The following is a 121,896-nucleotide window of genomic DNA, read 5'->3' as shown; positions in this document are numbered from 1 at the left end:
TATTACATGGCAATGCTGACAGGCAGATAAACATTTCTAAGGCCAAAGATGCTCACATTTCACATGTCACCCATGACCAAAAACAGATTTAAGGAATGCAGACATACTCTATTTCTGCCTGGCTTTCAGTTTCCCAGAGACTTTCCATTGAGTAAGAAATACCTAGAAAAAGGATCCTGACAGCCCCATTCCCAGTTGTCTGCTAGTGAGCCCTGGATGTACCAAGAGACCACAAGATCTCACATGCAAGAAGAAATAAGCACTAAGCATCTTCTAGAAGCAGCTAAAGACATACACACCCAGAGGCACACAGCAGCAGGCCTCAGGGATGTGCCAGGAAGGATTTTAAATGGGAATGGAAAGTGGAATATAGAAATCCCCAGCTTTCTTGCAAGTAAAAGTTACCTCATCTGCTAAGCTGAGTTTTCCACTCTCTGGTATTTTTGCATACTATAGTTTCTCCATCCCTATTAATTCCTCCAGTTCTGGAAAAGGCCCCACGATTTAATGTCTGTGAAGAACTAGAAAAATTCCTGTTCAGGCTGCAGCGTGAGATTGTACGAGATCGCGGCTGAAGGCAGCACAGCACAGATCACAGCTCCAGGCCACAGCCAGCGTGAGCCAGGAAATCCCCTCAGTGGAGGGGACAGTCCTCCGCTGTCAGGGACACGGTACTTTGGCCAACATCTACACTGACCTAGTGGCAGGAGAAAACACCTTCCCTGATGCTCTGGACCTCTTGAAGTTATTTTACCTTCCCTTGCTAGCAGGAAGGGCCTTTGAACGCATTTAAATATTAAAAGATATTTAAGTAATCTTAAGAAGTTTGTTCTGGCAACGTGCTATGGACTTTCAGCCACTGTCTGTGTCCAACATGATTTATTCTGTAGCTGATGTTATTTTTACAAGTTATTTTATAGCTGTTTCTTCAAAAAAGTGCCTTACACTCTCCAGCAACACTAACAACAAAAAGAGGATCCTACTATGCTTTGAGTTGGACTGGTGTTTCCATCAGCCCCCATAAAAAAGCCTTATCTATGACTCAGAAGGGACTTTCTCTGCCAGAATTAGAAAAACCAGTAATTTCTTTCCATGCCAAGCGAGGAACTCCTCAGCTGCCCAAAGCCAGATGAGCCTTTGGAGGAACAGGCAGGCTTCACCTGCAAGGAGAGCCCTGCGAGCAGACCCTGCACAGACGACCCCAGTTCAGGAAAGGGGCTGCCCTCTGCACCCCATGCGTGTAGCTGTGGGCTAAGGCAGGGATTGCTGAGCACCGCCTATCCCAGCACAGCCTCCAGCCAGAGGTGCAAAGCCCAGGAGAAAGCAGCCCCTCTTCCTTGCAGCCTCCACACAAAAATAAAAGAAATTGCTGGCAACAGCCCAGTCAGAACTCACTATTTTGGCTTCTTCCAGCTGCTGCAAGCCCTGCCCTGGTCTCCTTTACTTTCCCGCTCTGTGGACAAGCCAGGTCCCAAGGTACTCTGTCACCAACCACTCCAGAATCACCTCGTACAGCCACAAAGCCACCCGTTCCCTCCCTCCCTCCCTTGGCAGCCCAGGCTCTGGAGCCCAGACCTGCTCCCAGGTGGGGCTTGCTGAGGGATACTGGTGGCTAATTAGTAGCTAGCCCAAGATCAGGGGTGACCACATGCTCAGGGCTACTTAGCAGCCTAGTGTCCCCATGTCCTTGCTTTGAAGCAACTTTGCTCCAAAAAAATGTCCTGTCTGGGGAATTTTTGTCTTGGCACATGTATGGTGATGAAGTCTGTCGTGCTGGTAGCACAGTGTGGTTCCCTGAGCAGGGAACAGGCTCAGGGAGCCAAGAGTTTCCCAAGGCCATGGGGCTGGCAGCTCAATGAAAGGGTGAACAAGCCTGCCTGGGTGTTTTTCTCAGAGTAGTGATGGGACTTTCTGCAAAGCTGCACAGCCTCTTCTGTGTAAATACATGCCCTGGAGGACCCAGAGCTGCCATCAAGACTCAGTGGGTTTGCATTATCTCTTCTGAATTTGGGTTATGGTGAGGTTTAACTTTCCTTGCATTTATTTTTCACCTGTCCCTGTCTGAGAAAAGCAACTATGATTTTCTTTGATAGTCTCCATTTAAAAAGCACCTTTTGACCGAGTGAGAGAGTAGAACCTGTTGAGTACTGTAGCTTCCCTCTTTGCATTTACTAGATACAAGTTTAGTTAAAACAAAACGCAGCAACAAAAATCCAGACTGAACCTAGACTTGCAAGGTTTGATGTGCTGAGGAAACTGATAGTTCGCATATTCAGAGGAAGCTAAAAAGCCTGGGCTTACATGCTCTGCTGAAGGAGGGCAGGCTGTTGAGCTGAACATCTTCATGCTCTGTTAATCTTCTTTGTGGAATAAAATATTCCAACCGTAACAAAATCCAGATGAGTAGTGATAGTTAAGCAGAGAGGAAGAAAGGAGGACTATCAGCAAATGTGAGAGGAAACATGCTTAGTTATTTCTAGCAGCCATTATGCTTTGTTAAGGGTTGCTGAGTTAGCTGTGTGGAATGAGAAGCTAGCCTGTGTTTGGAAGGCGAGGCTCTGGGTATCGGCGGAGGAGCAGACAGGTCAGGCCATGTCATGTCCAAATGAAAATAGCTTTTGTGTCAGGCAGAAGTGCTCTGGGCTGTCGGGAAGAAAATCCCCATGTCTGAGTTCTCCAGGATGACGGAAAGCCCGTTTTATGAGAAAACTTGACCATATTCTCCTGCTTCCTGCTTCGTTCACTTTGCCTAGTCAATGAATCTTATGGAGCCCAACACAAATTTGTGTAGTTCTTTAATAATAACATCAAGGTCAGCAAGAGTAATGACTGAATTTAACAAATGACACATGCAACAAACAGAGGGAGTAAAACATCATTGCACAGCACTGGCTGAACTGATAAAATGCAATTCAACATCAAAACAGAAGGCTTGTTTCTTTTCCTTTGCTGCATCAGCACCACATATAAGGCAATGTTACTGACTGGTTACCCTCAAATCTTGCCAGAGCTCGCAGAAGCCAGACATTCCCCCCCCATCCCCAAAATAAACAGCGACAGAAGATGCCTTCACACACCAAGGAGTAGAGAGAGAATTCGAATGACCGCAAAGTTCATGCGGGTGAATGCTTCAAAATACAGCCTGCAAAAATTTGTAACATTTTAGCAATTAAAAAAAAATAATATCTTCATCGAATGCAGCTGCTTAGTCCTTTGAGGCTGCAAGACACACTGACAGAAAGTTTTGCATGAATGAAAAACAACGGGAGTAATTGAACCTGTTAGAGTGATTGAAAAACTGTTTATTTAATGCCATCAGACATCTGTTTATTGCTGTTTAGACCAGCCCATATAGGAGCATGTGCAACTAGTAAACAGACCTGCTGAAGTCTTTTGAAATTGCAGAGCAGGTGTAGTGCCACTCAACGCCTTTTGATCTATAAGAACGTTTACTTAAAAATTGGCTAGTGTGGATTGATAGCCTGTGTAATGTGTTTCTAGGAAAGTTTTATAGACAGAGAATACATAGGGTACCATATATCAGTATATGGTACACCAGCTAATTCAACCTCATTTACGTAGCATTAATTGTCAGTGGAAGCTGATATAAATTCAGGACCAAATTTTCACTCTTGATTGCCTTATGTTAAAGTTCCTAAGTTAATCTCTAGGGACCGGCATAAAAGGAGTCTGATTTTTAAAAGCATGTGTGGCATTTTGGGAAGCCATTTTAGCAGCCACATTTAGGTTGATCCTAAATACAAGACCAGGTACAAAGTCCGTCACCAAACGTGCTCTAATTTTTCTGAGAACGTTAGCAAACCAAAATCGATTCACTGGCAGCAGCATGGGTGCTCTGCTTCGGCATCCAGTTACCCCACACCCATTTTGTTTGTCTCTCCCCACTGCGCTCTGGCCGTATCCCACCCTGGATCGATGTGCAAACCTCTTTGCCAATGGATCAAGGGAGTGCACAGCCTGGAGCTTCACTTAATGCTATGTAAAATAGGTATTCGTCACTACAGGAAATATTTGTACATTTATAAAAAAGCAATACAACCATAAAGAAAAAAATACAACAAGCACAGCTTGATACGATAACATGCCATGAAATGTCATTGGCTTTATAATAATTTACTACAACTTGAAAAATGTTCTTTTATCCACAATGGATAGGAAATGCTTCCATCTAACATATGGTAAGCATGCAGTAACAATATGTACAACAAAAAATTTGGAGTTTGTTTTCTATTCATAAACTGGATGATTACATAGGGGTATTTTAAAATTATTATTTTTCTAGCCTGATCTAGGTTTTATTTTGCTTCTTTAATGCCATAGGGTTTTTTTCCCTTAGTTTGAGGAGAATTAAGATTTCTATGTACATCTGCAAGAAGTTAGCTTTAGTCATGGAGTATACCCTGCTTTTTATTTTTTCCCCCAACAGTAGGTTTAGATTTATTGGTTAATTGACACTTTAAAAAAAATAATTCTCAATGCCGTATTGTTGAAAATCAATTTCCTTTCCAAACTTTTTTGAAATACTGAGGATCTGTTAAGGGAAATATCTATTGATCCTCTATTACACTATTCCCGTTTTTTACACCTTTCATCATGAAACCAAATCAAACAGCTCTTTACCTAGATCCCATCCATCGCAAGAGAGAGTCCAACCAAACTTGTGTCAGGGTGTTAAAAGGTTCCCTCTCCCACCTGCCAATCACAAAGTCCTAGTGTTGAACTAACCATGGCCTGTAGCTGATACAATCTGACATAGCGAGTAGCAAAACTGTTGGTTTTGCTCCTAATTGGGGACTGCTCTGTGCTGCCTGCAGACAAAACAGTGTTGCGGGTGAATTAATCAGCCTTTCTGCGGAACAGCCAGCCTTGGCTGTAGATTGAGTCTTCAGAGCCATCGTGACTGATATCTCATAGATGACCTAGTGGTGGGTAAGGCTGGTGAGTGACAGGCTGACTCAGTCTCGTGGTAAGGGTTCATTCACAAATGTCCCAGGTCAAGTCTCCACTGAGTTTTTTTTGTCTATTCCCTTTCCTCCTTGAGCATTTTTTTTCTTTTTTCTTTTTTCTTTTTTGCTAGAAAAGCTAGAATTAGTATTTCCAACAGCACTGAAGTACTTGGCAAAGCATTTCGTTATCTGGTAAAAAATTATATGATTATGAGACCCTTAGATATTCATAGAACTGCAGCTACAAAGACGGTTTACCTCTTACGACTTCGCAATTTCCAGAGAGAGAGTAATTTTGTGAGAACTGATCCTGACAGTAAATTAGAGAGCCAGAGGTTTGACTGAAGTGCTGAGTGATCTCACCTATTTCTAGCCCTGTGTTGCAAAGGCAGGTGCTCAGAAGGTTTGCTATAGGATAAAAGATGTGCGTACACAATATTGTGGAATAGGGTGGGGTCCCGTGAAGGCGAGGTGAAAGCATGGAGAAATGCAGCCAGTGCATTTCTTGGAAGACTGATTCCCATCTTGCATGTCCGGTGTGTTGATTTTTGCCTTAGTCAACAACTGCTAATAGAAGGGATGTTGTTGAGAGTTGACAAGAGTGAGTAAGCACACTGGCTCTTCTTCACTACGAGTTTGGAAGGCATCTGCTACTTATTCAGGAAAGGAAAACAAAAATTAAAAATCCATGTGGAAACATTTCTAGGGTGAAAGAATGCAATTTACAGGAAAAACAGAAACGCATCAGTGGTAACCATTTCAAACTGACAATAACAAGGAGCCCAAGCAGACTGGATTTAGAGATATTGATACACCTAACCTCTTGTTTATATTCAGAAACTTTCCTTTTAAAATGGAAACCAGCATTACATTACACTGCTGAACTGCAGAGCTATTAACTAGATGGACATAATTAGTCTAAACTGAATGCAAAGACTCTTCTGTCAACCATACCTTCCCAGATTCCTTTGCTCAATTTTTATGAACTCCTCTGTCCCACTGGGAGCGCTGAAGGCTGACCTGTCGTCAATTAGTCCTTGTCCGCAGGGGATGGGGTCAAAGCCTTGTGACGTACTGACTGGTTTATTTTTCAGTGTAATTCATTTTCCTAGTGGCACTCCATTTTCATTCACCTGCACTTCCACATACCAACATACGCAAATCCAGACCCCAGAGACCTACCCCTTCTCCTTTCTGGACCCTCCGAGATGACAATACCTTCCCTTCTCCAGTTCATGGTCCATGGGAACAGCTGCCTGTCATCGATTCTTTTCAGATTTACAAGGGTTTCTGTACTTGCAGACCTGCTGTTGTCATTATTTGCTTGGCAGCTGGCATGTGAGCGAGACATGATCAGCTTTCTGTCGTACCTTGAGTCTTGTACTGTGAAGTTTGTGCAGTTGTCTCCAGGTAGCTAGCTGGGATGTCTGCACTTGGAAGAGTCTTTTGCAGTCCTTCCCTGGGGAGAAGTGCCCTTCCGGAGAGTTTACTCTAGTTATTCATTCATTTTTTGCAACGTGTCCTGGAATCACCATGGTAAGGCACAGGGAAGTGTCGGGGACAAAGAGAGGGGAGAGCCTTGCTGAAATGGAACTCAAGTTATTTGTCTTGTTCTTGCAGTCTCTTGGATTTTCTTGCTTCGATAGTTTGGTGGCACTGATGCACAAGGGATTTTAAAAATAAAAGAAAACTAAAGGAGAAAGACGACTACAAAGTCGTTCGTTCTGTTGTCACCCATTTCAAAAACGGTCCGGCTTCCTCTAGCCCCCGCCCCCCCCCCACCCCCGGAAGATGGATGTGATACAGTACTGCTGAAAAAGCCTCTCGAACGCTTGTGGAAGAGACGGGAGCAAGGCCGACCCCCTAAACTGTTGGGCGAGGTGGTGGCCGAGATGGAGGCGGGGCCCGGTTGGGTGGTGGGGCTTGGGGTGGTGGGGGGAGTGGTGGGAGCGTGGAGGAGGGCGATGGGGTGTGGGGTGTGGATGAGCTGGGTGGAGGGGGGGTATAGATCGGAGCTGGGGGTGGGGGGTTGTAGATGGGCGCTGGGGGTGGAGATGACGGAGGGTATGCGTTGTTCAGCGGGTATTTGGGTGGGGCATCTGTGTTCTTCACTCTGGTGAAATTGATGCAACGGCCCTAAAACAGAAGAGACCAAAGTGGAAAAGCACAGTTACTGATCGAGGCAATGGCATCACAGCATCACAACCCTCCTGGCTGTCTGCAAATCTGACGTCAGTTTAAGTATTCCTGGGCACACCGCTTTGTTCCCTTTCTCAGAGACAAGTCCTGTGCCGAGCAACCAAGAGGTTAAACCCTAACAGCAGCTTTTGTAGAGAAGGAGGAAGAAATCCTCTCTGACTGCCTCCAGGATCTTTACAGCAGAGCATCAAGTACTTCAAGTCATACTGAAGCCACAAGAGCCGTTCCTATTCTTCAGAGCTGGCGTCTGAGTCAGTGCACGACCCATGGTCCCTGCCTCTACAGATGCGTCTACCCAGACCTCAGTCTTAAACTTCAACAGCGTGAAAACTGGACTTTGCACCTTTGGAGCCTCTCCCTCCTTCAAATAACTGGCTTTTGTGTCCTATTTCTAATCATTTACCAGCCAGGCAAAAGGGAAGATTTGTTAAACTAAGACAGTTTCTTGCTCAGAATTTTTCCTGAAATACATCCATTCTTCATAAAGCTGTCTTGATATCTGAGTGCTCGTGAGAAGCCAATAAATGTCTTTTCTCGCTCTTCGGTGCTAAGCTACAGTTTGTTGTACATTTTTAAACAAAACCTTTGCCCTCTGAGCTGTTCTTTTTTTTCTTTTTTTTTCTCCAAGTTCCACCTGCGAAAGATCTCACTGTAAATAGTCAAATGTCAGAATCAGCACTATTGTATTATGGATTCATTCTTTTAGATATGAAATCATCCAAAAAGGCACTAGAGGATTTCTGAGCCCATACTTTGTTTTTGGATTTGTGAGTGTAAGCTTATTTTCTGTTTTCCTCTTTCCTCTCCCAAAGTAAATGTTTTTCCTGGTGAAAAAATGCCAAAGGGAACATTGAGCCCATGCAGGCTGGAGCAGATCTGTTGGGGTAACAACATCAGCCATTTTAATCCTCTGCACGGCTCTGTAGCTTCTCCCTGCTGTAGCCAGCCTACGGACAAATGCTTTGCAGAAGAGGGACCCAAAGTGAAGTAAGGGAGATGCTGGTAGAAAGGCAGAAGGGTGCTGGAGAAGGATTTGACGGGGGTGAGAGGAGCTGGCGTGGAAGGGGCTGACACATAAAGAGATACAGACAGCTCCTCTCCCAGAGCTCTGCCAATTATAGCATCATGCTCTGTGGATATGAAGAAACATCTGTCTGAGCCTTAGCCGTTCAGCAGAGGAAAGTGGATTCCTTGCTGAAGTGATGAGGTATGCAGAGCAGCCCACAGCTGAGTGCAGTCTGTCTTGTGCAAGCAAAGGTCATTTAAGGAAAACAAAGATTTCACAGCGCCTTGAACTACATCAAGGTCAAGATGAGAGCATCACCTCAGGGCTGCTCTGAGCACGGTGGCAGCCGAACCCTCTCTGCATGGCTCGGCCCTGGCTGTCTGTCAGCAGGAAGAACCTCTGGCTTCAACTCAGGCTCTCCTGGAGGAATCAGGCTCCAGGCAGAGCTGAGACCCACGTAATGGCCATGAATACGCCCATGGTAATGCCCCTCCTTGAGGATTAACGCTCTCTCAGTTAAGGCTTGTCCTTGCAGCACGACAACATAGAGGGGAGAAGGGAGGTGAGGCTTGAGCGCTGCTCTGTACGCTGCGCTACCATTAGCATCTGTGCAGCGGGGACATGTTCTCCATCCCTTGGACAGGACACAATGCCAGTACAAAATGAAGTGCCAGAGTGGGCAGCGTCCCCGAGCAGAAACATTACACTCCCTCCGCAGCATCCCAGCACCGCTGGTGCTGGCCAAAAAGGGGGCACCATCTGACAGGCAGAGGAAGGCCTGAAATAAGCACATGGCCATCTCACCTGTGAGCATCTCTGGTTCTGTTTGCTCTGTGGGCTGGTGTGTCTGCTTTAATGTCCTTTTAATGCACTTTGCTGTGATTTTAAGCAAATATTGTAGGACAGGCCTGCTGAGTGAGTGAAAGTCCGAACCCAAGATTAACCAATTCTACTCAGAAAAAAACACCATGAGAATGTTTTCCTTGTTCTAGTTCCATGTCTCCTGCAATGCAACTTTAGTCATTTCAGACTATTACTTGCACTAGTTTTGTTTTCTTTATTTATGTTGAGAATAAAATAAACCCGAACAAAAAGCAGCAGTCCTGGAATCCCAGCCAGAGAACAAAAAGTTGCAATTGTTTTTGTGTGGAGAGATACTCTGTCTGGATGCTCCAGGGGTGAGGTTATGGTGCTGCTGATCCAAATGGAACTGAGCACCGCCCTACGAGCATTCAAGAGGATGCAGTGAGGCTCCGACATCTTTGAGTTAGGGGCTGGGGCAAGGCTTGAGGACTGAAAGCCATCCAGTACTCACAGCAATGCCCAAGGTATGGTCCAAAAGGGTAAGAGAGAACATCCTGTGCATCCTGTGCACTGGCAAAGATTGGACTTATTGATGACAACTGGCTTGGATAGATCAGCAGTGCCATTATCATAGAAAAGGTGCTAGCAATTCATTCCAGCATAGAGCTGCACTATGCTTCCACTAGTTTTTGTAGTCAGCTGCGACCTAGTGAGCCTGTGTTCATAAACTACTGTTTATATCCATGACTAACGGTAACTCTTTTTCCCCAGTAATAGGATTGCTTTGAAATTAGAGAGCTCTTTTTTCAAACATGATTGTCTCCACCGTCCTTGATAACTACACTTTAACATGGACTTACCGGACACACTGTCTGGTTTGAACAAGGAGTTGGACTGGAGTCTGAGCTCAGATGCAGACCAGAGAACAGACAGCACGGGAGTGCAGACAGGAGAGCCAGACTTGACCCAGAGCTAGCACAGCATGTAGCTGTACTCATCAGATACCTCTTCCCCATTCCCTTGTGCATTACGCTGGTCTAACTTCAGAATTCAAACCTTATTCCCCTTAAAGGAGGACAGAGTATGCCTTTTTCTCAGCTCAAGCATGCCATTCCCTATCTCCTCCTATTTCCCCTGCTGCCTGGGTCAGCTGCTCTGCAGCAAATTGACAGTGACCCGTTTGGCAACACTTTCTACTACTGTGCAATGGGTAATTCTGCAGGGCATCCAACATATGTGAAGGGCAGATACAGTTCTGGCTTTCTTCTCCTTTCATGTGAACTGACAGACCAAGGGAATTCTTGTGTTTCTTTGCTTGACATTTCTCTCACCCATGCAGATGGGGGGAGGGAGAATGCCAGATAGGAGTTTTCAGTCCAGATGGACTGAGACGGACTTTGGCAGCTACACTGCCCCAGAGGAGATGGAGAAGCCAACATCTCCTAGGGGAGGAGAATTGTCAGACTGAATGACAAGAAGATATCCAGGAAACAAATTACTATGCCATTGCACGAGAGGCAGAAAATGTTTTACTAGTGCCCTGTGCACAAATGCAAAGCAGACCCAGGAGGAAGAGAGCTACTTTAACCAAAAAGCTGGATGTTAAACAGGGCTCTCATCTTGTATCTAGCAATATGACAACAGACACAAAAGTGCAGAGGTTGTGCTAACCAGAATGGACCATAAACAAGTAATCCTAGAGCTCCGGAAGACCCAGCTTTCTCTGAAATGTGTGGCAAGAGATGCGTTTTCCCACCTGCACTTACCAGAAGGGGGCCCTGATTCACAGCTGCGCTTTCTACCATGCAATTGCAACAGAAAAGTAAAACATCAGCATCATCAACCTACTGCATGGTTCAGTGCTGTTTTATCTGGAAAACTGTCTGGATGAAGATCAAGTTGGCTGGCTAATCACCCATCCATTCAAGCTTTTACAGGGCTCTCCGTTGCCAGCACAGTTCAGTTCCTCTCACAGATAACAGAAGCTGACATGGAGCAGTAACAGACCCTCTAAATAAATGGGCCCAAATGCCTTGTTCAGCCTTGGGATGTGGATGCAAAACCAGAGCGAGTGTCTGAGGTACTACAGGTAAGAGGAGTGTGGATCTCTCTACAATCAGTGGAAACATAAGGACCTTCACATGGCTCTGATTTTAGGAGGGTCTCAATGGCAGCCCCTCTCAGCTATCCACCAGGGTTTATCATCTCATTTGGGTGTCCAGATTTGGATGGGGTGGATGTGGAAGGTGGTGGCAGACCACCCAGGAGGCAGGAAATGAACCCGTTTCCACTAAATGCCTCTTTACATCCTTAAACAGAAGTCACCTTTCATCCCAGGAGAAAAAAACTCCTGAACCAGATTATACCATAGCTTTGAGAATAAGAGGAGCCAATTCTTTAGTCGCTGTAGCAGGGAGACAGTAGTTGGAGACACAGAATGTATGAACGTAGGGAACAGGCTGTATATTAAAAGGCTGCTGCGTTGAACGCCTTGGCTAGGTTTTATTTCCCTTTCTGCAGCCACAACGCTTCGGGGGGAGAGTCACAGCTGTGCTTCAGAAGAGACAATTGAAGCAATATGGAGACATTATTAGATCTGAAATTTAGTGGAATCAGCAAAATCAGTGAGGGCAATTCACTCTCGCATTTTATGTTGTTTTTCTTGACAGTACTGCTCACAGGCATAAGCATAATGAATTCTGCTTGGAGTGGCCTTGCTCTTTCACCTTCAACAGCTAATTGTTTCAGGGATGAAGGCAGGCAGCACTGCCTTTAGGACAACAAAGCACTCAGCGGTGGGAGGCTCGTCTCCTCTGACCACGGGCCTCGCCCTGCGAGCTCTTTGCATGCGGAGTGCCGTAGGGTTGCACACTTGATCCAAGCTTTTCCTTTTGTTCTACACATCTGGTTGACTGAGGAGCACTGCCAGGGTTGAAAGAGAAGGGTGGGATGTGGGGTGAGGGGGGCATTAGGCTACTGAGGTCATAGCACAGGGTGGTGGTTGCTGAGTGTTCAAGAGAGCAAGCGGGAGCATCTGGGTCTTGGACACGGATCTGGCAAGCAGAGGTGCAAAGAGCAGCAGATGCCTCAGCCAAGCTGTGGCATTTCCTAGGAACTCCACAGCCTTCTCCAAGCCACTTCCCACCTCCTCCTGCCTCTCCTTCTGCTTTTATCTGAGTCTGGAAACCAACTGGGAGATAGACTGTCACCTAGAGCACAGTGTGCAATGACCTGCCCAGAACTCCACCTGCACAGAGACATTGACGGGGATTTGGCACGTTGAATCCAGCTGTGGGGAGGATAGACCTTTGTCTTGGGACGCTGCATTTTTCTCTAACCAGCTAGCTCTCCACCCCCCACCACAGCAGGACTCAAACTAGGAGGAAGCATTTTTCTTTGTTTCATTTCAGCCCTGCTCTCTGTGGTTCCAGCTGTCCAGGGTGAGGCTCACACACCGCACGGCGGAAAGGTAATTTAGGAAAGGGAAGTCGGTCCCAGAGCAGGGGCATGCCCTCCACGGTTCTGAAAAGACATCTTTAACAGAGAAAGATGGAGCACATTTTTCTGAAGTGAAGATGAAAAATGTTTCTGTTTCTCTTGGGTTCCTATCAAGCTGGAATTAATACCTGGAAAAATATCAGTGTTTCAAGATCATAAAACACTGCGACTGGCTTCTGAGCTCCTGGGTTTTAAAAGAGGCACTGGCAAAGATATGATCCTTAATGTTGTTTTGTATGGGTCGTTAGTAACTCAAACTTTCCATAAACAATATCTTGGTTTATCCTGTTGTTATGAGAAAGAGGTGAGAGAAATAAAAAGAAATACAGATATAAAGAGAAGAGAAAGAGAAAGAAGGAGAAAAAGGAAAAGAAAGAGAGTGAAAAAAGAAATGTTCAAATTAACCTGTGATTTGATACCTGATTCTGAATCAAGCATGCACAAAAGCTTGTAGGAGATACTGGCCAAATGGATAGCACGCAAACATTAAATATATGTGAGAGTTACCACTAGTGTCTGCAAAGAGATGATTTACTAAACTGTAGCTATTGTAAAAGCAAAGCACATACATGGATGAGAGAAACCAATGCTAAATTCTCCAAGCCAAACCCTCCCTACCAAGGATCCTGGGTGCTTGATTTGAACTCAGTCCAGGCATGAAACTTCCCCAAACATCTGTGAGGGTGATGAGTGGGGAGGGGAGAAGAAATACAGAGTGAAGCGTCACAGTGGATCTGATCGCAGCTCTGAGCCCCACAGGGAGAGGAAGGCGGTAAACTGGCAGTTTGCCTGTCCGCAGCCTGCGAGAGCCAAATGGCACAGGCAGCTCACGCTGCCTCTCCTGTAGCTACAGAGAAAAATTGCCTATAGCCAAGGTGGTGTGGATCCTCTCTTTGGAAAGCACCCTTTGCATAGGATGCTTTACAAAACCTCTCTCCAGAAACGCACCCCTCTGTGCCTGGACAAAGGTGATACTGGGAAAAGACCAGGGTGAGAATAATCACTATCTGCTTCCCACCAACATTATATCAGTTGGGAACAGCGTTGGTTGGGGAGCTTTTGGGTTCCCAGGGGTTTTGCTGCTCCAAACCCCTGTCAAGATAACCCCAAAATCCCGGGTGGCTTCTGCTACGTGGTAGGATTCTGCGAGCTTGAAATATCCCTGCTTGCACGACCTGAGCTGGCAGCGTGCTGCCTTTTAAATCACACAGGGGTGCCTGGAGACAGTTTTAGGAAACTGTTAACTAGCTTCTGGGCTTTGTAAGCCAGCCTCTCTCAGTGAGATCAGTCTGTGTTGAGTATGCCTGGTAATGCCAGGAAACGCTGCCTACTGCAGCAAGCATGGTAATTATACGGTTACCTCTGTATCTGTTAGTCACCAAACCACTATTAAAACTGTCTCATTTCATGATAAAACATCACCGCAACAAAACCATTCCCATCTGGGTCTCTTTACTAAATACAGAGCCTAGAACTCCTTGTTGCTCATAAAACCGACCATTCCCAAGGCATTCCTGCCACCTTGGCCACTCAATAAATAATAAATTGGAGGTTTGACCTATTTTCTCCCAAAATTAAGAGGAAGAGTTCCATTGATAAAATCATCACTCCAACAGGGTTCTAATAACCTAGTCTCTTGTTGCAGAGGCAGCACAGAAAATTATGGACTGTTACAGTTTACCTTAAAAGACCTTGTGGAAATACTGCAGAGTGATGAAGTTTGGAGCAAGATCCAGAGTTTTCTGTTGGGTCTCAGCACTACACGCCATGCTAGATTTGACTTTCCAACTCCCAGGAATAGAGTGGTACAAAATGGCGTTTCCTTCCACCAGTAAGGAGGTGGGATTTACCCCATATGAAAATGATAAACACATTATCAAAACTAGTGACAAGTGATATTACACATAGCCACTGAGCTCCAATCAGAGGCAGTTTCCTACACTGCAGACAAGAATCCTGCCCAAATTCAGAAGGAAAAAAGAAGCAGAAAAACTGCCTAGCTTTATCTGATGCCTTGATATGGTTTGGTCTATTCAGATGTTAAAGCAATGGTCTGTATTTGTATTTATCTGATTCTGTTCTGTTCAGGCAACCCAAAAGCAGTATACATTGAAGAACAGAGGAAACTACTTTAAACACCATGAAGTAACGCAACTTTTGCAGATGTTTTATGGAATTTGAAATAAATAAGAGCTTAGTTAGCATATCAGCTCAGTCATGTTGGCTTATGACTAAAGCTCGCATATACCTATGTCTATAGCACTGTGCATCTGAGGGCCCCACAGTACAAAGAGTGGTTCTGCCAATCCAACCTCCAGTTAAAATCTTACTCATAAGCTTACTCATAACTTCTCGTCTGTGCCTGGCTCTTCAGACCTACCACAACCCTGATAATACCCACTGCTCTGCCAGCTTCTGGGTCTTGATATCTGTAACTACATTATGTGGGACTGAACCAGCTGGAGAACCTACTGAAAAGAAAACATTCAGAGCAAACTCTTCCAAAAAGTGAAACAAGATGATACAGGCTTCTACCTTGCCAAATTCAAGCGTGGGAATGAGCTTAATAGCCTCAATCTTTGGCTCGTGCCAGAGTTAGGGAGCGTGGCTCTTTCAGTGATGAGTGGGCATTTGTATGTCAGCAAACAGGCCTGATTACTTTTGCAGGAGCTACATTTGGCTTATTTACACTGTGGGATGTGTGTCATTTCCAGGAAGATCTGGTCATTCTTCCCATTGTCTTTCTGGAAAGAGGTAACTAGTCTTGGAGAAATGCTGAGTGACACATCAAAGACACTGCCTCACACAGGACTGTAATCTTTCATCTGGAGGTTGAATAACAAAGCCTACTGGGTATGAGGAAAAGAGAAAAATTCAAATGAAAAATGAAACATTCTTTTGGCAGCGATAACTGGAACAACTAATCAAGGGCAGTGGTAAACATCCCTCTGGAGAGGAAGAAAGAGCCTGCAGGATCTTGCAGCCTGCAGAAATCAGTGATCTGGGAAGGATCTGTCTGGGCACGATTTGTCTTTGAGCGAAGCAGACACAACATGCTTCAGGACAGGATCTTCCACGATGTGCCAATGAGAAGAACACAACTCAATGGCTGTTTTCACATTATATGACTCGGGAAAATCATCCTGTGCAGGGCAGTGCTAGTGGCTCGAGGAAACAGGAATTACTGTCTGATGAATAGTGTCCTACCAGTATTTAGTGAGACATAATTCCCATGCCTGCAATCCCTGTTTTCTAGATTTGCCTTGGCTCCTGAGGCAGAACTCTGACCGTCAATGTTAAAGGCATAACCTTGCAATTCTGTCTAGGGGAAATTTTGCCCTGGATTGAGATAGGACTGGGATGCTCCCCTTTATGAGCTGGCTACTCCCTGCCCCAGAAACAGAGGTCCAGCAGCTCAAAAGCCAGCTCTGTGCTTTGTTTTTGCTGTAACGAGCAGTCTGCTTTGCAGTAGTCCTGCAAGCCGATGGGCTTTTGGCTTTGGAGCTGTTAGTTCCAGGAAAAAGAGCTAATGTTTAGGTTAACTTTTCCATAGCTATTAATGGAAAACCATACTGCAATAGTATGTGCGGAAAGGTTACAATTTTGTTCTCAAGCTCTGCAGCCGATCAACAGAAACCTGCTAGCTTAGATCTAATGATGGGTTACTAGTGCCTGTTCTGCTTTCTGCAGAAAGAAGGCTCATCGAGCAAGTAGCAACATAGCAACGTGTAGGTGTGTGTGGGGTGACTTGGGAGTCCACACGGCTGGTTTATTCTCAGGTCTGGAAAGGGAATGTGGTCTAGTGTTTAAAGCAGGGGAATTTGAAATTATATCTCCTGGTTTCTGTTCTTTGTTTCAGGAGGAGTATTCTATTCATGACACTGTGGAACAGCATGGTGTGAAATCAGACAATTCTCTTAAAGCTGAATTTCCTCATCTCTAAAATATACTCCTAATTCGAAATAAGAGAGGACCCAGGGAACTTGCCAGGATGATAGATTTTGTTCATGTGCTTTGTGATGTTCACAGTTAATTGGTAATACCTAGCCTTCCCCGTATTACCATTCATCTTGGCTACTCTATAATGAAACAGATTTCATGACTTTCAGTGAACTCACTGGAGGTTTGTGTGGCAGAATTTGCTCCTCAGTATCCAATTATGAACAAATAATTACAGCTTTGGGGATGTTTTCATTGGATTTGTGCACTCCAAGCAAAGGCCCAGGCTAACTGCTACATTCCTTCTGTATTCTTTGATATAGTTCTAATAATGCAGCCTTAAGTTAAAAACAGTATTCCTGTGTGCCAGCAGTACTTAATGGGCTTTACAGTTCCTCATGAACCTGCTAATGGCTGAGCGTGCTGCAAGTGCATAACAGCTGATGAACAATCATTGGTGCCAACGCTGAAATAAACTGCCCCTGTGCTCCCCATGGTCTGTAGGTCGCTGGTGGTACGGGGTGGGACGCAGGCCATGATTTACCAAGTACAGGTGCCTATTGCTTGGAGGGACATCCAGGAAGGGGTTCTTCATTACTGGTACAGTCCTGCACTCCTCTTTGAAAGAGACTGGGCTGTGCATACCCACTTGCCCTGGGCGAGGGGTGGCACACCCAGCACGGTACCTGTGGGCTCCAGGGGGACACCAGGCACAGCTGAAGCTCTGGCTGCAGAACAGCCTTGCATGAAGCAGCACAAGGCCACTGGAGTTACACCCAGGGTGGCTGCTGTCCTGCCGTGCACCTCTGTGTCTCTACGGCTCTTCCAAGGTATCTCTTACATGTTTGGAATTTGCATGTTTATTAACAAAAGTGGATCAGGAAGCAGGGCCCTGCAGTTATTAGGACTTACACATGTGTAATGCCAGGGTTGGGTGACCAGAGAGGTGTGGCTCTAACACTACCAACGTTACGCTTCAACCTGTCTGTTGTGCGACACACTGATGTGGTGTGAGCCACTCCACCCACTGACCCACTCCTAGACCCTTTGTCTTCACAACTTCCATCCTAACTCTTCAATCTGACACCCTTTGCTCTTTTTGCACTTCGTGCAGGATATTTGCCCAGGGTCTTGCAAGTACCACATGCTTTCACATCCAGGATGGTGGCCTGACCAAGGAAAGCTGAGGACTGAATTAAGCTGTAGTTTAAGTCATCCCTTTCTGTGCCTTGGACTCCAGGTAAAGCATCTGCTGTCAGTGCTTTTGTTTCTGGGTGGCTTTGCGTTCCTAGCAAGTCTCTGAGGGCCCTCTGATCGCTGATGTAAGACCTAGGGCTCCCCTCACAAGTTCTCAGTGCAGATGGACCCAGACACAGTCCAAATTTTTCAGCTGGGGCTGCTGCTTATTTTTAGGAATTTATTGCAATCCCACAGGAAACAATGACCTCGCTTTCCCATAAGGATAAGGAGAGTAAGTCCAGCCCACTGCTGGAAGCTGCATGAGGAAAACGCAGCACAAATGCAAACATCAACATTCACTCAGCAAGAAACATGCATTGGAGAGATGGGTTTGCTATTCATCTGTCACAAGGTGATTCTCTCTGCATCAAAATCCTGTTCTTTCTGTTATAGAAGTTTCACTTCCTATGTTTTAACTGATTTCTAAGAACCCAAACACCTACTGAACAACTTTGCAATGTTTTCTGTGAGAATTTACCTACCTAGACACTCTTCTGCATCTGGTCTCTGGGTTTTGCAATTCCATCCCCATAGCACAGCATCATCATTGCACTGCTCCAGTAAGGGTTCTACTCCAATGGTTATTTCATTTACCCCACAGCTGCAGAACTACTCACTCCATGCAGAGGAAAGTTTGAACTATGGTGTTCCATTAGCTTGTTTTGCCTTCTGCTCTTTAAAACAAACTAGGAACCCCTTTTGTTTCTCAGCTCATTATACCGAAGGCTGCCCTTTCCATGAGCCCCACGCAGGAATATCCTCTGTGCAGAGAGCCTGCCCAGTCCCTCACTGCTCTGGAAATCTCAAGTCATCACTTAAGTAGGCTAATTTCTTGCCTCAATTCAAATCATACTTTACAGTAAAGCTCAGCACTTGTGAAGGTTTCAGCGCTGTACTAAAATCCAGACAAACCCTGTTTCCTACAGTTTCTCAGAGAAGCAAAATGCAGTTGTGTGCTTTGGGGCTAGGGAGGATGGGATGGGATGAGGAACTGGAGTGGAAACACAAGCACCTGCTTTTGTATCAAGACGGGAGGTGGTACCGAGTTAGATGGAGAAACCCACATCACCATCTAAGCACTTGCACCTAGACATCTGTCCTCTGGCAAAAAATATATCCTGCAAGTTTTGCACCGTTAGACACACTTGAGGGTCTAACTCCCTGTCCCACTAGTCCAGAAGAGTATTGCTCAGAGCCAGCAAGAGTTTTGCACTCTCCCCCTGCTATGGCCCGGTCTCCAGAGGCAGTGCCAGCTCCGGGCTCTAACACACGTACACGCACGCATGCACACATATAGTCAGTTCTGGCTGGAACTCTGCACTGCTCCTTCTTCGGAAGCTGCACGGGAGATGTGCTGAGGGAGGATGAACTAGCAAGAAAAGTTGTTCCTTGTGGTTAAGGAAGATTTTAATTACATTAACAGATTATTCCAGCTGGTGTCGTAGATCCACTGTTCAGCATTCAGGTAAATTAGTACTGCTACATCGTCTCAGTGTTTCTCACTGTACCTGTCTATACTTGCTCTTGCCCCTTGCCTCAAACAAGGCTGAGATTCTGCTTTTATTTTACACCTGTACAGCACCTGGCATGATGGGTTTGATTTAAGCTGATGCCTGGAACATATGAATACACCCCTATAACGAGCAAGGCTCCGGGCTATGTGGCAGCACTGTCCCTCTCTTTTTAGTTTAGGTTTAATTTCCTTCCATTTCAGCACTGTGTGGGGAGTGAGAGACGACTAGTTATTTCCCAGATAGGTCTTTGCGAGCACACCGCTTTCTCCACAAGACAGGGGAATTCATGGAAAGGAGGCTTTGTTTTCTGAGAGTTTGAATTTGCCAGAAATAAAAAGACACTCACATTCCTCAAATGGCACAGCAGCCAATGCTAATCTCCTCCGTGAAACACCCAATTATGTGCAGCAGATTAAAGGTTTTTCAGGTTTTTCAAAGCATAAGAACGGACAGGGAAGAAGAAAATTTTACTGTAACACGGTAATGATTCAGGCTGCTTTTTCCCTCCTCTGCATTTTTAGCCACAATGATTGCCCAGTCAGGGCTGTCCCATGAGCTGAGAATCATGGTCTGCTGAAGCGGGTCAGCCCCTGACACAGGTGCCAAAGATGCGTGACAGACTTGGCAAAGCCAGCTCCTGGTTCCCACTGAGTTTCTTCTTGTAACACCTCAGCTTGCAAAAGAAAAACAAACCATGTAAGAAACACTGCCAGACTTCTACTTTAAATTATCTGAGCATCACACAGGTCTAAAATGTACAAACCTGAACTTCCAAACCCTGACTCTGTACCATTAGCATCACGTTGTAACCACGTGAGCCCACAGGCCACTGTGCAAACCTATACACGTACCTGCAAATACAGCTGTCCCTGCCCACAGCCATGAGTGTTGCTAATCCTTTATTACTAAGCTGCAGCCTTCATTTTCACAAACACTTTGGGAAAGAAAAAATGTTGGATTAGCCTCATATAGAGGACAGGAAAAGCCTCTGAGAAATGGAAGGTGCTGTGGCCTGGTCAAGGTCACTCTGTGTGTCAGCGGCAGAGACTGGAGGACTCTGGGCTTTGCCTCCAGTCTAGTGCCCCAGGCTCAGAGCTCCCACAAACCTCCAGCTCAGCTGGACATCTTGGATCTAGAATTACAATAGCAGGATGCAGATTAAAAGAGCTATCCACCTCTAGGTTTAAGCCTTTCAGACGGTTACCGGTTACCGGCTGGGGTCAGACAGCTCTTCGCTGTCTCCTGTGGCACAGCAGTGGAGAGGTGGGCCCCTGCTCAGCGGCGTTGGGGCACACGCCCCAGAGATTCTCCAGAAATTCAGTGGGACTTCATGTGCAGGAGCAAGTCCTTGCTTTGCAGAATTGGGCCCTCCACAAAAAAATGGTCATTTGGGATGAATGACTGATATAATCCAGAGTGGTCACCTGAACTCCTTAAGCTGCACAAAACATTCACAGTGAAGCCCGAAATCAAGTTAATTTGAGGTGCTGGCATTTCACTGTAATATAAAAACATTAGTGTGATTGTAGGGCAGAGGGAGTTTTGTGAGCTTTTGTTGAAAAACAGTGCTTTTCTGTAGTGAAGATTCATGCAATTTGGCTGTAAATTTGTCTTATTTCATCCTCTGACTGTTCTGTTTATACTAACATCATTTTTTTATGTCAGCACATGCACACACACATTCTTCCTTTCATAGTAAAAAGAACAATTGCAATTACTTCAATGGGGACATTTTCGTGTATTTTGTAGCCTCGTCCTCTCGTCATAACTAACCACAATTTGTACCAGAACCATATCACTGAGATCTAACAAGATATGGGCTTATGTGATTTCACCAGTAAACTTGCAAAACTACACTAGTTCTGGGAAAAGCTCCTTTCCTTGAATCTTCATTAATTTAGGTAGGATACATCTTTACACATAATTATACATGGTTTTGTTATCTTTTTTCTCCATATTTATACCCATCTATATTTACCTATACACACACTAAATGCAAATGCAATTAACACAATGCAATAAAAATTTAAAATATAATTTGCTCCCAGACTGAGATGTTCCTGGCCAAGTCTGAGCTTGAAACACATTTTAATAATCTCCTCATAAATTACTGACAGAACAATGTTTATCAAGGAAATGCAACTGACACTTTGAAGAGACACTAATTTTTTGGATCCTGTGCTTAGCGAGCAATTTGCACAAACAAGCATTCCCTTACTCCATTATAAAAGCAATAAAGTTTTCTAAAATATATATATATTTAAATTACCCCATCTGATGGTGTTTTGAATGTAAAAATAACCTCATTAATGCTGACAAGAATGCAAACCTAGTCTCTTGAAAATGTGAGAAGACCACAGGAATCCCATGTGACTCTGACTTCCTTGCCTTATTGGAAACATCTGTGTCTGTTGGTAACCTCAGACCATTTCCAGGTTTGACTCCAAAAGAAGAATTTCACAACCTTTTTGGTGCATCTCAACCTCTCCGGGAGCACTTCAAAACAGGTCCTGAACATTCCTCTCTTCTCCTTTTGCTTTGGGATAAAAGATGCATTTTTAAAAGCCTTCTGCAAACCAGACCAAAGTTTGCTTCATGGTTAATTCTTGCAAATGTGACTGGTGTGTGGCCAGTTGTTGCAGATATAACACCACGCTGATCAGGGCCTGTTGCTGACATCGAAAGCCATAGCTTCCACAGAGCTAGAGAGGCCAAAGCCAGGTAAGACTCTGGCTCGGGCTGCTGCCACGCTACAGGCAGGTGTCCTTTCTGGCACTTCTCCCTGAAGAGGTCTCAGCTCTGTTGTCCAGAAGCATCTAACCCTGTATCCAGCACTTTCCAGTCAGCTATTTCTATAACTGTACCTTTTGCAGTGAAGAAACAGTCCTGTACAAGGCATCTCAACCTTGATTAAAGGGCTCAGGGCATGAACAGACAAGAGGCAGAGAGAAGGGATTGTCTGAGGTCACACAGAGGAGGAGGACTAGAATCTAAGCTTCAGTTCCCACATTATCCACTGCAATGTATATAAATTGCAAATTTATTAGTCATTACCCTTGAACCAATGTCTTGTTACAGTCTTCTTGACAATTTGTATGGTACCTAGGAAGCTGCGTGGGCTACAGCAGATAAACGGTGACAATTAATCAACACAGTGTTTGAAGCTGAATCCATGTTTCATTCTACGCAAGCAATCTTTTGAACAGCTCAGCTAATGTGCTGGCAGTGGATAAAGTAACTGATTATAGCAAGGGGTTGCTTATATACGAAAATGATGTAACCCTGGGATTAAATCCAACTCCTTTTCAGGCTCCAAAGCCAACAGAGATGCCTTTCAGTTACTTTTCATCTGGCTTCACTTTTTTATGTCGACCAGTGGGTGAATTAAGGTGCCTGTTCGACAGCACCAAGAGTCTGAAATCTGCTTCCTTCTTCAGGAAAGAGAAGGAAGGAGGTACAAATTGCTTTCAAAACAATTTTTTTGGGTACTTTTAGGAATATCATATGGTCAAAGGCTCCTGTCTGCAAATTTCAGGCTACTCTTTAGTAGCCATAAATTTTGCTTGTAAGGGTTCAAATATTTATCTAGCCTGAGAATGCACCATGTGGTGGGTTTTTAATCTGTTGGCTCTCTTTGAGGCTGCTGGTTACTGTAGGATGCTTTGCTAATCACCGGTTCTCTCATTCCCAGGGCATGTCCATGCTGTAAAGACTGCTAGTTCATACGTAGCTGGCAGCGTGGGCATGCTAGTTTGCTGCTAAGCAACTCTGGAGTATTTATTCAGCTTGTGTCGTGAAGTCTACACTGAGCAGCTGCATGGCATGATTGAAACTGAGCTAGTTAGTCTGAAACTCCTCTGGGTGACTGCCAGGTAGACAAACCAGAGCGCCCATCCCAGCCTAGCATTCCTGCAGAGGACCTGGGATGGCAGCGATGGGTGGCCTGGTCCCCTAGCACGCACCGCAGCACCCTGTGGAAGGATGGCAGTGGGATGAAGGTAGGCAGTCAGGAAAAGGGGGAAAGCTGGAGCTGCCCTGCCTTGTGCAGCAACACCTCAGGGCCCTGCATCTGACTGCCTGAAGCTTCCTGTCTTCTGGGACTGGCCGGGCTGGGTTTACACCAGGGCGTTAGGGCTGAGGTTTCAAACCAGCTGTGCCTCTATCTCAAAACCACATGAGTGACTGGGCGCTGTCAGCACCAGCGCTGATAGGCCCCCTTTGCTGGGTAGAGACTTCTTTACCTACACTTCCCAGCAGAACAGGATCAGATCTAAACTTGCCAGTGGACAGCTATGGAAGGCTGCAGACTTGCTGCCATTCACCTGTGCTGAAGATTTTGGAACCCGGTGAGGACCAAGTCTGTCCTTGCTGTGCTCCTGGTCCACGTTGCCTGGTCCAGAGGAGCTATCTGGGATCACATGGAGAGGCCACAGGAATTTACAGCTGAGCTCACCACTGCCAAAATGACTCTCACAGCTCTACCCTGCTGGCTAATCTTTAGTGCTGGCAAACCCTACACCAGAAACACATGGCTGGCAGAGCATCTAGCATCTGTGTGTGAATGCGCGGGGCTGCCGCGGTGTGAATCTCCTCTGCAGTGCTGTCCTTCAGCATCTCCTGCACTAGGAACGTTAAAGCTGTCAGATACAGCCAGTTGGCCTCAGTCTGCACGTCAGGTCAAGGAGGTAACGTGCCATATCTCAAAGCACTGTGCAAAAGGCACCTTCCTCACACGAGCTGTCAGCCGTCAGACATACCATACGCTTGGGGTATTCCTGGCGTGTGACCAGGTGTGTAAAGGTGACTGCTAAGCGACCCCGTGCGCAGGCGATGCATCCGTCACAAAAGGGGTCCTGTCTTTGGACAGCAAAGGTTTGAAACGCTGTTGCCCTTAGTGTTGTTGCAAGCCCGAGAGATGCCAAGAACTATGTCTCAGGCTGGATGAAGGAAATGATGAACAGATTATTAAACTTATATTATCAAACATCCACTTCAGAGGAAGGGCTGTGTCTGTAAGTAATCCAGAGGCCCTCTCATTGTGATACTGGTGAAAAGTCTCCAAGCTAATGGCAGGGATTGGATCCAAGCTCATCAAAACCAGCCCTGACTTCCCAGGTGGGGGATTCTAGCCACACAGTCGTTTGCACAGGTAGAAATTTCCCATCATTTCAGTGCAACCCACCCGATCCTTTTCTTTTGCAACACTGACTCAGAACTGTTTGCACTGGAGGCACTGACAGCTGCAGTCAACACTGACAGATGCTGCCATCCCCATCAACTCAGCACTGACCTTCCCACTGCATTTCCAGTCACACCAACACAGTAATGTGTTTTATGAGACAATATTTGATGTTTGCTGACCTGGGAGAAGCCACTTGCCTTAAGGTAGCCTGAATCATGCAGCGTTTGTATCTTAAGCTTTGGACATGCATTTGAATTTCTTTTAGAAGAATGGTGGCACAGAGAAGAATAAAGGGAGGTTGGCAGGGATCAAATAGGGCTCAGAGTTTCCTTATTTTGTGAGGTGCAAATTCTGCAAGTATTTTTGCAACTTTTTGCTTTTCTTTTTGACTAATTTGTCTCCCAAGGCACAGTTTGAGATTGTGGTAGTTCCGTTAACAGCAGCGTTGCCTCATTCCTTCCCAGTCCCTTGCACAGAAGCCTCTAAATGTTGTAAAGCCAACCTTCCTAAAGCCCAGCTCTGGTAAAATCACTTTCTATGTCTACAAAGGAGAAAGTGAGGTATGACAGACTAAAACCAGCATCCAAATCACAGGGAATGTCTATAGCAAGATGGGAGATGACTCAGAAATCTCAAAGCTGAACACAGCACTTGAAAGCTAGATTCTTCTCTCTACTTTAAATCCAAAGTAGGGAGACAACCTCCACATTTTTGCTGAAGAGGGGAGGGGAAAACCCTGTCTAATTCTGCCATTTCAGCTGTGTAAACTAATGAATGTCGTTTTAGTGTTTTACAGTGAGTTCTCATATTGGTTTTGCCTGCACTGTTGGGAGTGACATCACCTGGTAGTTATGTCACTACTGTAAAGGGATAAACATAAACTGCTCACTTAAGTCTGAAAGTGATTAAAAACATCAAGAGGGCCACACGTGGTTATTCAAAGAAGACAAACACTCAGGCTCATAGTTTTGTTTACAAAGAGGAAAACAAATGTTCTAAGAACAGTCTACCCTCACAGAAAGTCTGAGAAGAACTTCATATCTACACAGAAAAGTGCTCAAACATTTGGAAGTCTTCCAGGAGTCAGCTGGAAAGAAATAGGTATTTTAGCAGCTATAAGTCTGCGTGCATTTTCAGCCAGCTTCTCTTCCACACTAAATTATACCTGCACCCTAGTCAGAGATCCTTTATAGCACACCAGAATCGTAAAGAGTTTAATTTACTTCAAGGCTGGATCATATAACACCTATATGGGCTAATTCTGCTATTGCTTATGCTGACAGGACACAACTGCATGTCTAAGAGATACATCACCAAAAAGGGATGGAACCTGCTGACAGTTGCACTAAAATAAATTGCTGCTAACTATATCAGCTTCAGCTAAACTGCTCTGGATTTTCCCTAGCATAAATGGAAGTGGCATCTTTCATCTTAGCTTGTCAAGTCAAGAAAATTATTCATAGAATGGGCATTCTTCAAACCCTGATTTCTGTGGGAAAATTGCCAGGCATTAGCAATCCGTATGTTATGAGCTTTTCTCCCAGAAATCAGTATCACACTCAGTGAAGACATTTTAGCAAATCTTCCCCCTGAAGGGAAAAAATATTAAATCTCTTTATTCACAAGAGTTCATTGGTCCGGCATTCAATGGAAAACCTTACAGGGAGCCAAATGTTACAGAACTATGATTCTCCACCAAAAAATTACTTTGTTGTTTCATGTGCAGTTGAGTTTCTTGAAGCCTTTACAATGCTACACAGTTACTTATGCTTTGGGCCAAAAATATTCCTGAGGCAGCTCCAAGCTCCTTTGTTCATTTATGTCAGCGGTGTGTAAACTGATTCCATAAGACATTAATGTAAGTGACATTTTTCACCATAAGGTGAATGTGGACAGGGGCTCAGAGAGATGTTGAATCTCCACCCTTGGAGATATTAAAAACTGGATTTGGAACAGCCCTGGGCAACTGGGTGTAACCATCTAAATTGCAAGGAGTCAGGGGATGTCTTATGGCTACCACAGGGATTTCAATTCACGCATGCTGTGTACCTTAGACACAGACTAAATTTGCAAAGCTCGGGTGCAGCTCTCACCCTCCCCTGCCAGCTGCGTGTCCCTGCCTGTCTGCTGCAGCTGAGCACAACACACGGGTGTGTGTTGGGCACTTCAGTGCTCAGCCAGGTACCTCTAGAGACAGTTTGGGATAACTGTTCTGAAATCATTTAGGCACCCAGACATTTAATTCCACTGAAAAGAAGATTACCTTGGAGAGGCAGCTCTATCCTACCCTGCTGTCATAGACAGTATCATTCCTGTGAAATGACGTGAGTCCATCCTATTCAGTGGCTTCTGTTTCTACACATTAACGTATAGAAATTTCCATGAACCCAGTTTTTACTAGAAATATATGGGAATACTTCCTCCCTCTCACACAACAGTCTGAACCTCATTCTGCAAACCTTGCTTTGTAAAAGTGCCCATGAAGTCTAAATTTATGTAGAAAAAAAAAATTATGTATGTTCAGAGTTTTATTTCAGAATTTAGATTTTAATAAATGAAAATATGCAGAAATATTCCTTACTGTTCATTAAAATTACTTGTGCAATTAATTGAAAGCAGCTATACTATCTAAGAGCAAGACAGTACTGGGCTCTTTGATGGGTATTTCTGTCAGTGCACCTCCACAGTTTTCATGCTTGAAACTGTATCAAAGTGCATGAACTGTGGTTGGGAACAAAGCTGACAGATGTGACTGAATTTTTGTTTCCAAGCTGTCATGAGTATCTGCCTTTAGCCCCACATGTAAAGGCAGTCAGAAACTTTAGAGGTATTTTATTTTTCCCTAGCTGTAAAAAAATGTTTTGAGGCACGGTACCTTGTCTCCTGGCTGTGGGCGCATCACAGACACGCGGTCATAACCTTTCCGCAGCAAGACCCAGAGTGCATCCAATTTCCCCTGCAATCAAAAGAAACACAGTGTTATCTTCTGTGCAAGAACAAGTGCGCTGTGCAAAGTGCAGTGCAGGGACATCGCTGCTTAGACCTACACATTTTTTACTTAACCATTTGCTGTGCTTGTACAAGTTGCTGGAGAGCAATGTTTTCTCTTACAGAAACTCACTCCAAACTCGCTGCAAGTGCAAAGGAAGAGGCTTTCAAATGAGCAGTAAGCAGATATGTCTGACAGTCAGGAGTATCCACGGGTCTAGCCTTTACGTATTCTTCTGAAAATCTCCAAAGGTAATAGGTGACTTGGATACCTCCCGGGCTGTGAAAGAGTCCAATACCTACTCAGCTCCTGGCATTGTTGCTAGCAATTAAATCAATGCAGAAAGCTATTTTATACAACACATTTCCTAACCATTCCACCTCCTCCTCTGGCTGGCTGGGTGGCTTGTCTCTAGCTCCAGGTGACCACTGTGACATATTAGATATAATTTTGATTTATATCTCAGAACAATCTGCTGGGGAGAACTGACTGTAAAACTGTTTCTCCACGCAGCCAAGACACGGAGTCACAGCTATGTGCTGTGTAAAGACCCACTTAATCTTTCATGTCAGCTACATGCTAGCAAGAGAGCATCGGGTCACCAGGTCTCATGTAACTCCCCAGTCCCACCCCATTTGTCAGTTAATATTTACATCTTTTCCAGGCAATAACACACATCTTTCAAAGTCCTCCATTCCTATGAGCTCAGCAGCAGCTGCAGGGCAGCTGCCACCCTCCACACACTGTGCTGGTTTTGAGAAGCTCTTCACCTCACTGGGTGGTCTCATACCCAACAGCCCGGACCCCAGCGCACACCTGTGCACATGCACAGACCCAGACGAGTTTTGCTGAAAACCCAACGTGTTGAAATCTCTTGTGGACAGAAAGTTTGGCTGAGATGGGGGGTCGGACCCTCCCTGCCATTCCTGCAATGCAGACAAAGCGTTCATTCCTGACTGAAATTCAGCAGTGACATAAAATACCAAGCCTGCGGTTATTTTCCAAATGAGCTGAACGAGGCCAAAAGGAGCAGCACAGGGCTCTGCAATGTAGAAATACCCATCAAATCATCTGCTCTGAAACATACATCTGCTGCTGAAGGGTTCCCAGCTATATCGCCATTCTAATAGGTCAGGGTTTCACTTTCAAAATGGGTTCAGCTTCTGGGAGATCTGCAGAAGGGTTTACACAAGTGCAGCACGTTGGCTGGCTCAGTGGAAGGCTACAGACGTATTACAAGCCAAAGATTCATTTATTACAGAATCATCTGGGTTGGAAAAGATCTTGAAGATCATCTAGTCCAACCGTTGACCTAAAACTGACAGTTCCCAACTCCACCATATCCCTAAAAGTCTCTACACATTAACTTCATTTGACCCTTGGTCTGTTAAGTGCACGATACCCGGAAATTTGTAGAAATCTCTCGAGAGGGTTAACAACAGACAGTATTTATTAAGCTTTCCATTAGCATTGTTCTGAATGCTACAAATGCTACGATATTAGAGCAGGCATCACGAGTGAAACCCGTACCAGTAATAGTCAGTAAACATTGTATCTGCAGAGACAGAGACAGCTACTCTGAGAATGTACAAAGTTGTCCCTTGGTACAAAACTATTTCCTGGGGTCAAGAGGATCAAACCCAAAGACCTACCTACCCCTGACTGGACTCAGAAACTCATGTATGATCGCTACCCATTTCCTGAAAATAAAGACGACAAAAATTTTGTGATAGCAGATTTGCCTCATGTAACCATCATGGGACAAAAATAAGCAAATGGATATGTAAGCTGATTGCAGTGGTGATGGGGAAAGAGCAAGTAGTGTCATTAGCAGTAAGGAAGCTCGCTTTCCTGAAAGTCTGGGTCCCATGGCCGATTGTGAACTTCGGGGTCTGGGGGGCTGACCTTCCTGACAGCCAGGATATTTATAAAGTCCTTCTGTGACACTGGTTCTCTGGTATCTAATTAAAGCCTCAGTGCACACTCTTCCTTTCATGGGGACATAGAGTCTTTCTCTTCCCTTTTCAAGAAACCATTAGGACTGTAATCCTCTCTGAGAGAGATATTCCTCAACCAGTGTGTTGAGCCAATGATTCAAAGCTTATTTAGGAATTGGAGGGACACATGGGTGGAGACAGACAGACACACAGAATGACTGCATAGGTCTTGTTTCCGTAGGATACTGGGGAAAAGACTTCCTAAGGTGAGAGCCAGGAAAGTCTGTTATTCTCAAAGGAAGAAGCAAGAAACTCCTCTGTCAGACTCTTCTGCATTTGGACAGCACAACCTCTTAGACCGGAGGGAAGCCATCCCTGTCTACCCCAGTCCATCTTTCCCCCTACATCAGAGCTGGTTGAAGCTCTTGATCTCCTGTCCCCTCTGACAACTTAAGAAATAACTATCTTTTCCTTCCATTTCTCCTTTAGGAAACCAGAGAGAAAATTATAACTTTCCATGGAACAAAAAAGTTGTTTTTATTCTGCAGTCCTAATTTCCAAGAGCCTACCAAGATTTCTTGGGAAAAGCCAAGAGCTCTGTCTTCGGGAGTCTGAATGGAGCTTCAGGGTCTGCCCAAGACATCTGGGTGGAAAAGAGGGAGGGTGGATCATGGAAAGGATGATGCTGGTTGAAGAAATGAAAACAGCAATGCATTCACTTGGAAATATAAACACTTCCGTGCTTTCTAGTGGATGGGCTGTGTCTGTGTTTGGGAACTCCTTTGCAACTGAAGCACAGGGTTGCTTGGAGGGAAAAAAAAAAAAAGGTCTGGAGGCAGCTAAAGCTTTGAGTCCTACTAGATATGAAGTCTGGAAAGAAGAAACAATCAGGGCAGATGACAAACGAAGGAGGGCATAGTTTTAGCCATTGGTTTAACAGGAATGCATTCTCCACCTGAATTAATGAATTCAGCTCTGTTTTGACCCTGGTCTAGTGAATGACCTGATACCTCCAGTGCTCTGGAGACCTGGTACCTGGTGGTGTCAGTGAGAGGCAGTTTTGTAAGCTGCTTATAAATCCAAGCTGCCCTCAGGCCTCTTCTAGCCAGGAAGCTGTGCCATGTCAGCTTTGTAAATAGAGACAGGAGGGACAAAGACTAGAAGATGTGCCAGGGACACGTGGCTTAGTAAATGCTTAAGTAGCCTCCACTTAGGATTCACCTGAGGCTTCGTTTAGAGAGCACCAGTTGTTGCTTCAACCTCAGCCTTGAGGCAGGTCCTGCATGTGAGTTTTTGTGGGTGACAGAGTTTAGCCTTCTCTTGTGGTCCTCTCTGCATTGTTTTTTAGAGACTGATAGTGGTCCTTTTGAAGTCAAACAAGTACTATAAATGCTCTGACGAGGAGGAAGAAGGGGGAGATAGGTAGGTAGACAGGTAGATAAAAGCAGAGGTAGAAATAGAGGTAGGAGGAAAGCTGCTAACCAAACCAAAGCATACAGAGCTGTGTGGCTGGCTGTAGCAGGAAGCATGTCCTGAACCGAATTAAAACTAAAGGCATGGTCCTTTGTGATCCTTCACTTGCATCTATGTTTTGTGCTGCCCCTCCCTGTCAGGTGAACTGAGGATCTGGCAAGTTTCTTAAGAAGTTTTCAGACTTGTCTTTCTCCTTGGATTGTTTGCACTGACTTTTCAAACTGTTGAAATGACATTTTAAAAGTGGGATAATCCAGTTGACAGTGTGCTAAGAAGTAACAGCAGCAAATAAGAATAACAACAATAATAATAACCACAATCTGTTAAGTGTCAGTAGCCACATTTGGTAGGAAATAAATCTCTGGAGCATTTTAAAAAGCAATCTATCTGCTCTAAGCTGTCTACCTACCTTATAGACATTACTCTGGGAAGAGTAAGAAGGAGAGGGAAGAAAAACTCCATCAGATAAACTGGCAAAAGGCAGAACACTCTAAGTAAAAGCTGGCACTTGTGTTGCATGGAGAAAAGGTGGCCTGCTGGCCAGCAAGATGACTGGCCCTAAAATGTGAATTTCCTGGCTCTTCGTCAGATTCAACCTACCTTGATTTACCATTCCTGAGATTTAATGCCTTGCCCTCCTTCTTTACCAATGATTTTTTTAAAATAGCTTGTTACATGCATATTTATCTACCTTCTGAAGAGGTGTTTCAACCAGTCCAGTGGGGTGGGAGTGGAAATTTAACATCTGCTTTAACCAAAAGAGCCGAGTGCACTTGGAGCATGGGGATGAGGGAAAATGTAAGCTGAGTATCAGGAGACATTTCCTATGGGTGAGGTCTGGTAGTCTGTGAAATATTCCCCTCTGAGAAGTGGTGGAAGCCTCTATGTTATTTTAAAAACCAGACTGGAAAAAGCAGTGAAGGATAGATTCAAGTTAGCAGTCCTGCTCTGGCTGAGAGTACAGCCCAAATGACCTAATAGGCTATCCCTCCTCGCCTCCCTCTGCCTGTTACGGCTCTGTGATAGCTTCCCTGCGTAACACAATGCAAATTCATCTTCATACGCTCACATCTTCAGGACATGAGCTCCTGCCAAGAGTGCTGATGAATTTCACCAATTTGCTAATTCCTTACTGCACAGGGAGAGTAATAGCAGGCCCCTGCTTCATAGAAATGATCCCCTCTGGTTTTGATGAGCACTCATGATTGCATGTGGGGAAAGGGTTGGATACAGTTATCCTGTCTGCATACACTGTCTTTTTGGGTGCAGTTCAATCAGGGGTGTGGTGGCAATTAATAATTAGGTAAATTCTTGTCCACAGACAGACTCAGGCTGCTAAATACCATCCAGATGTGGAACACCCCAAGGTTATGGGAGTATCTGCGTATGGGGTCTTAGATTGGAACTGTCCTTATACTGTATATAATTTGTATGGTAGGTAAGAGAGATATTTCTAAAGGAATTAAGAATATATATCACCCATGAGATACTCCTAATATTTATAGGCCCCCTTATAACTGAATTCTTGCTGTTACAAAGCAAAATCTGTTCCTAGTCAGAGTCAGAACTGAACTTCAACCCTACATACATTGAATCTTTTCTCCAAGCCTCTCTTGAACTTTGGAGAATTTCCAGCTGGGAACAGATCTGCAACAAACTTGACTCCTCTGTTCAGAACTGATTTCCTACCATGCAGAATAAACTCTGAAAATTAACTGAAAGTCTCCTGAGGCTGTAATCCAACAGCATGAACTGGTGAAGGAAGAGGGGAGAAACTCAGCAGTATCTTCTATGGGAAGGGACCCAGCTCTCAACTAATGATCTCAGGTAGCTGTACCCACATGGATTCCAGCTGCCTGAGCATGTATTCAAGGCTCTTTGTGCTAAAATCAGTGTTTCTGTCAGCTCCTCGGTGGTTAGAGTATAGCTTTGTGTGCTGTGAACCCTTCTGACTGCAGCATGCAAAAAGCAACTGAGCTGTGTCTCTCAGCTAGATGAGGTCATTTCCATGAGCACACAGTAGGAGTGAAAAATCTCGCAGATGGGACAAGTGTGTTTTACAAATGCTTTGCGCTGATGCAAAATGACAATGCAATGCATTCAGGAACAAAGGAGCAGCTCTATGGGATGGTGCTTACTGCATTCTCCACTCTGAACTGAAAAGAGTTGACTCTCTAACCTGTCCCACTGTGGGAATGAATAACCTTCACGAACACATGTTGAAGTCATTATAACGCACTTGCAAATGACTTGTTGGTAGGCTATGTTTATTAGATGATAATCTTTAAGGGGGAAAAGAGAGAAGGCACTGGACCAAATTTTCAAAGAGGCTCACATTTCCGTATCCTCCGGAAACCACTCTTAGTCCCTTGTGCATCCTTGCCATTCCCATCACTGGATTTGAACCAGCTGCGAGATCACTGACTGAGGAAAGCCAAAACACGTGACCTGCCCAAATTCCTGAGGGCACTGCTTGGAGCTGCTCAGTAAGCAGATACAATGCAGGGAAACCTGGAGGTACTGCAGTGTAGTATATCTGCATTGCAATAACTTGGCTAATAGAGTATGTCTGACTAGATTGACTGCTACTGGGGAGGAAAAAACCAGGAGAATAAACCCTCTGTTTTCTAGCAGTGAGGCACTTCCTCATTCCCCAGCATAAAGTTCAAGGTGAGGTCTATACACCAAAAGGTTTGCTACATGTGTTACACACACCCTCTTTTCAGTCTACTTGCAGATAAATTGCCTGTAGAGGGTTTCTAGGACCCTAAGCAGCATCTCCACTCTTCAAACTGAGACCCAAGCTCCAGTGGTGCCAGGTTTGCACTTGGATATCAATTGGGCATTTTCAGTCTTTTCTGATAACTACAGAGCTGCTACAAATAGCCCAGACTGAAAAGAGATGAGGAGGGTATTAACATTTCCCAAAAGAGTTAAACCTGACAAACAGGAGTGTGGGATTATTGTTTTTTTCTTTTCATTCGAGTAGTTATACAGTAGGTAAGATGTTCTCTTTTCCTGAGGAGAGCTTAATTTGTCCTGAATGCAAAAGATTAGCTTTCTGACATTGCCCTCATACCATGCCCTGGAAGATGCAGCTAATATCTGTTTTGTGTGGTTTGTTTCTCTTAACCCAGAAGAAGCATTCACATGTGCAAGGAAGAGTTTTGCTTCAGTGGAGTACTCGGTTGCTTGCTCGTTTCCGTTCTGTACGCTGCCAACCGTTTGTATGGGTGAAGACAAACTGAAGAACAGCTGCCTGCCCTTGAGACAGATGGCAGAGAAGGAGAGTCTTCCCAGTTCCTGTGGGTGACCATTGTGCAGCTTTGCATTGCATGTGACCCAGTATCAGTGTGAACTTGACCTTCCACATCTGAGGCACTCTAATTCAGCCAAACACTTCTTGCAGGGCATTCTGTCCTTGTGAGGCGAGCATGCTGCCCTGCAGCAAGCCTGGCCCTGTGACCCACGCCTGCTGGCAGACATCCATCTGCCGCACTGCAATCCTTGATCTGCTGAGGACAACCCTCCCTGATGACATTTAGCAGCAATTTTCTTCCTATTTTCTCCCCTCTTTCTAAGGAAAGAGGATGCTATTTATTCCCTACATCTCAGGGAATAGGCAGTGTGGACTAAAGTTCCTGCCCTTGGAAGTGCAGTCAAGTCTGCAAGCACTTTACAGAAGCTAGCTACGCCAGCAGAAGAGATCAGGATCCTGCTCTGGTCTAAGAATGCAATGCAGCCCCAAAACCTGATCAACCTGGTGGGAAATTCCCATTGTCCCATGTGACTCCTTTCTACAGCACCTCCCTTCGCATGTGTTCAGGGGAACTCCCTCCTGCACAGCTACTGTAGCAGCATCTTGAGATCACAGGCTTGTGGATGCTCTACACCTTAGCCTTGGATGTGAAAACACTTAATACAGATCTCCTGGAAACATCCTCTGCATTACAACGCTGGGCCGGACTTACCTTGATTGGAGAGTACCACTTCCGAGGAGAGGAAGGCCTGCGCATGTTGTTCGCGAGGTTCCTGGGTTCGGGGAACTCATATTCCTGTTCTGGCATCTTGACCCTGGCATTCTTGGCTTTCTCTAACTTAGCACCTTCTTCTGTGGAGCCCTTTTCTCCCCAGCGCACCTGAAAAGATGGCGTCAGGGCATATTACAAGAGTAGCTGCTGCCGAGAGTTACATCCCTGCTGTAATAACCAGACCCTTGTCTGTATTTTCCCAGCATCCAAACCCAAGGTGAAGAGTGATATTGGCACAGGCTGTGAAGCGTGTTTCTAGACTAGAGCCCAAACTTTGAACTTCTTCTTTGTGATTTATGAGAAATGTAAGGGTGGGGAAGGTTTTCAGAAAAACTAAAAATATTTCTTGTAATTTGTATGGCAACACTGCCCCTGGATCCCAGGATCTTACAAAGATGGTCCCAAACTTCAGCAATCTATGTTTGGCTCTCAGATACTCCTATATAAAAAAATGATCTGGGCTCAAAACCACAAAAGAAGCTAAAATAAGTTTGTGCCTATCCCCTGAGTTTGTTTCTGGGTAAATTGCAGGGGGATATCACAGCTCAGTTCGCAAGCAAGATCTTCTGATGCATGAACTGCTATTTAATTACCTCCATTCGTTTGATGCCACCAACTCCTCGTCCACCATAATAAGAGGCATCTACTGTTGGCCATTTCTTCTTTGGAAGGCCGTCATCATCTTCCTCCTACAGAATAGAAGGAAGGGGTTGCACTGTGAGGAAGCATGACTAGAGACAGAGAGGAATAAACAACCACAGGCTATGTGGTCCTTTGAGCCTGCTAGAGCCAGTGCAGTCAAAGTTCTGGTCTCTCACTGGTTATTTTCCAGAGGATGTACACTCATGAAGAGAAAATGTTTCATGTTATAAACACCACCACCACTTGAAAGGTACAGTCCAGCTCTTTAAATTCAGGGAAGTAAATTGTTTCCAAGTTGCAAAATCATTGAAGCAGCCACCAAACCAGCACTCAGCATAGCTCAAGAGCTGGGGTCTTTTGGCTGCAAGTCTCCTTGATGTGCTCACCACGAGTGATGGTAGCAGGGACTTACCTCTTTGTCATCCCTTCGCTTGTGCCTGTGATTAAGGAGAGAATAGCCGCTGCTCCGAGGAGTGTTCCCTGACTCACAGCTCCCCGTGCTGGAGGAACCCTCCAGGGCCCAGATAAATCATCGTATTGAAGTTCAGATTTGACAGAATGGGGGGAAAAGGAAGCAAGCAAGCAAATCAAATTTGCTCCCGAGTGAAGGAGTACATTTGGAAACAACCCCAGAGTGAATGCTCAGCACGGAGATGAGGGTTTTTTGAGATGAGCTGGCCAAGTGGAATAGGATGGGAAAGTCTAATGGAAAAATTACCAAAATGGAATTAGCTCTTATAATGAACTTCTGCCTCTGCTAAGGAGGCTGCCCATGGAGGTCCATGTGGCTTCAGCGATTTTCATAGGCTTATGCCAGCAGAAAGTCGGGCCCTGTGTGAAAAATGAGACTAATTCTGTACAAATTAGAATGTGTTCTACCCTTACATACTGCAGGCAGAAGCCTATGCTACATCACCACACATAAAGTGAAATGTATTCAGGACCCTGGCCTTCATGATGACATTCAGATACAGCCAAATTACAAATCAAGAAAATCTCCTTAAGTGTATTTAAAATTAGTCTAGCTAAAGTTCTAGCGAGTGTATTCTATATATTCTATGTCCTTTGTTGCACTATATGACAACTCCACATATGCTCTGACCTATAGAGTGCCTTTCCCTTTAATTTCTACAGTTCAGGCTGTGAACTGGCAAAGCAGAAAAGCAGAGTTCATCAAAAACGTGAAGTATTTCCTGTGAAAAATGTGGAGAGAAATGAAAAATGGTCCCTCTCTTTTTTTTTCTTTCTTTAATTTTTCACAGGGATTTGGCAAAACGCCAAAACTTAGGAGCTTTCCAAAACTGGAAAAGCCAAAAATACTTTGAAATTGAACTCCCCAGTAGGAAAACTGAAAAACTGGGGGAAAAAATCCAAGACAAACTATGCTTTTCATGTCAAACAAAAGCATTTCTGTTTTTCAAAATACACATAAATTTGACTGCAAAATTTGTCTTGATCTAAAGGAAGAGTGAACAATTGAGTCATAAATACAAGGTTCCTCTCCTTCATAGCTGACCTCTTTCTCTCGCTCTGGTTAGAGCTGCTGAGGCTCTTTGCTGCAACCTAAGAACTTAATATCTCTGCATGAAGTTTTCCATGAGGACTTTTTTAAAAAATTGGAATCAAAGCCATCTAAATATTTTCCTTCAGCAATTCTCTTTCTCTCTCTTCAGTTTAGCACAGACTGGACTTCTCACAACAGGAAATACCAAGGTTTAGGAAATCTTCCCCACAAGCCCTTAAAAGCCCTGCAAGTCACTTCAATCTAAGATAGGAGCGTTTCTGCCAGAATAACAACAGAAACAGCACACGCACAAAATGACAACAGTGGACACTTGAAAAACAAAAGAGTCACAAGCTTTCCTCAGGATGAGTCTGTTTACATGTTTTGAAGGGCATGGGAGATTTTGCAATACATGCAAAAAAAAACCCGACCCACCAGTAATGTCCTACATACTTGGCAAATATGCTCACTACACACGTGAGTAGCTAAAGGAAAGCAACTGGAAACTTGGGGGTCAGGGTAGGGAGACAGCAGGAAAATGAGCAGGAAGAGGCACACAACCCCCACGTCCACCATCCTAGCTCACTGCCCCACTCGCAGGATCTGAGCCAATAAGACAGGGCTGAATTCTCACATCCTGGCTCAGTTTTGCCCATATTTTTCTACACTTAGTTACAATCGGCTTTTTGCCTGAAGAAGAACTGCATGAGGAACTTCAGCTCTGACCCAGCAGGAGTACAAAAAACAGCCCCGGAAAATTCAAGTGCATTTAAGGATGCTGGAAATTGACTGTACAGAACTTGGCATCTTTCCACCTCCAAAATCTGCTTTAGATGGAGCTAGTGTTTCTTTTAAAAAATAAGAAGCAGCAAGGCAGAGCTACATTTCACATTCAGAGATCCAGATTCATAACTGCTGGATTTCAGAAAACAAAGATCTGTGTTTATCTCAGAGTCCATGCCGGGCTCTGTATACTTTGACCCTGACCTGAGGGAACCTCATCTGTGGGTAACACAAGGATAATTCAGGCTCCACTAGGGACATCTGAACCACTCAGGGTAAGAAATCAAACTAAATATGGCCAGATATTAAAAAAGTTTGGACAACTTACCCCTCTCCCCACCCTTATAATTGTTTTCACAGTTGTCTCTGCAATGCCTGAGCCTTGTCAGAATTTAGCATTTATAGAGAGCTCTGCCTACAAAAAGTGCTGTAAGACATGACAAGACTTTGAGTAAGAGGTGTTATCATCTAATTTTACAGATGAGGATATATGGAAGTGAATACGCTGTCCTCAAGGCTTCTGGCTCTGTACTGGCTCATTTTTCTCCTAATGTCAGACTCATTTCCAAATTGCACGGCCACCTCTCAGATGCAGAGGCATTGTTACACTTTGAGGACACCTTGCTCGGTTCTCAAACAATTCCTCCCTGCTGTGGAAGGTTTTGCTTGTTACATTATACTCTGCCAGGCATCTAAATCGCAACTGCATAAACTCATCGCTTTGGTTTTTCTCATATCTTTGCCTGTCACTGGCCCAAGCCTGCAAATTGTTGTCAGAAAGCACTCACAGGTCACAACAGCATCTAAGACAAGATGTTCTACTGGTGCTCTACTAAGGAGCAGGCTGAAGAAAGACCTCAACTCTCATGAGGCACCAAAAAATCCACATATAAGCTTATCCTTGAGACACAAATGCTTAGAAAACCAGCTTTTGTTGGTCTTACTGATCACAGAATCTCCTAGTTTATCTATGGCACAGATTCTTAAGGATCCTGCCTGAAGTTATATCCTCCAAGTGCAAAGCACTGCAGGCGCACAGCTAAGAGAAAACCCCCGTTACGATGAAGATAGAGAAGGATGTTGAGTTATTCCCACTCTATAGCTCAGATGCTGAGCTACAGGAAGATGAAATAAGGTCTTATAAGGTCAAGGGAATTAACACTGGTGCTCCCATTGCAGCTGCGATGGGATTAAACCCAGCTTTCACAGCCTCTACGCTGAGTTTGCTGTGCTGGGCCTGTCTAGGTATTTCACATGAAATTTGGCTATTAAACTCCACACCTTCATGGGGTAATACCTACAACTCATCTGTTGCCAATAAACATCCCAAATAATTTTTTTTTTAAATGCCTGTCTCTCAAAAGGTTTGTTTTATCTTCCTCCCGTATTTCTGCAACTGACTGTAAATGGGGAGTAAAGGGAAAGGAGAAGAGCTGGCATACCACTGTGACCTGGCTTTATTTCAGGAATAACAGAATACATTTCCTGCCTTGGTGTCTCCAAAAAATTCCTATCAGATATTTTCTCTGGAGCTTATTTTGCCATCTCCCCAGCAAGGCTTTTCAGGAAGAGAGAGGAAAACAATTTGGAAAAGATTAATAAACACCACTATGTGAGGGTGCAAGCAGCTCCCCAAGCAGATGAATCCCTTTTAGCCATTCTTTGGCCTCATGAATGTTCAGTTGTGGGAGAAAGAGATTAGTTCACAAAGATCAAAGTGGTTCAAGCTGAACAGGTGGTTTCATCCACTGGCTTAACAATAGCTGCCATGCAGCAAGTTAATTTCCTCCTTTTCATGTTGACCTCCCATGACAGTGATAATTACCTTCAGCATCTCATGACTGTGCTGCTGAATGGTCCTTTCTCTCCAGGACTTTCTTGTATGTGTTCGCTTTGGTGTATGTGGGTAAGATGACAACAGACATAAGAATTATCCAATTATAGGCTGGTTGGTGGCTTGGCTCTGGTGCCACGCTAGGGGTGACTGTGGAGCTTGGGTGACAGAGCAGCGTGGAAAAAACAGGTCTGAGTGTTGAGGAAAGGGCACGCTCTGGTCATCTGGTAGATCTCCTGCCTGGCTTTGCCAGACCTGAGGGAACTCTGTGTCCCTGAATGCCTTCTGTAGTAGAAAGTGCTGCCCTGACAGAAAATGAAGATCCAGCAGTGTATTTTAACATTGCCTGATCTCCATTTGCAGGGCAAGGAAGCAAGGAGGACAGAGTAGAGTGTGCCTCTTGGTGACACTCTGGAGGGCTCCAGTTTATGTACTCTCTGACTGCAGGTCACAGTCTGCCCTTCTGTGGGACTGACTAGCAGCAGACCTCTGGCATAGGTCAGGTAGTGAACAGGAAATTGTCCTGCAGGTTGGGGTTTTTTGATGTAGAAGATGGGTTGCTACAGTGAGAACGAGCTTCAGCCTCGTGGTAAACTTCTGGTCTGAGCCGAGTAAGAGTTGTTCCAATAAGCCCAGCCTGAAGGTGATGGGACACATGAATAAAAGCAGCTGTGTCTTCCTCCAACAAGGTTAGAAAAAGCCCTCCTATTCACTGGAGGTAGAAGAATGTGGTTTTGATCCACCATCAATGACTAATCACAGGCCAGAAAGGTGCTCACTGGCTCCTCGAGGCATTCACCTCTTCCGATTGGCATTAACTCAATCTTTCCTGGCTGTAAGTAAAACCATCTGTCCTTCATCTGGACTTAACCTCCTCCAGTATCCTGCGTTGTCTGAGGAGCACAGCGGTAAGTTGATGACATTTGCAATTTCTGAATGAATTAATTGGAAGTTTCTAGCCAATAATGATTTCCTTCACCAACAGTGAGCGTGTCTCCAATATGTCTCCAAAGGCCTTTAAAGTAGAGTTCAATAAAACCTTTGGCGGGTTTGACAGCAATGCTACTTTCCCTTCATTGTTACAGTATAATGCATTCTCCTTGCAGTGCAAAGACATATGGGCCTCAGTTCCCAAATATGCTGATGCAAGAATTCCTCTTGTCTTTTTTTTTGCCAAGATTTTTGAGAGAAGAAAAAAAATCTTACTGTAACTGTAATGCTGCTGTTTAAGGGATTAGCACTCTTTCATGCTGGAGACAAGCAGTTGCTAGGTTTTCTGCAAGGGAGAAAGCTATCTGCAACACATAAGAAAAAGTAGATTGTAGAAAATCAACTCCATCTTCTATTTGTTTTGAAGCAAAATAAAAAATCTGGAGTATCCAACCTTCTGTGAAAGCATTATACTACTGCCAATCCCATTCTGTGGACCAGGCTCTATAAGAGTAAATGGGACCAAGGAAATGCATCTTTTCAAAGCTTCTGCTATTTTTCCACTAGCAGGAAGCTCTTCTGTCTGGGAAAAAAATGTGTAGTCACAGCTCCAAGTCTTACTAATTTTTGAGCACTGCTCTGATGCTATACAGTTTCTAAAATAGTATAAACTACATTTTCCTTTTTAAGAAATCTTTGGCTCCTAGTTGTATAGCTATAGGATAACTGAGTCTTGAGCTTAGGACATATGCTCTGGTGGAAAGTACGTGTGAAATTACCGCCAGACTAGTCCCTACAACACTGGCACATTGTTGTAACCAAAGCCCCCATTCCAGGGTCCCAAAACAGTAAGAATAATTGCCAAAAGATGGTACAGATCTCCTCTTGTATTAACAGGGAAGCAGGTAAACTACAGGTACGAGTTAATGCGATTTTTCAGGCACTATGCAGTGCCCTACACTGGGTACAACCAAGGCCTGGACAAGTCGACATTTAAAGCCATCACCTACGGGGAGCCAGCCTGAGAGCAAGTAGAACAACATTCTGCTTCTATACAAAGAGGATTTGCCCCACGTTCTCCACAGTCCAAGACCAGGTAAGTTTAAAATAAAAAGCCAGTGGCAAATAAATTGCTAAAGGAAAGCTGTGAAACAGACAGGTGAACCGAGGACTGTTTCATCCAAAGAGCTGCACAGATGGTTCCCCTCTGTCAGAATCAGGGCCGAGGGAAAATATAATATGTCCAGAAATATCTTTACACCAGCTTAACTAAACTTAGCCTGAAGCAAACATAACTAGTCTGCTGCAATTAGTTTATTTTGCAGCAACTGGTCTGCTCTTGCAGCACTTACTGGTTTGATAAAAGGCTTCCTTAGACGTGAAGCACGCCTTCCCTCTTAGTACAGAGATGTAATTTCCCCTTCTAGTCCTTGGCCGGTGAGCCAGCATTCCAGACTGATGTATTTTAATTAATTTCAGCAATTTAATCCCTTGGCTTGGAGGCATGTGTGATGCAGAACAGAGTGTGTGCAATTTTAGGTTAATATTTTCCTTTTCATCCAGAGCTAACAAAGTTAGTGGATTTACAAACAGCCTAAACAGAAATGTCTACGTAGGAAAATAGGCCAGATGCTGCATATAGAGGCCTGGGGAGTGCTGGATCCAAATGCAAATCTCCTTTGGGTCCAGGAATGTTCAGTTTGGGAGTTTTGCTTCAGGCCTGTCTTGAAGGGGATGAGTGCCACCAAGATGGAGGTTCTAGTACTGGCCTTGGCTCCAGCTGCCCTGAACTATTTCTCTGTCCTCAGTGCAGGCATAAGCTAGGTTGGACTCCACCTCCGTAGTGTTGCAGGGGACTGAGCTTTAAGGGTGTCTGTCTGCCTTGGCACAGAGCATGCTCACTGGGCCAGACTTTATGGACAGCAGAGAGGATCATTTCAGCAAGCTTTTCCACTTGCAAGCTGAATCAGGCAATGAATTTGTCTCCAGATGCAAAAAGCAAGGCAAACTAAGCAACCAAATCACTCTGAGCATAGATTTAAGTCTTCTCTTACTTGCACAGTTAAGAGGAACTGATCCAAACCCCAGTGAAGTCAATGGAAAAACTCCCATTGACATCAATACATCCTGAACACAGCCCAGGGACTATTCAATGAAATCCCATGTGCAAAACAGGGAAAGCAGAGAAGACGCTCATTGCGTGTTGAAAGCAGAAGGACAGAGGCAGATGAAAAACTGGGCATGTTTCTGGGCAGAGGCTACTAATTAAGTAATGATGACATAGCTTTAAACCATTTGTTGCTAGATTTGTCTAAAAAGCGTAACCAGAATTAAGATGAAGGTTTTAACATTGCTTTACCATTTCTCTCCATTAAAAATTCCCTGACTAGTGCAGCTCTTCTGACGTCAAGAGGATTTTACTGGGGTTTTACATCTGCTCAGAATCTGGTCCACTGTCTTCAGACACGTTGCAAAAACTGCGGGCTGCCTTTACTCACAGCAACTGTAGTCCAAGGGATCAGCATTGTGAGTTACTGCTCAGCTGCCAAGAGCAGTTATATATGCTAAACCATCAAAATCATTACCGTGCCATTCCAGAAAGGCAGTTAAGCATATGCTTAGGTTCCACTAACTTCAAAGTTAAACATACACTTAAGGGTTGTCCTTTTTGTGAATCACAGCCTAACTCTGTAGTGCTGTTTTGGCCAAGTGTTTGCCTCTGCCCTTTCCCACCTGCTCTGTGGACGTACCGTACACATAGATCTACAGCCACTCTTAAATAAACAAACACCACATCTCTACCTCTGTCAAAAGCAAAGTGAGCAGAGTGAAGATGATGGCAGATATCAGCTAAAAAGCCTCTAGTTTAGCTAAATCACTATTGACTTTAAGGCTACAGAGCTGAGCACAAAGGTTTAAATGGTCCGTACTCTACCATGCAGCAGAATCACAACCTTTTGTAAGGAGACTGAACCAAATCTTGTCCTAAACATTGAGGAAATCGGGTTGTTGGTGTTACTCACCTCGCTGTCTTCTGCAGGAGGTGGAGGGGGCTCTTTGATGATCTAGAAGGATCAAAGAGAAACAGAATCATAAATTCATACTTTGTTCTTTAGCACAATTCAAATGTCACTTAAAAAAAAACACGAACAAGAAAACAATAGGGTATGTGTTGTGAACAGCTCTGACCTTAGTTACAATAACTAAGTTACAATGACTACAGGGCAGCTGTGGGTGCTACTGGTGTCACAGTCACTGAGGGTAAGAGGGGAAACAGGAGGCGTCCCAGAGTCCTGCCATATAGACATTTCCTAATAACAGCTCAGTTCGGTGACCCCTGCCCTGCGTGAGGTAACAGCAAATTCAAAGTCATGTATCCTTGATTCTCCAGCCTCCTAATCCCAGCAGGAGCCATAGTTAGTGCTGGCTCTAAGCAACAGATAGCAATCACTGTTTCACCTGAACAACCACGCTAAAATCAGCATCTCCTTCAGCTGGCCACTGCACACGTGTACAAATCCTGCCTCAAATAATTTACAGTCTGAGCAAAGACTGGAAAGCAAAACCAAGGCGAAGTAAAATGCTCTGGAGACATTGCAAAGCAGTAATAAACCCCCCGTCTCTGTCTCCAGGCCCATACTTCATTCCAGAAGGCTGTGCCACCTCATGCTTTCATGAAAAATGCTTTTCACATTATCAGGCTAATATAGCTCATTCTCATAAGCTTTAACAAAAATATAAAAATATATACATTTGAGGCTCTCCCAGGGTTTCTAATAAAGTGAGCAGGGTGAGGTTTTAGGCTGGTCCAGGATATTCTCCATAGAAACAATTTAAGTTTATATGGGCGTGAGGCTATTATTTCATGCAAAAAGTTTGCATCTAGGGCTCGGCAGGCAGTTGGCTATTATCACAGCCCTCCACTCCAAGAGCAACAGAGAGCCTTCCAAAGAGAAAGCAGTTGCATACAGGCACGTCAAATATCTCTCCCTTACAGAAGACGCACCCCAATGCACAGCCATTGCAGGCAACAGATTGAATCCAGCCAGGCCTGCAAATGCAAGTGCCCCAGGGATGGATTTTCTCCAGTAGTTTTAAGTCCATCTGGATGAGACAGCTCTTTCTTTACACACCAGGCCATGAGTCAGATGCTGTCAGGGTGCTGAGCACCTGTTGAAGTAGCACTGAGTATCCTCAGCTCCTCTCAGGACTGAATATTAGGTGTAGAGGCCCCCTAGGCATGGGGTATGGATGTGTAGGCTTAAAAGTTACCCTTCAAAAAAAATCAGTCTTAATAACAGCTTGGCTGTTTAAATGCAGAAAGGGAAAATGACAATCACATTAAAGGCCCTGAAGATATAAATATTTACAACAATTTCTCTCACTCGTGTTTTTCCTTCTCTGATGAGCTCACTGTTTTTATTTTCCTCTACAAACCCCGAGTCATGCAATGTGGCCATTAATGAAGAGCATGTGCCTCTGGCGAGGGCGGAGATCAGGGCTGGATCAGTCCTTTGAATCTCAGCCCAGAGCAAGGATGGTTGTAGAGCTCTGCCACTACCTGTTCCTGGGCAGCAGGGCTTTTTTTTTTGGTGGCCTACTGTGCCCTCGGGGAACCCCTGTTAAAGAGTCTTTGTGCTTCAGGAATCAACACTGAATCTTTGTTTATATGTGCAGAAGGACGTGTGGCAGCATGAAACGACATTCAAGGAGCACAGTAGATGCACCTGCTCACAACGTCGCTTGTTCTGACGCAGCAGAACTGTGGCCACTGACCACATTAGGGAGAAAGGAGGGGTGATGCCCCAGAGGAGCTCAGGCTGACTAGCAGAGCTGGTGAGCGACTGGTGCAGCATCCATCTCGCTCTGTCTAGCTTGTGCTTGCAGCTCTGGGGGATACCAATTCTTTCCCCAGTGGAAAGCAAATGATGAAAAGAGAATGAAAAGTTGTCTGCATCAGAGTGCTGCTCTGCAAAAGGGAAATCATGGGGATCAGCATGGTTTACTCAAAGTGCCGCTCCTTGGTTTAAGACAGAGGCAGCATAATCTCTTGTATGTCTCTTGACACAATAAATACTGACGCAGCATGTACAACACACCAAAATACACAGGAGACTTTTCTAGCCACGTTTTCAGATATGTTTTGGTCAGTGTGAGGGGTGGCACTTGTCAACAGACCTGCTTTTGAACCAAACCCATTAATCCAAACCCATGGGACGCTGAGAAGCTTCAGATATCTGGTCCAAAATATACCTACTGGAAGTGGCCTTGTTCCCTCCTCTAACAGTAGTCTGGTGGAACATCATGGGTTTCAGTGGAGTTTCTCTCATTTGCATTGGCATGAAACGTCAGGATAATCCATCCAACATATTTGGTCCAGCTAAGCATTCAATCACAACTTCTCGGCCAGTATCGCTAGAAACTCCTGAGATTACAGACTTGGAAATGAAGAGATGGCTGTGTTTTTCATACATTTGCATTCCTATACGCATACACATACACGCAAACTAACTGATTTCTATAAACAGATCAAGTTTATTCTATCACAGTCCAAGAGGGAAGAAAATGAGATTCCTTCCATTTTTAAGTGCTATGCACTTCTAACAGCAACTGAACACTCCGTAAGTTGGCAACAGAGATTGGTTAGTTTGGACAAGTCCAGAGATGGGGAGTGTTTAGTCTTCTCTGCCTTTGAGCCTGTACGAACTTTCAAAGTATTTTCTGTCTCGCTGCCCAGGTCCAGAAAGGCTTTTGGTCTACAAACAGTACAAAGCTTTTCCTTCTGCCTTTTGGATTCTTACAGTTACAGCTGTACATGCATGAGACCCTTATTCTGAGGTACTAAAGACAGCAAACCAAACCGGATCTTTGTGCCATCTCACACAAGAGCAAAGCAAGCGCCAAGTGGTCCCAGAACCAAAAGGCAGTGCCTTACACCTGCTCATTTTGCATAAATAGAAACAATTACTGAAGTACAAGAAAGAAAATGCCATTACAGAGAAACCCAGTGAGGATACAGCCCACGCTGCCCACCACGTTTTGTTCCGGGCTGCACCTCTCGCCTTCTCTCTGTCTCGCCAGATGACACACATGGACCTGCTGAACGCAATCAGCTGGGAGAATGCTTGGCCAAGCAAAATGCTTTGGCTAGTTTAGCTTGGCAAGGCTGAAGTGTTTGCTCATGTGTGCTGCAATTGTTTTGATAACCCCAAGCCATTTCTGTGATTGCTGCTGCAATTGTGTCCCTGTGTTTGAGAGAAGAAAAACATGATTGTTCAGCAACCATATTTGCTCGCTAGGTGAGGAATACCTGAGGGTTTCTACCTCATTGCCATGCTAGAAAAACCTTACAATGCACTCTTTTGTTTTCAAGTAGTAAAGGCCTGTGGGATGGAGAGGTGGCCATTGGCTTTTCTTGGCAGAAGGAGGAACTTTGAGAGTAGTTGTCAGCACTTCTACACACTTAGCTGTGAAAATTCAGGACAGTAAAGTAATTCTTTGCCTTTCTATCACCTTTCATCACAGATCTCGACATGTATGTGACTGACACAGGTCTCTGTTAGCTGACCCACCCTGATGTCACAGATGCATGGAGAAGCAGCTGCTTCTGATGAATAACCCAGTGTAAAAGCAGAGGAATGCTATTAGCTACCCCCTAGAAGTTTAAAAGCATCGGAGAGGACTGGTTTGCTGTAGCCATTCAGGCATAAGAGAGCATGTTGAATCCAAATTTTGCATCTTCCAGGAATGTGTCTAGGATGTTTTCCATCTTGGGAGACCAGAAAACTCCACCAGTTTACAGTGTCCAGCAAGCACATACTCAGTAACTGTCCCTGGAGTTTTGTATGATAAATAGAGGCAATATGTTTCTTGTCAGTAAAGTGTATCTGCTTTAAGATGGAACAGAACATCATTTAAAATGAAGGCTACACGAGAAAACAGTACAAAATAAGAAATAGAGGACTTGCCTCTAGTTAGAACTAAAATTTGGGAAGGGAGCATGCAGTTAACTGAGCAGAATTTTTGTCCTTATTTACCTTCCTCTTCTGGAGAATACAGAATCTGTATTTTTGCTGTCCTAATAAGCAGAGGGTTTTTAATAGCATTAACTATGACCCATCTGACTCATCTCTTTTTTTTCCCCTTACATATTTATAGTTTTGACCTCCTCTAAGTCCTGTGACAGTTTCATAGTTTAGTTATGAGTCGGGTAAAGGAACATTTCCTTTTTATTTGGTTCATATCTGCCGTGTCTTCTAAGTACCCATTAAATCCTTGCAGATTTGGTCTACACTTCAAAGTTTCTAACACAAGCAGGAGCCTGTCCCTATTTCCTCATCTGCAATACAATACATTCTTCTTCCTAGACATATCAGTAAGAGGTAAATGAAGTCCAATAGGAAAGCTAACTCATCCTTTTAAGTTAACCTCTCTCGTCAGCCTGGAAGCAGATCCAGAAACCTCAATTTCAACTCATTAAAACTAGAAGACAAGGCTCTTTCACACCTAAGAGTTCAAGCTGACGTGCAGAAACCACATTCAATACAGATCGTAGCACATGTCAAAATCATCCCCTTATGAATGACATGACATCATGGAGGAAAAAAAACCCCTGCATTTAATTAACCCTGTTACAGTTTGCAACTGAATGGGGCTGACAGGCAGTCCTCCAAGGAATGTATGAAAAAAATGCAGCCTGGGCAAAGGTCATTCCTTTTCCTATGCTATTTCACTTACACAGGCCAGAATCAGTGGGGTTTGCCACACGTGGAAAACTATATAAATGAAATTAATTTTCTGGGCTAAAGAAAAACATCATAGCTACTTTCAGCTATATGCAGAAGCCCTTGCTCTCACTCAGTGATTGCTAGTGAATTTTCAGGTTAAGCAAGACTATGTCCTAAAGATCTATTTCTCCTTAGCTGGGCTGAGCCAACTTTCTTTGGAAGAGGTGAGAGGCAGCCAGGGAAAAAATAAAGAAGGAAGTAATTTTTATTAAGTTAATTACTTCCCATGCAGGAGGGCAAAGAACAACAGTGCCTCCTTTGTGTTACATATCTGTTGTGGTCTGGAACAAAGGGTGCTGAACCTCATCGAGATTAATATAATTGGCCTTTGGATCTGGCCTTAACGAAATGCATTAGCAAGGAAATGGTTTGGGAATCTGAAGTCTAGGCATATCATCTAAAGGCAAATGGCTACCTTCCTGACTTTCAGAGGGCAGTGCTTAGCACTTTCCAAAAAGGATCCATGAAGATCTTCCAGTTTGGACATCCCACAACTGATGGACACTTTGGAGAATTTGGTTTTAACTTTCTGATAATGACACATCACAGCAGCACGTCAAAGCACCCTAGTTCAGTGCCTGGCACACACCCTGTTCTACTAGCCCACTTCTCTACCTGGTCTGTTGCAGAGCTGATGGTATTAGCCCAGGCAAAATGCCTCTGCTATGCTATTTTCAGACTTCATTCCAGTCTGTTTAAAGACAGGCAGTTATAGACCATTATATCCATATCTAAACCATTCTGATCTGACTGACAGGAGGCTGAGAGGAGCAGTGAACTGCTGTGGGTACTCTGGATGATTAATAAGACTGTCTTTATCCTCCTGCTGCCCTTTGTGCACAGCAATTGTAAAGTCTAGTTCTGTTATTTACACTACTTTAAACCTACAATAACAGCACTACCTCCTAATGTTTTGGATTGCCTGTGCTATAAATGGAGACCCTCATTTGTGGCAGCATGCACGGATTCAGGGCTTGAATGTTATACACCACATTAAGCTCCAATAAATTCATAGAAACTACCACCTTACACTAAGTGAGTGCTTGCCTCAATAGCTCGGATCTGAACTGAAGGCAGAGACTGTGGGGTCCACGAGCAATTTCTGCCTGCACATTTGTGTCTCTTGCTCTCGGTTCGTCTCAAGAATGTTTCAGATGATTCATGATCCTGTGCTCCCTTCTCCCAAAATCAGCATAACTGCAGAAAAAATGTGCCTTGTGCACATGGGAACGGGTGGGAATCTGAATATGTGGACCCTTGAAAGTAATCTTCATCAAGCCAACATGCACCATGTAATTTTATGGCTCTTCAGGGTTGCTGTAGAGTCTATGCATTTCCTCCCCTCCTCTTCCTCCAGTTTAGCTATTATTTTCATGTGGTTTTAATATATATTTTCTGTATTTTCTCCATCCAGCTTTTTGTTTCCAAAACTCTTGGTCAGCTGCAGTACAGACTGAGCGCCAAACAAATTGCTGGGTTCTTCCATGCTTCCTTCCAGAAAACAGCTTTAAAGTTAAAACTGGTGTTAGATGCCTAAATACCAACACCTCATTTATATGCCAGCCACATCCCTGTGTTTAAAAAAGCTGCAGTATAAAAATGTGTAAGATGGTGTATGTATTCTAAGTGGGCAATTACCACAGACCAGCTTCTCATGCCCGATGCGTAAGGGAGGCAAACTCATGTTTACCTTGTAAAACCGTAAGGAGATGTGATGTACGAGCATGTGGGGTAATGCTTTGACTCTCAGTCTCAGCTGCACCAGGGAGATATTTCCACTCATATCCTCCACATTTTAGCCCCCAGACTGCCCTAGCTAAGATTCAGCCCAAGGCTCGGGGCAGGCTGACTGTAGCCACCACTTCAGCTATGCCAGGACTAATCTTTCATGAAGATCCTGTTCAGGTGCAAAGCACAGCCCAAACACAACTCACTCAACTGCCGATTTTAAGTGTCTGTGGGAGACACTTGCTCAGTGTGGTGCTGCATACTGGCACAGGGAAACTGTCCCCGCACAGAGAAGCCTTCCAGCTATTGCATTAATTATGCCTTCATCATACATCCAAAACACTTTAATCAGCTCCATTTCCCAGCCAATCTAACAACGTGTCTGCAAAATCCTCCTTAAGACAGTTTTGGAGGCTTATTATCTCTTTGGCTTACATCTATATCTATTTGGTTTGCATCAATATTAAACCTAAGCCTTATGTTGGCCTCCTACCCGGAACAATTTCACCCTTGGGCACCTAAATAGCCTCTTGAACATTCAGTTCATAGAATCGTTTAGGTTGGAAAGGAACTTTAAGATCATCAAGTCCAACTATTAACCCAGCACTGCCAAGCCCACCACTAAACCACGTCCCTTAGTGCCACATCTACACGTCTTTCAAGTACCTCCAGGAATGGCAACTCAACCACCTCCCCGGGCAGCCTGTTCAAGGGCCTGACAACCCTTTTAATGAAGAAATTTTTCCTAATATCCAACATAAACCTCCCCTGGCACAACCTGAGGCCATTTCCTCTGGTCCTGTCGCTGGTTCCTTGGCTCAAGAGACTCCTCCCCCCTCTCTGCACCCTCCTTTCAGGGAGTTGCAGAGGGCCATGAGGTCTCCCCTCAGCCTCCTCTTCTCCAGACTAAACCCCCCCAGTTCCCTCAGCTGCTCCCCATCAGACCTGTGCTCCAGACCATGCACCAGCTTCGTGCTCTTCTCTGGACACTCTCCAGCACCTCATCTTTCTTGTAGTGGGGGGCCCAAAACTGAACACAGTATTCGAGGTGCGGCCTCACCAGTGCCGAGTACAGGCGGATGATCCCTTCCCTAGTCCTGCTGGCCACACTATTTCTAATACAAGCCAGGATGCTTGGGCACATTGCTGGCTCACATCTTTAGCCTGGGCCCCAGGGAAGCGACTGGCTTCCCTAAGAAGTAGGTCTGGTCTGTGTATTGGGCCTTCTGTTCCCTTCAGAAGGGAGTCTCCTCTTGTTTGGGTCCACCAGAACCTTGCAGAGCCTCATACCTGTTACTCAAGGACACCTGGGAAGGTGGGGCAGTCAGAGGAGATGCACCTGCTGCGCCAGGCAGGAATTTGTCACCATTGCCCCTTGCTCCTCAAGTGACTGTGTTCAGCCAGATGGAGAGAGGATCGGGAATCCTCCGTGTCACGCGTGTCCCGTCTGCCTGCTGGGCCTGTCCCAGCGAAGGCAGGCTGTGATTCCAGTAGTCTATCCCTCTCTCACACTCCCTGATACTCCTCAACCTACCCACGTCCTCCCGGAGCTCTGTCACTAAGCAGAGGAGCTCCTCTCCCTGGGTGCACCTCCCACAGGCGTGCTCACTGCTGCCGGCCCGTACGGGTGCAAGAGCAGGGCCCACCCTGGCACTGGGGCAGCCGCGTGTTCCCACCACAGCTCTGCCTGGGCAGCTGCGTCAGTCGTGGAGGGTGCAGAGTTCGAGAGGCCACGGCTTTCTGCCAGCCTGTGATCACTTGGACTCCTTCAGGAGTTACTACTATGATTGCCTGGATCCTTCAGATTATGCCATGTTCAGAAAAGAGGAGGAATGGGAAGACAACAGCAAAATGCTCACTAACATCAACGAGGCCAGGATCTGGCATCTGCTGTTCTGCAGATATGCTCTGCTCGGGAAAAGTAGGGTCATCCTGTTACAGATGTCTTTGTATCTGCCATCATTCTTCTAATGCGCATGGTGTTGGGGTTGTCAGCTTAGCAGAATTATCTCCCTTTGTTTTCTGTTGTTGAATAAACATCCCTGAAACCTTCTGAAAGGTTAGCACCTGCTCCCATGCTTTTGTAATATTCTGCCACAGACATCAAGGGAAATTTTGCCCGTGCTGGTATCAGGCACGGCAAAGACCTAATTATTATTCTGATCCACTAAGCAACAATTGCATCTACTGTAAACTGAGTGGTAAATTCCAGACTTCATCCCAGAATACTTTTGAGACCAATAAACTTGAATACACTTGGAAACAGCATTTCTTTATGGGTGCATGCCAAGGAGATACTGGGTTCCAGATAAATCTCCAGAGTAAGTCTATTGACTTCAGTCCATTTACTCCAGGGATGAAGCTGGCTTGGTGTCTTTCCTGAAGAACTGCTGGATAATAATGATTCCTATTTAATTAAAAAGCATGCCAGGAGGAATTTCAGGGTTTAGAAATGTGCTTGTCACTCAAATTTATACTTGGTAAGAAAAAAGTTTGTTGTGTTTTTTCTTTTTTCCCCGGACTCATACACAATTATCTCTGAAACGTCCCTGGGCTTGAATCCACAGCAGTGTCTCTGGGTCTGCGGTTTGATTATTAGAGGTTGTTGCTTGCCTGCCTCTCTTGTCTGTTGTGCAAGCCAGTTCCTCTGCCCTTAATTCACTCTGTGCTTCTGACAACACTGCATTCCTTAATGTGCCATTACCAAACTAGTAAATAAGCACTGCTCTGCTCTCTTTCTCCCTCCCCTGAGCCAAACAGGCTGGGCACTCCTCTGTGGATTTATCTTTAATTTTACAGAATCTTTGGGTAAGCAATACACAGTGAGGCATCTTAGCTGCTGATCTACTGCCAAACATATCGGACTGCCAGCCCGGAGAGATGGAAGAGATTTCAAACAGGCTCTTGAATTAAAATCTTTCCAGCAAGTAGAGGGATGTGTTTGACTTACATTTGGAAAATATCAGTGCAATAGTCCCCACTTGGAGACCTTGCTAAGAGGGAATGTGGGAGGTAAAGAAGGAGGGAGGCTGAGGAAAAGCTTTTATCTACAACAAATTTTTTAAGTACAGAATTTAAATCTGGAAAATATTAAGCTTAGAAAGCTTCATGTGGACAAGAGACTCCCTATCTCTGCTGCACCCACCTTGCTTATCTGGACTGTATTCCTCACACCTCAGGAAGGCTGTTACATGACCACTATCCTCATATTGTTCCACTGGAGCAGTCCCATACTACCCTCTCAGCGCATAGCTCCATATTGCCTTTACTCCACGCCCTGCTGCTATGCCTTTTTCCTATCAGCTTCATCCTTCTCCTGTAACAGAACCTTAAAATGGCAGCACCCCTTTGAGCCTTTCCTCTCTATCACCTCAGTTCTCCACCAAATCCCAGTGTAAACATGTAGAGGGCACATCTTCATCGACTTCTATGCAGATGCACCAACAAAGAAGTTGGCCCAGCTTCTCTGGGAACATGCCATCTAGTTTAGACACATAACTCGGAGCAACGTACCACACTGCTAACCCTTTGTCCATTTTTAGAATGGATTTTTTTTTATTGTTCTGAAAAGTCCAAATAAATATTTTTTCCCTTCTGGTTTTCAGAGGTGCCAAACTACTGTGAAAAGAAGCATTTTACCCCCTAGCATTTCCAGCCAGAAACAGAAATAGACAACTAAGATTTGTCCTGCGAGATTTCCATCCTTGTTCTGGATAAAGAAATACATCTCAACACAAAGACTCATCCTCAAATGTGACTGCTCCTGCAGTTTGTGGCTCCAAAGCTCTCAGCACCAGATCACAGATTTGGTCCAACATGGTGCAAATTTACAACACTGGGTGATTTAAAATCAGGAACAATGATAGTGGCCCAGAAACTGGAGCCGGTTTGGGCAGTGTTAAAGGAAGCATCTGAAACATTACACACAGCCAGTCACCAAAACTAAACTCCAATCTGCTGACACTTGTACATCCTTAATTCTTGTTCTATGTTTGCAGCACAAACAAGACCCAAAGCAAGAGCAGAGCTTCACTGTGTGGTATGTCCCACAATAACCAGCCTTTGCCCCAATCTTCATTGTAAAAGGCAGCCCCAGGGGATGATCAGCAGAGATGTACAGGGGTACGACAGGTCCTTGCAGACAAACAGCAGGGTCACATGTGAGAGAAAAGCTTGTCTCAAGTTCTGTGATTTCCTTCTTGCCTCCCTTGACCTCTTCCTTCTCTGCTGTTCTCTCCTGATTTCTGTCTGCCTTTTTTCATTATTAACTCTGTGGCTGTCCTTTTTAAGCCACAGAATGTTTTGTGAAAAAACATGGAGGAAAGATATTGCTCAGTGAAACACTGTCATACTTCTACTGAAACCATCCTTCGGATATCTCAAAGTGCTCTTCAGACATGATGAGCCAGGAAAAAAAGTTAATCTTGCAAAAATTTGCACACTTAGAAATCTTTTCCTTGTACCTGAGGCAGAACAAGGAGTCCAGCCTGGGTTCAGCATACCTGCCCTCCTACAGGAGCCCTCCAGCACTGGGACACTGACACAGCAGTTAGACAATCCAGAAAAGCCATTCCTTCCCAAAAAGGCACAGCAACTAATATGTTTCTGCAAACCATTTCCATTTCGTGATCAATGAATGAGACTAAAAGGCTCCTGACAAGGTCTGTGTGTTAGCAACATTTCATGGGTATAATCCAAAGGTCAGGCAGATGAAATAGAAGCACATAACAGTGCCAGCAATGGAAGAAACACCGTCTTGTTCAGTGACCAGTGCTCTGCTCTTTCTTCCTGGAAAACTTTGCCTCCTTCCCATTCGTTTCTTACATTCAGGCAACACTGAATTGCTGTTTTGTATTAATGATTTCTGTCACTTACCACTGTGCAGCAAAGAGGCCAGAACCACCAGAGAAGAACCAAGGCCAGCAAGAGGAAGAGGATCAGCAAAGCAATAGCCAGGATGGTCCCATCTGACTGGAAGAGAAACACAGAGTGTGTGAACACCACTACCACAAAACTCCCCTCTCCACAGTACCTTGCCCGCTTCCAGGCAAGTACAGGTCCCAAAGGCATTGCCATACTCCATTTCTTTTTCAGACAAAATGCAGTTTTCCTCCCTCCTCATACATCCAAATGTGGTGCACACACCCCCTCCACCTCATTGCAAAGAGGCTGAGGCCTCTAGTTCACGTCCCAGAGTTACAGGTTTTGTCTCAATTTTCTGAATCTCACAATTATGTAAAACAGTTATTTCACATCAGAACAAAATTAAAGTAATATTCCTCAGAGTATTGTGAAGACTGAAAAAAAGATTTAAAAAAGAGCTCACCACACAATGCTTCACATTCTCCTTTCTTTGCAACTCTTTTCCCCTCTTGCAGTATAAATTTGACAGCAATGTTAGAATTAAAGTTTACTCCAAACAGAAAACTTGAAGCGAGATCTCCATGGGCCCATGACTCAGGTCATCCTGCTCTTAGCACTGCTGAGTCAGGGTAGTTCTGCCATGAGCTTTCCAAGGAAATTTGAACATACACACCATCACAACAATATACTGGGTTTTTCCACATCAGAAGCCATTAACTCTAAAAGAGCCTTTCCTCTCTAACCGGGACACTTTCCCCATTTAAAAAGGCATTTGCAATTCTCTGATATCAATTAACAATGCAAGCTGCTGCACAAGCCAGCTCCATATACCAATCAAAACCAAATGTGCATTATTTCTTGTTGCTTAGATTTAACCCAAACCAGATGTTCCGAGCTTCCTGAGGCATGCCAGCTTCCCTATAGCACTCCTCCCCAGTATCATCCTATTCCGAGATAAGAAAGCAGGCAGTCCTGGCTTAAGCCTGTTTGAGATGTTCTTGATGTAAGAGCCAGACATTTAAAAAACCCCACCCAAGTGTCAAGATCACATTGCCAGATTAAGGACACATTCTAGAGCAGACTGACCTGTAGGATGGGAAAATTGGGTGCCTGCTTAAGTCCCTGTATTTCAATGGCCAGATGATCTCCCATCATACCATAACGGGAAGAGCAATGGAAAAAACAATCAGGTTGAGAGCATTTTCCAAACTCTCTTCTGGTATAGAAGGAATTTCTGGAGAATTTGGATCAAGACAACCTGATCTTTGACACTTGGAAATAAAAGAGAGGTAGTCCACACAGGAGAGGAATTCACCCAAGACATCTCTGGAAATGGAACTTGGACCCCAACACAAAATAAAAGCTCATTTGAGAAGACAGAGCTGTATGCTTCATGCTGTTCCTCTAGACAGACAGCATAAAGTCACATCCATCATCTGCAAAATGGAACCTGCTGATATTCAGCTTTAGAAAATGTGATCCTGACTGTTTGCTGCCATGAAATTGTAGGAGAAATAAGGCTTTTTATGTCTAATTGTGGTCTGTCCCTTTTGCCCCAATATTGAAACAAATATTTTGTCATTAAGAATATTCTAAAATCAATTTGCAAAAATACGAAACAAAGCGGCCTTTTAACTGCTTTGTTCTGGGAATTTTTTTGTTTGTTTTTAAAAACAGAATTTATTTTTACTTTGTTTTTTCCTTTCCAAGACAACCTGTAAAGACCAATTTATGTTACCCTAACACATCTGTTTCTCTGCAAGGCAGCTGATGTGGCCAGCTGGTATTCTGTGTATCACAGCAGCAAAACAGTCCGGAGGACATAGAACGGTTTGATTTGCCAAATCTTACATTTCTCACTCAGGTAATGCCTCTTGCTAAAGCCAGTGTTGCCTGGCAAGTCTGCAGGAATAAAACCCCTTCAGATATCAAAACCAGAACACTTCCCCCCTGCTGCCTCCTAAATGCTGGTTGGATTAATTCCATTTCTTACATTTGAACAAACATCAAAATATTCCAGACAAATATGAGCTGAATTTTCTGGCTCAGCCATACCTACAAAGCACCAAACTGAGACCCTTAATCAGGAACTGAAAATTCTACCCCTCACCAACTCTGACTGCTATCACTGCTGCAAACAAGGCTTTGAGGAAACCCTAGCAAGTCAGAACAGGACAAAGCGTATATACACAATAAATCCTACCATAATAATCCAAAGTGGCCTGAACTCTGCTTTTGGTTTGTGTTATCTGTATTTTGTCAGTTTCTGCTAGAATTTTGTGATCATTCTGTGTAATATCTATGGTTTTATACAGCTAGAACTATGCTTAGATAGAAACTGCCACTTATTCAAGCTGAATAATAAACAAGAAGGAAAATATGCCTTCTAAAATAGTTTGCAAAAGTTCCACTGACATTTTGAAATCTTTCTCCCAGTCTTAGAGCTGGTTAAAAAGGGCTGAAGCATTCGAAATGTCTGTTTGCATTCCATTATTTTTTTTAATCAAAATTTGGAAGAACAATACAAATGCTCATGGAAACACTGAACCACAGAATAATTCAATGAGCTGTGTTTAACACTTACTGAATAAAGGCTGTCAATCCAGACCAAAAAAATAACTTTCATTTTAAAGACAAAAAAAGATAATTTTAACACTAAACTAGTGAATACCTATAGAGACAAAGCGTGGCTAGTCCCTGAATACACACTTATCTGAAATCAGTACTGCTATCCCATAGGGATTCATCCTGACTGCTTACACTGAGATAAAACTGTGGTGCTTGCACCCACAGTGAGATCAACAACCTAAAACTCCATTAGACCTGAATGGCTGAGAAAAGCCGGACAGCTCAGGTACTCAGCCAAACTTCTGCCAAACGCTAAGTGTAAAACTTTGGCAGCTTGCTTCCTGACAAGTGTTGAAGACCTAGACAATGCCCAGAGACTTTGTTTTGAAATGCCTTGCTATTGTATCAAGAAACAGTAAAATGAAAAAGAGCAGGCTCTTTAAATGACCTTTCAACGTGCTACATATCTGACATGTTAAAACTCTACCGTGTAGACTTTGAAACAAATAAGCTGGTAGAGAAAGCAAGGCAGCTGTGTCTTGAAGCCTCCTTTTCCCTGCCAGAGTCCAAGAAGGCCAAGAAAATGCTACAAGTATTGCTGGCTGTTGAAGTACAATGGAAAACAACCACTGGAAGAGACTGTAAAATATAAAGATATCAAGAAATCCAAAACAGGACACATTAGAGGCATTTCCTCATAGTAGGGGTGTGTGTGTGTGTGTTTGCATGTGTCTGTATATGTGTATATATATGTGTATGTATATATGCTTTCACTCAGGAGTTATCATGGAACTGTTATGGACTGTGAGAAGTCAGACTGCGACTGGGGGAATCCTTTTGTCGCAAGACAGAAACGTGGCCCATGCCTTGGACTGTAGGTACTCTGACAGAAGAGGGGAGGGCTGGCAAAGTCTGGGCCCATAAACAGCATCGGCTATTGCCTTAACTCTACCCACAGACATTCTAAGAGGTGCTGGCCTACAGAGGAACACACTCCTCTAAGGCATGCCTGCAATCCCTGGAAAGAGCCTCTCTAACAAAAAGCTTAGGATAAACCAGGTGCATGCACATTCCTTCGACAGTCAGCAAGCAGGGATGAGCACTCTGGTGATGGCCATGCCACGCAGGAGATGCCTCATCCTCCAGAGTTCTTTTGCTATTGCCTACTGAGATCGTCACAGAATCACAGACTGGTTTGGGTTGGAAGGGACCTTAAAGATCATCGAGTTCCAACACCCTGCCATGCACAGGGACACCTTCCACTAGACCAGGTTGCTCAAAGATTGCTGCCTAAGACCAAGCTCCTAAAATTTTGCCCCAGGACGCATGTACGCAATCACGCGGAAAGACAAAGCTAAGACAGAATCCATGATTTTAAGCCCCCTATTTCATCTCAGATATCCTCAATGCTTCTAACAGAAACAAAGATAAATCAGTTCATAAACAAACACAGATCAGTTCATCAGCATTTCAGTGGAACTATGGTTTATTTCTGAGGGTGTTCTAACAAATGCTACTATGCACCAGATGGGCATTTTTTTGGTTTTGGTTTGTTTTGTTTTTTCCAGTCTTCTTATTTTTGTTTAAGATTTTATTTCCTAGTTTCTCACTTTACTGCACTGGCATTTGCAGCATACATTAGCTATTCCAGAAAGGTAACCTGGAATAACAACCCCAAAGTGCATGGACCCTCAAAATCTTCAACTACTGACATTCAGGAGTGATGAATGAAGTACTAGATGTATCTAATAAATGTGCTCATGTATTGTGGCTGACGAATTAATGCACTGTTGATTTATAGGGAGAGGGAGGTGGGTAGCATGCGTGCTTGTTACCACAGCAGTAAATGGATTTAACTTTAAGCATGTGTTTAAATGTGCTGACTTCATGCTGTGCCTAAGAGGGATGGACTTCTGTTAAATACATGCATCAAGAGCTTGGCTTTCATAGGCCTTGAAGGCTGGGTTCGGTATTTAGTCCTAACTCCTACAGGCTTCACTGGAAAGTAAGAAGCTTAAATACCCTGTTTAATCTGGTTCTGCACTCACTGTTCCAGCAAACAGAAGCGATGCACCCTCTCAGCTAGCTGCTCTCAGGACTACAGGCAGTCTGTCAGTCCCCTGTGCTTTGCAGAAGAGCTTGTGGGAGCCTTCCCAGCTGCCGACTGCAGCAGAGGACCTCAGGCTGTCAGGCAGCCCCATGGTGGCTCCTCCAGGGCAGGCTGGAAAGCTGCTGCCATAACTGCCTGAGGGCTGGGAGTGCAGAACCATCTGCACTGCTACTCAGGACTGGGAGCAGCAGCGTGGACAGCTGTATAACCGAGTGTCACTTCAGGGTGACTCTACAGTAATAACAACTTAAATAACACATCACTGATAAACCTTCGGCGCTTTACAAAGAGGAGAAACATGGTTAACGTCATTCCAGAGCCAGGGAAGATGTGAATGGCCCCTGTATCCCAGTCTTTTTTACATTTTCCAAGAAGGAAGAGCAATAACATGCTGAAAGCCTTCAGACGTGTTAGTAGGAAAAGAATGAAGTGCTTTTAAAAAGCTTTATGAAAATCTTGACTACAGTTTTGAATGAGCATCCAAAATCAGACAGAAGTTTTCTCCCTGGAGAGAAAGGATAAACTATTTTAATGTCCTTTAGTCAATAGGGGAGGGGAAGACAAAGGATGACCCTGCCTTTTCACACCAGAGAGACTCAGGCAGCTTTTATTGTGAAGGAAACACTCTCCATTTCTGCCCAACTCTCTTGGGGACTCCCCCATCACAGCAACAGAAACTGATGTCTATCATTTATTTCATCACACAGAGGAATTTTTTTAATATAACAGAAACAATCTGGCCTAATTTCTAAAAGGAAATGAAAACTCACTGAATGCACTGTTCTGCTCTGATCAGCGTCTATGTGAAGCTGCTTGAGTGGGAGCCAAGCTCAGCAGGGGATGTGAGCAAGAAACACCTGTTCTAGGTCACCCAGCATAGGTGTTCTCAGCTCCTTTTTTCCAAGTTTACTACACTGTGAAATGAGACGCCCCTCTGGCAATGATCTCTTTCCCTCCTCTCTTTCCCCAGCTGAAAGGAGATGAGAGCCCGCTTACAAAGGGCTTTGCCAGCAACCTGCGTTATTGCTTTACAGCCCAGTGTAAACACCAGAGAAGCCTCACTTCACCACATGCTGTGTAAACCCAGAGCAAGAGACAGCCCTTGGCCTGAAGAGTTCACACACCAAACAGAGCAGGCAAACACATGGTGGGAAGGAGGAGCAATCATTACTCCCCGTTACCAGGAAAAATCTTCGGTCAGGGAAAACAATTCTCTAATCCTTGATTGCTGTGTTTACGCTTACAAAACCAAGCCGAACTTTTCCTTCAGAAGAAATACTTAAAAGTTTCCAGCTAAACAGAAGTGTTCACAAGAGTTCTGAAAGGCAGAGATGGCAGAACTGATGGTAGAATTCAAGTTTGTCCAGTCCCAGGCTAGTGCCTCACCCATAAGGCATTGTATCTGGGATCCTGCATTAAATACAATAGGGTCTGGTGGGATAGTGTATGAAAAAACACAACATGAGAACACCCTGCAGACTGGTGAGCTTCCCCTCCTCAGTTGTACATACTTCCAGCAGTACCAGGATTCAGTAGTCTTCAGATGACAGGCACCTCCCCACACTCAGAGGTGCTGAGGTCCAAAGGCCTTTGCCCTCCTCTTTGGTTTTCTAGCTCCCTTGAACATCCCATCTGGTTTGGTAAAATGCTCCAAATTCTGTTACTGTTTCCGATGCAAAGCTCCTGACACCTGAATTTTACCACCACGAGACCTATTCTGAGCCAAAGGCTAAAAACAAGGGAAGACTTCATGCCACTGACCATCTGCTCAGGTCTCTACTGGTCACGCCATTACCTGTTAATTGTCAAACTTCAGGTGTGACAGTTTTAACAGCCTGACTGCAGGAAGCAGCACGGATCAGAGCGAGCTGCAAGCCTTCAGCACTCTGGATGAGCATCGTAATAATCACACCCTACAGCTGCAGGCAGAGGTCACAGCAACTTGTCAGGCCTCAGATTTTGTCCTGGAGGTGAGTGTGCGAGCCTTGGCTTTGTGGCTGGGACATCACAGGCCTGAAATCAGCTAGCACAAAGGCAGAGGCCTCTTGAGGGCTCTTTTTAGGTTCAGTCTGCACAAATACTTGCACTGAAAAAATGCCGGCAGCTTGAGCACTCCTCCTGACAGTGCATGTTTGGTTATAGATGTTTCTGTTTTGACTGAGGAAGTACTGAGGAGCTCCTATTCTGAAACAGTCATCTCTTGTCCCCCAACACTTGTAGCTAAACAACAAAACCTTTGGGGTGAAACCTAAGCAGTTATTTTGGTTTCCATTTGTGCCTGAAGGCAGTCCTTAAGAAGTATGTTAAATCCATTTCAGGAGGTAAATAGCAACTGGAATAATAGCAGACAAAATTCTGTGGAATTAGACTTTGTCATAACAGCAACCATTTATGGCTTGAATTCAGTTTACTTCTTCGCAAGGAAGGAAAGGAAGGAAAACAGCATGCTACAGCTCTGGAATGTCTTGCCTCTGTGCATGTCTATGAGATTTGTAGCATTTAAAGCAGCACTTAAAAAAAAAAATCTCAGGAGCACCTTCCTTGAGCTAACACTCATGTACCTCTCCCCCCAGCTGAACAGGAGAAGTTCCTCACAGGCTGTTACAGGTGGCTTGCCATGAGTCTGACAAGGTGAAGAGCGTGCCAGCGTGACCTGAACCCACACAAAAGACGTGTTTGGGATAAGTTTCCTTCTGAAACTCACTTTAAATTGAAATCACATTTTCAACAGAAAAACACTTCAATAAAATAAAATGTTGTTTCAAACACAGTTTCAAAGTGCTCTGTTTCAACTTAAATGTTAAATGGGATTTCACTACTAGAGGTGCACATACGTGCAGAGATTATAGCACTGACTTTCTAGTTAATTTTAGCACTATCACAGGAAAAAAAGTCTGCATATCCACGAGCTATTTTGATGTTTCCAAATTAAAACTTTTTCAAGACTTCCACCCCCACCTCCAATTTATTGGTCTCTCCTGTGTATCTCTACTTTCCAAACCATAGGAACATGCTGTTTGTAATATGCCTACCACACTTAAGGGTATTATAAAACAGCCCATGTAGCAATATTAGGATGAAATAATCTCTGCACATTTAACTCTTCGGGTGACCTGTGTTAGGGAAAACATTCACTGCCAACTATACCTGCAGCATAAAGCATTTAAGAGCAATTTCTTTTAGAAACAAACCTGAAATCATATGCCCTGGAGTTCCCACAGAGCAATATCTCAACTAATAATATACAGGTCAAGGGCCTAGGAAAGTGCTCATTAAATTTACTCTGCAGTTTCATAAAGCCTCTATTGATACAATAGTGAATGCACTTTAATTGCCTGCAGACTTAGCAACACTGATAACTAGCAGAGCCTTGATTGTGCAGCCCAGAACAAAGTCACAATTGAAAAAACCCATACTTTAGCACTGATTTACATTCCTTCGGAATAAGAAAAAACCCTTCAGTGAAGGGCATCATTAGTTTTTACTACAAGCCTGCAGTACTTTCTTGATTTTCAAACTTTTTCTTTCTTCATATTTAAAGATCAAATCCATCCACTATTGTTTAACTCAAAGGTGCAAATTCCTTCAGTGTTTCAAACAGCCACAGGAAGAAAACCAGGATACCTAGATGTAGTAAAGCTGCGCCAGTACCCACCTCCTTTTGTCAAATACAAAGTGTGTCGAGGTTAAAAGTTCTCCTTTTTAGCTGACTCCAGTGGCTCCTGCACCCTTGCAACTGGAAATATGAGACCAGAGGGACTATTTCTTTCGAGAATGGTAGGCCTGTTCCCCACCTGTCACCTCACTGATCACCCCAAGCCATTTATTAATGATTGCCACCGAGATAACTGCTTCATTATAAGATAACCAGCTCTCTGATCTGCCTATGCAAGACCTTCTCTTGCCTCAACTTGCTGTCACGTGCAATAAGCCACTGCATCCATTCACTTCCACACACAACGTTTCAAGAAGCCCCTTTTCCACAGCCAGGGACTGGCTTGGCCCAACTGCTACCAGCAGCTCTCCTCTGGTTTCCAAAATCTGAAATCCTATCCAGCACTGCGGAAGGGCTCACTGCCCGGCAGTGTGCTTAACCACCTTGAGATCTTCCCATCCAAGAGGGGTTTTGGAGCACCAGCATCTCAGGTGAGGAGGGGCTGGTATCTGCTGGCACTGGATAGGACCCCAGCGTGCAAGGGCAAGCCCAGTTTAAGGCACTGCATATGCCTCCCAAATGCAATCGCTTCCCCAGACTGCCCTGACCCAACATGCCCCTTTTCAGCTGAAACGTGCTCCTTTTTATAAGCGTAATTCCCCTGGCCCTTCTCCTGAAGGAACAGCGCAGACATCCATATGAACGGGATATACATGGCAAATAAAAATGAGGTTCAGTCAATGCTAGACTAAGGCAGGTGTAATATCCTGCCACAGAAATGCTCTCCCAGCCCACTGTGGGTACCTCCATTGTCTCACCTTCTTGCAAAGAAACATCATGTGTTGCTCACTAGGTGCTACCGGGAGTATGAGAGCATCACCTAGTGATGCTCCTCGCTCTTCCAGTCGAGAGCTGCCCAGGAGGACCTGGTTTACGCTGTCACTGCAGCCCTGCAGTTTTCCCTTCCCTTCCCATTTTGAGTCTGAGTTACTAGTGCAAGAGGTCATTAGTGGTTTTTCCTCTTCTGGGAGCATTTTAGAAAATGAACAAAGACTTATTTTAATTCCCATCCTGGCTTCTCTCCGAGATGCTCCCTTTTTGCACTGAAGAACTTGGCAGCAGCCCTCCAGTCAGCAGAGTAGGACTGACTTCCTGCCTCTAAATGCTGCCTTGTAAATTATTTCCTCTATTGCACATTCCCTTTCCTGACAATGTTTGGTGAGCAACCTGCTCTGCGCACATCTGCATGCATACACATTCATAAAGCAGCATTTAATACTTTCTCCTTCTTTCAGTTCTTCATACTCCTACCATGGGAACAGGAGTAAATCCCTTTTTAAGAGCTTCCCAACTCCACCAGCCATTCCTTGTTAATTCTTTTTCAAGCAGTGGGAAAACCACTGTTCATACACTGTTCATACCACTAAAGCCTGATGCAGGGCAACTTTCCATAGGAAATTGGTGGTATGAGGAGACTAATAGCTGAGGAAGAAGAAATAATTTCTTTTTTTTTTTTAGTCTTACGCTAGTGGAAGCTGAGGATGTGCCATTCCCATTGCATTTGTGGTCCTATGCTTTATATTATTACTGTTACAAGATGAGTTTTTTATGTTTAGCAGAGAGTAAACTATAGTTCTTGGGGCCTTCAAAGGTCCACTGACATCTGCAGTAGAATGAAACTACTTTTTAAACTCTCATCATTAATTATCTGCCACCCAATGAAGGTATTGTGGTCTGTCAGATAAAGGGTAGAAAGCGAGCAACTACATGACAACACGTGTAGCAATGTAAGTTGTCAACTTCCAGACTGGGACTGGAGGCTACATTAATCTATTTTCTGCCTTAATGTCTCTTTTGTAAATGCAGGCACATTAAAAAAAAATTCTAATATTAAAACCTAAGAGAGAGAAAACTGATCATGACAACAAGAATTCAGTCTTTCATGGTATGTGAAAATATACCGTTCAAGCACTGTAAAGTCACACCTAAATGTGTCCAATTATTTCTGAAGCCCTTGTTGTAATCACTGACAGCTTTATTCAGTTACCAGGCACGCATGGCCTCTGTCAAAATACTGCACAGAGACCTCTGCAACGGAGAACAAAGGCACCTCATTTCCCGGCCCACGCTGGCAGATGACACCGTTCCGAGGCACTGGAAAGCTGAGAGCACTTGGCTGACAGCAAGAGCATTGTAACATTTGAAGTAAATAGCCTTGCTGCAAGGAGCTGGACGGGAGCAATTTGGGGGCAGGAGCTGTCTTTTGTCTTCTGTGGTTACACAGCACCTGGAGCAAGTCAGATCTGTAATTGTGACTGGAGTACAAAGGCCAAGTAAGAAAGAATATCAGCAGAAAGTGGTGTGGGAGTGTGTGTCTTGTGCCCAGAAGGTGCCTTTGTCTAGTTTGAGTCAAGCAACAGAGACAAATAGCGGCAAGTACTGATAACTAAACATTAGTTATAACCAAAATACCTCCTTGACGCTTGAACTTGACTGGAGGACCCAGTTGCTAAACAGATACCCAGGATACATCTACAAGCCTCCTGAAGAATGCTTTCAAGGGTAGCCTCCTCCTGGAATCTCAGTCCAAGCAGTCACAACTGATTCCAAGGACTGGAAAGAGGGTTTTAAATCCACACTGGATTCTAGAGAGAAGAGATTACCTTGTCCAAAAGAACGCAGGGGAACAAGCCCAGCTTCTCTCTGGGCCTGTGTAATGCCACGGCCGTAAGGACATTTCTTCAGAAGCAACGCTTGTCCCTAACCCGTGCCTGGCCTTTGGGGGCTTCCATACTCAGGGCTGCCATTTAGCACCTTCTGCCAGCAACAGAGGTCACCTGGATGTCCCTGCACAGTTTTGCTCTCTTTTGCTTAGGTAATGCAGCCTCTGTACGGAAGGGGGGATTCCTTCCCCCACAGGGAACTTTCAAATTAAAGAAAAACATTGTTTAAAAGGTACAGATATTGAGAGGAATAAATTAGTAACTCTCCAAGACAAGCAAGCCAAGAGACAAATTCACCAAATACTTCCAGCCAGCTGAGCCTTGTCATACTGGAGATGCTGGCATCTTATATCCCCCAGCTAAGCATATAAACAGCACGCTGTCTCCAAACCTTAAGAACACTCATTCCAACCATTCTCCTGTTCTGTTGGGGTAGCTGCCAGTGGTCCCACAGCCTGAGCCAAATAACACCCTAAATTACACTCAGGACAGCCCTGTCTTAGTTTAACTGGGTAATATGTAAGTTAGTGGGGAGCAGGATTAAACTTCTGTCTGCAGCCCCTGATTTACACAGTGTTATCCTCTTGCTTCTGAAGTAAACCCAGGCACTGTTAGCAGCTTTACCGAAGCCAGTCAGTAATCCTCAGTCCAGGGTGTGCAGTCAGCAAAAAAAAAGAGAGGGCACAAGCAAGCTTGATATTTACATGCAGTATCATTCTGCTCTAAGCTAGAGGGTTTCATCTGCATTCCATAACTTAATAAAACAAATGCTTCGCCCAACCACAACAGCTCCTGCGTCTGGCCCATTTTTGACAGATAAATGGAAATCACTGCATTCTTCCAACAAGCAAAACCCCTTTTTTGTCCACAGAGCTCCTTACTGACACACAGCCCCTGCCTACTGAGCCTGGCTGTCCAGGGTTACTGCAGGCACCCGGTGAGGTTGAGCAGGACACAGCCCTCCCAACTTCTTCCCCCCTGAAGTACCTGTCTCTCTTGCCCTGCACCACTTGGGGATCTGTGAGAATGTCTGCTGCAGCCCCAGCCACCTGTGGGGCTGTGATTACCTGGGGTAGGCTGGCTTTATAATCTCAAAGCAGTGGGTGCAATACCCTGGTCTCTCTCCAGTGTGCCTTTATTTTCCATTCCTGACAGACAGATACATGCTCTGATGCTTTAGCACCTCGAGGGCACCAAGCACTCTTCAGCCAGGTTTCCCATTAGACTTTAAGCCACCAAAACCAGCAGAAAAGCCAAGATGGTAACAAACCACAACAAAAGCACTATTCCCAAGGAACTAACAAGAGGGTGGGAGAGGGAGTCACATTCATCAAAACAAAAAAGTTCTCCTCTACTAACCTGGTCCTATCTTCTTTCTTTCTTTCTTTCTCTGTTCTTTGAGGTAAAGACTGCACTCCAAAAACTGAGTAGTCCCATGCAATTCCATAGAAAATGACAACTCCACCTTTAACTAAACTCCTGCATGAAATCGAGGCGTCAAGCTTTGTTCTGACCGATAACTTCTTTAGGCATCAGACAGACCTTGTATTTGGAGTTTCATTTGTAGGCAAATGTGCCCTGGCAAATTCCAGACTGATACTTATCACAAGGGATTTAAAAGGGCCTCCCGTGTGTAATCAACTCTCTTGTCTCTAAAAACTCATATTGAAAATCCCAAGGAAGAAAAAAAATAAAATCCCCAAAGACCTCCTATGATTCATACCTCAGGCTTGAAAACAACTGGGCCAACTGAGAAGAATTTTGATTCTTTTTTAAATGGAGATTTTGCTCCACCTGATCCAGCTGCGACCACTTTTATGTGACTGCAAGTCTTCCCAAAATGTGGTTTAAAATGGAAATGCTGAAAGATCCTCTGAAACAAAAGCATCTTTACAAGTCTCTTCCACACCTTCTTCTGTTTTCTTTTGTTAAAGAAAAATCAATTACCTTTCAACATAGAGAACTGCAGTGAAGTACCAAGAAAACCTGAAGGCTCACTTTAAAAAACAAAATTTAAGCACCGCTGGCAGTTTTATTTTGGGAACCTAAAGCAGTGATTCCTTGAGTCCCATGGAAAATGAGGTATAAAAGCATATACAGTCATGCCTGTACTCTGATATTGGAAAGCACAAGCAATTAAGCAAAAGGCAGAATACAACAGAACCCCTGCAGTTTAATTTGACACCCCTTGCACTTTTTTTTGGACTGCAATCCTTGAAGCCTGCCACATTTCAGGAAGCAGAAAGCTAGGGAAAACAAGAACTCCCTCGAAGCACAACAGACCACCTGCAGTTCAGGAAGTGGATTCCAAAGTGCCCGGATTTGAAAACATAGGTAGAAGCTCTGAGGCTGTTTTAGATGTAGGTATGATTCCTTTAAACAAAACAAAAAACCCAAAACCCCAACCAGTGTTCAAAAAGTGGGGTCTAATTTGGTGCTGACAGATTTGACAAGTAGTATCACTTAATGCTGGAAAGTGAGATGTATTTAAGTGTGCCTCAGTCTGAGGAGATTAAATCAGCCATTACGTGTGTCTTCATTCCTAACCTTCCCTCATTTTCTCTCCCTTGAAATGCTGTAGCAGATTTTACACCTCAAGGGGAAAAAGTGCAAATAATTACTTCAGTTAGGCAATGCAGGCTCAAGCAAAAGCTCTGTCTGTTCCCAGAGGGACTCAGTTTATACCAGAGAGGCATGTGCATTATTGCACTCAGAGACACAAACCAGTAACATTTCCTAAAGGGGACCAGTGCACAGAACACTTTCTGCCACGCATTCAGTATTTGAATACGAAGGCAGCATAGTCTGCAAAAAGCACTTTTAACTGGCAACCTCACAAAAATGACAGCACTGGGCAAGGCAAAAAATCCCAGTATCCCATTTTCAGCAGCTGGCACTTGGTGTTAGAAAACACAATGTGATCACAGGAGTACCAAGTGCTCTTCCCTCCTTGCTTCTGGCAATTGCAGGAGTTGGGTCTTGCTGAGCTACAGCACTGAAGCCGCGATGTGCTTCTAGAAAAGGCAAAGGCTTTGATCCCTTTTTTGGTTCCAAAAAGTGACCTAAGACAAAAAGTGTTTTCTTTCTTCTAGAGTTTTCACTGCTCAATAAAACTGACATTTATTTAGCTGCCTCGTTCCTAGGAGTCTTCACATACTAAATAAAGGTCGGGACCTACACTAGTATAAAATAGCTTTGCTCTATTGACCTAAGAGAAACTGGCCCAGTTTCCTTAGCATGAAAACCTACACTAAATTTTTTGCCAGCTAGGGTGATGAAAAAGCTTATTAGATAGTTCAGTATCTAGGCTCTATATGTCCTCATCTTCGAATACCTACATTTGTAACTTAGGAGTCAAAGTCTGGCTGTTCGTTTTGGTCTTTACTTGCTGGGAATGTGGCTGTCTGCTTCAGCTATGCTCTTAATTGAATTTTCTTCCCTGGATTACCTCCAGATAGTCCTCAAAAATGGGTAGTTCATAGAACAGGATAGGTATTGTTCATAGGGAAAATGGGATATTTGCAGTTTATTTACACGCTGCATAGGGAGGTTTTGTTGTGGAGCTACCAAAAGAAAAGAAAGAAATGGTAACTTTTATCATGCCATCAAGCCCCTCCTTTGCTCCTTCCCATTAAATAGCCATTTCTGGAGAGCAAGGAGGTTGGGGTTCAAGGCATGCACATCAAAGGGAGTGTGGGGCTGCCATGTTAAGTCACTGCCAATTGCCATCTGGGAAACTTTTTGAGATGACACTCCAGGCCTCTTTTCAAACCTGATCATTTCTGAAATAAAGCACAGAATGGAAACCCAAAGCACTGATTGCTGGTTTGTACACAGGGAAGAAAACCTTATTTTTTTTCCCCTGCTTGTTACCATCACCTCATTCCACAGCTTTCTGACTGTTCCACTTTGGCTGCAGAGCTTCAAACAGACTTTCAGGTCTGAAGTCAATTAATTAAGTCATTTGGTGCACATTTTGTATATCGGTATTTCCAGGACTGAAACCCTTGTAACCTTAATTAAAGAGGGGATTTTCGACTCAGTAAACAGTTTCATCTTTAAAAAGAACTTGAAAAAAATAAACACTACTACAAAGACAAAATGCCTGTTTACCCAGAAGAAACATCCTTGATTAGTGAAGCCTGTGATATAATTTTCAAAGCAGCCACTGAACGTCGCTGCATCTAGGTTTGGATGTAGGATCTGGATTTGAATTCTGGTGGTTTAGCTGCACTGCAAATCCAGTTTTGCAGCTTGGAGGCATCAGAGAAGTAGGTGCTGCCATGAAGCATAGGCATTTTCAAAAGTTTCCTCACAGCTATTAAAACAATAGAAAAGGAACAGATATTTCATCTCCTATAACCTAGAAATAATAATTCTATCCCTGGAAGAAAGCATATCAAGAAGGAATAATTTTTCTCTAAGAAAATTCTTTCCTAGGTCTTGCCTCATATGCACAAAACATAGGAAAATATTCCTGTAATTTGCTGACAACATACAATTACATTTTTGCCAGTGAACAAAGAGAACTTGAACCAAAAAAGTAACTCATAAAATAAATTCCCTTCTTTTAAGGCAGAAGGAAGCCTTTATAAATTTTGGAATATAACCCCTCATGTAAGCTTTGAAAACTGCCTCTCCATAGAGTCTTGTCCTTGTTGAACAAGTATCAAGATCAAGTGACACAAAAGACTTCTTCTCATCTTGTGCACCAGCCTTTGTGGCCCACAGAAGACTGCTGGCAATCCAATGTTATAAAATTTAGCCTTTTAACTCAGTCTGTATGGAAACACAATGTGCCTTTACTGGACAGGGAGAAAAGCAGGTTGTGGACAGATTTTCAAGTCTTTCTGGCAACACCACTCTGGATTCCCAAAAGACAGTTTAAGTCAGTACACAGAAGTAAAGCAGCGCCTCAACCATTCCCTGTACAGAAGACAGGTCTTCCCACAGATTAAGCTGAATACACTGAAGCATGACTGTTCTGAACTGAAGGTGAATGCCTCCACCACCTCCTTTAGTGTAAGTCATTTCTTGCTCTATACCCAACAGCCATGACTTAGCAGAAGCAGCATCTTGAGCAATACCATCAATATAAATGGTTTCATTGTCCTTTGCCTGATTCCACCAGAGACTGAGTGCAGCAATTCACTACTGGCGACAAAGGATGCCAGCCATAAGCCAGCTACTTCAGTGGGGAATCTCCCGTGTTTTTTTAGCAACCATACTGGTTTCCAGACAAAGGGCGTGATCACAACTGCCATACGTCTTTCACAATTAGCAGCACCACTGCTGTAGAGGAGACAGACTAGCTAACGAAGCCAGCAGACCTGCTTCTTGTTCACTGTGCAGCAGACAAGCAGATAGAGACCACTGGCCCCTAGTCCTGTTCTGGTCTGCATCCTACAGCAGATAAGGAGTTTGAGGTGTTCACTGAAGGCTCAAGAGCTTTGCCACATTATGGCACGATACACAAAATGTCATATTACCACACTCACGAGCTCATCTTTAAAAGAGGGAAACAGGTCCTTTGCACACCAGGCTTACTCAGCTTGGAAGCCCTAATATCTGTGTAACAAACATCTGTTGCTAAGTACCACCATCCTACTGAATCATTTTAGGTGCATGAATCAGAACTTACACAGTGTGTGCTGGAGATGATGACAGAGCTAGAGATGAAGCTCAGACCATCGTTCATACTGACTTGAAGAGCTGCTTCCCTGGAAAAAAGAAACAAGAAACAAGTCAGGCCAGCTAGTCCACAGTCCCCTACTAGATAATATCCTCTGGGACCTGGGCTCCCGATGCACAGAAAAGCCTTTTGTACAGGTTAATTCACACTGCTGGTGCTCTCTCCCCTGTGAGATCTCCAGTACACACCTGCTGCTTAACCCAACAAGCACAAGAGACAATGTCAGAAATAGATGCATTTGAGAACAACAGAATATAGTGAGATGACACAGACTCATTTTCCCACAGGCAAAGTAAATATTTGAGTATGTAGAAAAAACATACATGCCAACTTCTCGTAGTACAGGTGCGGGGCAGAGTAAGTAGGTATCTTCCACTACAAAAGGCTTCTCGTCTGGAAAAAAGAAATACTGGGATTTATTACCTGGTCAGTAATGCAGGCATTTAAGACCAAGCTTAAATAATGCTTTTATTCACTGTTGATCCATAAACAATATCAAACATTATGTGAGGGATAAAAAGCTATTGCACAGCAGTTGTTCCGAGGTAACCGTAGGCATGCTTTTAGCCTGTGGAATTAGAGCAAATACAAGGTAACAGCAGATACCCTGCACCACAGGAGAAAAAAGAATTCAACATCTCGCATTTACCCCTCAAGAAAGATGGGGAAATGTGGCAGCTGACCTTTCTTCCTCATTTCTGTGCAGAGCCCTCGTGAAAACTGTCTTTGTTTTCAGGCTGCCACAGCGCTCTGTCATTCTCACTGTGAAACATGATTCCGCAGAGCCCTTTGTGCCCCTGCTCCTACAAAAGGGCTGAGGACTACCTGCCCCTGCAAAGCTGAAAGCCCCAGGGCAATCGGAAGCCCTGCACAGCCTGTCACCCACATCTTGTAGCAAGCACCTTCGCCATTCCTACAGCTGCTCAATGCTGTTGAAATCTATCAGGCCACAGGTCTGAGCCACAACAGAACTGAAGATACAAAACTTTTTGAATGGTCAGAGTGAATTATCACAGCCACTCTATACAGGAGTCTAGATGGAGTTGCAACAGATTACACAGAATTGGAAATAGCTGAGTTAAGAAAATAAAAGTGTGGAAAATTTTGCACTTCAAGGTAGACTCGTCTGAACCTAAATTAAATCTCCCAACCTGAATTATACCATGGTTTTAAAAGTGGAGTAAGAAAAACTACCAATAGGCAATTGCCTGGGAAACAGGAACATTAACTAATACTCCTTTTTTGTAGACGTAAATCAGAACTTTATAATATCTCTCTGGTGACCAGACAGATGGGGATCCCGAGGAACTTCCCAGCCCATTTGCCAGTTGACTAGAGATTGGGCAGATTGGCAGAAAATCAGGCAGGCAGGCTGGGTGGTTTTTGTTTTTTTGGACTGGAAACCACACATTCCCACAGAAGTGGCTGATTCTGCTGAATCATCATTTTCCAGAAGCACGTCACTGCATCAGAAAGCTTTCTACCAGCTGTACTTATAACCATCTCTAGGGTCTCTAGAGCTGCTTATAGACCCGAGATGAGAGATGCTACCAAATATTAGCAGCTTCCTAAAAATTTCCAGTTAAAATTTTCATTTTTGAAAGCCCCTCCTTTCCTGACAGGTTCCTTCCCCTTCGCCTCTCAAACCTGTAGGTTTCACACCTCATCTTCAATCCAAATCATGATTCTTATCTCTATATACTGCAGGGTGGAAGACACCTTCATTCCATGGGGCCACGTTCAAACAGGAGTACGACTGGCCACCACCTTGTTTTGCTATCGAGATACAGCCAGCAACCCTGGTCTCTGACCGTCTGAAGTCTCTCCACACCTGCCAACGCGCTCGGCTTGGCACTGGGGAAGCAGGTTACACTGTTCGGTGCCTCACCGACAGCAACAGGCAACGGAAAGGAGCAAGGATAAAAGTTTAACCAAATCGTTCAGCAATCTAATGAAGAGCTGAGCTATTCTGACTGTCTGGTCTTTTGTTTTTGAGGAAAGTTGTGCAAGTTACAATTCCGTTTAAGGTGCCAGTGGAAAGAGGAAAAGCCATGAAGAGACACAAGCCAAAGAATGTGGCAACCGTCTCTAATTTCTGCATCAGCTGTGAGCCTTGTTCATTCTCTAGTTGGCTGCTGAGATAAATTTGTTCACGTGGATGGTGTCGAACCACGATTAGGGCAACAGCAGTAGAGCACTACTGGTCCTGGCCCCGTTCTTGGCTCGGCAGGGTTCACTCAGATGCAGGGTCACACAGCACATTTTACTGCAGTAGATGATGCATAAAAATAAGAGATACAGACTGCAAGAGTTTGATCCCTCATGCAGAAGCAGGATTCGCTAAGTCAAGCATTCTTTCCCAGACATTCCTAAAAGAGAGGTTTCCACCAAATACAAAATTTTAGAAAGCAGTAATATTGCTCTAGTAATTCCTATCACACATTATAATCCCTATTTCATACTGGTGTATTTCTTTGCTTTGGCAGCAATATAAAAGATTATTTCCTCAGGCAGGTTAGGAAATGTTTATTTTTTACACTCCATTAAAAAAAATGAAATGGTAATGAAATGTTGTAACCTTCCCTGAAGTTTTCCTTATATTTCCAGCTTCCAGCAGATTCCATGCCTACATATACACACAAATTTTGAGTGACTCACAGCAGTTATTTAGTTAAGGACTGTTTGACACAAACAGCTGAAGGTGAAAGATTTTAGCCAGTGATATGGTTTTCACAAACAGGCTTTGCTTCTGCATCATGGCTCACCTACTGAGAGCAGTCTTCAAGCTTTCGTGATCCCTCTAGATGCCTGCTCCTGCTGTTGGCCTGGAAAGTACCATATTATTGCTGCTTTCCAACAGCCTCAGTGCAAGAACAGCTATGAACATTTCCACTATGATAAACATCAGGAGCAGGTGTTTTTAGCACAGGGTATCCCTTTGCTAGCCCCATACTATCTAGAAGATTACTTCCTCCCGAAAGAGGCAGACAGACAATAGGTGTTTAAAGCCCACAGCATAGTGATACAATGCACGTCCCTGACTTCCTGCCACCCCCAGCACAGGCGCTGGATCCATGAGCTTGCACCATACACAGCCACTCGCTTTTGCAATGGAGTTACCAAATCAAACCAGCAGCATTTCCCGCTTTGCACAAGCAAGGCAGATGCACGCTGGTGGTAAATCTGGCCCTACAGTTCTGTTCTCACCCTGATTTATGAAGATGTCATTAACTCCCATAAATTTAAGACATTGACTCAGCACACACATGCCAAGAGAATGAAGACCGATGTCTTGTTTTCTCTTTTGCTAACACTGGCAGCAAAGGCCGAAGAATTGTCCATGCCAGCGTTCACTAGAACAAAAGCTGGCTTAATTTTGCAAGGCCTTTAGTTAGGTCTCATTAGCTTTTTATTTCCCTTTTTCTCCCTTCCCACCTCCAACTTGCATTAAAGTCTATGCCTCTCTAGAAAGTTTATCAGACTCAGAGTCCCAGGAGGGAACTCATGGCTGGCCAGGCTGGCTACAGGGAGAGATTATTTTGTTTGGAGAATGTTTGTGTTTCACCACAAAAATGAGCGACTATTTTCCTTTGCTCTAAACAAAAGAAGATCCATTTGGTTTGCATAACTCCAGCCATCTGACTCCTTCCTGGAAAACTTACATAGGGAAACCAAACAAAACAACACTTCTCATCTGCTATTGCATCTGTATCTGCAGGATGCATTTGAAAGAACGCCGCTTTTCTCGTCTGCTGCAGAAAAAACTCGCTGTATTCCTGTGCAGTAAGAGATGGGCCTGATTGCTCCCAAACTCTAGATCTCATGCCAAAATCTGAATTTTGTGGTTTGGACCCCTCTCAGCTGACAGTACTAGTGGAAGAGCAGTGGAAGGCGGCGGGCGGAGCACTCGACTCGATGTCGCTGACTTTGCTGCCCAGGAAGTGATTTCTGTTCTCTGCTCGGCCGCTAGCTGGCTGCGTAACCCTGAAGAAATCACTTTGCCTCCTTTGCCAATTTTATAGAAAGCGTGCCCAGGCCTTGATCGCACCTCAGACAACAACCACGGGCAGAGCTTGGACATCTTCAGGAAATATTGCAATGCCTCACAGTAATGGGCACAATTTGCTCCTTACCTGCACACCGTTAATCACTCCATCAAGCAAAATAAGGTTCTCACTGTATAAAAAAAAAAACAACCCACGGGACACAGCACACACAGGCAACTAAACCTAGGCAGTCCTGAGGCAAAAGCCTTTCAGAGCAGTGTGCAGAAATGAAGAAGGGTCAAACATCTCACAAATACATCTGTGATCTGTGGATGCCCTTTCAACAAGGTACTTTCTACTGCTCAAATTCCTGTAATTTGCTACCCAGCATTCCTGCACCTTTTAACAACTATCTGTAGCCTGTAAAATCTATTATTCCCAGCATTAGTGAATAGTTTCTTTTGCCATTAGCAGGGTGTAACCTTTTGGCAAGTCAAGACTTGGAGTACTTCCCAACCTTAATAATAAAAGCCCCAATATATGCATGATGTTTTAACACAGGAGAGCAAACCTCAATAAAAGAGAGGTACAAGAATCCAAAGAAGGTGACCCAGACAGATAGTAGTACTTTCTTTTAGCCATGTAACCAAGCTAAAATTAACAGCCTCTGCGTTGGTTAGTGGTTTATCCAAGCACCAACTGCTGTACTGAAAACTGGCTGCAAAGATCCCTTACAGAAGGGTTTAAGAAAGCACATTTTTGAATTGCCACCACAATATCGCAAGTGCTGATTGTTGGACTCACAATATCAGCCATATTTTAGTCCAGAAAAGGCTGCAAAAGCTGTTTGCCAAACTTCCCATATATCACAGACTAACAATTTCCTTCTGTATTTATGATTTATGATTGTGTTCAACTAAAGTACATCTCAGAAAATACTTTGACCTAGTCTTCTGTTTCTGCAGGAGCAAAGACTCTGGTCTGTTAGACCGGTACAGGCAAATTGGGGGTGCGAGCGTGGCTGCTTTCACGTCAGACTCCCTCAGGAACATCTGTGTGAAGAAGGCCGTTCGCTGTACCTCAGCCCACTCAAGATGAGTAGCCCTGAGCCTTTCCATTGCCCCTTTGTCACCTCAGATGAGACAAAATACCTCCCTAATTCTCTGCACCTTGCCTACCAAGGCACAATCTCTGTTCCTCCTGGCTGACTCCTCTTATGCCACTTCTTGTGACAACTCTACAAGCAAAGTTTTTATTTCAAACCCATTTTGTGGGGAGATAGGAATGTAGACAGACACTGGAACACTCTCTGAGCTAGAGAAACTGCCTACGAGAAAGACCCATAAATAAGAAATGTTTTGTTAATGCTGTAATGAAAACCACATTGAGATCATGCTATAATTGCTCTGCTTTGTGTAGGGACACATGAGCTTTGAATGCCAAAGCCATTCAGAGCAGAGTTAGGGGATGGGGGAAAGAGACAGATAAGCACAGAACAATGATATCACATTCGTAACAATCTCTAGATGGAGAGAAGGGATCTGGAAGGAATCGCTGATGGGTTCATCTGCTGTGCATACAACTCTGCTCAACAAGCACATATAGCTCCAAGACTACTAAGAGAACTTGGCAAAGCACCAGGCTGTTCATTTGCTCATGCTCACAACTGGCAGCTCAGGGGAGCAGCCCATGCTGCACCACAACAGGGTCGCTCCCAGGCAGGAGGCTTGATCCAGCACTGCAACAGCTTCACTCCAGGCTCCGAGCTGTTACCATCAGCTCCATCATGCTTGTTTACACATATATACTAATGTCACAGTGAGACACCGTCCTGGTCCCCCGGCAGCATTCAGTATAAATAAGCGAGCTGGGTAAAGCACTCCACATTGCACAGAGATTCTCCTCCTCCCTCAGCCCAAGTTTCCTGTCTGCCCCACACTCAGCCTGGGCAGCTGCAGAGAAGTCTGCTGGAGGTAAACGCACAGGAATCCTGTTTTAAAAGTTCCTACACTGCAATTTGTTGGAGTCTAGGAGAGCATCTGAGGGAAGCATGATCATTTCTGATCATTTCTCCTGTTCCCATATTCTTTGTCGAGCAATGACTTCGGCCACCCTTCAAAACCGGATGCCAAATTCACCTTGGTGTATGTTTTCACCTAGGAGAAATTAAAGGCATATGTTGTGTCCTTCATAAAGGTCAGACTCCCCAAAACACCTGATGGAGTTTGTGCACAGTGATGGACATTCTCTAGTGCCATAGTGGAAAGAGGGAAAAGCTACTACAAGAAAATAAAAGATTCAGTGGAGGGTTAAAGTGACATGATCAAACTGGGAAATTGGGGATTAGAGTGGAACTGCAAAGCAAAACATTCTGTGCTAAGGGTGACCAGGCTGAGAAACTAAGGAAGGTATCACAAGAAAAGTGCTGTGCTGCCAGGAGAAAGGAAGGATGGAGAAAATGGAGCAACCTGCTAGGCTTTGAAAACAGAAGACAATTTTTAAAGGCATTTGTTGGGCAGTTTTGGAATACAGCTCATTCTCCACTGGTAGATACCTGGCAAAGTCCTGCTCCCACTGTATTTGCCTCATTCTCCCTTGCTTCTGGTACTCAGTGCTGAAGCAAAAATATCAGGCTAGTTTGTGCAAAGGATCAGTTTTGGCCAGGCATCCAGAGCATTTATTAGAATGCCAAAGATCTGGCCCCAGCTCTGCTGTGGTGCATGCCACATGGTTTCCTCACCAATCTTTCATCTCTCCTTTCGGATTTAAATTGCCTAGGACAGAGCTGCCTCTATGCCCAGAGCTATCTTTGCTGGATCCTGCACAGTCTGGGCAGACAAAGACATTTTAGCACCACAAAGCAGTCATAAGTCACTGCAGTGGATAATTACTTTTAACTCTGTGCAGTCTGAAATCAATTCTCCTAGGTCCTGCTTCTGGCAGAAAACACCCTGCTGTTGAACATGCATCTGATTACAGTTCTGCTCAGCCAAATATTCTTCATGGTTTCTACAGATGTTCCTTTTTTTTTACCCCATAGCTATGAACATTATGAGCCAATGCTCTCTTCACCTGCCACTTTTCTCTGCCAATAATCCAAATAAAAATCTATTAGCTCATGCCCTTAACCTCAGCAAGTCCTAGCTGTGCTGGTCTACATCTCATCTGGGATAATTTAAGGTTTCAGGAACCGTTGGCTTAGTATTATCTTTAAAAATACCTCCCTCCCTGATACAATCAGAGGCTGAGAGGTTTCAAGCAAACAAAACCAGCTGAGCTATCCAATCTCCAGAAGGTTTCCATAAGAATCTCATTTGGTTAACTCTTAGGTTAAGCTGTTTGCAGCAAAGTGCCACAAAGGCCCACTGAGAATAGAGGCCGGAGCTGCAGGATCCACTGAACCGGAACGCTGAGATACATTCTCACACAGAGCAACTTAACTGGGCTGTGCCAGTTCCCACCAGGAAAGACTTGAGTTTGAGAATGTTGGTGAGCAACTGTTGAGTTCCCTCAATCAGGGGACAGTTTGAACTCAGAAATGGAGTTTGTGGCCTCTTGCTTCCAGGTCACTGCATCAAACAATCTAGGGCTGTGCAAAACGAACTGAGAAGGCTTGGTGCAGCACCAAGGAGAACGAGCTCACTTTCACCTATACCTCGATTCAGGACACAAGGAATACATCAGGTCAGAGGGCAGGAAACATTTTTGGCTCTTATCCTTATTTTCCGCAGTCATTTTGTGGACACAGGATGACAGCTTGAAACCAAGGTTGCACTAAGATAAGCTGATCTTTCCTGAAAGCTACTATGAAATTATTATGACAGACACCACAATAAATTACTCAGCTAGACAAGCAGTCAGCATACAAAAAGAGAGGAAGGAGTCTTCCTCCTCACCCCCACCAACACCAGGTCACAGTGTTTGGGAGTGAGGTAACCCTCGCAAACAGTTCCTCCCATTGGCAACATTGGATGTTTTTGTGTCTCTGTAGACAGGACACACTGGATAGTGGAAAGCCGATGGATGACATTCTTAGCCCTGGGAAGACTTTAGGATCTTTCCAGGAATGAATGCCTTGCTCCAGAGCCAGCCAGCTCCGAGGAAGCTGAGCTGAGAAGCAATTGGGATGCAGGGGCAGGTCACAGTTAGCATAGCCTCAGATAACAGAGGTAACTTTCAAGGTAATGATAGGGGAGCAAGTTGTCTTCTCCAGAGGAAAAAGCAGGACAGCAAATCAAGGAAGGGAGGGAAAAGAAGGTTACTATTAATGTCACTTCTCCACCTCACAAACCTGGCAGGAACAGTAGCTACTTTTAACCTTCCACTCAGGCCCAGAGTCCTGTCCCAGATTCACAATGCAAACGGGGTCATAAGAAGGACAATTGTTGTATGGATATGGAGGAAGAAAAGAATGAAGATAGAGAAAGGAGATCTGCACCAAATCTTTAGCTTCTGAAGAGCCTCCTAAACCAGTAGAAAGAGTACTAGTCTGGGTGTCAGCACATTTGCATGCTTGTCTGTGATTAGCTCACTTGGAGCAGCTACCTTCAGTACGGCAACTTCCGTTCCCCTGTCTGTAAACCAGGGTTAGCAGAGTTTACTCATTTTATATGCTGCTTCCAATGCTTTTTCTCTTCAAGATACAGATCTATTTTAAGGTTCCTAATAAAAAATTCAAATTAAGTCCCAGATAAGTTTTTCAGGCCTTCAGAACTCACTCTCAAAGACTTTTGTGCTGCAGCTCTTGAAAGCAATGTATAGAAGAAATGGAAAGCAATTTGGGGAAATCGAGTATTGATGTCCTTCCTCTAAGGAAGGACCAAACCTACCTCTTATCCCCGCCCACACATATCCCTGGTGGCCCTCAAACTGAAATGCTGCACACGTTGACTCAGTCAGTCTTGCTTTAGAGATCTTCAGCGGCACAAGTTGCACAAAGGGATATGTGATCTGAGGTATCTTCAGGACTTAAAACAAGGCCAGGCCGAGCTACAGCAGAGGGATGTGGGCACTCCTAAATCTTGCAACTTTAGGGCCTTCTGTCATGCTGAGTGGTGGTCTTGTAACCCCTATAACTTCTATTATACATGTCCATGCACTTCTGAGCATAAAATATGACTGCTTGAAAAATCCTCCACTAACATTTCTCTTGAACTGAAAGTAGCCTCTCTGCAAAGTGGAAGTTTTCACCCAAATTAGATGTTTAATATGGGATATTCACATTTTAACTGAAAAAAGCAGCAGACATGCAAACTAAGAATGCTACGAACTGTCAGCTTCCAGCAAACACAAAGACTTTTGGGTTTGCACCACATGGCTTCAGACTTCTGATGAAAGGAAAACTTCTAAATATTTCAACAGCGATTTCATTTCCACTGGAACCTTCTCAGTGGAGAGAGAAGGAAGGTTTCCTGCCCAGCTCTAGAGAACTACAGGAGACACTATAACACATATGATCCAAACAAAACTTTGGATCTGAACTCTGGGGAGAAACCAAACATGGTTCAACACCTAAATGCAGCCATGATCCAGATTTAAGGAGTTCTGGCCACATGTCAGGTTTGGGTCCAATTTTATGGGGCTTGAAAGGAAAAGCATGAATCTGTGGCTGCCTCTGCTGTTCTTTTTCTGAAAGCCACCTCTCACTTGTTCGCACATCTGCAGCACTTATCTCTGGGCTGCATGAAGGTGCCTCCAAAACAGTTGATTGACCATATCGCTCCCACTCCAGTGCTTTTATTCAGATCCCTCTCCTTCCCTACTCCTCCCTCCAATGCCACCTGCTCCTTAGCTCTCCAGCTTCTGCTCTTCACATCCCCAACATTCACCATACCTGAATTAAGCAAACATGAACCACAGCCAGCCAAGCTTTCTGTTAACTGACACAAGAGTTGGCAATTCCAGAACCTGCCTGCTACAGAGGAGGCCAGCATACCAGTACAAAAGCCGTTCAGGACAAGTTCCACTCACTGTCCTGTACCTGCCCTGAATGCTCAGTGGCATTTCTCACAAGGCAAACAGCCCTCGCAAACTGTTCCCCTGCTCCAAAGAGCAAATTACACAGATGCTCCCAGCACAAGCAAGTCCAACATCGAGCCATTAGACTTCCACATGTAAGAAACTAATTCATGCATTTATTTTATACTTAAAAGGGTCAGAACCCCCTCCAAAATGATCAGGCAGCTTTGGAATAGAATCCATGTTAGAAAAGATGAATTCTACTGTCACTGGTGGTATTAGCTATGAGTTATACTATCTGGTTTCCTATGTGGGTTTGCAGGCATGCCAGATGAGAACAATGGGATCATTAGTTCTTCCAGCTCAAGGGCTCTCAGTACACTTCACAAAAAGACCAGACACTCGGGGTCTAATTTGCTTCTCGTACTTTGGTTCTTCTGCTTGGTGAACTCTGTAGAGGAAACATCTTTCCCAGCTGCGTCCACAGAAGCGCCGCAATGCCTTAGGCACTGCTCCAATACAGCTTCCAACCCCAGTGTTTAAGCTGCATGACCAGGCCTGCTAAGTACCACAAAATATAGGTGAAGAAAGAAACAGACCTGATCTCACTACATACATAACCCAGCAAGACACGTACAGATACTTTTTTACAGGCAAGTTTGTCTTCTATATCTTGTCCCCACCATTGCTCAAGCTTATCTCTTTGCATACTTGCTGACAAAGTTGCAGCATACAATAACGACCAGCAATTTTCCTCTTAAAAAAAAAATAATATTCTGCAAATGTAATAGCTCCTCATCCCATAATTATTACCTGCATACTCAACATATTTGAAGATCCAAAATGTTTTGCAAGCAAATGCTTGCCAGTGCAGAGTCAGGAGAAAGAAAAAAAGTGATCAAAACAGCTTACTGAGAGTAACTGTGTCATTGATCCTGAAACTGCAGAGCACTCTGTCAACATTACGGGCGTGTCGAAATCCATTTCCTCTCACGACAACCTGAAACGACTCTGTAGCAAAAGAAACGGTAGGTTATTGAAATGTAGCGAGACAAGGCATGGTCATTTAGACAAGGCACCTGTGTTGAAAGTTTTCACTTGACCTCTTGAGCGAAAATTTGCAGTTTCACATTTTTTTAAAGTTCAATTTAAATTTTTAAGCTTAAAAATTGTTAAAAATTGAACTTCCACTCTCTTCCCACCCAATTTCAACTTGAGTTTTTAGAAACAGAAAACAATACATAAGAGACATTTTAACTGACCTGCAGTGAAAACATTAAGCTTTCAGAGGCACTGAGCTTTCCCCTCGCCAGGTTGCCATTTTAAATGGCAGAAAGTTTTGGGTGAAGAAAGGCAGGAGTAACTTTCCATGGAAAGAAAAAACCTTCCAGTGACAGATAACTTGGAGAAGTGATAGTGCTACTTTCCTAGGTAACTGCAAAATTGTACCAGCACCATGAGTTTTGTCACGTCCTGCCCTACCAGCCCCTACAATGACCACAAGCCCCTGGCTGGACTCATTTCCATACAATGACAGCAGATTTCATCAACTTACCAGCTTTCTAGTCTCTGGACAAAGGCTCTGATCTCAGAGTCTGGAGGCATTTCTCCAAGTCTTACTCTTTGCTATTCTTCCAGATCAACTGTACAAAGTCACCACAAGCTGCGGCGCAAGCAGAAAGCATCGAGGACAGTCACCAACACCTGGGCACTAAACTGAGCAGTCCTTTTTGGAACAAGCAGGACTGAGCAATGAGATCACATCCTCACAAGTCTTAGTTGAACCTAGTACTGGGAAAGGTTTGCGAACTTCCTGCAGCCACCAGCATTAAGATTGCCTTGCAAGGAAAGCACCATTTTCAGACTCAGATTTTGAAACAGGGCCATAGTCACAGAAAAGCCCTGGCAGCAGACATAGGAACTCAAACTCTGCAGGTCCCCATGGCGAAGGAAACAGCCCCCACAATTCCTGTTACTGTCTAGGAGAGGCACTCGGATAATCCCCACTGATGTTCCACTGGTGAATGTGGTTTGAACAGAAAATGTTTCACCATCCAAGACAATGCAGGAGTAATCACAGTGCATCAGAAACACCACCCTGGTTTTTAAATTCCCAGGAGCAACAAGGAACCTAGTTTTCACAGATTCAAAGTTTTCGCCTTGCACTTCACAGTCCCCATCTTCTTTCATCTCCCTTAAGGACTCACACACTGTACTTGTCAAAAAAAGCAGATTTGCTCTGGAATCTGGGCTCTCTTCCAGGTCCCACTCATTTACAGCCAAGTTGCAAATCATCCCACCACATCTAGCCAGGGAAGCTGCCTTGCAAGCCCATTATGTGTTGTCCAAGAGCATTTGGGAAGAACGGGGGAGAAGAGCTCTGTTCTGGAGTGCGGGGGCTGATGAATACTTAAGAGAAATCACAGAAGTCTCAACTGCTGGGGAATGAGAGTTCAAGTACAGTCAAAGAACAGCATATCAATGATGTCAGGGATCCTGCCTCTGCTTGAGGCTGAAATGAACAGATACAGTATGCATGTCTGTACTGGTGCAAGACCAAATCATCAAGAAACTGGCATTTTAGACTGATGCGTTGCTGCTGAAATTCATTACTCAAGTGTCTGGGACCAGCCTGCAGTGCAAGAGTGGTCTCAGGTCACACAGAGCCCTCATGTTCTCTCCTTCAAAAAAAAAAAAAAAAAAAAGGCAAAAACTGCTACACTCTTCAAGGACGTGCAGAGAAACAAGACAACACATAGTATCAGAGCTATAACTGCAAAAATTTATTTCAAAAAGACACTAATGCACATAAGCTCATATTCAATGGCATTTTCAGTAGTCTCAAAGTCCTAAGTGATGGAATCAGCTGCAGTTTGAGTGCAATGGAGTATTTGCCCAAAGTTGGAGATGAGGCCTTGATTTGAGAGTCTAAATAACTGTTGTCATTTTTCAAGGTTAACATTGCTCCTCTTGTGAGGTACTGGCCAAATTCTAACGTGAACAGTTTGTATAAAACCCCTCTACATTGCCTCTCAGCTGGTTCTGAGGGGTACAGCTGTGCATTACCCCTACGTTCTCATTAAGACACAATGAATGGGAGTGATGAGGTGTATAAGCAACTGGCAAGTACATTAGAAGGTGTTAAAGATGGTTATAAATGGTGGTTATAAGTAATTTTCTGGCTTATGACGTTACATAAGCATCACTGTTTAGCACTTGTATAAGTATGTAAATATATATATATTTTAAAATCTGTAAGTGTGTAAAGTGGGTCTGAATATTCACACAACTTCATTTCCTTTCCATTTATGGAACATCCCTGCACTATATCAGACACTGTCAAGACAACGATCATCTACCATGTTAAGGTAGACAGAGCCCTGGTCTTTTAACAAAGAAACTATTTAAATGCCAGTCATATATTTCTCATTTTGGCTAAGTACTCTAATTCATGTCAATTATGCCATCCTGGCTTCAAAAAAACAAAACTACTGTAATGGCAGGCACAGAATGCAAAACTGATGCCTGGTACTTATTGGGCATTTAGCCTGGTGTCCTGCACCTGCTAGGAAACTATGACTACCTGTACATGTTTATGTATACAGGCAGTTGCTCCAGTAACAGGAGACACCGGAAGGATGATTAAAGCAGCTGCTTTGGAAGTGAAAACAAACAAGAAATGATAATTGGCTTTCTTATGTGGACTACTGATTTAAGAAAAACGAAGATGCAGAACTTATGAGGGACTCATCCTTCTCTACAAACTTCAGCTCTGTTCCCAACCTCTCTACTTAATGAGTTGCTACACAGTCAACAAACAGGATACACTTCATAAAATGTGAAGAATTCACAGGAAGTGGATGGAAGAGGCTAAAATGGTTCTCAAGCTTTCTTTGAAAAAGGCTGGGTTCTGCTGAACAGAGAAGTGCTTGCCAGGACTTTAAAGCCACAGTGTACACACCACAATCATATTAGAACAAGCACACAAAGAGGGGACAGTACGAGTCACACAAGTCAGCTGAATGATGCTTAAATTCTAGTGCTTAGTCACTATATCAACCCTAAATGCCTCAGAAATGTTCAAAGAATATTAGAAGCCTTTAGATCAAAGTGCATCTTTCTTGCTAGTTTCTTAAGCAGCACTTCCCTCAACAGTCCTCCAAGATGATGAATTTGCAAAACTCTAAATCTAATCACAAAGTCTTATTTTCTGATTTGGTACTTTAAGTTTGGCACAGTCTTAGTAAGATAGACTGGTTTGACTGAAAAACAGGCAAAATTGTCAAATTCAAGGCTTTTCTGTAAGAAAATCCCATTTGACATCATTTGGCAGAAATGGGAAATAAGCAAGCTACTGTAAGATGAAAAGAAACTCACCAAAAAACCAAAAAAAATTAGGTCCAGTTAATTAGTTCCTTTTGTACTCTCCAGCAGTTAGCGATGGACAGGAAGATGTATTTTAGGCAACATGAACAACTAGGGCCTCAATTTATACTTACCCCCTGCACATATACTGGAAGGCTCTGCTGCCAGAATTTCTATACAGGATTTCTTCAAAATCTAAAAGACAGAAGAAAAATATCATGAAGTATCTCAGACTGGTTTCTATAGAAACACAAATCTGAAAGCATGAGAGAGTGCACTTGTTCTCATGTAAATGCTTAACTCAACATTGCACTTTGCATTCATGTCACAATTATGCTATCTTGGCTTTTCACTCCAAGCCAACCAGGCAGGTGTCACTGCTCTGCCACAGCCAGCGATTGCAACGAGTGCTGGCGCTCTCCAATATCTCAGCACAAACCTGCCTTTGCCCCTGGTACAAGTTGTCGTGCAGACTCTGATCTGTAACAACTCAGGTGTGCTCTGAAGGGTTAAGCGAGGCAGGAACACCTCTCTCTCCAAAATTATTCTGGAGCCCAAAACTCCAAATAAAACGTAGCAAGTTTAAGCTAAGCTGTTTATCTCTGCATGCATCCTAAGAATATCTATATAGGCACTTCTCAAGTCCCAGCATAGGGGTTCCAAGTTCTTAAGTTTTTAATCTGATCTACAAGAGCATCCTCAAAGTTGCACTGTGATTTCAAATCAAGATGTATTGTTCTTAAACCAAATTTAAATTCAGCAGTATGCTTTTGTAAGGGTTGGCACTGCCTTTAACCACTTTACGTGTAGACAGTGATTTACACAAACGCTTCAGCGTCAGGCTTGGCAGACTGCGTGCAAGGCACGAGGACCATGCTAGAGTTGGATACTGTTTATTCCCATATAGTGCTAAAACTGCTCAAGTAGTTATTTGCATGAAGCAGCCTTTCCCCGTCTCTGAAGACCAATTCAAATTCTTCACTACACACAGTCAGCAAACTTGTGACAGTGCCCGTGAGCCCCTGTGAGACCAGCAGCAGTGACCGAGAGCTGTGGGTGTTCAGCACTGGGCTGAGCAGCCCCTAGACGAGGTAACTGATCAAAATTTAGGTCAGCTCCAAGAGGCAAGTAAATGTCAGCCAAGCATCATGACTCAAATCCAACATGAAAATTATTTTCCCAACTTTAAATTGAAACATCTGTAAGGAAAGAACAGCAACCAATACAATAAATTCTGTAAGAAAAAGATAATCTTTTTTTTCTCCACAATCATGGCTCTCTGCCTCAAATACCTAATTACAAAAGGTACAGAGCCATGATTTTTTTTTAAAACCTTTAAACAAAAGTTTGAGTTACTCAGAAGTAGGGCTGGTAGAGACTGAAAGAGTACCAAGGTACTGAAGGAACCAGGACCGTCTGAGCTGCTGGCAGCCTGACAAGTGAGGAGAAAGAAGATTTGCAGGAACAAGGTTATACAGGAACTGTCAAGTGGAAAAAAAAAAGAAAGGCAACAGTTGAGAACAGAACTGAGAAGCACTAGAAGAATTAGAAAGACAGAATAAGGAAAATACACAAAAAATAGAGTACTGTAAAAGAACACTCTTCCAAAGTATCTATCTGTATCCATCCATCCATCCATCCATCCATCCATCCCCCGGCAGTCCTCTGCTACCTGCCCTTTACTCATTCCAGGTTCTGCTTCTCTGAAGATACAACATTTTTCTCCCAAAGTGACTGCCCAGGCTAATGAGCAAAACTAAGAGTTGACATCTTTCCAAGTATTTTTTCTTTCCACTGAAAAATGTCTCCTTTAAGAAGAGAATCTTTTTGCATTTTTCCCAATTCCCCCTTAGATTCTGTTCCCCTCTCCCTCAGTATCTCCAAACATTTAAATATTAAATATTCTTCTATTTTAAACACATTTAAATATTCTTCTCCTCATTTCCTTTCAACAATGAAGTGAAATAGAAGTAGGCTGGAGAACAAGTAGGGTTGGAGAACAAATGCATGAAAAACACAATCAGTGCTTGCATTTTTTTAAAAATCAAGTAAAACCTTACATGATTAAGATTGAAATTCATGACTTCTGTTCAGTCATTTGCAAACATTCATGCTGTAAGCCAACTCAGACAGGGGGGGTGTGGAATAGCAGGTGTCTCAATTAGATGATGCAGAGCTCCCTTCCAGTCCAATCCATTTACATGACTATAAAAAGCTGGCCTTAATGGCTTTTTACAGTGCCAACTGCAATATTTATTTTGATTTAGAATAATAATGTCTCCAATGCTCCAAGTACCCACCCTAACAAAGTGAAAATCAGGCAGCAGTAACTACTGCAAAATAATTCCTTTATGTCCCTTCCTCATTATAAAAATACATTCAAAAAGGACTTCAACATATTCATTGTAGAAGATTTCATCAAATCTGTTCTTTTATTTCCCCGAGGAATGCACAGACTTGTGTGGGCTGTAGGTGCACTTCATTCACTGCAGACTGGCTCCCCAGGAAAGCAAAATAACATGCAAGAGTGGTGATGCAATCTCCCAGCTGAGTGCCTGTAAACCTCTCCAAGAGCGTACATGGCAGAACTGACTCCACAGCCTTATTTTCACAGGGAGAACCACAACAGTTCTGGTTTACTTGGTAACTAACTGCCTGCCTCAAGCCAGCTTGCCTTGGCATCCATGCAGAAAAGTATTTGAAGCACGTGCTCATGCTTGGTGAGGAAGCATCCCATTGTCTTTAGCAGCACACACTTAATGACCAAGCTCAGATTCCCAGATCAGTCTCCTGTTGTACTCTATGGGGCTCCAATTATGCTCGAGCTTCACACAAGCTCCTGGGAAGATCTCTTGCTAATATATATGTTGACATGCCAAATGAAAAAATGCAACACATCCTTATCTCTAACAGGACAGAACTGAATTTAGCACTACCTGGGACTAATTTAGCTTTTTGCCAGGCTAATTTGCCAGCTTTTTTGCTTGGCACTAAAGGCCAAGAGCCAGGAGAGGCCCTGCAGGTCACCTGGGCCCTTTTAGAAATAAAGAGAAGAAGGGGAGTGAAATTCTGCAGCTGCTGGAAGCTTCCATTTGGTATTCTGGTCCACAAGCATTCAGACAGATTACTTCACCACAGCAGCTGCAAATTTCTTATAATTTTTTTTCACCAAATTAGGGAATTCTAATTAGCAAATAGAATGCTGAAGTTTAATAGAAGGTTACTGCCTAATCAGTGTTAGTGTGAATGACCTACAGTCTGAGGCTAGGTACTCATTATCAAGCCCTGTTGAATTACTAAATAACAAAGTCTGTTGCCAATTGTAAAACAGTAATTTATTCATGAAGTGTTTCCTGTTCAATAATATCTGCATGAGCTAAGTAAAAGAAATATATTTAAGTCCTTTTAAAAGATGCATTTGGGGGAAGAAAGAAGTAGAAAGCACGAGCATACACCACTAAAAGTAAAAAGAAACACTCTAACGGTTGAGACTGGGGGTTCATATCGTCTGCTTTAGATGGGTAAGCCTGCTACCCAAGCCAGGAGGCTTGAGCTGTTGACTTTCTCTTTGGCCTCTGCAGAAAGCCTGGCTCTGACAGAAGGCAGATTCAGAATATCTATGTAAAGCTCCTGCTCTGAACTGCCCTCTGGAGCTCCATTCCTTAAAGAGCCCAGCCTGTTGCCCCTGGGCAGTGTACACGTAAACTCAGGCTACATGTTCGCAGTATGGCAGACAGCTGACTTAGAAATTTCGTGTACATTACAGGTTTTCCACATTCAGGATGTGTCTAGCAAAGGAAGTAACCTTCATCCTCTCATCCCTCCCCCATTCATGGGGTCTCAGTGTCTCTCCCTGCACCAGGGAATATACAGTTTATCTATTTGCAAGTGAAATTTAAACAGTGAGCTCTGGATGAGTACGTAAAAGCATCACCACGTTTTGCAGAATCACAGACTGGTTTGGGTTGGAAGGGACCTTAAAGCCCATCCAGTCCCACCCCCCTGCCACAGGCAGGGACACCTTCCACTAGCCCAGGTTGCCCAAAGCCCCGTCCAACCTGGCCTTGAACCCTTCCAGGGAGGGGGCAGCCACAGCTTCTCTGGGCAACCTGTGCCAGGGCCTCCCCACCCTCACAGGGAAGAATTTCTTCCTTAGATCTCATCTAAATCTCCCCTCTTCCAGTTTAAACCCATTGCCCCTCATCCTATCCCTACCCCCCTGATCAAGAGTCCCTCCCCCCTTTTCTGTAGCCCCTTTAAGCCCTGGGAGGCCGCTCTAAGGTCTCCCCGGAGCCTTCTCTTCTCCAACTGAACCCCCCCAACTCTCTCAGCCTGTCCTCACAGGGGGGTGCTCCAGCCCCCCGAGCATCTCCGTGGCCTCCTCTGGCCCTGCTTGAGCGGGTCCGTGTCCTTCTGATGTTGGTGCCCCCAGAGCTGGACCCAGCACTGCAGGGGGGTCTGATGAGAGCAGAGCAGAGGGGGAGAATTTTCTCCCTCAACCTGCTGGCCACACTTGCCCAGGACACTGTTGGCTTTCTGGGCTGCGAGCGCATGTTGTTGACTCACAGTCAGTTTTGCATCCACTAACACCCCCAAGTCCTTCTCCTTGGGGCTTCTCTCAATCCACTCATCACCCAGCCTGTGTTTGTGCTTGGGATTGTCCCGACCCGTGGGCAGGACCTTGCACTTGGCCTTGCTGAACTTCACAAGGTTTGCACGTCCCACCTCTTCAGCCTGTCCAGGTCCCTCTGGATGGATCCTTCCCTCCAGCGTATTGGCCGCACCACACAGCTTGGTGTTGTCAGTGAAGTTGCTGAGGGTGCCTCGATCCCACTGTCCATGTCCCCAACAAAGATGTTAAACAGCACCGGTCCCAACCCCAGCCCCTGAGGACACCACTCGTCACTGCTCAACACTTGGGCATCGAGCTGCTGACTGCAATTCTTTGAGTGCGACCACCAAGTGGTCCATCCATCAAATCCCATATGTCTCCAATTTAGAGACAGGGATGTCCTATGGGACAGTGTCAAATGCTTTGCACAAGTCCAGGTAGATGATGTAATCCTGTCATAAGAAAGCCATCAAAATCGTCAGGCACAATTTGCCCTTAGTGAAGCCATGTTGGCTGTCACCAAGCACTTCCATGTGCCCCAACAGAGTTTCCAAGAGGATCCGCTCCATGATCTTGCTGGGCACAGAGGTGAGACTGACTGATCTGTAGTTTTCCAGGTCTTCCTTTTCCCCCCTTTTTAAAAATGGGGGTTATGTTTCCCCTTTTCCAGTCAATAAGAACTTCACCGGACTGCTACGACTTCTCAAACATGATGGATAGTGGCTGAGCCACTTCATCCACCAGTTCCCTCAGGATTTGCAGATGCACCTCATCAGGTCCCATGGATTTGTGCACATCCAGGTTCTTTAGATGGTCTTGAACCTGATCTTCTCCTACAGTGGGTGGTTCTTCATTCTCCCAGAACCCACCTTTGCCTTCTGTGACTTGGACGGTGCAAGCAGCTGGAGCCCTTGCTGGTAAAGACTGAGGCAAAAAGTCATTGAGTACCTCAGCCTTCTCCATATCCCAGGTAACCACACCTCCTGTTTCCTTCCAGAGAGGGCCCACATTTTCCATAGTCTTCCTTTTATCACAGATGTACCTATAGAACCTTTTCTTCTTGCCCTTGATGCCCTCAGCCTGATTTAATTCTCTCAGGGATTTGGCCTTCCTAACCTGATCCCTGGCTGCTCAGACAATTTCTCTGTATTCCTCCCAGGCTCCCCACCCTTGTTTACACCCTGTGTAGGTATTAGAAGCTCACATCAAGTTCTCACAAGTTACCTTGCTACACAGATTCAGCATTGAAGTTTGTCCCAGAAAACATTTGTGTAACAGAAGTATTCAGAGACAGTATATTTCCAAGCTAAAATTTCTTGAGGTGAAGGAGTACATTGAACTGCCATATAAATTCCAGGAGCTGAGGCAAGACCTGAAAAATACTGAGGGTAGGTGGACACCATTGCAAAATGATCTAAAAGGAGCACACAGGAAATTAAACTTAAAAGGATGAATCATTTGCACAATTTATACAGATGGGAGACAGTCCCACAAAGTAGTTCATACTACTTCTTTTCTTATACATCACAACTGCTCCATGAGGCTTCCTGCAGCTCCCTCAGAGAACCCAACACAAGACAAGGGAAGGAGGGAAGAGTCAGGCTGCCTCAGCAGGAATACAGGGCAGTTCACACCAAATCACTGCAGACCAGAACAAACCCAGGTCTTCACATCTCTAGATTGATTTCAAGCACTAATCTCCCCTAGGCTCATAATTTTATCTTTCCTTCCCCTGTTATATCAAGCAGCAGCTAGTAACCTAACTAATGCCCTCTACCCATGGCTGAGCATCTTTGCTACACCAACTCTTACAGGAGAATTGAAAGAAGGTTCCAAATCTCATGGCCCTTTCAACATTAAAATGCTTTCCTGTGAACTCAAATGCTTTGTTTGTTTGATCAAAGACGGAGGTACTTTGCAAGGACAAGAAAAGAAGTATTGGAGGAGCTTATTTTCCATCTAGAACAGGCATCTACAGATTCTTCTTATTCTACAGAGCAATTAATGTCTTTCTTGCCATTTCTTTCACACATCTTGTTTCTACTCAACCCACTGCAATCACTCCACTCAAATGCAAGTGATCAGGTCACAGATTCATTACTGTACAATTACACCTCCTTGTGACCTTCCTTCCCAGGGCTGGTAAATCTTGCACCAGTCAGCTGAAGCAGTTCTTGACTAGGTTCCTGGAGGCTGAAGTCTTCCCATTCTGTTCAGTGTAACTGGAAAGGGAGTCAAAACTGCTGCTGGAATTCATTAAAAACAGCTGCAAAGGGAATGCAGGGCTGAGAAGCAAACTAGGGAGTTTTGTTGTTTTGTTGCTTTCTTAAATGACCTGCAACACCTGACTGTCCAAGAGAATTGAGGCAGTAGTCCCACACTTGGACAGTGCCAGGAAAACCAATAAGCAAGGGGCTGTATTCAATCTACACACGAGAGCACCAGGGAAAATTGAGCCTGCGCTGAGGGAACAGTTTTGCTTGGTACTACATGGTCAGAATAGTGTGTAACCACTGGAAACACAGAAATCTGAGACCCCCCTGGTGAACCTACGCTCCCTAGCTTCAAGTTGTGTATTTCATCTGTGTTTTATCAGCTAAAAAGCCTATACAAAAATGAACAAAACACGTGTCCTTAAAAGGCTTTCCCATCCTTCTTTGTAGCCATGGGAATCAATCTAATTAGAACAGTTATGGGATATGACTGAGCAAAGGGAACAGAAGAATACTGAAAGCTATCTGAAAACATAGTGCTTCCTAGTGAACGCTTGGCACATTTCACACTTACAAGGAAAATGGCACACACATCCTCTCATATATTGCCTTTCCTGCTCAGTCAAGGGAAGCATTGGTCCTAGGTGAGACAATATTAAGCCGCTCACAGTTTTAGAGCTAGAAAGAGGGATCCTCATGAGACGTCCTTATTTGCCAGTAAAGACCATGGAGCCATTTGCACGATCTGTAGGCAAGACATGGGAAAGGAACCAATCTATGCCCCTCCCTCTGTCAGCTGAACTGCTAGCTCTTATCCCAGCCACTCAAGAACGGGCCGGCTCTTATATGCTGCACCCAGCCCTTAGAGGAAATGCCAGGAACTGATCAATCTGAATCGGGAAACCTAGGTCTGGAGGGGAAAAAAATATAGACCATTTGTCAGGAGGCTGAATGTACAAAGCTGAGTTTTGGGGATTTTGGCATACAGAGCAGGATCCCTTCCCCCATTCCAAACAGGTGAGCAGTGCAGCACATCCATCAGGACAGAAAGGATGGTAATCAAGCAGAAAGGCGGAGGTCAAAGAGTGCCCTAATCCTTCATACAGAACATCTCTAACACATCTCTGCTGTCCCAGCCTGTGGCAGCCATTTTATAAACTGTCACCATGTGCCTAGACCATTCAGTCAGTTACTTCCCATCAAGGAGGGAGACATACAAAGATAATATTTGGGCTCAAAGCTTCCTGTATTGTGACCTGTTGATAAACTCTACCTTGAAGTAGCAATATTAGTACAGAGATCAGTTTCTTTGGATCAAATGTTTCAGTGATTTATTAGCAGTCAGCAAGTCCTTGTGAATACAGGAAAACTAAACCTTCAACTGTGCAAGCTATCACAAACAAACACACACACATGCGAACACATGATTAAAAATACTTACAGAGTCTATGATCCCCTGAAGGGCTTCAAAACCATCATTCACTGGAAAGACATGATCTTTGCTGTCGGCAATTCTAGCCAGCTGACAGAGCGGTAAAAGTAAATAAAACAGAAATGCAAAGAATGACATAAATTAGCCAGCAGGCAGCAAATTAAGACTTCTCCAGACTCATCCACTTGCAAGTGAAAAAACCCAAACACTTCAAGTACTCTGTACGGATTGCTAGTGCATTCTAGTCTGTCAAGCATTGAAAAGTTTATCTGTTTAGCCTGATTGATTTTAGAAAGCTCTATACCGGGAATCAGAGATGGCTTCCCTTAACTTTGAAGACAAGACAGAATGTGGCTTTCACCGATGCCCAGAGCCTAATGATCTTTATTGCAAAAACTGCCTCCCACATCTACTGTGCTGGGTAAATCACCCAGCACAGTAAGTCCCCAACCAAAATAGGCCACAGCATCAACATGACAGGCCACTAATGCAGCAAAACACTTCAGCACATCATTTAAACCAGGGAAGTAATCAAAATTAATCAGTATTTTCACATATAGAGAAGACTAATGCAAATCACACCCCATCTGGAGATATAGGCCTGATTCACCTTTGCTGTCAGGACAGAGATTTGGCTATTTCTCCTAGGCTCAACCATTAGAGAGCCAAGAAGAAGAAAGCAGGGAGCTGTAACAGGACATATTTTCCAAGAGGGGGGGAAAAAGAGAGCAGAAGGGCATTTAGAAGCCTACATGGCAAGGAAGAAGGCCGTTCATGAGGTGGTGCTAAGGTAAGGGGAACCAGGACATCACTGGTAAAGAGCTACATGCAGGTTCACTTGTCAATAGCATGCTAAGGGTTAAGGCAAAAATATAAGCCCAATTCAGAAGTAATGAGCTCTCCATGCATCTGCTGGAGCAGAATCAAGTTTTACTGCTGCAAGGCCAACGTTTGTTATAGTAATTCTCTCCCATGGCAGAGGTAACATCAACCCAGCAGGCCTCTCTGGCGTTTCCTGTAGCACTGCAAATTGGAGGCAGCAGACTAGCCACACATTCCTCCCTAAACCCCACTGGCTCCACCTTTCCAGCTCATGTCACTCAGAACTCTCTCTTCTCCAGCAAAACACCAAACTGCCAACCTCCTGGTTTGCATCCAGAGAAATACTCCAGGCAACTTTCCTCTGCCTGCTCCGAGAAGGGCAGTAAAGCAGCTTACTGCTTGTTGGCCAGGATACAGCAGCTTCTGTCAACCAGGATGTTTACAGTTTCCTCAGATCATTCCCCATAGTCCTCCTCCCAGTGCATTCTGGGACTTCAGAGTCATCTAATTCCAGTTAATTTCTTCAGCATCTAAACTACTTCAAGTAGCAGCTGTCTGAGGTCTACTACTTTAGATCTAGTCTCTTTGCCATTTTTATTCCTTCCTTGCTTTTTCTGACTTACTCTATAGGTTACACTAATCTCTGATTTTGATTCAAAGGAGATTGTTCTAAACCAAGTTTTTTTTTACTCCTTTTGAATCAGTTTGAAGCTTTGTTAGAAAGCTGAAAACCTGGAAAAGCTCTATTCGCTAAGTATTTCAGCGCTCCACATAGGGGCTGTACAAGTGGTTCGCTCATGTTACAAAAATATGTCAACCGTTGCACTTGGTGTGAAATGTAATTCATGGACATAGTAACACGATAAATTTAGAAGTCAGACTATCAAATGGGAAAACACTGTAAAACATTAGTGTCACTAATGAAGCTGTTTGCTTTTTACAGCATAGTTTTCCCGTGAAATAATAGCTGGACTGAAACCGAAGTGTTATATGGCAATACCTCGATTTTATGGGAAAAAGAAGTCCCCAGAACCTTCTTCTGCCTACAACTTAAGCCAGACTGATTTGCTGTTCTTCATGTGTCCCTTTCTCTGCTTTTCTCCACCATTAGCAAGAGTCATCATGGCATGCAGAGGGACCATTCCCTGCATACAGTGATTTAGACAGAAAAAGGGGCTTAAACCCAACACCCAGACCAAGACACTTCAGGCAGTCACTTTAGACTGTCAAACAGTCAGCAGAAGGAGAGGAAGATCACTTGAGAAGTCCTGACAAAGTGATTCAGGAGCGTGTGCCTCTTGTTTACCGAGGTACTTGGCAAAGGTACATGTTGAACAGAGCGCCTCATTTACCTGGGTCTCATTGAAGTCTTTCACACCAACACAATATACTGTTGCTCCCAGGTCACGTGACCGATTAGCCTGGAACAAGGAAAGGTAGGGTGAGATGGATGCAGATATGATGGTATACAGGTTTCTGAAAGGTCTTAATCATAAATTTAGTCTTTCTCTATAAAATGGGGGGGGGGGGGGGGGGGGGCTTGTCAAAAACAGCTTTAAAAGCTTTCCTCTCTGATTCTGCAAAAACACATTTTATGTGCTACTAGAGTAGCTATCTGCTTAGTAAAACAAAACCTGAGGTATCTGATGGTTTTTTAAAACTTAATTAGCTCACCTTCCTAGCTACTCCAACTTCCTAACATTAGTCTGTCCAACAGGTGTAAGACCAACTAAATCCATTTTCTTTTCAGCATTTAGGACACATCCCAGTATAATAGTAACCTAAAATGTTTTGATATTTTCTATTTCAGACGTGTGCCAGGACTCGTGACATCCGTAGGTGAAGAGACATTTCATTCCATCTGGTACAAAACTGTATCACTCCCACTGTTTACACAGCATCTCAAACTAATAAATGGATAACATCCCCAGTTCCATTTTGCCAGGCTGTTTCATTGACATGCAGATGAAGCTGCATTTACTATTCAAAAAGCAACTGTTCTAAATGCTCTTGCCTGCCTAAGTATGAATTAAGTCATTTAATCATATTTCATTAGAACAGGAACACCTGACCAAAGACCCATTCCCAGAAAAGATGGTATCAAGTCAGATTACATCAGAAGACTGCAGTAGTTCCAGTTGTTAGATAGCAAAGTGCTTTACAAGAAAAACATCATTCCAGTTTTACACCGAGAAACAAACCCAAACAAATGAAGCAACTCACAGTGTAAGAGCTGAGTTCAGGATCTCCATTCTACTAGCTCACTAACTGTTCCTCCCCAAACCAAAACAAATATAACACTTCTGACCTCTCAACTTGTTCATTCACCTCTAAAAATAAACTTGGTTTTTTTGTGGATTTTTGATTTCAGAAGGGAAGAAAAGGAGATGAACAGTAAGGAGGGAAATTCTAGAGTCCTGACATTTGTTTGTGCTGTAGCAATATTGGGTTTATTCTACAAAACCATTCTTTTTGTTGTTATTGGATTTAAAGCTGCACTTTGGACAGATTAAGAGGAAAAATTCTGCCCATAGCAAATTCATGTAACAATAGCATCTTCCAAGTTTAGGTCATCTTAATTTGACTGACAAGTGAAAATTGGTTCATCTCTTCAGAGATGACTATCAAAAGGAACACTCTACAACAAAAGCTTTCAAGTGCTCAACCTACTGTTTATCTACCATTTTGTACAATACGGTAATTTAATGAGGGTGTTGAGAATACGTGGTTGAATCTTGGAAACATTTGTGGAAATTTTGGATTTGATCATCCAAAAGGCTTTCTGATGTGACAGAAAATTACAGCAACAACAGTCATCCTCTTTCTGCGGTCTTTGAATTTTCTTCTTCCACAAAAAGCAAACTGAAAAGAATCAGGTATTTCCCAGAACAATCCAGTAAATACTGAAACTTTTCAGCTGGGAACCATTCCATCCTCTGGGTTATTTTTTTTTTTTTTTAAACTGCAAATTTAAACCTCCTTCCTCTCCTATGAACTCTCTCAGTTTTGATGAGTCAGAAGCATTGCTGCTGTTAATGTTTATCCTTAAGATTCATGTCTAAAGAGCAAAGGGAAGTTTTGTTACTAGGGAAAAAAGGTTTTCCCTATCTTTTGCCTTCAAAGCAGCAAGCCCAGACATTTCACTGTCTCTCTGGCTAAAAAGGTGTAAGATACTTACCTCCCTCTCAGAGTAGAAAAATAGGTCTTCATGGAGTTCTCCATCTGTCAATGCAATGATGACACTTGCAGTTCTGTAACCTAAATACACAAACTTCTTTAGTCCCTTGGTTTTGAGTTGTATTTGTTAAACTAGTCTAGAAAACATCCTGCTAGTGACCTGTTAGCACACTTAAAAGGACCAGAAACAATGGAGTAAGCCCATGTCCTTACCTCCCTTCAGCCAACCAGTTTTCAGCAGACATGAATTTCTGCACATTTTTTCCACTCGGGCACCTGCCTTCAATACCAGTTTTATACCACACTCCTTTGATGTGCCAATGATTTTTAATTGACAGCCCCTCATAACTATTACAATATTTCAGACCAGTAGATTAGACTGCAGCCATCAAAAAACCAATGCAAAGCATTCCTAGTTTTTTCCTGATTTTATTAATGCTGTCAATTCAAGAAATCCAGAGATTTTTTTCAGCTTGTAATAAAAAGCTCAATTGGGATTTAAGCAGATATTGTAGAAAAACGGCCTAAAATGTTCAACCTTCCTATGTAACATATTTCAGCCGCATAGTTTAACCTTGCAGTCTTCCCCTTGTACTGATTACAGCTTGGGTTTTACAAGTTTGTATTCATTTTCAGGAGTGGCCAAGTAGGATTAACTCATATTTCTGACAATAGACTTGCTACAGATCTGCAGGAGCTCTGTAGGTACATCTTGCACAACCAATGGTATGGCAAGATAAAGGCTAATTATGTCAAGGTGTGTAAATTATCAACCTTTAAATTTCTTCAGCTATCTAGGGCAGTTTCCTGCCATTACGAGTAGCTGTGCCTTTAACAAGCTGTTGCTGAAGAGACAAAAATCCAAATAAGCAATGTCAATTACTGCAGAACAGAGATCCAATGACTAATTTTCTTGGTGCCACTTAGAAATCCCGATTTTAAATAACATGGTAATGATGCAACAAGAAAGTCGAGTGCTTGACAAACAATAAGCAACATGCAGGGTCATTCATGTTGCAGATGCCTGACTCAAGTGCCTAGGCTCTTTCTGTAGGAAATGGAGAAAAGCGAGCACTTCTTGTACAACTTTAGGAGCCCAAATGACCTCTAGAGATGCCTTTCTCTCCACTGAGTACTGCAGGAGCCTTTGGACCTACTGCAGGTGGTATAAACACTCCTTTCAGTGGAGCAAGGACAAACACACAGGACTAATAAAGACAAAATACACAGGCCAACATTCAGACTTGAGGACCCAGTTGCCCACTGCTTCTTGCATATGGTGGCAACCTGTTTATTGCAGTATGTATGCCAGCATGGAAAAGCATTATCAGTCCCAAATCAAATTGTTCTAGTTATCTATTCCATTCTGCTGCAGCCATATTTTACAGGTGAGTCCCAAAGCTGTGCAGACTTAGTCACTACTTCATTTTATTCATGAGTGGCCCTGCAAAACCATTAGGACCGGCTTTGTACTCAAACGCCCGGTCGCCTATCTTTTGGTTTCCAAGAAGCAATGTTTGTAGTTCTACTTCAGGCTTTGCAGTGCAGAAAGTTTTTACATTAATTACAAGGAAAGGACAAACATTTTTGCAATTGTCTGAACTTACTACTGGATTTAATAATTGCTTATTGAAAAAAAAAAACCCCACTTTAACCTAACAGCACCTCTGCTTACATACTCATGTTTCAGAAGGAAGAAGAAATGGTTACCTGAGTCCTCAAAAAAAAAGAACAAGATAAGGTACCAGACAGTTTTGGTAAGGGTAGGCACCTTCAGTCAGCCTGGCTTCTCACTTTTGGCCTGAAACATTCATTCCAGCTCTGGATCCTTAAAGCTCCACCTGTTCTTTTTCTTTTCCAGGAAAAACTACCCTGAGTAACATTGTGTTCCTATAAGAACAGGAGCCACCCCCCACCTTTCCCCCAGTGAAGCTGCATTTCAAATCTATTAGTAATCAGTCAAAAACAAAGAGAAAAAAAATATTCAATGGATCAAGAAAGTCTCTCACCGTGAACATTTTCATAGTAAATCTGTTCACTTGCCTGAAATTAAATCAGAAGATTATTAGCAATAAATGAATAATAATACTTCGTGGGCATCTACACATGCACCAGAAAGAAAGAGAAGATGGCAGTGAGGATGTTATGTTTGCAGTCTGCACTTAACCTCTGCTTTCAGACACACCTGCTTCACAGAACCAGTTTCTTGCCTATGGTTTTGACTGCTTTACTTCAAGGTCTTATCTAAAGCATAACTCAGTCAAATCAACCCTAAGGCAATATTGTAGTCTCCCACTATTCTGCTATCTGAAAATAACATTCACCTTCCTCCTTGAGAAACATCCTAGGTTCATTGATAAATATTTCCCAGCACCTCTACGTCAACTACTCTAATTGCAAATAAACTAATTGCAGAGATATTCTTACACTTCTGCCTCCCACTTGTTCTATGCACATGCATATTCTGCAAGGTAGAAGGGCAAACGCTTCAGTGTACATCAATTCAAAATTTGAAAGTAGGCAACCCTGACATATTTGGCTTATGAATTTCATTTCTGTTCTGAATTTAACTTTGGTTTTTTGGACTTCTCTTGCAAAGTTTAAGTCACCAAACTCTGGGATTTGGTTCTGGAATCCTAGTTAAGAGCCAGCACCTCTGTCAGGTCAATTGAATTTTTGTCGTGTGTTCCCATGCATTTTCAATAAGCAGACAGTTTGACAATCCTCCCAAATGCACATGTAGCACAGAAGTGAGAGGGGGTTTAGGAGTTCAGGTTTAGAGAAACTCCTGAGCTTGTAAAATATACAGAAGGAGAAGATCAGAGCAGGCCATAACTTCTGCACAGCATTATTTGTCCACCAGTGAGAACAGGCGAGGGTCATGGCCTCAACCCCCACCCAACCCTAACAAGCCTACTATAGCACCCGTACAGGACTCCAGACAGCTTTCCACCCTTCTTCAACACAGTTCCATATGGGATTGCAACGCTACAGCCTTCTGCCTTGTTCCTAATCTGAAAAGGCAGCTCCCCCCATTAAAGCTGAAGGCAAAACCAAAGATAAGTAGTAAGGTTTGCAGCTCCCTTGTACCAGCTCCAGCACTGAAGGCATAGGCTTCAGGGTACCTATCGCATAAAAGGGAAATAGCCCCACTTACCTACCAGAGAATTATTAATCAGATGCCTTTGTTTAACATTTCCCGAGGAGCACCCAGTCACGGTTTAGAGGCACTATAGCATGAATCTAGTTACCCTTTCAAATCCTTCATGCATGTATGTGTCGCCACCCGGAAGGACTTTCTGCAGCTCCTCTAGCCCCTGGCGTATCTGCTCCCTGAAATGAATGCAGATGCATTGTTAGATCCAAGATCAAATTTATCAGGAGCTGATATCCAGGTGAAGACATGCATGGCAGAACCGGATAGAGAGAGGGGGTGTGGGGGGTGAAGAGTTAACCCAGTGTTTACACAGGCTAAGGCTATGTTATAGGCTAAGGGAAAGTCTGGGTAGGTGCCTTCCTAAGGAAGTGGAAAACAGAGCAGATGTGCTCCCAGTATTCCCACAGCCTGGGGGAAGCATCACAACAGCAGCATCTCCTAGGACAATACTCATACATGTCTTCCTAAATAAATATTCCCTGTGTAACCCTGGTCAAAGCTCTGATGCAGAAGCAGAGCAGCTGACTTGCACCCAGCTCACTTCCCTCACTTACACTTGCTGACTTGACTATACAAATGTAATTAAACGGTCACCGAAAATGACAGAATCTCAAACCACCCTGGCAATTCCAGGTTATTTGGACATTACACCTTCAGTTCCTGTTCAAACTGACTTGAAGATTAAAGCCTTTCCCAATAGCTCATTATGATTCAGGGTACCTGTTTTATTTTTTTCAGAAATCCCAGGCAGTGACAGATCAACTGCAGGCTAAATGGGGCGGGCACCCATTTGTCATTCTACTGAGTTACAGACACCAAATTCTGGAAGTCACATACAGGCCAGAAGTCTTTAATACCAAGATAAAACCCTGCAATGTGTGGGGTGTATCTCTGAGCAAACTATACAATCTTCATGGGAAAAAGATTAAGTCACTGCATGCAGGACCCCACTGACATTGCAAGACTGAATGCCAGAAGTCAGTTTTGTCCCTGCATTTAACTACTTGAGAAAACCCAGTTTGTGTGATCATCACATACTCTGTCTCACATTCATGAGCTGATTGCAGCAGTGCATCAGCATTATCCAGTCTACAGAGCAGCAACTCCCACAGGGAGAAAAGAGTATCTGCTTTTGCAATAGGCTGAATTATCAAACATTCAAGAACTCATTCTGTACCTGCGATATCCCAAACTAGTTAGGCATGGAGCTGTATGTCACAGGTGGGCTAGGGCAGGTATTTCCTCCAGTCAGCTACACATGCACATACCAAGCCAAAGCTCAATATAAAATCAAGAGCATTTCTATTTTTCAAACACGAACACTGAAATTTTAAAATAGGCAGCAAAGGTCTTTAAAATACGTCAGTCTGAGCCCATCAGATGCACAGTTTTTCCAGAAGGGATGCTAAGCACCCTTAATCTTCACATCCAGGTGCTGAAACACCACATGGAGGCATGGGCAAGGTAGAAAAGGTTTTGCTACTACTCCATCAAGAAAGGACCAGTATGAAGCCCACACCTTGTTCATCAGTCCTCCAATAAAAACCAGCAGCTCTCCAGTCAGCTGGCTTTTAGACTAATACCATATCAATATCCTGTTCCCAGTCAACATTTCTAGGACAGCTGGATAAACACGAAATACATTTCCACATGGGAAACACTTAAGTCTCCCAGCTTAGAGCTTTAGCAGACTAGAGATCGTTGCAATGGGGTGTGCTCACAGGGTGGGAGACAGAAAGAGGCAGGGAACAGGTTTTCCTCTGGCACCAAGTTAGATATGGTTAATTCTCTTTATACTTATTGTTGCAGTAAGTGGCAAGAGATGCTTAGACTGGCTGGGTTTAATGACATTTTTCAAGATTGGTATGTATGTGGACTGGTCTTTAGGAAAGTGGCCAGTTTCCTATTCATTCCTCTATAGTAGCTGCTCTGGTATGCAATTTCATAGACAGCCAATATGTAAAACACATGCTGACTTACACAGCCTTCACATGTGTTACATATATTTTTGCTCCACGTGGCAATGAAGTTAACAGAGGAAGCAAGAGCGATTAAAGGACCTCATCCAGCTCTCCTTGAAAACAGAGTAAAAACCAAAATCCATCCCATAGGTTTTACTGGGAGTAACTTGGGTATCTACAAGGGAAGGACAGGAACACGCTTCAGAAACGTGGTAATCAAACTGTCATTGCCAAAAAATATACACTTTTGCAACCTGTCCTAAACACCGTTTGCCTGTAACATACCTTCAGATCTCCTAAGAAATCATGTTCACCTCAAGAGCATGGGTATCACTGACAGCTTTTAAGTTTCTTTTTATGGGAAGGGAGTTTCATCTATTTGTTTGCAGAAGAAACTCCCTAAGGATGTTTCAAAGGCAACACAGCTCTTGTTCTCTGACAAAAGCCTGAAAATCTGTGGGAGGCAGACTCCCTCCATGAAAGCAGTTTGAGTTAAAACCCTAATTGCTGACAGAAAGACATTTAGAAGTTAAAAATTAAGAAGGCAACCTCTGCCTTAAGAGGCCTGAATGCATTCTAGCAGAATGAGTGAAAATGGGCAGATGATTCAAACAATTAAATTGAGAGGCACAAAGGTGTCACAACACTGCTCATAGGGGACTGGAAATCATTGAGCAAGGAAGGTGAAGGAAGCTACAAGGACACAAACGCTGCTGTGCACCTTTAAACCACTTCTTACCTGTCTTCTGTTAACCTCATTAGAATTGACCCTCTAGTTGAAAAAACGATGAAGGACATCCTCAGCTGAGGGCTGGAGAAGGGGAGGAAAAAAGTAAATTAGTTTGGTGGTCCAGACCAGAGCTTCCTGTATGCATAACACCAAACACGGAGGGTGCTCTGATTGTTATCTAGATGGTAACTGAACAGGATGAAAGACAGGACTGAGCAGCAAAAGGTGGTTTGCCCTGGGCCTCCCTAGTCAAGGTAAACCCCAAGGAATCCTGCTAAAAGATGTAAATAGCACCTGCTAAAGCAAGAAAGGCTTAAATACGTCCTGGTGTCACCATGGAGATGAAGGAAAGTTAATTATGTTTATCATAACACATCTCCCACTGGCCTGGGGGATTTTTCATCCAGTCTCAAGGCATTCAGCACCTGAAAGCTACAGCCTCAGGCCTTTCCCTGCAGATCCATACTTCTGTACCTGAGGCACATCAAACAAGAAGACTCCTTCCCCACAAAAATACAATTTGACCCATGGAAGTCAGGCAGAAAAAAAGGGAACAATTAGCTTATCTACTCCTATTTGCTGCATGACAGAAATCTGGGGAAAAGCAGTCAATGAGATGATCTGAGAAAAGCATGAAAAACTCTCTCTCCACCAGGGGACCGGCACCAGCATGTGCTACTTGACCACAATGGAGAGCAGGTCTCCTAGCTGCTGGCACACAGCCCCTCCTCGCTCGGCTACCTGCAAAGCAGCACTTCTTACCTTATGAACTTGCGGGCCAAATGTTCCACAAAATGATATATTTCATTCCAATGGTGCAGGACACTTCCTGATCTAGGGAAACAATTATTACAGGAGATATTAGTTTAATTGCTGCTTTTGTAGTTTTCCCAGCCTGAAGTTTTGTTACACATTGCTCAGCTAGCCTTTTTTTTTTTATTTTAACACTCACTGTCCATATTCTTCCTTTGAAGATATATTAAACTATAAATGACATTTCCTACTTAACTTTGAAAAGCAAGAATAATTTACACTCCATGCAAGTGTTTGAGGCTATGCTTGGCAATAACATATGGCAGTTAAACTAGACCTTTAGCACAGCCTTAAACAAATAAACCCTGAGCTAAGACCTGTCTCTGCACAGTATTTTAGATTAATTCCACCAACTCACTTGCCATACCATTATGTAGAGCTTTTAGCTCAAGTGTATTTTGAGAATAAAATGCAGTTAGAGGAACAGATTATTAAACTACTCTAGCGTTTCCACTGTGCTAGAGACTATGAAAAGTAAAACACCTTTGGTCCACATCTTGACTGTTCTGGCTAATTCTTTCACACCTCAGTTAAAGGCAAAACAAACTAATTTCACTCCTCGGAAAAATAAACCATGGACTATAATGGGACTGGATATTTCTGCTTTATGTTGTAAGAACCAGGAAAAAATTAGGTTAATCAGAATCTTTCAGCACTAAATGCCCCCTCTGGCATAAACACTTCAATATTAATATTGGAAAAAAATTCTTTCCTAGTGTTAGAAAATAAATGTGTCATCACTTATTTAATTAATTATTTACAATTAAAAATAATTATAGGGGAAATAACCATTCCAGCCTTAATAGAAGCTTCACTGATCTGCAGCCTGAGGAAGGAAAGATGAACGTTTGAGAAGATGTTTTTTCACTTCACAGAAAGAAAAGACATGTGACCTGCCTCTGTTCTACCTTAGATCTGGGACTGCAAAGAACAGCCATGAATAGATTCACCCAAGCCTCGCACACCTGGTGCAGCCAGCCCCAGCAGGGCTGCAAAGAGCATTACTTCACTTCCTAGCAGCACAGCAAGCACGCAAACCACATCGGGCAGGTCACACAGATTTCCTTCCCTGTTCTCCCCACACCTGGTTTTCATTTACAGCCATTCAGTAGAAACCTTGGCCTTACCCACTGGCTCCACGATACCTTAAGCCGTTCTTTCTCTATATGAGCCCAGTATGTCCAAAGGCAGCCTTAGATGACACGCAGCGAGGACCCTTCCTGGCAATGAGATAACCTTGCAGGCAATCAGATAACCTTACAGGCACCCCTGTTTTGTCCATGATTGTAAGGGACAGACTGCAGAGGAGACTTGATTATAAGCAAATGCTAATAGTGCTAGATTACTTCTTGACTCTCTTTCCTTTCATCAGACCAGGACTTGAAATCATTGCTTGTTCTCCATGCAAATGTGTATCAGAGAGGACTAAAACACCAATAGCAAGGGTCTTGATAAACTAATTAAACCACACAGACAGTGGCAAAATCGGTGTCTTATAACAGATGAAGGGTGAGGTTCATCAGGACTTGCTCTCAAACAAGAAACTTAACCCCTGCTACATCCAGACTGCAAACTGATAGAACAGAGACACACAAAGCTCAAACCCAGGTGCAACTGGAATAACTCTGAGACCTTGAATATGACTGGCACTCCAGTCCCATCAATGTCAAATAGCCCAAATCACTTCTGAGAACTGGCCTGGAAAATAAGTATTGCCTTTACAAGGTGAGGCATAAAAGAAACCCTTGACTTCATAGCAGTGGTTACATCAGTCTCCAGAAGACACATGAAGCCAAGGCTTTGTTAACCATAAAGCAATTACTACCTCCTTCAGTGAAATTTATGCTGCTTTAGACCATATATCCTCCTCTCAAAAAAAGTACACCTCATTAAAGTTTCACATGTCTTCTGAACCATCTAGTAGCAGACATGTGACATTAGGACCCTCTCACAAGTACATCCTAACCAACCTTCTCCCAGCCATCAGATAAGACATGGTTATATTACACTTCATGTTGAGGGAAAACTTAGCGCTTAGCCTGTGCCAACACAGAAGCTCTAGCTAGCCCCCACTTGCAACAGGACACTGCCCTAAAAGCTACGTTAGTCTTAAAAAGTATGGTTATTCCTTCCTCTCTGAACAAAAGTTCATCATCACTTAAAATTACTATTGCAGTAAGGCAGCTGGGAATGAGATCCAGCCACAGAGCACCTAAGGTATGTAGGTCATCATTTAAAATCCCTGTCATTTTCCATGGCTCTGAGGAGTCATGCATTTTTTGAAAACAGTATTTGCCAGAATAAAGCTTAAAACCCAATAGCTCAATTCAATGACGTGCCAGTCAATAAGTCAATAGCACATCCTGTTTCAGTGTTTGCCTTTGCAACTGTTGTTCCGCTGGCCTTAAATTGTTTGGGCAGTTTTTTCAGGTAAGCAGTGCTTTTTTAATTCTTCACACAAGTATGGCTTCAGCTCCTGCTGCATCTCCCCCACTTCATCATCCTCACTTTGTTCTCCCACCAACAGCCCCACCTTTACGCCCTCTGGAACAAAACTCCAAGCGTCTGAAGTTACAGCCCTTTTTCCGTGAAACCTTCCCACACATCTATTAACACACAAAAGGAACAACCTGAATTTCAGGAGCAGCAGAATGTTAAACATCTATTTTAAGGGAACATCTTACCATTGCTACAATCACAAAAACAAACCCACTCTATCCCACAGAAGGAGGACGGTTTCTGCTTTCAGTTCCATTGAAGTGGGGCAATTGGAATAGTCTACAGTCCATTTGTTCTCCAGCTCTACCAGAGCAAGGTATAAAAGGGTCTCACAATGAAGGCTCACACTTCTGCTGACCATGCATCATTCCTTCTAGCACAGGAGGATTTCCATCTGTAGCTGGACAGCTTGCAGTTTACTTGCAGTTAATTTCTCTACCTAGTAAAGCCAGGCTATAAACACCCAGGTCTGCATTTAGGAAAAGGTACTCCTCTACTACATAAAATACATCTTCTGAAACACACTTCAGACTTCTCACAGTCTTCACTTGACATAGAATGGATAAAACCAACAAAACTAAAGCTTTTGCAGTCAATAGAAAGTTTACAAAACCACCATTAGCTTACAGTACTAGCTTAAGCCTTTCAGCTGGGTTATTTGGAAGCCCCGCAGTAAAAGGCACTTGTCACTTGTGAAGCCTCTCATAAGGTAGGCCAAGGACTCTGAATAGGACAAATATTTCTGTAGCCTAAATCTAAGACAATAAAAGCCAAAATTAAAATCGTTATCTCCTCATATTCCCAAAGAGAAACAAGACGATCAGCGAGCCAACACTTTGCAGCTGAATGGTTGATGCTATAAACTTGCAATTTAAGAAGAGGGTCATCATGAGGATGCCAAATTCTCTTGCTGGAGAAAAGCCCAATAAATGGAAATCAAGACTAAGTAAACCATTGTGCCTTTAACAAGGGAATGATACATTCTGTGGTCAACTGTGCTGGCATTTTGTATATCTAATCTAAATGCAAGGGTGAGAGGAACACTCCCCGTGGCCCCACAGTTCCAGACACAGAGAGCTCTGGCTAAACTCTGCCCTCCAGCAGGTGCTTTTCTCCCCCTCACTGTGACAAGATGCACCGTAACCCAAAGCCACAGCAACTCAAACCTCCTTACAGTTTGTCTTTCTTGCACCTTTTAGACTCCTTATTTCCATTTCTGTCATTGCACCTTCTCAGAATACCCATGGTTTTATTTAATTGACAAACTAGAAGAAAACAGGATCAAGCCCACAAACTCTTACACAGATTTCACACCAGTTACATGCACTGCAGCTGACAGAAGTACATAAAGACACCTGATTCAGAGACTGATGTTGATCCAAATTCTCCTTAAACTTCCACAGTTTTGGACTAACTTCAAGAAGTCTCATAGCTGTCAGAGGTGGCATTGACCCAAGAAGTTTTGCAGCATCTTTTTATTGAGCTCTTTAAAAATAACACAAATGAGCCAAAAAGTGTCCTTTGTCTTTCCAAATACTTCAGGAGCTCTTCTGAAAACACTACATAACACAGAGGTGTTAGGGAGGTGATGCAGTTCTTTGAGGAAACACTACTGTGCTGTGCCACACTTCACACAGGGCAGCTCACCAGAGATATGGTCAAACATTTGAGGTGACAGGGTCTATAAAGGACCAGTTCAGAGCAGAATAAGACTCTAAGCCCAATCGCAGCCCAAGAACATCCTTCTCTCCTGATTGGCAGGGATACATAATAAACAACTAATCAACAAGTAACCATGGGCTGGATTTCCATCAAACAGTAGCTAAAGTGCAGAGTGGTGCAAGCACACACTTAATCCTGGATGTAGGGTATTTAACCCATCCCTTTTATGAAGGAATAGTTAACCTTAGATTCACCACTGTCTAAAAAACATGTACACAGGTGTTGATGGGCAAGGATTTCACATATTAACTTAGCTCATTGCAATTGCATGCCTACAGCAGACTTCAGTTAGTTACGTTCCTTCAGACAACAAGCAAAAAGATACAAGAAAGTGCAAATTTCTCCACCCTACCCTGCTAGCATCCCTCAACCCTCGTGCTAAAAACAAAGAAAAACTATGCCCTCATACACTTGCAGCCGCCTGCCATCCAAACAAAATACATATATTGCTCTGGATTCAGGCCTGTGATTCCACAAAAACAATCAAGGCATCACTGACTAGGTCAACAAAGAGCAGAGCTGATTTTGAATCTATTTCTGCAGACACTCAATGTTACCATTGCCTGCTAAAGGCTTGTATTTCTTCAGATGAGGGTGGCTAGAACATTATTCAGCTCTGTAAGGGTCCTGTGGTTAGCTCTGCTGGGGGGCTCACGTTTCCCAGGCAAAGGGTCACGACTATCAGAAGAGGTTCATGCAGGTCAGTCTCCCTGCCTGGTGATGCAGAGTGTCTGTCTGTCTGCTGTCCATCCCACTCTGGCCCCTCTGTTGTTCTACACTCTGAGTGTAAATCTGGATTTAGTCCCACTTAAGTCATGGTAACTACAGCTACTAAAGCGCGATTCAAAGAAACAACTATTAGCCTCTCTAGAGCAGGAGTTTCACTTCAATACAACTGGTTAAAAATAGATCAGCCGTCTGGCTGAATAACGAAGGGATCACAGGAAACATCTTGGATTACTTGCTTCATTTTGCCAACGATCTTTTAGAGCCAAGTTTTCTTTCACACATGTACAGTTCCTTGCGTGTCTTCCGCACATGGGTATAAAATGCCTACTATTTGCACACAACAGGCAGGAGCATAGGAAATAACACCTTTGACATACAGAGGATACAGCAAAAGATTACTGAGATGACTTACTCATTGTTATTCCTTCCTCCCTACCTGCAAACAAATTAATCTGGGAGCTGCTTCTAAATATTCCAACTGTGCTCATGGTGGGTGTTTCCCTACTACAGCACTAGATACCATGTCAGTTAGGGGGTGGCTCATAGTCTTTATTAAGTAGTCGCATGGATGATATTTTTAGAATAACTGGACATCTGAAAAAAAATATTTGCTTTTTTATCAACATCTCACTGCTTTCTTCTTCTTCCTTCTTAATGAAAGCCCTATTTCTTATCTCACATTCAGGCTGTAAATCCTTTGGCACCGTCTCCTGCCATATGTTTTACTACTCTTCACCCTATGGGAGCCTCAATCCATGAAACCCCTCAGCACCACAGTAACACAAAAGGATGTGCCCTCTAGGAGCAGCTCTCTCAACAATTCTCCCAAGATAAGCTGGCCTTACCTTCCACAACACTGGGCTCAGCTTGGTATGACCTTCACTTTGAGATGCTCAGCACCCTGGATGACTAGATCCTGCATATAACTTAAATAGCAAATAACATACAGCTTGAGTTGTAGCCCTCTCCACCTTTTTTTTTTTTTTTTTTTTTGTGCAATCAAAGGACAAGAGAAATGGATTAATCCAGTCTTAATTCATGTGAAAACAATTCCTTCAACGAATCTGCTGGCAGGCAGCTCAGAATTTCTAGTTAGGTGTTTGTAATGCTGTTTTTGTCCTTTTCAGTTTGCTGCATGTCAAGCAACGATTCTCAATAGAGCTGGCAAACCATAGTTTCCTCCAAAGTTGGAGCACTGCACCAACAACAGCGTGACAACTTCAGCTTTACTTGGCAAGGAGTTTGCCCAACTCAAACTGCAGTCCTCTGGGTTGTCTTTGCATCACTTTTGGAACATAACTCTGCTAGCCTGAGGTCCAATGGTCACAGCATGAGAGGCCTTCTCTACTGCTACCTAAGCTGTGTGCCAACTCTTGAAAGTGATAAAAGCCATGCAAGTGCCCACACAGAGGCTAAGGATGCTGTTGGAACCTAGCAAGCGTACCTGATATCATTCGAGCTTTTGTTCTGTTTGTTCCATGCACATCAAGGCTGCGTAGCATGACAGGATTATTTCTGAATGACTGGATACAGGATTTTCCTGTGCTGCATGACCATGAGAAATGGGAGATTTGCTTCAGGTCCTCTGAGCATGCCATCTGCAGGGAGTCATGTCTCCAGCTGTCAGCAGACAGCCGGATGAAACCTGGTTTCCCTTCACCAGTTCACACAGCAAGTTTGCAGGAGTCTCCTAAGGAGAACGTTGCGGGGAGCTAGAGCATCACTTCATGAGAACAGCCTATACTACGAGCCCCTTCCCTGGTGGGTTACGTGTTCACTTCGAAGGGCTTCTTGTGCCCAGAAGTACGCGTGAAGAGCCAGCGCTGTGACGAGGACCGTGAACAGTGCAGCAGCTGGGCCGTGTCCTGTGAGCAGCACACAGCCAGGGTGCTGCAGGGACCTCAGTCACTAAGCGCAACCAGGCACCGAGGCGACAGGGTCAGCAGAGGGCTCCAGTGCTGGTGACTTCCAGGGCTGTGTTTGTTATTTTTATATTACTTCTTTGATCCCAGAAAGTAGGTTGCTTAATATTTTATTGGCTTTCTTCCACAACTGAAATTAACATGTTTCAGAATCTAAATCTCTTCTGCTTCAGTGTCCTTCATAATTTTTAATCATTTTAAATCATTTTTAGAGCTATTTCAAGGAAAAGCAGTGAGCCCTGAGTCTATTATTATAGCTTCATAGTTTACCTGAAGGCCTCTATAGGCATCAGCTTTCTCTGCATTCAGGACTTCAGCAGCATTTCTGAAAACATTCTCTAAACAATTAGAAGGCAGAAAACCCAGGCTAAATGAGACTCAAGTTTTTTAGAACTTCAGCTTAGCATCTGAGGAATAAAAGAAAGTTTTAAAGATAAAGGATATGGGATAACATACAGTAGGTCTCTCATCAGACTCCTCAAAGGCTAAACAATCAGGTCCATGGCATATTCTACACTTTAGTTGCTTAAACATCATAACTCTCCTCCAAATTCCACCAGAGACCAAGGACATTGTTACATCAGACCCTGTTCATTTCTGCACCAGAAAAATCCCAGAAATAGGAATCCTGCAACTGCCAAAGCCGGATTTGTTGGATACCTTGATACATACACTGAGGTAAGCCTGCCTACTTAAGGGTTTGTGCCAAGCTTTATATTTCCACCCAAATTCATCATCCCTTGAGCAAGCCTAGAAAGTCATGTCTTTCAGTAACAGGACAGCACAGACCTTGAAATAAGTAGCTGTTAAAATTACGTTAGCTCTGAGGTATAACACAGCACATCCGTCAGACTTGAGAAACCCTTCAATTCTGCTTCACCTCTCAGGGAAATGCAGTTTGCAAAAGCTGTCTGCAGTACAAATCACGCTCTGTTGTTTTTTTTTCATTTGTAGCAATAAAAGTGTTCCAACTAGTAACTGAACAGCCAAAGCAACAAAATGCATTAGACAGATAGATCTTTCCACTGAATAAAGTAAAAAAAAATAAATAAATCTTTCCCCTGGAGCATTAGGACAACTGGCATACTAACATATCCAGTGTCCCTGTCTTACATTTTACCCAGTATTTTGTAATAAAGTGTTATGTAATTCCAACTCATTTATACTAATGGAATGTGGGAGCTACTGCAAAACACTCAAGAGGATCAGTCAGAAAGCCTCATCTGCGAGCACTTTTGGCAACTTGCAAATACTTTCCTGTCTCTGAAATTTATGGTTAATAATGTCAGTACCATGGCTCTGGCATGCATATTCTCCAGTATTTCCAAACCTTTGGTTCAAAATAACTGTTCTTAATCAAGAAAATTAGGAGAATCATTTCAGCTAGTACTTTTTTATACATTTTTGCAAATTGTTGTATTGCTTCAATGCGAAGCTTTCCAAAGCTCAGCACATATCTATTTCACATTGCTCCATCTACAATCTGAAGATTGTAAAGAGGAAAATTTACCAGTGCCAAGAAGATGACACTATCACAATGGGTGATGAAAAAGGTGAGCTAGGAAGTTATCTTCAGTATAAACAGTTAAGCAGTCAAAATATGCATTTGATTAACAGAAAACAAAGAAAATGTGACTCAGCATAGAGACAATAAAGGTTTCTTTAAATAAGGCTTTCTAGCTGTTTTCCATCACAGCAGCCCAAATCAGACCCTTTCACACAGAGCAGCCACCTCACAGAGCACAGTCTTCACCTGCAAGTTGCTGCTCTAGAACATTCAGAGCTAAGGAGCAAGCGGTGCAGAAGCAGACCTCCAGGCAGGCGAGCATTTCCTCCACGTTTTCAGCTGCAGAATTAATGCCTGAAATAATAACTCTCCAAGCCCTGCTTTTGTGAGTGCCTCAGCCTTCACGGTTCATAGAGAAACCAGAGGTGACCAGGGTGCTGCCCTTCTCCCAACCACTCTTTTAAGAAACTACAGGGTCAAGTACACAATAAAGCTTCTATATCAGCCACAACAAAATTTGTGCCAATTTAATTTACAGAACACAATGGGATTATATACTAGCCCTACCAAAAAAGTTACCACAACAAAAACAAAACCGGAGTAGTAAGGAGTTTCACAGGTACCTCCGGGACACATTGATTTCTACAAAACCAAATCCCAAAGAAAACCTCCACGGTATCAGTATGTGCCATTCCAGTTAGTGCCTAGAGAAAGATTTCTCTGAAAAAGAACAGAGTAGAACTGACTTACTTGTCTAGAATGAAATACAAATCAAATCCTCCGTAACAGGCAGGACCACCATTCTCTCTCTTTCCACCTTGTCCATCACAGGCTAGCATAAAAGTTGCTAGGAAGAGATATTTGAAGCCAAATCTCAAGATGCTTCGCTTTGCAATGGCCATTATATCCAGAGAGGAGGAGAAAAAGAAATCTCTTCTTCCAAGGGTCCTTTATTTCACAGGTTTCTCCACAAAAGCCATTCAATGACCTTTAAATGTATATATGTATATTTTATTCCTTAAAACTCGACTTGCAACAGTTGTCCTCAGGAATAGCAAGACTTTCCCCTTGTTTCCCTTGCACTTCTGTTTCTTGGTTTCAGATTTCAAGATGCACAATACTGTATTTCACTTTTTTTTTTTTAAAGGGACTTGACCCTGTCTCACTTGCAGCTCTCTGAAAGCAGCACCATTGTTCTGCAAGAGAAGCAGCAGTCTCCTAACAAATCTTGCTTTGTCACAGACTTCAGAAAATACAGGGAGGGTTTGAGGTTTTTTCTCCCCTTAATTATTATTGTTATTATTAAGGATGGTTAAGTTTTATTTTTCCCTTAGCAAAAAAAGCTCAAAGAATGCCACCTTGTGGCGAAAACTCAAGCTGCCTGGAGTCTCGTTTTAAGCACATCATCCGTGCACCGAGCACACTAAACATGCACCACAGCAGCTTTAGGGATGAACATAGAAGCACTTTGCTTACAGCACTCACACAGCACTGTGCCAGAGACATCTTTGTTTCTCACGTAGGCCACATCTGAGTTTAAAGACCTTTCAAAACTTGGAGCAGCTTCACAAAAGTTGAAGTGGCAAACCACACCAGGTTTCATCCTTTGTATTTTCTCAGACTGGAGAAATACCAATGTCTGTGCCTATGAAACAGGCTTCCCCCTCTTACCACCCTTAGCAAACTCATTTCAACCACTAGAGCCTAAACTCACCCTCTTCCAAGAAATGTAACTTCAGCTACAAACTCCAAAACCTGAGCAGGACAGCTCAAAAGCAAGAGCATTATTCCCCATACAGAACAACACCTACACCAGCAAGAACGAAAGCAGAAAACCCAGGAGGGGCTCCCAACCTTCCCCCTCAAATCCTCTCAGGCCGTCTGTAGCAATTCACCTGTTGTCCCAGTACTGCTGGTAGCAGGTCAGGTTTCTGACAGGGGAGGCAAGTGCACTTGGGTCAGGCTTTCAAGCTGTTCCTCATTGCTTAAGGAGTTAGATTTGCCGTTAAAAAATCCTTATCACAAGCAAACAATCTGAGGAAAAATCAGGAAAAGCAGCAGGATAGGTTTCAAGGGAAAATGACAAACGGCATGGTAACAGAGTTTTGACAGAAGTGGAAACATCTGGATTACAAATTAGTCAGGCACCTTGCTGCATTGATGATTAAAACTTTGGGAGTGTTCTCCCTCCCCCACCTGGATGTGCTCAGCAAATACACCAGCTCCATCACCTCTAACGGTGATAACAGAGACGTGGGCAAATGGTTCCTCTTCCGTCCTGCTGCTAAATCCTGATCAGACCTGAAGTGAGTGGAGATCCCTTGAAGGTCAAAGCTCCTCTAGGGCTAGAGAGGAGCAGAACCAGGTGTTTTGTAGAGGATATTTTGGACTTCCATACCTAAACTCAAGGGGAGCTGGGAATGTGGGTGTCAGTCTTGTAATTTATCTCTTAATCTGAAGAGAGAATAGTAGCACAGCTCGTTACTGCACAGGCAAAAGATCTGTGTCAGGGTATCAGGCTTTCTACAGCAAACAGAAATAAAGCACGATGTCAGAAAGATGTATGAGATAAGCAGGTAGGGTTTGGTGATTTTAAAATTTCCTGTGTATGCGCTGGAGCAAACCTTTTTATAGCTAGGAAGCTTGAATTGCACAAATCATGGGGTTTGTGTATGTATTTGAACATTGTACTGCCTTAAGGAAAGGAATGAGACTAGTCCATGGATTCTTTTTTTGTATTTTAAAAGAAAATGAGCTGAATGGAGGATGTAAAAATAGGAAGGGTAGAAGAAAAGCGTCCTCTCTGGGGACTGCCATTTTTAAGACATCTTGGAAAAGTACTCGGGGCCAGTTTCTGATCTGAGGTACGGCTAGGGCTCCTGCTGCAGCCAGATAAACTATCTTGTTGTCACTAGCTTATGGTCTGTTTCTGTCCAAAGATTAAAAGCAGACTGATAATCTCTGTCACTTGTTTCTGACTGGCCCCAAGATGAACAAATGTGTAGAGTTTAACAAAAAACAAACAAAAAAAAGCTGTACATCAGGAAAATAACTTTGGTCTGAAGCTAGCAGAGGGAAAGGAGGGGGAATGGAGGAGAAGATCAGATTCACTCTCTAGTTGTGGATTCAGGCTGACAGAAGGCCCAGGAAAGCTTGGGGAGAAGCCAAGGAATGAGGCATCAGATGAAGCTTTGAGCACTCGGAGATGGAGGGAGCTGCTGACAAAGTGAAACACTTTGTGCTGTAACTCTGACTTTCTTCAGGGCTAGTCCTCTGCATATGCCTATCTTAAGAACGTGTCTTTTTGTTTATGGTCTGGTAACAGCAGCATCAACAGTCCGAGAAGAGCAACTCCATAATAGGAAGCTCATGTGAGACACAGGAGGGGGCGTTGGAATTTCTGTCTGTCCCTCCCTCACTAAAAATGTTAGAAACAAAAATACTGTGAAGATTATAGCTTTTGTGTGAAAGACCTAACAGTTCTTGGAGAGACTGACTGTGTTGTGCTCTTTGTGTGAAAGAGACAAGAAGGTGTTTTAATTGCATACAGCAGTTCAATGGTTAATTAAGCTCCAACTGATGCCCTTGGTTTGTGACTAGAATTTGCATATGTAAATGTGGGGGAAGTGGTATCAGCAGGCTTTCTTGTTTTGCCATCTACTCCCTTATGCGGATCTATGGGACCTTTTCTGAAGCTGGCAGCTTGGAAGAATCAGGTTCTGTCAGTTTGTGGTAACTGTGGCGTTGCTGATCGGGGAGAGGTAGCAAGTGACGGCATCCTGTGGGTTTTGTGAGCGCTCACCTGGGGGTCTGTGGGGGTGGTTCCCAGTGGCTCCAAAATGTCTGACCTGTGTGGTGGGTAATGGCTTCTGCCATGATCTCAAAATCACCTTCCCTGGTTTCCGTGGCACTTCAGGAAGCTGTTGCAGCAGTCTGCCTGGATAATCGAGACGTAACGAAGTGCCTATGCTGACCAGTGTTATCACCACAAATACATTATTACTGTACAGGAATTACTTCCCTGTCGTCGGTGTAGACATGTCCTTAAATTCACTGGCCGGACCTTCAAATGGTGAATTCGGGACAGCTCTGCTAGTGCCGGCACGGCTCCACTGGCTTCTGGGGCGCAGGGCAACCGGCGTCCCCGGGTAGAGTTGTGTGCCTTGGTGTTTCAGTTGTACAACATCGGACTCCAGGCTGACACCCCGTGGCCAAGGCGGCTTTTTTCTTCCCTGGATTGCTCTAATTTTTCAAGGGATCAGTAACTCCCTTGTCTCTCGCTTTTATGGCTTTGCCCTGCTTTGATTTTTATTGTGCCTCTGCTGCAACATTTAGGGCTACATTGCATTATTTTTCTGGTGATTAGAGTTCCTTCCACTAGCTTTTTTAACAACAGCTGCTAACTCTGCATATGTATGTAATTTCTTCCTGAAGAGGAATATTATGCCAAGTGTACAGATGAAAATATATTGCTTGTAATATGTTAAACAAAATAGGAGAAAATATAGTATAGGGAATAATTCTGCTGTAATCTAAGAAGGCCATTCAGTTGCTTTCCAAGTCTTTCTTCATTTCTGCCTAAACCTGCCTAGGAGCAGGGGGTGCAGTCAGACGAGCTGTGTCCCCTCTGGTTAGTGCTGTAGGAAACAGGGTTGTGTAATGAGGCTCCGCTCTTCCTAACGGCCTTCCCTCTTCTACTCAAGTGTTCCACGTATGTTGCTTTTGTTTGCTCGTTTTAAGGCAAAAGGATAAGCACACATGCCCAGCAGGAGGGAGCAGAGCTGCACAGAATGAAAGATTCAGATTTACTGACTACATTTCACACAATCCTACAGGTTTAAAAATAAATCCTTCCTCATTGTTGGATTTGCAGTGTCTGACTCACGCTTTACCAAGTGCTGTAAACATGGAGAATGGGACTGTTTATCTATGAGGCAAGGCACTGTATCTTAACTGACCCTTTTCCTCCTTGAAAACTTTCTTTAGAAGAGGTTAATTATATGGACATGTGCTCCAAACTGCAGTTTGGACTGGAACTTTTTTCCCTTTTCAGCCTGTGCTGTGTTGTCAAATTATCCTTCTCGCAATCATGCTTACAGGTCTCCTTTGAGTGAGTATTGTCTACTGTCTTTAGTAGTGCACTTATTAGCACATGCTTTAGATTTATGAGACAAAATGCAGAAGAGTGTATGCAGGGTGCAACTGTGGCTTTTTAAAATCCCAAATTATGGTGTAGCAGAGCCTGGGAGATGGCTTTGCGGACATCTGCCATGAACTGCTCTCTGCTTTAAATGTCACCTGCGGAGCTACAGTAACCTCCAGCAGTGCTGGAGGAAGGGATGGGCTGGAGGATTGGTAGTGAGGCTGTTCTTGCTGTATTCATCCCTCACAACTCTCATCCCAGCAGTGTGAATGTGTACATATGCTGTGGGGGTGTGCTGGCAGGCACAGCCTCTGCGCTGGGGTAGTGAGACACAGAACAGCTCCACTTGATAACAAGCACTAAAGTTTCTGTTGAAGCATTGGGTTTATGTGAGGCCTTGTCTCAACTCTGTTTCTTCGGATCACTTGTACTCCAGTTTTGCAGTGAGCATCACAGGGGTATTTGTGTTTCTTCTGAGAAGTTTCTTTGGTTTGTTAGGTGGCTGGTTTCCTTCTCTTTCACTCATGTACATTTGGCTTTAAAATGCACGTACTACTACTAAAAAGTTTCTTGCCAGTCCCTACTGGAAAGGGAGTTAAATAGAGACACGCCAATAAGAAGGCAAAGTAGGGCATGACAAGAGCTGAAAGGTTTTGTTAGGATACCATATAATGACTAAAAATAAGTTTAAATCCTTCCTGAACTTCAATTCTTGCCTCTTTCTGTCATATTTAGCCTCAGCTTGAGCAAGATGAGACCTGATGATGCGTAAAGGAATTAAACTTGTGTAATACCAAAAAGGAGAAAATTAACAGCAACAAACTACTGTCTCTCTCTCCTCTGCTAGGACTGATGTGTGCTAATCCAGATAATTCAGATGCTTTTGCCTGAGATGTGCCTAAGCGAACTCCATATCCCTTCAAACTGCCACAGAATAAAGTCTCTGGGAATCAGTAAGAGCGTAACAGAAGCTGAGAGACGTCGCATGGCTGGTATTCTTTTTAGACAGACTTGAATGACCCAGGGCATCCTGCCATTTTTATTAGAACAGAGGAAATACTCAAGCTTGACTTTAAAGTTCTGAGCAATAGAGACCTCGCCTTGCTAAAGCTTTAGTGCTTAACGGCCCTACTCTTTTTTAAAAATTGTACTTTAATTCCCCTCTGAAAGTCTCTACTTTCAAATGCTTCTTACTGTCTAGATTCTTCTCCCTGACAGTGGCTTGACCATGTAAGACATTTGGGGTTGGGTGTCCACTGCAGGATGGGAGGGGGAAATTGTTAGGTGACAACAGTCCAAGATAAATGTATCCTTCCAGTCCCGCTTGTTCAAAAAAAAAAAAAAAAAAAAAAAAAGCTTAACTTTGTAACAGCAAGCTTCATGCTGGGTCAAAACAGATAGGGGATTGTTTATCTTTAGCCTAGAGCTGACAAATCTGACACAAACACTTTGTCACACGCCCTGGTGAATTCAGCAGAAACATGACTGTATCCCTAGCTTGGTTCATGTCAAACTTGCACTTCTGGAAGATTGGATGTACAGAGAATCCAGGACTAGCTATCAGGAAAGTGCAAACAAAGACTCTTGACATGTCCCGGGCATTTATAAATTATGAGTAAATCTTACATCTCCCTTTATAGTGCCATTGCAGCGTTAAGGAAGGAAAACTAAACCTGCTTTTCTTGCATCTTCAAGTCTGAGTTAGAGGCATCTGGGAGGAGACAGCTGGGAATCTTGCACTGTCTTAGGTGGATTAATAATTGTGTTTGTATTGTGTATGCATCTTTGAAGCAAAGCTTCATCCACCTGAGTGTTCAGTGTGAAGCCTCTCACCAGTCCTCACTATGTACTGGAAACAATGGAGGAAGAGAACAACTCTAAATCCTACAAATTAAGACTCCTCTTCCCCTAAAAAAGGCAAATTCATTGTGTTGTCCTTCTTTCTTTCTACCTTTCATGCCACATGAATCAAGATTTTTAATGTGAGGCATCTTTCCCTTAAAAGGGGAAGGAAGCTCTGGACTCTGTAAGCCTTATTTGTGTCCTCTGACACTTGCCCACCTCTAAGGGTGTGCCCTACGTTAAGAGCAGGCTTGTAAAAGAGCATTTGAAGGGCTCCAAAGGGGTAGAAGAGATGCAATCAAAGCATTTTTTGGGATGTGTTCAGAGATGATGAAGGGTATAGTAATGAGAAACTAGCCAGAGTTAATCTATGCTAAAGGTCTTTAATTGAAAGATATGGTCACCAATTGATCTGTTTCAGCATCTGAATCATCAAGAACGAAACTCTCGAAAGAGGAGATGCCAGGGAAGAACATCAGGGTTGGCTTTGTGCAGCAGCTATCGAGCATCCATACTTGGTTCCAGAAAGGTAGGGTTTTCAGGACTTGATATTGGGACGACAGTACTTAAGGTCGAAAAGTTGCAGGACATCAACTTTAACGCATGATGTTTGATGAGCTATAACGTCAGGTCCTTTAAAAACAAGAGAAGAAAAAAAATATACCATTAGCTAATACCTAAGATGGTGTTAAGTGATCAGTGCATTCATTGGCAGCCCTTAATATCTGCACTCGTGTTTTTGATCAAACTGAGCCGTCTTGAGTACCAAAGCCATTATCAAAGCAACACAAGCAGCAAGTAGGGGGAAACGCTGCTGGGTCAGAACGCAACATCCCATGCCTGATCTGTAGAGCGTCTTTCTCATGGCAGGGTTTGCAGACAGCTTGCAGTAAGGCTCAGAGTACTTTGCTGGCGCTTCAGGATAACTCTGAATAAAACTTGGTTCCTTCATATATATTTTAAAAGAATGTCTTTTTTCCCCACAAGAAATTCTATTGCAAGTGATCAAAACAGGATTATGGCACGCACAGCAAGACAGTTGGCTTATACTAGTCTCCATAGCAATAGCTGACATTCTACAACAGTGTGTTTTTATTGCTCTGAGCAAGCAATGTTTTTAATAACCGCTGCAATATTTTACATGTATGAGTGAAAGATTCTTTTGTAGTCACCCAATGCAACTGGATCTCTAACTCAGAAATGATCACTCACAAAGACATGCTATTTAATGTTCTTTTGATTTTTCCAGTACAGAGGGGCACTACTACACCCTCTAGGCTGTATTACTGTGTGTTATACTGTTGTGCTAGTACTAATTTATAGGCCCTGTCAGGCTTTGCCATTATTGGAGATTCCTATGGAGTTCAGGTCACTAAACTCCTAGGTAATGGGATCATTCCACCCCTGAAAAACCTACAGGGAATGAAACAACTTGGCTTAGTATTGTGAAACACAAGTGTTTGGTGGGATTCCTCATTAGTCTCTCAACTGAAGGATAGTGGTTCTTAGGACTACCTTTTTTCTTTACCTTGGCATTACAGATGAGGTCAATCTGCAAAATTCTGGGCCAAAACTTAAGCCACCTTAAACTTTACTAAAAGGAGTAGTAAGGGTTTGGATTAGATAATTTATGAAGGTTGTGACTCAATACTGTTCCAATCCTCATCTGCAGAAATACTGAGCCCTTTCTGCAACTCCTGAAGTTGATT

The 121,896-nt window shown here is 43.7% G+C and overlaps 2 protein-coding genes across 2 annotated transcripts in view; both read right to left on the bottom strand.

Moving 5' to 3' along the window:
* Positions 1 to 2,782: 2,782 nt before the first annotated feature.
* Positions 2,783 to 114,473, bottom strand: ANTXR1 (ANTXR cell adhesion molecule 1). Its single transcript, XM_074852261.1, has 18 exons — positions 113,953 to 114,473; positions 104,773 to 104,844; positions 104,020 to 104,091; positions 101,414 to 101,495; positions 100,172 to 100,205; positions 98,164 to 98,243; positions 96,338 to 96,406; positions 94,173 to 94,253; positions 86,041 to 86,101; positions 82,454 to 82,552; positions 71,921 to 71,990; positions 71,547 to 71,625; positions 54,862 to 54,957; positions 43,495 to 43,536; positions 35,372 to 35,467; positions 34,719 to 34,886; positions 27,224 to 27,304; positions 2,783 to 7,103 (listed from the first exon to the last, which is right to left on the bottom strand). Exons 1-18 carry the CDS (start codon positions 114,102 to 114,104, stop codon positions 6,831 to 6,833), a joined length of 1,707 nt encoding a protein of 568 aa, XP_074708362.1. The 5' UTR covers positions 114,105 to 114,473; the 3' UTR covers positions 2,783 to 6,830.
* Positions 114,474 to 120,725: 6,252 nt separating this feature from the next.
* Positions 120,726 to 121,896, bottom strand: part of GKN1 (gastrokine 1) — a 4,944-nt gene continuing 3,773 nt past the window's right edge. The window contains exon 6 of the mRNA XM_074852225.1: positions 120,726 to 120,820. Coding sequence (XP_074708326.1) covers positions 120,726 to 120,820 — 95 coding nt within the window. The remainder of the gene's footprint in view (positions 120,821 to 121,896) is intronic.

Source organism: Strix uralensis, chromosome 28 (assembly GCF_047716275.1).
Source record: "Strix uralensis isolate ZFMK-TIS-50842 chromosome 28, bStrUra1, whole genome shotgun sequence".
Classification (NCBI taxonomy): Eukaryota; Metazoa; Chordata; class Aves; order Strigiformes; family Strigidae; genus Strix; species Strix uralensis.
The sequence above is the reverse complement of the archived record's forward strand: the minus strand, read 5'-3'. Positions and strand labels throughout refer to the sequence as shown.

Excerpts from the sequence above, each read along its gene's own strand:
- ANTXR1 (XM_074852261.1), bottom strand. The coding sequence starts at position 114,104 with ATGGCCATTGCAAAGCGAAGCATCTTGAGATTTGGCTTCAAATATCTC. Across the intron at positions 101,496-104,019 it reads ATGAGGTTAACAGAAGACAG|GGAGCAGATACGCCAGGGGC; the intron begins GTAAGAAGTGGT and ends CATTCATTTCAG. Across the intron at positions 43,537-54,861 it reads GGCCTCTTTGCTGCACAGTG|ATCATCAAAGAGCCCCCTCC; the intron begins GTAAGTGACAGA and ends TGATCCTTCTAG.